The sequence below is a fragment of the Geotrypetes seraphini genome, chromosome 12 (assembly GCF_902459505.1).
Source record: "Geotrypetes seraphini chromosome 12, aGeoSer1.1, whole genome shotgun sequence".
NCBI lineage: Eukaryota > Metazoa > Chordata > Amphibia > Gymnophiona > Dermophiidae > Geotrypetes > Geotrypetes seraphini.
This window is the reverse complement of record NC_047095.1, coordinates 104907553-105051731: the sequence shown is the minus strand read 5'-3', so window position 1 is coordinate 105051731 and position 144179 is coordinate 104907553. Positions and strand designations below refer to the sequence as shown.

At 42.0% G+C, this 144179-nt stretch overlaps 2 protein-coding genes across 2 annotated transcripts in view; one reads left to right on the top strand and one right to left on the bottom strand.

The window, feature by feature from the left end:
* Positions 1-27471: 27471 nt before the first annotated feature.
* On the bottom strand, positions 27472-80615 carry LOC117346224 (vomeronasal type-2 receptor 26-like). Its single transcript, XM_033915628.1, has 7 exons — positions 80285-80615; positions 74668-74741; positions 62518-63312; positions 58728-58955; positions 57948-58127; positions 38823-38949; positions 27472-28373 (listed from the first exon to the last, which is right to left on the bottom strand). The coding sequence occupies exons 1-7, from the start codon at positions 80613-80615 to the stop codon at positions 27472-27474; spliced, it is 2637 nt and encodes an 878-aa protein (XP_033771519.1).
* A 62473-nt stretch (positions 80616-143088) lies between these two features.
* The window catches only part of LOC117346223 (vomeronasal type-2 receptor 26-like), an 8464-nt gene continuing 7373 nt past the window's right edge, over positions 143089-144179 (top strand). Inside the window, exons 1-2 of the mRNA XM_033915627.1 lie at positions 143089-143265; positions 144057-144179. The exon at positions 144057-144179 is cut by the window's right edge and continues 4 nt beyond it. Of these exons, the coding sequence (XP_033771518.1) occupies positions 143089-143265; positions 144057-144179 (300 nt within the window). The remainder of the gene's footprint in view (positions 143266-144056) is intronic.

The following is a 144179-nucleotide window of genomic DNA, read 5'->3' as shown; positions in this document are numbered from 1 at the left end:
ATTGATTTTCTAGAGGTAGGTCTTGTCAGACAAATCTGATCAATTTCTTTGACTGGTTGACCAGAGAATTGGATAGAGGATGTGCACTAGATATGGTGTATTTAGATTTTAGCAAAGCCTTTGACAGTGTTCCTTACAGACGTCTAATAAATAAACTGAGTCCCCTCAGGATGGGTGCCAAAGTGATGGGCTGGGTCAAGAAGTGGTTGAGTGGAAGGCAACAGAAGTAAATGATCAATGGAGATCACTCTGAGGAAAGGGATATTACCAGTAGTATGCCTCAAGGTTCTGTTCTTGGGCCTGTTGTTTTTAACATTTTTATAAACGATATTGCTGAAGGATTGTTGGGTAAGATTTACCTCTTTGTGGATGATACCCAAAATCTGCAATAGAATAGACACACCGGATGGTGTGAATAACATGAAGAAAAACCTGGAGAAGCTTGAAGAATGGTCTGAAATTTGGTAGCTAAAATTTAATGATAAAAAAATGCAAGGTCGTGCATTTGGGCTGCAAAAACCTGAGGGAACAGTACAGATTAGGGAGTAATGAGCTTATGTGCACAACAGAAGAGTAGGACTTGGGTGTGATTGTATATGATGATCTTAAGGTGGCCAAACAGGTTGAAAAGGTGACGGTGAAAGCTAGAAGGATGCATAGGAAGAGGAAAAAGGAGGTATTGATGCCTCTGTATAAGATTCTGGTGAGACCTCATTTAGAATATTGTGTACAATTCTGGAGGCCACACCTTCAAAAGATATAAAAAAGATGGAGTTGGTCCAGAGGAAGGCTACTAAAATGGTATATGGTCTTCATCATAAGGCGTATGGAAACAGACTTAAAGATCTCAATCTGTATACATTGGAGGAAAGGTAGGAGAGAGGAGATATGATAAAGACATTTAAATACCTACGTAATGTAAATGCCCATGAGTCAAGTCTCGTTCATTTGAAAGAAACTCTGCAATGAGAGGGCATAGGATGAAGTTAAGAGTTGATAGGCTCCAGAGTAATCTAAGGAAATATTTTTTTACAGAAAGGGTGGTAGTTATATGGAACAGTCTCCCAGAAGAGGTGGTGGAGACAGAGACTGTTTCTGAATTCAAAAGAGCCTGGGATAGGCAAGTGGGATCTCTCAGAGAAAGAGATAATGGTTACTGCAAATGGGCAGACTAGATGGGCCATTTGGCCTTTATCTGCCATCATGTTTCTATGTTTCTTCACTCTCATTATCTAATCAAATTAATCATGTTTCTAAAAATTGCTTTTTCAGTCTAAAGATGTCATCTTTTTTTCAGCAATATTTTGCAGTTTTGGTTCAGGCCATTATTTTATCTCAGTTGGACTATTGCAACTTACTTTATGCTTGTTTAAGTAAAAGTGATTTGAGGAGGCTACAACTTATGTAGAATATGGCGGCTAAACTGATATATGGTAAACATAAATATCATCATGTCACACCTTTACTGAGATCCCTTTATTGGCTTCCTGTTTACTGGAGGATCCAATTTAAATATGCAACTGTAATTTTCAAAATCCTATATGGTATTTTTTCTCCTTTGGTTCCTGTCTCATTTAATTCACAAGAAATCTCTAATTCTAGGAGCTTTCAGAAATATAGGGCTCTTTTTACATAGCTGCGGTAGCAGCTTCAGCGCGCGTGATGTTTCATCACGCGCTAACCCCCGTGCTTGCCAAAAAACTACTGCTTACTCAAGAAGAGGTGGTAGCAGCTAGCGCGGCTGGCGGTTTAGCGTGCGCTATTATGCACGTTAAACCGTTACCACGCCTTCATAAAAGGAGCCCATAAACTTAGCTTTCCCACTGTTAAAGGAATAAAAACCATGGCTAATTTTTGTTGATCATTTTTTCTTTATTTGTAAAAGTTTGGAATGACCTTCCTTCTAATTAGAGTTCTCTCTCATCTACCCAATTTTCATAAAGTACTGAAGACATATTTCTTTCAGAAATTTACTAATTATCCTTCTTTTTCAAATAATCAATCATGAAAGATAAAATTCTGGCCTAAAAGATATTTTGTTCTAATCTCCTGTATAATTGTATTAATATTTTGTTAACTGAGTCAAGCCCTCCTGTTGGGATGAACCAGTTTAAAAAAATCAGATTAGATAAGAGAAATTACATAAGTACAAATACTGTACAAATTTTACATTTTCATAGTCCATAAATAATAACTTGGCTTCATTTTGCTTAGATTTTGCAGTAGGGTATAAAAGAACATTGACAGCCCTCCTCACCTGTGGGTACTGGTAGATACTGAACATACTGGATATCCGGACTGAATCCTGTCCCGTAATACCTTCAATGATTGCTGCCAGTGTATCAGATGTTTTACAGCTGTAATTAGGGATCCAATTTTCCAGTCCTGAAAATATTTTCATGGCAGCCTGAAGTGTTAGGGTGGGATTGGTGTAAGACTCTTGTAGAACATATCCCAGTGTAAGGTTGGGTAAGAGCTTGGAGCTGTTGTTGATCTCTTCAATGGCATAAGTGAAGGCCAAGAAATTGAAGTAGTTCTCTGGAAGAAAACTAGTGTGACATTACATATCATACAATATAAAAATGATAATTAGATATTATGTAGATTATAAAGTTATATATTCCTGTCGTATAAACAAAGAGGTTGATATTCCAAGCAATTTAACTGGACAGGATCCTCTCAGATAAATTGAGCTGGCTGACACAGGAGCCAGTATTCAATAATACTTAGGGCAGTGGTGCTGACTTGTTAATTAGTGTACTAATCAAAAATAAATGGAAACAAGTTATTGGTTGCAAAGACCACACGTTACAAAACTTGTTAGATAAATGTTTCAAGTATACAACTGAACTCTCAGATGTCTGCTCTGGTGAATCATCAAAGATTTCTATCCAGAAATGCAGGAGAAGGTATCATTCATTGAGTTTGTTGCAAATAATGAGTGCAAAAAACATGTGTTAAACGAAACTTTAAATGAATGAATAAAGATTGAAAACATCGCACTTATCTTATCATTTTTTGTGGTTATTTTAAAGTGCCGATGTGAAAAACCCTACGGGGACCCGTTTCACCATTTGTGGCTTCCTCAGGGGTCAAAATCTACAACCAGAAAAAATAACATATAAATAACTTAAATCACTTTAAAAACATTTCCAATATTGCTTCAGGGTGGAAAACTTGTACATAGCTTAGTTCTGTTAAAAAGACTTACGGTGCAGTTTGACTCTGTTAAAGAGACAAAAATGGCGCTAACAGCCATCAGAATGCCAGCGCATGCGCTTTTAACAGGTACCTCAGCTGTCTCCTGAATTGATCACGCATGCGTGCTGCATTGAATAATACAAGATCAAAACACTGCAAAATTATTAAAGAAAAGGTATCCAATCTACAGAAGTATTCAGTCCTTTCGGTTTCATCGTATCTAATTTATAAATCCAGCGTATTTCCCTTTGTGATAAGCGTCTTTTTCTATCACCCCCACGGACAGTTGCTGTTACTCTATCAATACAAAAATTTTAAGATCTTCAAAATTATGAGAGTTCAGTTGAAACATTTATCTAACAAGTTTTGTAACGTGTGGTCTTTGCAACCAATAACTTGTTTCCGTTTATTTTTGATTAGTACATCTACTATTTTTACAATGGCAGCAGAAGGCTGGAAAACCGTGTTTAGTTTTTCTTCTGACAGAGTAGGTAAACTAATTGATGTTCTTACACAATTTGATTTAACAAGTTCTACAACAATCAGTCTCCAGCATGGTTTGATACTAACAAACTGTTTAAATCCATGATTAGTATGGAAGTCAATAGTGATTTGCTCATAGAATACTGTAAAAAGGAAAGAATCCCCAGGGGATTGCGGATTTTAAAAGCCCCACAAATTTTTAAAGAAGATGTGTCTTTTTTAGAGACCTGGAATAAAATACTGAACAAGTGTGTGTTAGATTTAATGCTCCTGATAATAGAAAATAGCAGTAAGGTGATCAAAACAAGATAGACTTGGACAAAAACATCAATCAGTTAAAGTCAGTTAACACCGAACTAGATTTCACCACCAATTATAAAAAGTTAACTGAAGAAATGGAGAAATTCAGAAAAAATTTAAAGAAAAACAAACTTAAGAAATTTAAGCGGGACAAAAATGATTACGTAAATAACAAAGTATACCCGTGGATGAATATAAAAGAAAATAATGAAATGGTGCAATCTGGAGCCACCAGTTCAGATATTTCTTCTTTCTCAATCTTGTCTAGTGGGAATGATAAGACCCGTTTTTTAAACAGAGGTCAAGGACAGAAACGGGGCCGAATAAGAGGAAGGGTATCCCAACGACCAAGGCCCAATACCCGGTCACAAACCAGGAGGAATCAGTGGTAGTCAATTTATCTGAATGCACTTTGACTACCATAGGAGAAAAAGTTCTCTCATATGGCTTATCTTTTGTGCCATCAACTAGATTCGACCAGTTACAGTTTCGGATTGATTTAGAAAAACTAATAAGAAAATTACAATTACAAGTTTTTTTCCATGACTCTCCAATTGGTACAGATCGCACTATTATTTCTCCCAAGAGCACATGGTATCCCCCTATTCCCTTAGATCCTACAGTTCAGACATTTAAACAATGTGTCCTTAAAGACATAGAAATATGGCAAGAAAATCAAAATAAAAATAAAAAATATAGCTTTAACAATTTAAAATATGAAGAACGACAAGCTATTCAAACATTGAAGAATGACACTTCCATAATAATCACTAAAGCAGATAAAGGGGGTGCCATAGTTGTTTCTGATTCTGAAAAATATCATGCGGCAATTAGGAGAGATTGAAACATATGAAAGATCTTCTTTAAACCCCACTAGAAGACTACAAAGGCAGATCCAACAATTATTGAAACAGGGTCTCCAGAAAGGTTTCCTCACATATAAAGATTACAAATTTCTTAATGAAATGAACCCAATTGTTCCTATTTTCTACATCTTACCGAAAATTCATAAGAGGCTAGTTGACTCCCCGGGCCGCCCTATCATGTCCTCAAAGGGATCCCTTTTAGAACCACTTTCAAGATTTGTGGACGAGTTTTTGAAACAAGAGGTAACTAAAATCAGCTCTTATATCAAAGATGCTAAAGATGTGATGGGAAAATTAGATGACATTTCTGAAGATCTTTTTCCTTTGACTCTTGTCACTTTAGATGTTACCTCCCTATTGTGACCAGTCAGACCCGGGCTCTGCCAAGGTCCCAGCTAAGTTAAAAGATAAGGTAAAAATAAAACCCCGGAAGAAAGATTCCAGGATCTCCCAAGAGGGTATGTTAAGGGATAATGTCACTGTCCACCAGGAGGAGCCATACTTAGCTGAAGATGAAATGGGTGAATTGTGTGTAAGTCACCACCGGGGGAGCTCTAGAGGTCCCTGGGCTTCTGCTGACTCACCTAGAACAGGGCACGCCCCTAAGGTACATAAGCCAGCAGTGGCATTCAGATCAGCAAGCTGGTTAGGGAGGAAGCTGAAGCTTTGTCTCCCCAGGGAGCCTACTGAGCCAAACAGGGGCAACTGGCCCCAACCTATGGAGTTGTCTGAAGTGGAACAGACAGAGGATTCGTCTCACCTGTATGAAGAATCTATGGACTGTCAGGAGGCTTGTGCTGACTTTGATGATAATTGGCCTGAACCAATGCAGGTGAACTTGTCTGTGAGCCACAAACAGTGAATGTGTTTTGAGAACTGTTTGTGTGCTGTGTTTCCTTTTTGAATGCTGTTTTTTTTGTGAGAAAGCTTTGAGAGAGTGGGGAGAGGCTTTGCTTCCATCCGGGAGGGAATTTGAATGCCTACTTGTAGGGCTGTATTTTTGCAAAGCCTGATACTCTCTCTTGTTCCTGGCTGCCATGTACTGAGGGCCAGAGGCTTTCTTACCTTTCTTTTTCTCTACAATGAACTGAAAATTAAGGTGAACTGAATGCTGAACTGTTTTGTTTGGATTAAGTGAAACAGCTGCTTTGCAGCAGGCAGAGTAAGCGCTGCCATGAGTTAAGGTCTCAGAATTTGCTGAGACTTAAAGAAGCAGCAGAAAGAGAAAATTGAGAGCTAATTTGGACTGCTTTATTTTCTTTGTCTTTTTGGCAGTTTTGGTTTTTGTTATTTGAATGCTGTATGGAATTCTGACTGTTACGCCTAAATTGTGGAAGACATTACTTACCTGTTTTGAGGACTTAAGTAAAGTAAGCTATTTATTTACCATATCCAATTGTTGGAACTTTATTTTGATGGTTTTGATACAAATTTCATGACTGCTGAAAACCCAATCCTGCAGGGTGACTCCAGGCCGGGTCACACGCTAAGGTACTGTTTGTTGTGGTCATCAGGATTTCTTCCAAGCCCTATCCTGGGCTGTACTGGAGGCCACACTATACACCTCTATCCCCCAGGAAGATGCCTTAGATACCATTAAAGAAATTTTAAATAGAAGAGAAAGACCACATTTCATCCCAACGGAATTCCTGTTGTCTCTAGCTAGATTAGCGATGAAAGAGAACTTTTTTCTGTATAAGCAACAATTCTACAAACAGAAAGTGGGGGTGGCCATGTGAGCAACTTTTGCTCCATCAGTTGCAAACCTCTATATGGCTCAATTTGAAACCAGATGGGTAGAACATTCCCAATTCGGACCTTACATTGAAAAATGGTACAGATACATAGCTGATGTTCTACTATTATGGACAGGCACAGAGAAAGATCTGATCAGCTTCTTAAAATGGCTGAATAGTTGTGATTCTAGTATACAATTCACCATGCGATATTCAACCAGCCAACCAGCCATATAGAGTATTTAGATTTGAAGATTATACAAGCAGACAATCATTTTGATTTTGACGTTTACGTCAAATCTACAGATAAGAACACTTTTTTAAATTTTAACAGTTGCCATCCCTACAGTTTGAAAAAGAATTTGCCTTTTTCGCAACTATTACATCTAAAACGTAACTTTTCCAATGCAAAAGACTACACTAGACAATCCAAATTACTTATATCAAAGCTAGGATAGAGAGGTTACCCTAATGCTGTATTAAAACATTCCTTAAGAAGAGCAAAGTATTATCATAGGGAATGGCTTATGCAAGAAAAATCCCCTTTGAGCACAAAAAATCAGAACATCACGCAAGATGATAGCATTATGACTTGTGTACTCAAATATTTTAACCAAGGGAATGAGATCGCTACAATTCTGAGAGACAATTGGAAAATAATCAGAACAAATTCTATCTTTGACAAAACTGACTTGAGAATTGCATTCTCTAGAGAGAGAAATCTAAAGGAATTATTATCTTCCACTGTTAATGACATTGATTCGACCACCAACAAAAAGGTGTTACCCACAGGATTTTTTAGGTGTGGAAATGTAGCACTTGTGCGATGATGGTTTCACAGAAAGAATTTATCAACCCAAGCGATGGAAATCGTTACTCTATGAAATACTTCTTAACGTGGTGTGAGGAAGAGGGTTTTCTCTTCGTGAGGAACTGGACAACGTTCTGGGGAAAGAACAAGCTCTTCAAGAAGGATGGTCTACACCTGAGCAAGGAGGGAACTAGACAACTAGCAAATAACGTCAGAAGAGCGATAGAGCAAGCTTTAAACTAAGTAGAAGGGGAAAGCCGACAGTCGACCTGGTATCGACGGTTCGGGAAACAGTATCCAGCGAGGGTACTGAGGGGGAAGATTGCGGGGAAGACACAGACTGTGAACAAACAAGGGAGCCAGATGAAGCGAGAGGGGGACAGGATGAACATACTACAAGGGGAAGTCAAAATGGGACTGGATGATGCGAAGGAACAAGAGGAGGACAATAGGAACACGCCACAAGGGGAAGGCAATAGGAATCTACCACAAGGAGAAGAAAAAAGAGACAATACTCAGGAGTTGGCAGGTCAGGAAGGGGACATAATGAAGAATGATATGCAAGGGAAAATAGCGAGGAAGGGAAAAGGCCAGGACTTGAACGGCATGTATACTAATGCAAGGAGCCTAAAGAACAAAATGGGGGAACTAGAAGTCATGGCCAATAATGAGAGACTAGACATCATAGGGATCACAGAAACATGGTGGAACGAGGAAAACAAATGGGACATAGTACTACCAGGATACAAACTCTACCGAAAAGACAGGACTTACCAGAAAGGAGGAGGAATAGCACTATACATAAGGGACACCATTCACTCAACCACTGTGGACACAGCAGTGACAAATGCCCAACTGGAGTCATTGTGGGTCAAAGTACCAGGAAGCAACGGATCCGAGATAAAGATAGGACTGTTCTACCGTCCACCTGGGCAAACTGAAGCTGAGGCTACAGAAATGGTAGCCGAGCTGAGAAGGGAATGCAAGAACCCAAACACCTTAGTTATGGGAGATTTCAACTATCCTGGGATAGACTGGTGTCTTGGAAATTCAAAATGTGCAAGGGAAACGGAGTTCCTGGAAGCTGTACAGGACTGCTTCATGGAACAACTTGTCGAGGCACCAACGAGAGGATCAGCGATTCTGGATCTGATCCTCAATGGGCTGAAAGGACCCGCAAAGGGTGTGGAGGTCGTGGGACCACTAGGAACCAGTGACCACAACATGATTCAGTTCAAAGTGCAAGTAGGATTACCTAAAGGAAAGAGAACCAAGGCAACAACGTTTAACTTCAAGAAAGGGAACTATGATGCCATGAGACAAATGGTGAGAAAGAAGCTCAGAAACAGCTCCAAGGAAACTCAAACTGTGGAGCAAGCTTGGTCCCTATTCAAGGACACAGTAAACAAGGCGCAGAACCTATATATACCAAGATTTAGGAAAGGAACCAAAAAGAATCAGACTAAGGACCCTGCATGGATAACAAATGAAGTAAAGAAAGTGATAGGAGACAAGAAAAAATCATTTCGGATGTGGAAAAAAGACAAAACCGAAGAAAATTGGAGAGAGCACAGGAAGCATCAAAAAGAATGTCACCGAGTAGTCAGGAAAGCCAAGAAAGAGTATGAGGAGAGACTGGCCAAGGAAGCAAGAAATTTCAAACCATTTTTCCGATATGTGAAAGGGAAACAGCCAGAGAGGGAGGAGGTGGGACCCCTGGATGAGGGTGACCGGAAGGGAGTGGTGAAAGAGGAAAAAGAGGTGGCTGGTAAGCTAAACAAGTTCTTCTCGTCGGTCTTTACAATAGAAGACACATCCAGTGTGCCAGAACCGGAAGAAATCTTCAGGGGAGGTCAAGAGGGGAAATTATCATGCATGGAGGTAACCCTCGAAGACGTTCTCAGGCAGATAGATAGATTAAAAACTGACAAAGCTCCGGGCCCAGACGGGATCCACCCGAGAATACTGAAAGAGTTCAGAGATGAAACAGCAGAGTTACTGAGGCATATTTGCAACCTGTCCTTGAGAACAGGGGTAATCCCGGAGGACTGGAAGATAGCGAATGTTACACCGATCTTCAAAAAAGGATCGAGAGGTGACCCGGGAAACTACAGACCGGTGAGCTTAACCTCTGTTCTGGGGAAGATGGACGAATCACTGATCAGGGAAGGTATCAATGAGCATATAGGAAAACATAATCTGATGAGATCAAGCCAGCATGGTTTCTGTAAAGGCCGATCATGCCAGATGAATCTACTGCATTTCTTTGAGGGGATAAGTAAACAATTGGACCAAGGTGATTCCGTAGACATCGTATATCTAGATTTCCAAAAAGCCTTCGACAAGGTGCCCCATGAACGCCTACTGAAGAAACTGTGGAGTCACGGGGTGGAAGGGGACATACACAGATGGATCAAAAATTGGCTGGCGGGCAGGAAGCAGAGGGTAGGAGTAAAGGGGCACTACTCTGACTGGATAGGGGTCACAAGTGGTGTTCCGCAAGGGTCAGTGCTGGGACCACTGCTGTTTAATATATTTATAAATGATCTAGAAACGGGGACGAAGTGCGAAGTTATCAAATTCGCGGATGACACAAAACTCTCCAGCAGGGTCAGAACTGTTGAGGAATGCATAGAACTGCAGAGCGACCTGAACAAACTGAGTGAGTGGGCAAAAAAATGGCAGATGAGCTTCAATGTGGAGAAATGTAAGGTCTTGCACATAGGGAAGGGGAACTCCATGTACAGCTATACGATGGGAGGGAGGGTACTCGGGGAAGGCAGCCAAGAAAAAGATCTGGGGGTATTGATGGATAACACAATGAAGCCAGCGGCGCAATGTGCAGCGGCCTCAAAAAAAGCGAGCAGAATGTTGGGCATTATCAAAAAAGGTATCACTACCAGAACGAAGGAAGTTATCCTGCCACTGTATCGAGCAATGGTACGCCCACATCTGGAATACTGCATCCAATACTGGTCGCCATACCTCAAGAAGGACATGGCAATACTTGAGAGGGTCCAAAGGAGAGCAACGAGGATGATAAAGGGTATGGAGAACCTTTCATATGCCGAACAGTTAGACAGACTGGGGCTCTTTACACTGGAAAAGCGGAGACTGAGAGGGGACATGATAGAGACTTATAAAATCATGAAAGGCATAGAGAAGGTGGAGAGGGACAGATTCTTTAGACTAGCAGGGACAACTAAAACAAGAGGTCATTCAGAAAAACTGAGAGGAGACAGATTCCTAACGAATGCAAGGAAGTTCTTCTTCACTCAATGGGTGTTAGACACCTGGAACGCGCTTCCCGGGGAGGTGATAAGACAGAGTACAATTCTTGGGTTCAAAAAGGGACTGGATGACTTCCTGGAAGCGAAGGGGATAACAGGGTACAGATAGAGGTTACCTTACAGGACATTGAGCGAATAGGGTATGGACATTTTAGGTTAGGTAGAGAAACCTAAAATGGTCATGGTCCTGGGGGGGCCGCCGCAGGAGCGGACTGCCGGGCACGATGGACCCCTGGTCTGACCCGGCAGAGGCAATGCTTATGTTCTTATGTTCTTATGTTCTTATGTGTTCTTCAGACTATGTAATTTACATCATAATGTGTCCTTGTAACAAACTTTATGTAGGCATGACTACAAGAACATTCAGGACCAGAATGATTGAACACAAATCTAATTTGAAAAATAACAGGCTCAACGCACCTATAGTACAGCATTGTTCTCTCCTATATCATAATTTCGAAGATCTTAAAAGTTTTTGTATTGATAGAGTAACAGCAACTGTCCGTGGGGGTGATAGAAAAAGACGCTTATCACAAAGGGAAATACGCTGGATTATAAATTAGATACGATGAAACCGAAAGGACTGAATACTTCTGTAGATTGGATACCTTTTCTTTAATAATTTTGCAGTGTTTTGATCTTGTATTATTCAATGCAGCACGCATGTGTGATCAATTCAGGAGACAGCTGAGGTACTTGTTAAAAGCGCATGCGCCAGCGTTCTGCCGGCTGTCAGCGCCATTTTTGTCTCATTAAACAGAGTCAAGCTTCACCGTAAGTCTTTTTATCAAAACTAAGCTATGTACAAGTTTTCCACCCTGAAGCAATATTAGAAATGTTTTTAAAGTGATTTAAGTTGCTTATATGTTATTATTTTTTCTGTTGTAGATTTTGACCCCTGAGGAAGCCACAAATGGTGAAACGGGTCCCCGTAGGGTTTTTCACATCGGCACTTGAAAATAACCACAAAAAATGATAAGATAAGTGCGATGTTTTCAATCTTTATTCATTCATTTAAAGTTTCGTTTAACACATGTTTTTTGCACTCATTATTTGCAACGAACTCAATGAATGATACTTTCTCCTGGATTTCTGGATATAAATCTTTGATGATTCTCCAGAGCAGGCATCTGAGAGTTCAGTTGTATACTTGAAACATTTATCTAACAAATTTTGTTAATTAGTGTGCCAGGGCAGTTTGGAGACAGACTTGAGGAGGAACCAGGATACCATGCAGTGATATCTCACCACTGATATTGCTGGTACTTGCACAGTTTTCTGGGAATGTAGAACTATAAAAAAGACAGCTGTAAGTCTGCCCAGTTAGCAAGATATGTGTCTAAATATATGCCTTCTTCCAAAAATTTCCAGATATCCAGTATCAGTGCTCAAGTCTAAAAATGACTTTTAAAATCTTTCCCAAAGAACTTTCAGCACTGTTTCTCCAAGACCTTTTAAAAACAGGGTCCCAGAAAAGCAGAAGATTTTCCAGGAAGGAGGGATAGGAGATGCCATACTGTATGGAATCACCATGTCTCTTACTGTTGGGGGAACAGGCTACGATCTTTATGAGCTCTTCATGGCTTCGATGCTCATGTAGAAGTAATTCCACATCTAAAGTTTTCACCTCTGCTTTTAGTCCTAGTAATGTCTATCTGGATGTAATGCTTCAGGGACCTCTCTTGTCCTTGTCCTAGAAAAGCTGTTCCTGTCTTGGGGGTCAATATTTATTAAAATGCACTTAATAAACTGCAAGCAATAAAACAGTTTTTACATGAAATAAATAAATAAAATCTTGACATGATTTAGTCTCATCCAAGTTACAAACAGGTGTTCTGTTTGAGGAATTGTTCCCCTCTTTCTCTCCTGAAAGTGAAACTGGAAAGGAATACCAGAATCTATGACAGCATCAGATATTATAGGAATTCTGAACAAAGCAGAAAGCAAATTGGAGGAGAAACCCTAGTGGTCAGGGCAGTGGACTGTAAACTGGAGGACTGAGGTCCAAATCCCAATTCAGCTCTCTTCTTTTTTTTCCTTTAAATTGTGAGCCCTCCAGAAACAAACATATATCTACTGTACCTAAATATTTATGGACCTTGCAAGCTTGAAGGATATTGTGGAGGTGTACAGTCAAATAAAGCAAGTATTTCACTGTTCCTGGAGGGCTCAGCTTTTCAAACAAAAGAGTTGTAGGGAGATAAAACCTTGCTGTTCCAAATTTTGGTCCACTACACTAGCCTGTCTCTCTACTCTGAAAGGACATTTATGTGGCAATTTCTGTTAAAATGTTGCTAGATGTCCTTGACCCTGTGAGATGGACAGGTATTTTGGACTTTATTAGCAGTACATTCAAGTTATGACTTGGACATATTTTCAAAAATGCCCCCTTATCCTCCAATATTTTTAAATAACATTTTTTTTACATTTTTTTTCTGGTCCTACACTTATGGTGAGCATAATGGGAGGGAAATGTTACATCCATGGAAAACCTCAGAAACTATAGATGGCTCTACACTTGATGTTGGCAAGACTGACAAGTGCATCTTGAATGGGAGCTAAACCCTGATGGTACTTACTAGGTTTTTCCATTATAGAAGTGAGTTGTGAAGGACAGATGCTCAGTTATTTGAAAATGTCTCACAGTTACAATTGCCCCAACTATGATGTCTCCATCCTTATAATATCCTGGTGAAGTTCGTAATGTTTGTTCCAGTTTACATTGCTGCTCAATGGTCTTCCACAGCACATTACAAAACATCAATACAAGTAGAACCAGGTTAGCTCCCATCTTTCAAGATGTGAAACAGTATTTCATCTGGTAAATCTTGCCCTTCCTCTTCCTCCTGCCCTTCAGTTTGGTCTTGGGTTGGCAGGGAATGCTCTTTGGGTCTTGATGGTTAAATCTAATTGTATCATTGACTTACAGATCAGACACAAAAATCACATACTGAATTGCCTACAAAGCAGAGTGAGGATAACAGAGAAAGTCTAATGCAGACACAGAGCTGAGCTGTATTTCTAGCTGAGAGCCAAAGTCTATGGAGACTCCATGTGATTGTTCTTTGACCCTGTTGCTCAAAAGTTCATCCTTGAAGGTCATCTGCTCCTGATTTGTGCAATATTAAATATAGGTTATTTCTCTCGTTAAAAAAAATATAATCTTGCAAAAGCCATCCCTTCATTAGCAGAGAGACAAATAATTTCACTAGATTTCTTAGTGGAATAGATAATGATACCCCAAAATAATTGTGCATCTGATCAGTAGAAATAGATTCTGATCACACAAGCATCTCTTCCACACCTACTTATTTTCTATCAGGTATTTGATTTCCTCATGGAGTCACTGTTTATACAAGAGTATCTATGGCAAGGGAGAGTGTGGTGCAGTGGTTGAAGCTACAGTATCAGTCAGTACCCTGAGGTTGTGGTTTCAAACCAATGCTGCTCCTTGTGATCCTGAGCAAGTCACTTAATCCTCCCCATTGCTCCAGGTACATTATATAGAGTGTGAGCCCATCAGGACAGACAGGGAAAATGTTTCACTATCGTAATAAATTTATGTAAACCATTCTGAGCTCTTCTGAGAGAATAGTATAGAAAATTTAATAAATAAATATGAGAATTATCAAATTTGTTCTTGCAATACACACAGTTATACCTGTTCAGAAGCTGTTTATAATATTTACATGCATTCTCTCCATATACTTAATGCTTTTTATAGAATTAATTTGTATGTTATAACTTTGTCCCTGTTCTGTACAAATTATGCCCCTGGAAAAACCTACATATGGCATCCTGTTGGTATGGATCCTTCTATGTGGGTATATTGCACACATTTTTATAAAACAGGTTCACTTGTGAAAATTCCTTTCCTTTCCTTTGCCCTCACTAAAGACTGCAGTGACTTGTTCATGGGCAGATCTAAGGGCCTTTATTTAGTTCTCATCCTTCTTGACCTGTTGTCTTTGATACTGTTAATCGCTGCTTACTCCTGATATGCTATCCTCACTTGGATTCCATGAATCTTTTCTCTCCTCAATTTCCTCTTACCTCTCCCAATGCACCTTTGGTGTACGTGTTGGTGGGTCATCTTCTGCTGCTACTCTTCTAGTAGTTGGCGTACCCCAGAGTTCTTTCTTAGGACCTCTTCTCTCTGCACTTCTTCCCTCGGTGCCCTGATCTCCTCCCATGACTTCCAGTATGACCAATATGCTGATGACTCACAGGTCTACCTCTCTATGCCTGAAATTTCACTTAAAGTCCAAGAAAAAGTCTCTGCTTCTTTGGCCATCATTTCTGCCTTGATGTCCTGCTGTCATCTGAAACTAAATATGTCTAAGACTGAGCTGCTCCTCTTTCCTCCTAAACCTTCTGCTCCTTCTCCTCCTTTCTCCAACTCAGTAAATAATACTAATATTGTTGCAGTCTCCTCTGCTCACAACCTTGGAGTCATCTTCATTTCCAACCTTATTTTCTACACACATCCAACAAGCTGCTAAGACATGTCACTTCTATCTCTTCAGTATCACCAAAATTTGCCCCTTCCTCTCTGAGCACACTATCCAGACTCTTGTCCACACTCTCATAACCTCACACTTAGATTACTGCAATCTACTTCTAACTGGACTTTTGTAGTGTTGCCTCTCCTTCTTGCTATCTGTGAAAAAACTCTGCTGAATGACTCATCTTCTACCAACCTCGCTACACTCATGTCATACCTCTCCTAAATTACTTTACTGGCTCCCTATTCACATCACATACAGTTCAAGCTCCTATTGTTGACCTACAAGTGTGTTAATTCTTCTGTCCCTCATTATCTCTCCTCACTTCTCTCTCCTTAAACACTTCCCAAAGAATTCCATTCCTCAGATAAGCTGCTCTTAACTGTACCCTTCTCCTCCACTGCCAATTCCAGACTTTGTTCCTTTCATCTAGCTGCCCCCTATGCCTGGAATAAATTACCTGAGTTTGTCCACCAAGCAGACTGAAACCCCACCTTTTTGATATATCCTTCAATCCATAACCCTGCTCCACTGTATACCAACCCAGCCAGCTGATTAACCATTCCTCTTAACTGTATCCATGACATCCTGTTTGTTTTAATTGTAAACTCTTTTGAGCAGGGACTTTTTCCTTCTTCTTTGTGACTCTGCATATCTCTGGTAGTGCTATAGAAATAATTAATAGTAGTAGTAGTAATAAGATTAAACCCCCATATGAGCAGTACTTTCTCTTCTGCTTTACACATCTTTCTCCTCAATACCGCTTTTGCATACTCAGTCTCTTCTCTCAAACCGTTGTCACCCTGATTTTTCTCAGTGTCTTGTTCTTGATCTGTAAAGCTCTGTCCTGTCCACTATTTTCTCCATGTTTCCTCTCTTACATCCTGATGCTATTTGTTGGCCAGCCATTTTTCCTGGTCTGTATCATCTCTCAATCAATACCAAGAAGTACAAGAAAATTGGGCCTGTATTATTTTGTAACGATTTCAGGCTCCTTGCTGAGACACATTGAGAGTTGAAATTGCTAATCAGATGACTAGGCTAGCTCTGGTTTTTGGCTTAAGAAGTTTTTGCAGCAGTGACAACTTTTCTACCTGGACTTTTTTGCACCCCAAAAAAAGGATCACTACATTTTGTTCTAGAAAGGCTCCTCTGAGATAGGTATTCTTTGTAGAATAACATTTGATGCCAGGATTAGGGTTACCAGATGTCTGGATTTCTCTGGACATGTCCTCCTTTTTTGAGGACATGTCTGGGGGGGGGGGGGTCAGGACAGCTTTTCAAAACCTAGCATTTTGTAGAGGTTTTGTAAAGCTTCCTCAAAATCATGTCAGGTATGGATGCCCTTCTGCCCAATGAAAGGAGGCAGCAGGGGGGATGAGACTGGGGCATAACAGGGCTGGGATGGGTGGATCTGGGCTGGCCTGAGGCGGGTCTAGGGGTCCATATTTTACTAAATATGGTAACCGTAACCAGGATCCACTCTGAATTTTAGGTATACTATAAACCCTCATGCGTAAATAAGGTGCACAGATTCCAGCATAACACCCAACCTTACTGTGGCCTTCTTGTGGTAATGCCCACAATTTGAATTTATGCAGAAAAAAGTACGTGCACTTTTTTATAAAGATGCACACAGAATTTCCACTTATCAATTAGCACCAATAATTGATTCTTAATGTTCAATTATTGGCCCTAATTAGCTCATTAAACTGTTAAATTGTGTATATACTGTAGTAATAGGGGGTTACCAGCCATATTCAGACCACTAACCTATAACTCAGTGTGTAAAAAAACTATATGCTGTGGCACACTAGTGTGCCTCTTGAGATTTCAGGTGTGTTTTGACACACTGAGGAAGAAGAGATGTGCCAGCTGACTGCCTACAGGATGTGCCTCCTGCAGCAAGAGACACATCCTGTAGACAATCAGCTGGCGGCAATGCCTATCTTTCTCTCCAGCCCTTTTCCTTCCTGGCACCCCCTACTGATGGTGAAGGGCCCATCTGAGAACTTTTGTACATGTGCAGAAGTCAACATGATGATGTCACACATGCATGTGACATCATCACGGTGACATCGGCACACTTCTGGGTGGATTGAGCTGTGGCCACTACATTTTAGTGTTCCATTGCTAGAGAAAGATTGTGAGACATTGCTAGAACTAAATAAAATTAGGATACCAGGAAGAATGTTCCTAACTTTATCTGGTTAACAATATAAATATTGCCACTAAAGAGCTTGCACTGCCAAGTAGTACTGACTTCTGGACAATCAATGCCAGCTGATACAGACTCTGAATATTCACAACCCAACATTCTTTCAAAAATTATGAAGACTTGGTGAAAATACTTTTTCACTCAGGCTCAGATTCTCAAACCAGTGTTGATTTTCTAAGTGCCAGTAGGCGCCCATACCTCAGTTAAAATGCTATCCAAACAGCATTTTAGATCAAGATTTGAGGCACATACTGGTGCATAGAAAATCAATTCTGGAATCATGTCTACGTAGGTACTTTAGGAAACTGAATTCCAAAATAGGCATAGCCTACATTTCCAGCACATATCTTTCACATCTACACAATTTTGAAATGGGCACTGATGACTTAAGGCAGGGGTCTCAAAGTCCCTCCTTGAGGGCCGCAATCCAATCGGGTTTTCAGGATTTCCCCACTAAATATGCATGAGATCTATGTGCATGCACTGCTTTCAATGCATATTCATTGGGGAAATCCTGAAAACCCGACTGGATTGTGGCCCTCAAGGAGGGACTTGAGACCCCTGACTTAAGGGATCTGGCCAATTGTAATCTTAAGTCACTCCCAGTGCATTCCACAATGAACTGAAAATCAGGCTAAAGGTTCTGATTGGCCCAGGTACCTAAATACCTTCCTATGGAAGGGGCCTTATGTACCTGGGCCAACAAAACACTTAGGCCCCTACCCGAAACATCCCACAATACACCAGAAGGGGCAGGCCCACCATTCAGATGAAGGCAGGATGGACAGATGGAGGAAGCATCTGTCTGTCTGGCCAACTACTAAAGGTGTGACATTTCAGGTAGGCTATGGGGGTTAGTCCAGCTGGGCTAGGCGGGGAGGGGGAGTTCTGACTTGACTGGGTGATTCAGGCTGGGGGGGTCTGTCTATGCTGGGAGGGGGGTCAGTAGCCTACATTAACAGGAGTGTGGTGGGCATCCATCCTACCATGGTCATTACTGAGTGTGGGGATGTCCAATAGGCGGGTCTGGGCATCTCTTCTGTCGGGGGATGTTTCTCAGTTAGGGTCCCTGTCTTGGCTACTAAACTGATCGTTGCATGGAGGTTCCCTTGCTGATCATTTTAGCAGCTGTGTTTTCTTGAAGGTGCCTGAAATGCTAGCCTACATTTCAGACACTTTCCATATACTTAGGTTCACCTAGGGCTACCTAAGCTCGCCTAAGGCCATTTCCGTGCAAAATCATGTCCATGCCTAGCCTTAGTCGAGGTTAGGCGGTCCTATGTGCCTCACTCTTTCCATTGGCATTTCCTTCTCTTCTGAAAATGAGGATCTACTTTTCCCTGGGCAGCTTCATAATATCTTTGCCTTGACTGCCTTTTCCTCCATTCTATCTCCTACTTTAGAGCTGGGCTTCAACAGCATTAGTGCAGCCGGGAATAAAGTATTTACAAGCCAGAGACACTGGAACTGAGCTTCCTGCATTGCATTCTCTGCTTTCTCTGAAACTTAACTCTCCCTGGGTTCCTGATTGCCTGCCTGGATGTACAGCTGTGTCATTAGCTTTACTTTGGCTCCAGGCAGAATTTTAAGCTTTTCTGTCCCTCCCTTTTCTTTAACCCTTGCTGTGTCAGATTGTTTGCAAAGGGGTTTAGCTTGAGAGCTTGGGTTGGCTTTATGAAAAGAATGATAGGGAAATGTAACAGGACTCCTGCTCTTCTCTGCCCTGTCCCCACTGATCTGCCCTCCCTGTTTTCACTTAGGGCTAGGCACAGCCATAGTGGGCAGGTTTCTATCTCTAGGATATTTTCTTTACCAGAGGGGTTTAAATCAGGTTATATATATATATATAGAGAGAGAGAGAGAGAGAGAGAGAGAGAAAACAAACCCTTTTGGGTCTCTGAGCTCCCTCTTGTGATCACTATCTTACATGACAGGTCCCTTACTTGGGGTATACTGGGGTACTTGGATAGATTCAGAGCAATAACATAAATAAAGGGAAACTAATCTCCAAGGAAACAGAAAAGCCAAAGAGTGGAGAAAAGGTCATAAACAACCAAGGATTTTAACTTACAATGGATATTTATATAAATATGTTGGATCTACTCCAAGTTAAAATCCTTGATTGGTTTTGACATTTTCTCTACACTGTGGCTTTTATGTTTTGATTCAGAGCAACCCTACAAGCTCACACATTAGCGTACCAAGGGGGGGCAGGGGGAGAGGTCCGCCCCGGGTGCAAGCCATGAGGGAGTGCTCCCGGTCTTGGTGTTCAGTCCCCCCTCCCCCCAAAGGACCGCTCATCCCCCCTGGCCTCCCTGCACCACCTACAAAGCAGCCCGCTGCGGGATCACGATGCCAGCGATCCCTGCGCTGCTTCAGCGCTGCTTCCTCCACCACGGTCCCGCCACTCCTCTGACGTGGGGCGGGCAGGCAGGCAGGCAGGCCTTCAAGGGGGGGACAGGCAGGCCTTCAAGGGGGGGACAGGCCTTCAAAGGGGGGACAGGCAGGCAGACCTTCAAAGGGGGGACAGGCCTTCAAGGGGGGGACAGGCAGGCTTTCAAGGGAGGGACAGGCAGGTCTTCAAGGGAGGGACAGGCCTTCGGGGAGTGCAGGCCTTCAAGGGGGGGATAGGCCTTCAAGGGGATCAGGCAGGCAGGCCTTCAAGGGGGGGGATAGGCAGGCAGGCAGGCCTTCAAAGGGGGGAAGGCCTTCAAGGGGGTGCAGGCCTTCGGGGGGGTGCAGACCTTTAAAGGGGGACAGGCCTTCAGGGAGGGGGGCCCTGGTATAGAAATACACAGAGGGAATGGGGAGGGTTCAAAGAGACGCGCATATGCCGGACTTTGGTTGGGAAGAAATAATGGGTCTGAAAATAGAGAAGAGGGAGAGAGATGAAGGACCATGGTTTTTAGAGAGGGAAGGAACAGAAAGGGAGAGAAGTTGGACACAAGGGATGGTGTGAAGGGGAGATAGAGATACTGGATAGGAGGGTAGTTGGGAAAAGAAAGGGAGAGATGGTGGACCCTGGGGTGGTGGGGAAGGAGGGAGAGATGTTGGATGAAAGGGTAGTTAAGAAAAGAGGGATCTGTGGAGGGAGACGAAAAAAGGAAAGATGCCAGACCTCCTGGGGAGGGAAGGTAAACGGGGAGGACAGAGATAGCAGATGGATGGTTAGCATGCAGAAAGAAGGAAGGAGACCCTGGCAAGCAAGTTATCAGAAGACAACCAGAGCCTAGGACCAATAAGATTTGAAAAATAACCAGGCAACAAAAGGTAGAAAAAATAATTTTATTTTCTGTTTTGTGATTACAATATGTCAGATTTGAAATGTGTATCCTGCCAGAGCTGGTGTTAGACCGAAAACGTGAGCTAGGATTTAACAGAGAGAGGAAAAGACCTTTTTGTTTCTTTATTTTATTTACACCACAGCGCCAGTGTGGTTAGGAGAAGCCAAAGGGGGGTGAAAAAGCTATAAAATAAACCCACCAGGATGTTTGAAAAAAAACAACAACCCAAAAACACCCAATTGGGAAGGAAAGTTGAATCGAAAAACCAATTCAATAGGCTGAATCGAATCAAAATTTTTTTTTTTTTTTCTTTAATCGGGCAGCACTAGTTTGCGCTACTGTCTTAGACTTTAGGACCTGGGATTGGGGAGAGATGGCTTCCTCAGTACTTTATAATGCAAGTGAAACGAGGATTTGGTCAGACTTTTGAAGGGTCTGCAGAAGAAAAATATTGTATAGGCCAAGGAAATGAGACAGCAGGAAACGGGAACTTTTCTTCCTTCTATTTTTGTGAATGGCAAGGCTGAGGATGTCAGAGAGTTCAGTTAAAATATGTGCTTTATAAGAAAATATAATAATGTGTTTTATAAAGTTTATAAGCACTACTGGCCTACCCGGTGAGGTGTTCCTAATGGTGGTGGTAGTGGTGGTGGCAGCGTGTCAATGTGTTGAGAAGAAGAGGTGGTCTGGGAAATTCTGCTGAGCAAACTCCAGGCCCATTTCCACCCCCCAGTTAGTCCACTCCACTCAACTGGTTCACACACTGAGTGGGTCTTTGGATGTTGTGCCTGGGTAGTTGTTTTTGGATCTCTTCCAGTGGTTTGTCAGTATCTCCTTGTGGTCCAAGGAAGGAAACTTTGTTAACCTTAGCATTGACCTTCAGAATATGTTTGTAACAGCGCTGCTTGTGTGGCATTAGGCTATGTAGTGATCGAAAGAAAATACCAGACCTTTGCACATTTTTGTACTATATGGTGGGTGTATGAGGAGATTCACATTTCCTGCACAGCTAAGTCCTTGTGAAGTTACCTTGTTCTTTCTGTATTTGACATCTAGCAAGGTCTCTGTTTGGAAGGAAAGATCTAAGCTTAAAAATGAATTGGCCAGTAGTTATGGTAAAAGCGGATAGCGTTGCTGATTTTAAGAAAGGTTTTGACAAATTCCTGGAGGAAAAGTCCATAGTCTGTTATTAAGACATGGGGGAAGTGTCTGCTTGCCCTGGATCGGTAGCATGGAATGTTGCTACTCTTTGGGTTTTGACCAGGTACTAGTGACTTGGATTGGTTACCATGAGAATGGGCTACTGGGCATGATGGACCATTGGTCTGACCCAGTTAGGCTATTCTTATGTTATGTTCTCATCTGTAGGGGCCTTTGTTTTCACTTCTTATTTTAATGTATTTTTTTCTGGGAACTTATCAGTGTTTTTTTAGAATGGGAACAAAAATAGAAGAGAATTAATGTGTGTGGAATGGGGGGTTACTAATTTCTTCAGCTAAATAATTAAATCCACCTAAACCAGACATAGGAAAACTCAGGCACCATTCACATACCCTCCAACCAAAATCGTCAAAAGAAAAAAAACTGTTCGACAACCTCCTAACACTCGACCCCCAACTCTACAACCTATTGACCTTGATCACAAACTACAAAACCTTCAAAAAAGAAATAAAAACCCTTCTATTCAAAAAACACATAAAACCGAACTAACACAATCAGAACTGTCCCAAGCATCACCTGCAACTACTCCATATGTACTTCTGATGTCATGACAATTCAGACATAATTTATGTTATGTCTGGAATAATGGTTACATATATGAGGTTCAATAAAAGAAAATTTTCAGTGCCTGTTTCTATTATGACCATTTATTTTTCATGGTTATTACAAAAAATATTTTGTTACATGGGGGGGTGTCAAAAAATGATGGGCCCCAGGTGCCAAATACCCTAGACATGCTACTGAGCTCACATTGAGTTTCTTTTTCTCAATTTCATATTGAGCATTTTGACCTGTGTGCACATGGGCTTTATTGAAGACCTTTGGTTTCTTCAATGGTAGATCTGTTTCTATTTTGCACAGAAATGAGCTCCATACTTATTGTAACCCTTCACTTTTCTCTGAGGTAAATGTATATCTTGAGGATAAACATTTATATTGTCAAATTTACCCAAGGGTTAACTAATACTTTTCCCCAGGAAAAATAGTGACTAACATTAAAAAATCATGTTTGTTTTTATTTATATTTCCAGGACTTCAGAACAACTCACTAACAAAGTAAGCCACATTACAGAGGTAAGTAATAATAATAATAACTTTATTCTTCTATACCACCAATAATCGTGTGACTTCTAGGCGGTTTACATTTGAAGAGAGCTGGACAATCAGCGAGGTACAATATGCAGATAGTCAGTGAAATTACAGTATGTAGAATTTTGAAATACAGCGAAGTACAATATACAGTTTAAGTATTTTCACAGGGGACATGCTAGAAATAGGAGCAAATTACAAAATATAGTTTGTTAAGAATATTGGAGGGGCATTGGATAGAAATAGAATATAAAAGGATTAGCAGAGTTACTGTTTAGGTGATATATCAGTCGAATAAGGCAGTTTTTATGACATTTCTAAAAATGTCGTAGGTCTATCTAGAAATAGGAGCAAATTACAAAATACAGTAATGCAAATAGAATTTTATTTTAACCATAAAACAGATTTAAAACTTTCTGCACTTTCTATAAGACCCCTCATTTCTTTATTTCCATCAAACATAACAGACTCCACATTGCTATCGACATTTTAGAAATAATTACATCAGGTGGTGCAGATTTCTTTTGGATACATTTAATATTGAATCACTTTATGCTAATACTGTATGTTTCACTCCATATGACGGACCGGACCATAAGACACACTCAAGATTTAGAGTAGGAAAACCAGATAAAAAAACATTCTGAACCAAATGGTGTACTAATATATACCAGGATCTGCACCCAACCCCACACTCCCTGCCTGGCTCTGCACCCTGTCTCCTCTTCCCTGTCAGGCTGTTCCTTTCATTTTGTCATATAAACACAATACACAAAGCAGATATAAATTATCAAAACTGACACATTTTGATCACTAAATTGAAAATAAAATCATTTTTCCTACCTTTGTTGTCTGGTGATTTCATGAGTCTCCATCCTTCCTTTCTTCCTTCCTTTCTTCACTCAGGCCCAACAATTGTCCCTTTCTATTTCCTCCCTCCCATGTCCAAAGTTTGTGCTGCCTCTCACTCACTGTCTTCCAGCCTTTGTTCTTCAACCTGCCTCCTTCCTCTATGTTGAATTCATGCCCCCTCCCACTCATTGCCTTCCAGCCTTTGTTCTTTGACCTACCTCCCTCCCATGTCCCGGATTCATGCCTCCTCACTGCCTTCCAGCCTTTGTCCTTCGTTCTCCCTCCCTCCCATGTTCTGAGTTTGTGCCTCCTCCACGTCACTTCCTTCCAAGACTTTGTCCTTCCTGCCACACCAGACACTGTCTTCCTCCCTCCAGTTCTGACGCCGGGAGAAGGCTTGTGGGCGATGTGCAATCACTGCACGCTGGGCCTTCCCTTCTCTTCTTTGAATGGTGGTGCTGTGGTGGTGGTGGACCCAGGCAAGAGGAGGAGGAATGCTTCAGCATGGCAGAGAAGGAGGAAGGCAATGTCCCGCATTGCATGCTGGCCCATACCTTCCCTTCCTGGAGTTGCAGCACAGTGGCGGCCAGCAGGAAGCAGAGGTGGCAGGCAGGCGGGCAGCAGTTAGCCCGCGTACCCCCAATGAGTGGGACATTTTGAAAAGGTACAATGGGGTGGGGTGTTTTTAAAAAGTTACCTTCGCTTCATAAGATGCACTAAAATTTCCACCCAATTTTGGGTGGAAAAAAAATGCATCTTATGAAGCAAAAAAATACGGTATATCCCAGAAAGCAGATACAGTCAAACCTAAGTTTACGAGTACCGCGGTTTACGAGTATTTTGCAAAACGAGCAAAACATTTGTAAAATCTGCGACTCGTAAACCGAGCTTGACTCGCTATATGAGCGTGTCCCAAAGTAAAACATCCCGCTTCCCCCTCTTCAAACCTTGCAATGCACACACACCGACTGCAGATTTTCTTTCTGATTCTCTTCCACTTCAGTTTTGCTTTTTAGGGTGTCCAACCTGCTGCCCCGTGTGGCCCGCTCGAGGGCAAAGCGTTTGCTCCCTCTGCTGTCCCTGGATGATTGCCTTCTTGCCGACTCCCTCCTCCTTGTTGTGGTGTTCGCTCGGGGCCACGGGCAGCAGCTCCTACATGCCTCCTGTGGCTGGCCCGGAGACGCTTCCTCTGATGTTGTGATGTCAGAGGGAGGGCTTTGGGGTTGGCCGTGGGGGGCACGTGGGAACCACTGCCTGTGGCTTTGAACGAGCACTGTGGCAAGAAAGAGGAGAAAGCTGGCATGAAGGTAGGCACCCGCGGTACAGGGAGGGCTTCTGGGTCAGTTGCGGGGGGCATGTGGGAACTGCTGCCCATGGCTTTGAACGAGCACTGTGGCAAGAAAGAGGAGAAAGCCGGCATGAAGGTAGGCACCCACGGCACAAAACAAACAAAAAAGGTTAAAGCTGCAAGGCCCCAGTGAGGTTGTTCGGCTGTGGAAAGAGCCCCAGAGCCCCAGTTCTGTTATGTTTATGTCGGTCACTGGCAGCAGTAGCAACAAATTGTCTGAGTCTCTGTTATATCCTATGGGGAACTTTGCTTTGATAAACGAGCATTTTGGATTATGAGCATGCTCCTGGACGGATCATGCTCGTAAACCAAGGTACCACTGTAATGCTTAGAAACAGACCCATTTGAGAGTACAAAGATTTTATTTGTGAACTCACTGAAATGGTTCTAACAAGGAATTATTTTAGATTTCAGGGTATATAGTTTCTTTAAGTCAAAGGCACTGGAGTGGGACCACAATGACCCCTGATATCCAAATTCTATGTTGTCAATTCTAAAGACCTATTTCTGTGTACCCATTCAGATCCACAGAACATCACATTACAGAAAAGAGTGGAGGAGTGAAGTAGTGAACATAGTAGATGATGACGGTAGATAAAGACTCAAATGGTCCAAGCAGTCTGCCCAACCCTACTCACTCTTTAAATTACTGACTTAATTTAAATCTTCCTTCTTCTTAGCTATTGCTGGGCCAGAAACTAAAGCTCTGCCCGGTACTATGCTTAGGTTGCATCTACCTAAGTCTTCATCAAAGCTTACTCTAGCCCATCTAAACCACCACAGCCATTGAAGCCCTCTATAGCCCATCCTCAACCAAATGACCATATACGGACATAGACTATGCAAGTCTGCCCAAGTACTGGTTGTGGTTAGAGCTGTTGCCTCAACACCTTGAGGTTGTGAGTTTAAACCCAACCTGCTCTGGGCAAGTCACTTAATCCCTCCACTGCCCCAGGTACCACAATTAGATTGTGAGTCTACCGGGACAGATACAAAAAATATTTAAGAGTGTTTGATTGCTATTCAGTATATTGTAAACCACTTTGGATGAATCTCTTCATGAAAAAGGTAGCTAATAAATAAATATATAGGTGATGTGGGTAATATTGAGCTCAGAGTTTTTTACAGTCCACTCACTGTGATTAAAATAAGCAGGTATTCTGTGACAGTATCTGGATAGGAGCTTCCACTAAATATCTTGGTTTTGCCATCAGCACTATGGATATCCATATATTTAGCCACTATCTGGAAAGTCAATTTGCATACATTTGGACTGTGTACCTTCCTCCACTCTGGAATTACCTTTAATATGGTCATAGGCAGTTGATATCCACAAAAAATTATCCATCTAGGGATACACCAAGATAATCTGGTGTACAGGATATCTACTAGTACTGTTTTTTTTACAGAAAGGGTGGTAGATGCATTGAACAGTCTCAGAAGAAGGGGTGGAGACAGAGACAGTGTCTGAATTCAAAAAAGCCTGGGATAGGCAAGTGGGGTCTTTTAGAAAGAGGACGAGTTAAAGGTTACTGTAGATGGGTCATTTAGCCTTTATCTGCCATCATGTTTCTATGTTTAAATAACCCTAGAGCTTTATGACATCACAATGTAAGTGTTAGCTTTAATTTATAACAATGATACTCTATGATTTCACAGTGCAGGTGTAATGAACCTTAGCCTATAGGGAGAGGAGGACATAATGGTTATTACGGATGGGCAGATAGGATGGGCCATTTGGTCTTTACCTGCCATCATTTTTTTCTATGTTTTATCATTACAACAACGCTACTAGACATATGCAGTGGAGTATATACCGTAGTATATGAAGATGCTTTCTCTGTCCATAGTGGGCTCACAATGTAAAATGTTTTTTTGTACCTTGGCCAATGGAGGGTTAAGTGACTTGAACAGGGTCAGATGGAGCTTCAGAAGGAATCAAACCTAACCATTAGTCTACTCCTCCATGAATGAGATTATATGCAAATCTATCACTATCATTGTTTTTTATCAATGTAAAGCACTACCAAACATAAATATATTGGTTGTGGATATTCTGAAATCCTGACAGACTAGGTGTGTCCTGGAAACTAGCTTGAGAACCCCTTAGTGATAGGCACCACAAGTTCAAATTTGCAAGTTTTCCATTTAAACTAAGGATTACATATTTGACAATCCTACATCAAGTGAGATCTCCAATGAAACATCAGAAATAAAGATAAATGATAATGTATCTATATCAGTGTCATGGCATGTCTTTGAATAGTTCATCCAATTGTTTTTGTTAGATAATTTCTGTTGTTCCTTTCAGGTCTCAGCAGAATAATGTAGCATTTAGGGAGAAAGATACAACCCAACAGTCCAGCGCTGGAGGCCAGAATAGCAAATATCTCCACTGCCACCATGTATTTGCCTTTATTGCTTAAATATGTTGGAATGAAGGAGATCCAGACACTGCAGAAGACCAGCATGCTGAAGGTGATGTACTTGGCCTCATTGAAACTGTCAGGTAAATTTCTTGCTAGGAAAGCTACAATGAAGCTTATTCCAGCCAGAAATCCCAGATAACCCAGAACACAATTAAATGCAATTGCAGATCCTTCATTACACTCAATTAATATTGTTCCTGGTTCTGAGTGCATGTTAAGATAGGGGAATGGGGGAGCCGTGAACAACCAGCCAAGACACAGAACAGTTTGAAGAAGGGAACAGGAAAGGACTATAGAAAGTGAGACCCTGGAACCCATCCATTTCTGGAGCTTGCTTCCAGGCTTGGTGGCATAAAAGGCCATGATCACAATTATAGTTTTTGAAAGGATGGAGGACAGAGATATGGTAAAAGTGATCCCAAAAGCAGTGTGTCTGAGAATGCATGTCACCATGTTTGGATGTCCAATGAATATTAATGAGCAGAGGAAGCAGAGCATGAGGGAGATAAGGAGAATATAGCTGAGGTTTCTGTTGTTAGCTTTCACTATGGGAGTGTCTTTGTAATTAATAAAGATTCCCAGGACGACAACAGTGACCAGAAAGAAGAATGTGGTGATGGAAGTCAATACTATCCCCAAAGGTTCTTCATAGGACAGGAAGTTTATCACTTTTGGGATGCAGGAATCTCTTTTTTGATTAGGCCATTGGTCTTCAGGGCACTTCCAACAATTGTCTCCATCTAAGAATGAAGAATATTGTCTATCTCATAAATAGCATCAGTAATACCCACTCCGAGAGCCATGACACTTACATTCACTGGAGTTCTCACAATAATAAAAAAGGAAACACAAATTACAAAAAGCTTCAGTGGGAATTAAACCAGCAACATCTGGATCTAGTGCTCTTAGCTGACCACTTTAACCATTAGGCTATTCCTATTGGTTGAGGACTATGGGATAAATTCTATAAATGGCATCCTGATTTTAGGCAGTGGTAGGGGTTCTACTGCTGTCTAATCAGCCAACTAGGATGTATGTTTTCTAAAACAAAACCCCAAGGCAGGCTGTCTATACTGTAGGCATCTTTTGTGTGTGCAGGTAGACACATTGGGACACTTATGCTTGCCCAAGGCTGGGCATGGTTTTGTGCAGAAGTTGTCATGTGTGAACTTAGGCCTACATTTTAAATATATGTAGTTTTTGAACTGATCATGGCAAGGGAATCTCCCTGCTGTGATCAGCTGAGCGGTCATGGCAGGAATACATCCCCACATACAAATTTGATAACTAGGAAGGATGCCCACTCCCTTCCACCAGAACTTCCAACTTCCCACCCACAAAGTAATGTTATGTCACCTAGAGCTTGTATAGGTATGTGCGATGCACAAATGAAAGAAATAAAAATAAAATAAAAGCACACCAGGCAGGAGGAGTGCCTACTTTCTCCTGACTCAGGACCCCTGAAACAAGTAAGGTAGGAGGGATGCCCAGTCCCTCTAACCTAATCTTATCTAATCTGGTATTTCTGAGTCATATTATGCCTACTGTAATATCCCTTCCCACTACCATCAACCTTTATTTCCCTTCTCCAGCTAACCTCAACGACATCATTCTATGTCAATTGTTCTTTATTGTTCGTGCACTATTTGTAATCTCTGATATGTTTATAACTTTGATAAATTGCTGTGAACCGCCTAGAACTCCCTGGGTATGGCGGTATACAAGAATAAAGTTATTATTATTATTATTATTATTAAGCAGGTTCATGTCAGCCTACAATGTTTTGAGTTCAAGAATGAATGTACTACTTTATAGTAGTTTGAGGAGGTTTAGAATTATGGAAAGGGTAATAGAGAAGAGAATGGAGGTTATTTGATTGTACTGGTATAGCGTTTGAGTCAAGGGTGAGATTTAGAGATATTAATTATTTTGAGTTAGATGTCTACATTGTATATGCTTTAAAATAAGTTTTTAATTTTTTTTCGGAATCTGTTATAGAATGTTTCCATCCTGATGTCAGTTGGGAGGTTATTCCTAGTTTTGGTGCAAAGATATGTGAAAAGCAAGTCAAATACATGTTTTGTATCTAATCCCTTTTGGAGACAAGAGTAGCAGTTGAAGCGATTCTAGTTTTTAGGTAGACGTAGACCAGGAGTTGACAAATAAGTTTATGAGCAGTTCAGCAGTGTTTGCATATAGGATTTGAAACATTTTGCAAGATAGTTTGAAGGTGATGTGAGTTTTTACAGGTTTAAGTTTTATTTAAAATTTGATGAATTGCTTAATCATAATACAAAACGATGAACAAATATAAAATTAATAAAACAGCTACAAATACAAGGGTTCAATATAAAAAATCAAAAACAAAACATAACATAAACAAGACTAAAAGGGAAATAGGGGAGGAAATTCAATGAATGATAGTAAATGAGATGAATAAGGGATATAACAATAGGGAGGGGTAAAAAGATGAAAACTTTAGATGGAGTCAAATTTTTTTAGTCTGATTATTAGTCTGACCAATGTGTAGAAAGTAGAGTTTAGACCCACATAGAGGGAGTTGCAATATTGGGATAATATGAGCATTAGTGTTAGTAGGCAAAATGACGCTTTAGAAAAAAGGGCCTGATGAGTCTTAATCTCATATTGTAGAAGGTTTTCTTCCTTAGTGTGGAGTCAAGAATAACTCATAGTAACATAGTAGATGATGGCAAATAAAAACCTGAATGGTCCATTCTTCTTAGCTATTAATGGGCAAGAATCCAAAGCTCTGCCCAGTACTGTTCTTAGGTTCTGTCAAAGCTCACTCCAGTCCATCTACACCATCCCAGCCATTTAAGTCCTCCCCAGCCCATACTCAACCAAAAGGCCATATACAGACTCAGACTATGCAAATCTGCCTAATACTGGCCTTAATTCTTCAATATTTACTATTATTTTCTGATTCTAGATCCTCTGTGTTCATCCCACGCGTCTTTGAACTCTGTCACCATTTTCCTCTCCACCACCTCTCTCGGTAGCTCATTCCGTAAAGTAGAATTTCTTAACATTGCTCTTGAATCTATCACCCCTCAATCTCAAATTATATCCTCTGGTTTTACCATTTTCCTTTCTCTGGAAAAGATGTTGCTCTACGTTAATACCTTTCAAGTATTTGAACATCTGAATCATATCTCCCCTGTCCCTCCTTTCTTCTAGGGCAGGGCTTCCCAAGTCTGGTCCTCGAGATCTACTGGCAGGCCAGGTTTTCTGAATATCCACAATTAACATGCATGAGAGAGATTTTGCATACCAAGGAGGCAGTGCAGGCAAATCTCTTTCATGCATATTCATTGCGGATATCCAGAAAACCTGGCCTGCCAGTAGATCATGAGGACCAGACTTGGGCAGCTCTGTTTTAGGGTATACATATTCAGGATTTCCAGTCTCTCCTCATACGTCTTCTGGCTCAAACCTCCTATCATTTTCATCACCCTCTTCTGGACCACTTCAAATCTTCTTACGTCCTTCATCAGATAAGGTCTCCAAAACTGAAAACAATACTCCAAGTGAGGCCTCACCAATGACCTGAACAGGAGGATCAACACCTTCTACCTTCTACTGGCTATGCCTCTCTTTATACAGCCCAGCAGCCTTCTGGTAGCAGCCACCACCTTGTCACACTTTTTCACCTTTAGATCTCTGGACACTATCACCCCAAGGTCCCTCTCCCCGTTCATGCATATCAGCCTCTCATCTCCCAGCATATACTGTTCCTTCTGAATATTAATCTCCAAATGCATTACTCTGCATTTCATTGCATTGAATTTTAGTTGCCAGATATTTGACCATTCCACTAACTTTTTGCAGATCCTTTTTCATATTTTCCACTCCCTCTTTGGTGTCTACTATGTTACAAATCTTGGTATCATCTGCAAAAAGGCACACTTTTCTTTCTAACCCTTCAGCGATGTCATTCACAAACATATTGAACAGGATCGGCCCCAGCACTGAATCCTGAGGGACTCTACTATTCACCTTTCCTTCCTCTGAGCGACTTCCATTAACCACCATTCTTTGGCATCTCTCCGACAGCCAGTTTCTAATCCAGTTCACCATTTTGGGTCCTAATTTCAGCCCTTCAAGTATGTTCAACAGCCTTCTATGAGGAACCATATCAAAGACTGCTGAAATCTAAGTAAATTACATCTAGCATATGTCCTCGATCCAGTTCTCTGGTCACCCAATCAAAAAATTCAATCATGTTCGTCTCGTCCCATCGCTTTGTCCACCTTCAGGTTTTCAAGTTGTTCATAAACACTCTCCTCCATGAACAGTGCAGAATCTACTCCATTTTCTTGTGTTACTTTGCCAGACAATCATGGTCCTTCTCCAGGATTTTCTTCTGTGAACATAGAACAGAAGTATTTGTTTAGCACATTTGCTGTTTCTTCATCACTCTCCACATATTGGTTCCCAGAATCTTTTAGTTTAGCAATTCCATTTTTCATCTTCCTCCTTTCACCAATATAAATGGAAAAAAAAAAAAATTGTCTCCCTTTTTACATTTTTAGCCATTTGTTCTTCCGCCTGTGCTTTTGCCAGACGTATCTCTCTTTTGGCTTCTTTCAGTTTCACCTGGTAGTCCTTTCTGAACTCCTCTTCTTGTTGTTTTTTTTTATATATATATTTCAGGAACGCCAGCTCTTTTGCCTTTATTTTCTCTGCCACTAGTTTGGAGAACCATATTGGTTTCCTTTTTCTCTTGTTTTTATTTATTTTCTTCACATAGAGATCCGTAGCCATATTTATCGCTCCTTTCAGCTTAGACCACTGTTTTTGCACTTCTCTTATGTCCTCCCATCCTAACAACGCTTTCTTCAGGTACACTCCCATTTTATTAAAGTCCATACATTTGAAATTTAGGACTTTAAATATTGTGCCGCCACTCTCCACTTTAGCCTTTATATCAAACCAAACCGTTTGATGATCACTACTCTTTCCAGTTGAGCATCCACTTGAACATTAGAGATACTCACTCCATTTGTGAGGACCAGATTAGAAAATGACATGTGGGCCATTTTACCATAGTATACTATGGTCACCAAAGTAAATCCACAGGAATGGAGACATTTGCAACTGGTTTACTGCAGGAATGAGGACAAGACCTTTCACCGCCCCACAGGAATGGGGACAGACCTTACACCACCCCATGGAAGCGGTGAAAACTCTTGCTCCTGTGATAAAAAAAAATTGTGCAAGTATCAGAATCGCCATCTCCTCCCCAGCTCCTCTTGCACCTATTTTACCTTCAGGAGCCAGCCATGCCACAATGAAGACAGAAGGAACCCAAATCCCAAGCCTGAGACCAATGTGAGTTGAAGAATAAAATTACTAGACTACAGAAGGTAGAAAAAAATAAATTTATTTTATATTTTGTGATTAGAATATTTCAGATTTGAAATATGTATCCTGCTAGAGCTGGTATTAGACATAACTGGGGACTGCAAAGCCAAGGCTGTGTTGCTTTAGCTTCCAGCTGGCTTAGGGTTCTCTCTCTGACCAGGGGGCAGTTGCCTTAGTTGCACTTCCCTAGTATTCCAGCCATGTGCGACTGAAGTATTCTGTTAGCTTGATTTTTCTATGTAGAATTCTGTAGTAATTTGGCTTGTTCAGTTTTCACAATAGGTGGGGACGGGGCAGGGACGGGGACCGAGATCACGGGGATGGGGCAGGGATGGGGATGAGCTCATGAGGACGGGGCGGTAATGGTGATAAATTTTTTCTTCATGTCATTCTCTAGACCAGATCCAATATAGCTGCATGGGTTCCATCACCATTTGTCTGAGCAGAGCCTCTTGAAAGGCATCCACAATCTCCCTACTTCTTTCTGATTCTGCAGACAGAACATTCCAGTCCATATCCACAGGTTGAAATCTCCCAACAGCAGCACCATCTCTTTCCTTTCAAACTTTCGGATATCCACAATCAGATCCTTATAAATTTACTACAATTGAGTCGGAGGTCTGTAGACTACACCCACGTAGATAGAAGTTCCATCTTCTCTTTTCAGAGTGATCCATATCGCTTCTTCTTCTCCCAGGTCCCTTGCATTTCGGTCGTTTGGATATTGATCTTTACATAGAGAGCTACTCCTCCACCTTTATGACCATCTATGTCCTTCCTAAAAAGATTATATCCCGGTATGTTTGCATCCCATCCATGTGATTCACTGAGCCATTTCTCTGTGATAGCAACAATATCCAAGATCTGCCTCTAACATCAGGGCTTGCAGATCATGAACTTTGTTGCTTAGACTGCGAGCATTTGTGGTCATCGCTTTCCAGCTATTTTTCTGGCGGTAATCTCCTTTTCGTACAGTTTTTTGTTTCATTTCACTTTCCGTTGCAATGCTAAAAAGTGAGTTACTGATATTGTTTATGTTGCAATGTTTACTAACATCACATCTTGAATTATGCCGGGGGTGGTCTCTATAATTGTCCTTCATACATACACCACCCCACCTTCTAGTTTAAATGCCTAGAAACATATTGTTTAAACTTTTCCTGCTGTAGTAATATGTAGCTCATCAGTATAAAATAGTTTCATGTCCTTCCATGTATTACCCCATCCTCCTATGTACCTGAAGCCTTCTTGATGACCCCAGGCTTTGAGCCATCTATTAAAGTCCTCTGTGTTTTTTACTCTTTGCTCTCTCTTTCCATGTGCAGGTAGTACTTCAGAAAAAGCTAGTCTTTCCAAAAGGTTTCAAGCCCTCACCAAGCGCCCGAAAAGCTTTCAGCGCTGCAAGTGTGGAGTTGTTGGCCAGGTTATTTGCTCCCAGACGGGGATTGTGTGGCGCAGTGGTTAAAGCTACAGCCTCGGCATGCTGGGGTTGTGGATTCAAACCTTCGCTGTTCCTTGTGACACTGAGCAAGTCACTTAATCCCCCCCATTGCCCTAGGTAGATTGTGAGCCTGCTGGAACAAACGGGGAACAATGCTTGAGTACCTGAATAAATTAATGTAAACCATTGTGAGCTCTCTTGGAAGAACAATATAGAAAACTGAATGAATAAATAACAACATCAGTGTTAAAATCCTTAGTTTCTTCCTTAATTATAGTCAATATTTGCCTCTAACTCCTGGTAGCTGAGGATCCTGGAAGACATTTCACTATTTTGGACTCCTCGCCCTGTGTTCCAAGGTTAATGCCTCTGATGATGGAATCCCCCAACAGTAATAGTTTTCTGTTTTTGGCTTTTTTATTTGTACTTAGGGTGCTCTTGTTCTCTTGAGTTACCTTCATTGGTTCAAGTCCCACCTCCCTTCTGTTTTCCTGAGTATCGCAGTGCACTAGTGGAGCGAAGGAATTCTGTAGAGGTAATATTTGTGAAGGTGGATGTTTCTGTGTTACATGTCGCAGTCTTCCTGAGCCTATTGTGACCCATCTATTCCTGGATGGTTTTGTTCTTTGAGGTAGAGGTGGTAAGTTGGTATGATTTTGTGGAGTGTTGGAAGCTGCTTTAATTGTATTCAATTAGAACATAAGAACATAAGCAGTGCCTCTGCCGGGTCAGACCACAGGTCCATCCTGCCCAGCAGTCCGCTCCCGCGGTGGCCCAAAAACAGGTCAAGACTTGTCTGAATCATCAGAAGGGGCTCCCTTGCCACCTTGGTTTCTCATTTAAGTCCTGTCTTCCTATCGAAGTCCTAGCCCTCCGGTCTTGCACATGCACGACCAGGTTGGTTTATACTCATTACCTGGTTAACTTCCTATACTTGTGTTACATCCCAGCTCCTCCCTCAGTATCCCACGATCCCTTTATCCCTCAGGAATCCATCCAATCCCTGTTTAAATCCTTGTACCATACTCTGCCTGATCACTTCCTCCGGTAGCGCATTCCAAGTGTCCACGACCCTTTGGGTGAAAAAAAACTTCCTTGCATTTGTTTTGAACCTGTCTCCCTTCAGTTTCTCAGAATGCCCCCTCGTATTTGCTGTCCCCTTCAGTCTGAAGAATCTGTCCCTATCCACCCTCTCTATGCCCCTCATGATCTTGAAGGTCTCTATCATATCTCCCCTGAGCCTCCTTTTCTCCAGAGAGAAGAGCCCCAGCCTATCCAGCCTCTTGGCGTATGAGCAGTGTTCCAGCCCTCTTACCATTTTCGTTGCTCTCCTTTGGACTCTCTCAAGTACCGCCATGTCCTTCTTGAGGTGCGGCAACCAATACTGAACACAGTATTCCTGTTTAAGTTTGCAGAGCTCCTCCTTAATACTAGCAACTTGAAGACAGATGGGGCAAGCCTTAAGCCTCCAAATAGTGTGTCTTGGAATTAAAGCACCACAGTGATTGCACAGAATAAACGTCATCTTGATTGGTTGTGAAGTGACTTGATTTGAGTAGTCCTGATTATTTGGTTCTCTATATATGAGCAGTGATCCTGGGGGGGGACTATAAGTCTTACCCTTTTTCCTATGAGGTGGAAGAGAAAATAAGATATAGCAGAGGACAGAGAAGGTTTTATCTTTTGTGTGTTTTTTTTTTAAAGAAACCGGGAGGAGGAGAAGAAAAATTAAGCAGATATAATGCTGAAAATCAGTGATAAGAGCAGAATATGAAATTCTGAGTAACTTAGCTTTTAGAAGTTTTCAGGGCAGTCTATTTTCCAGTACTGTCCCAAAGTAAATCCCAGCTCCTCCCTTCTATACCTAATCAGCAGACACAATGTCTGGAAACTAATATTGAGGTCAGAACTATAGGCTTTATATCAGATCAGTGGCTACCCTAAAATACAGGATTTAAAACAGAAATACAGGCTTTATTCCATCTTTCTTATCTCCAGCATTGATCCTGAGATTAGAGTAATAGCATTAGAAACTGTGTGTACAGCATTATGAAACCACATAATTTTGGTCTTGTCCCTATTTAGTTTACGTTTGTTGGATGCAGCCCAGGTTTGTATTTTGTCTATTCCATTTGATATTTTCAGCGTTGTGTTGATAGAATCCTGACTAATTGGGATAAGTAGAAGAATTGTCATCTTTGTATGAATATATGCATTACATGTTGTTGAATTTGATACTGCCTAGCGAGCTCATAAACAGGTTGCAGAGGATCAGTGATAATGGTGATCCTTGTGGTACGCCACAGAATGCCTGCCAGTTTTTTGAAAAAATCTTTGTACACAAGATATTATCTGTTTTGAAGGAAGTCCTTGAAACTGTTCATGACGATTCCTACGATGCCTGTTTCATGTTGATGGCTTACTGAATCGATGGTTTACTAAATTGAAGGCAGTAGATATGTCAAATTGGGGGAGGATCGCCTGGTGACCAGTGGTTAAGTATTGCTTGATTTTGGAGGCTAATGTCAATAACAGGGTCTCTGTGCTAAGATTTGAGTGGAATTCAAATTGAGTAAGAAAGTCAGGAATGTTCTTCAATGTAGGCAGAGAGTTGCTTGCTGATGTGCTGTCATCCCCCCCCCGAACTCAATCCTCCACAAATCTAAAGCCCCCCAACACCCCCAGGCTCAGGATCCAAACCCCATACCCCTAATTCTACCACATCCCCCTGTACCTTTCAGTTGAATATCCAGCCAGAGGGATGTTCACATCCTCTGGCTGACAGGCATGCCAATCAAAAATGGTAAGCCTTCCCCTTCCCCTCCCCTTCCTTAGGCCCTTCTCCATATGAAGGACCTTAGGCAACTGGGCCAAATGGAGTCTTAGGCCTCCTTCCCAGTGAATTATGGGATGCAGTGGAAGTGCACCAAGAAGAGGAAGACCCACCATTTTGGAGTGGTGGACCAGCTAGCTGGAAAGTGTGAGTATCCCTCCAGCCATACATTCAACTGAAATTCTCCTACCCATCTTGCCTCAGGTGTGGTAGCTCCAGGGCAGATAGGAATGGGCATCCCTCCTTCCCAGCTTGCTTTAGGGGGGTCCAGGGCAAAAGGGAATGGGTATTCATGCTGCCTGGCTTATTTTGTGGGTGGGGATTTGAGGGTTCTGGTGGGAAGAGAGTGGGCATCCCTTTGTTACAGTTCAGGTGCTCCCTGCCACAGCCACTCAGATGATTGTGGCAGGGGTATTCCCTTGACATGATCAGATGATGGCAAGAGATCAGACATGATTCTTTATCCAACACTTGTGACATGTGTGTGGTTATAGAATTGGGCCAGTTAGGTGGGGCTGGGTGTCTGTCCTTAGGAACAATGCGATTCTGTATAGGATGCTGGTATGCAATTCTCAGCTGCAGAAACCAGCATCCTATACAGAATCCAGCCCTATGTGACCATATAATTTGGATGTTCTGCTTCCATAAATCCATCCATGTGCCTTGTTCTGCCTGGTTCATAATTTGGACCTTTCTGTTTTTAAAGTAAATGTTAATAGCATATGTTTCCAGCATATGGACATCCATCTCACATGTATTTTAGAACAGGCTATATCCTGGATGTCCATATTATAACTTGGACAAACTTTTTAAAATGCTCTTCTATATTGGGTAGAGGACACTGATATTGACATCTGATCACCTTTGGAAAACAAAGAAAAACTGCAGACAGAATTGTACAAGATACAGCCTATGTTTATTGTATCTATTATTAAATGTGGTTAATGTTACCACCTTTCAGCAAACCAAGGGACCCCACACAACTTCCTCAGGGGTCCAAGGTTGATAAGGTTTTGAATTAAACCGCAAACCAAAATAATAAACATAAACCTGTGTGAATCGAGGATGATTGCTAATAAACGATCTCAGTATGAATTTGCACTTTCAACATTTAAGTCTCTAGAGAAATTCAAATAAAGGTATTTTGGATGATCAGAAGGAACCAATATTATTTTATCACTCATAACCTTAAAAACATGACAGGAAGATGAATGCCAAATGGCCCATCCAATTTGCCCATTGTCATCAGTTCAGAAAAGTTTTCATGGAAAGGATTAGTCTAGGATAGATAAATATATAGACTTGAACGTTGGAGGTGATTGGACGTTGACTATCTAATGAGGTGACCTTTAAAACAGGGGACCATAATTGATGCCAATTTCTCTGATTTTCCAAATAAATATAAAGCCAACTAAATTGTGGATTAGTCATGGTTTCTATGACTTTTTCCCTTGTCTAATTTCATAGAGATGAACCATCATTAAGAATCTATAGCCTTGTGTTGGCCAAATGTTCCATGATATCACCCACCGGTTTGATTGGAGACCTGTCCCTCTGCACATGGAATACAGTCATAGCAGCAGGTGGGCTTTCCTTCCCTGGATAATTTCCTGTAACCCGGATGGCAACTTGAGCTACACCTGGACTGCGGAGGTAACTAAGGATTGAGAAAACAAGTTACATAATTTCATTTGATGCTGGAATATAATTTAGCAAAAGCAGTATTCCTTGGTTCACGGAAGTTTCGCCCCCCACATTTCGCCCCCAGCAATTCGCCCCTCACATTTCGCCCCCGCACATTTCGCCCCCCGGATGTTTCGCCCCCACACATTTCGCCCCCGCACATTTCGCCCCCTGGATGTTTCGCCCCCACACATTTCGCCCCCGCACATTTCGCCCCTGAGTGTCAGACTATTCCTCTCGCAGGCGATTTCTTTGCCGACACGACGGCAGGCTACAAATTCAAAGTGCACAGCTGGCTGTTCTCACTGCCTCTAATGTCGGCCCTGCAGCTCCGGACTTCCCCACACCTGCTCTCTCCCCCCCCCCCCGATCACTATTATTTTAAATGTTATGGCAGCCACGGCGCTGTATCCATCGGAGGAGACTTCTAACCTCGGCCATGAAGTTGCTGTTGCAGGAAGAGTTCCGGGGCAGGCCGAGGTTAGAAGTCTCCTCCGATGGATACAGCGCCGTGACTGCCATAACATTTAAAATAATAGTGATCGGTGGGGGGGGGGGGGGGGAGAGAGCAGGTGTGGGGAAGTCCGGAGCTGCAGGGCCGGCGTTAGAGGGAGTAAGAGCTGATGGTGCCACAGGGTCCCGCGTTGGGGGGGGGGGGGGAGGAAGAAAGAAGATGGGGGTCATAATCCAACGCTACCTCGGCCTGAGGTGTGGGGAAGTCCGGAGCTGCAGGGCCGGCGTTAGAGGGAGTAAGAGCTGATGGTGCCACAGGGTCCCGCGTTGGGGGGGGGGGGAGGAGGGAGGAAGAAAGAAGATGGGGGTCATAATCCAACGCTACCTCGGCCTGAGGTGTGGGGAAGTCCGGAGCTGCAGGGCCGGCGTTAGAGGGAGTAAGAGCTGATGGTGCCACAGGGTCCCGTGTTGGGGGGGGGGGAGGGAGGAAGAAAGAAGATGGGGGTCATAATCCAACGCTACCTCGGCCTGAGGTGTGGGGAAGTCCGGAGCTGCAGGGCCGGCGTTAGAGGGAGTAAGAGCTCTTCCTGCAGCCACCACCCGCCTAGGCAGGAACATGAAGTTGCTGTTGCAGGAAGAGTTCCGGGGCAGGCCGAGGTTAGAAGTCTCCTCCGATGGATACAGCGCCGCAGCTGCCATAACATGAAGTTGCTGTTGCAGGAAGAGTTCCGGGGCAGGCCGAGGTTAGAAGTCTCCTCCGATGGATACAGCGCCGCGGCTGCCATAACATTTAAAATAATAGTGATCGGGGGGGGGGGGGGAGAGCAGGTGTGGGGAAGTCCGGAGCTGCAGGGCCGGCGTTAGAGGGAGTAAGAGCTGATGGTGCCACAGGGTCCCGCGTTGGGGGGGGGAGGGAGGAAGAAAGAAGATGGGGGTCATAATCCAACGCTCAGGGGCGAAATGTGCGGGGGCGAAATGTGTGGGGGCAAAACATCCGGGGGGCGAAATGTGTGGGGGCGAAATGTGTGGGGGCAAAATGTGTCTGGGGTGAAATGTGGGGGGCGAAATGTGAGGGGCGAATTGCTGGGGGCGAAATGTGGGGGGCGAACCTTCCGGATCCCGTATTCCTTTATTGACCACTAAATCAGAAATTGTATTTGCTTTACAAAGGATCTAGTTACCTAACTGCACCTCAATCAGACTTACTGAAAACATTCCTGTCTGGAGTAGTTAATGGTCACAATTGATTTTTAATTTTAAAGTAGTAGTTTCTTGGAAGAATTTAGGTTAGAACAAAAACAAACAGCTAACTGGAATTTTTAGGTCTTACCTGTTAAAGATTATAATTAGCTAAGTTAAAGTCTACAAACAGCAGCCAAAACTTTAGTTGACATTATCAATGCTAAGCCTATGTAGGTTTTCAACTTTAATCTAGTCAGCCCACTTGTGGCTGGAAATTATCTTAAATCTATCTAATAGGGATCTATATAGGGAAAATATTTTCAACTCTTTATTGGTTCATTTGGCTTTTTATGAGATTTCTAGAAATTCCTTTTGGTTCATGTCATACATTTATGTTAATAATTATCTTCCCTCAATTCAGAACTCTTCAACATGTACAAATGGACTCCATATCAGTAAATTCAAAGGTTAACATGTTTAAAAAATTTTTTATGCTAGGGTAGGAGTGGTCAAACATGGTTCTTGTGGGCTGCAGTCCAGTTGGGTTTTCAGGATTTCCCAATTAATATGCATTAGATCTTCACATACTTACATGCAAGGGGGGCAGAAGATGCAAATAGATCTCATGCATATTCACTGGAGAAATTCTGACTAGACTGTGACCCTTGATGCCCACCCCTCTGCTAGGAGTTGAACAAATTAAGAAGTTATCTGATTTTCCTGTCAATTAAGAACATGAAAACATATGAATTGCCATACTAGGACAAACTAAAGCTGCATCAAGCCTAAGTACCTAGCTGGATCCCAGGTAGTAAAACAAGTTTTATGCTGCTTATCCTAGGAATAAGCAGTAGATTTCCCCAAGCCAATAGAAAACTATTTCTCCATACCTTTCATTTTCTTCAGGTTCTCATGGATTGCTCCTTAATCTTTTAACCTTTTATTTCTCCAATCACACAGAAACCTTTTTATGAACTTAGACAAATCAGATCATTACCAGCATTTTTGAGGGTGATAAAGCCTGAAAGATCTTGATTAATGCTATGTGTGAATTTTCTTGACATGAATTTATTCACTGTTGACAGTCTGCCCCTGTCTTTCATTCCTCAACTATAACTTATATAAAACATGACTTTGAAACTGATTTGGGGGGCAAGAAAATATGATCATGTAACTCCTCATCCACAAGGCCTGCTACCTCTCATCAATGGTGGTGCCATACACTCTGACTCTATCTCTTTGTTTTTTCGTTTTCTATTTAATTCTTTATTGATTTTTAATCAAAAACAGTGTCATACAAATGAAAGAACAAAAGATATTCCACATATTACACTATTATCTATACAGGTAACATAAATATTCAATAATTTCATTTTCCTGCATATAATAATATCCTAATATATCCTAATATACAATGCAAATAAAGAATAAAGTTACCCAATTATCACTATGAATATTTATTGTTGTCTATTTATAATCCTAACAGGATTAGCCATTCAATTGATTACAAGTAATTGGAAAAACCATTATACATTTTGGTGGGTGAATGTGTGTACTACATACAATTACGAACAAATTAACTCAGAATGTAGGGGTTTTAGTGAAATGTTTAATAAAATTTAGAGCCCTTTGACTAAATTTGTAAAAAACATAATCATGTATTTTCATCATATCCCTTTGTTTTTTCAAATATCAATCTCTTGGTCATTCCCTTCATTTCCATAATAAGGCTGGATGCTTCTTGCTCCTTAGCTTTCAGTGTGTCTCCCCTTATATCTAGAATCAACTCCCTGCTGCTCTATGTTCTGAACCTTCCACAAAGAAATTCTAAACTTTATTCAAGACATGGTTTTTCAAAAAGGTTTACCACTTGTTAGTTCCTTTTCTCTCTATACATCAGCAGGGTTTAGTCTTATACTCTCTGTTCCCTCCTTGTAATTATCTGGTGTGTACAGTTAATTAAAATGTATAATGTATTTTTTCCTGTACTATGCTAATCCTTTCTTATGATTTTATCTATACCACATTGTTTTAGTTAAGTTGTCAATGATATATAATTGTTACATGTCTGACAATCACCTGGTTCTGAACATCACCCTGAAGCATCTAGAAACACTGGAATATTAAGGGCTCCTTTTACTAAGTTGCTCTAGCGGTATTAGCATGCACTTAGTGCACGCTACAATGCCGCGCGCACTAGACACTAACGCCTTCATTGAGCTGGCGTTAGTTTTTCTACGTAGAGCGGGGTTAGCGTGTGCTAATCTACAGCGTGCGCTAAAAATGCTACTGCAGCGTAGTAAAAGGAGCCCTCAATGTCAGTAAATAAATTAAATAGTTTTTTTTAAAAAAAAGTGACTATATTTGAGTACCATATAAGTACAGAAATTGCTAGAATAATGGAATGTATGCACATATTTATTTATTACTGACTTTTTAAAGCAATCCACCAGGTACACACCTCTCTCTTTTCAGACCTCATGATAGCTCTCCTTAGAAAAAATTCTGTTTAAAGCTTAAGCCAGCCATTCTACTACAGATCTACCTGCTCTGATTGAATCCACCTGTCAGCTACTCTACAGATAGCAGCGTATATCACAGTCAGTATATGTGGATGATTTCCCTTTGTGACTATTACCCGTTGCTCTACTCTACTTTTTTCATGGTTAATGTTATAGCTATCAAGTGAATGTATATTGAATTCAAGTTTCAAGTTTATTAAAAGATTTTTTAAACCGCTTAGTCAGGTTTCTAAGCGGTGTACAATATAAAATTTACATAAAAACATATTAAAACTGGGGATACTAGATAAAATCTAGGTGTCTTAATAAAACACTAATAAGACATATAGACCAACTTCAAACAATAGGAAAAAAGGGGAAGAACTACAATTGTAAAAGAGAAGTGAAACAAAAAAGGGAAAACACAATAGGTTAGGGTAAAAAGTAATAATTTTAATTTTTGTCCTTAAGAGTACAGTTGTTGTCCAAAGGCATCCTGGAACAAAAATGTTTTTAATTTTGCTTTTAATTGTTTTATTTCAGATTCACTGCGTAAATGATTTGGCAGCGAATTCCAGAGAGTAGGGGCAGTAATAGCAAAATTATTGGAGTGCAACGTATTGATTAATTATAGAACAAGAATAGAAGATTGTGTATCTCCACAATCATTGTCTTTTCAATTATACATCCAGATTGGACTGTATGCAAAGGCAGATAGGAAGTGATTTAAGGAGGGGTGACATGAGTGTAGCGAGGTTGGTACAAGTTGAGTCATGCAACAGAGTTGTGCACAGTTTGCAGGGGGAGAGGTGGCACTGCAGGAGACCAGACCAGATTGCAGTAAAGTGTGAGGTTATGAGAGTGTGGACAAGAGTCTGGGTAGTGTGCTCAGAAAGGAAGGGGCAAATTTTGGTGATGCTGTAGATATAGAAGCAAAAGGCCTTAGAAGTTTGTTGGATGTGCATAGCAAAGGAGAGGTCAGAATCAAAGATGATTCTAAGGTTGCAAACAGAGGAGACAGAATGATGACTATTATTTACCGAGATGGAGAATGGAGGAGGTGGAGCAGAGGATTTAGGAAGAAGGAGGAGCAGCTAAGTCTTGGACATCTTTAGTTTCAGATGACAGCAGGACTTCCAGATAGCAATGTCAGCCAAACAAGCATAGACATTTTTCTTGGACTTTAGGTGAAATTTTGGGTGTAGAGAGGTAGATCTTGGAGTCATCAGCATATAGGTGATACTGAAAGCCATGGGATGAGATCAGGGCACCAGGGAAAGAGGTGTAGAGAGAGAAGAGGTCCTAAGACAGAACCCTGGGGTACACTAGCTGCTAGTGGGTTGGCAGCAGAAGAGGACCTACTAACACATACACTAAAGGTGCGATGGGCTAGATAGAAGGCAAACCCGGAGATGACAGATTTACGGAATCCAAGCGAGGACAGCATATCAAGGAGTAAGCTGTGATTAACAGTATTAAAGAAAGCAGACAGGTCAAGCAGGATGAGGATTGAGTAAATGTCCTTAGATCTGACCATGAACAAATCACTGCAGACTTTGGTGAGGGCAGTCTCTGTGGAGTGAAAGCCAGTCTCTGTGGAGTAAAAGCCAGATTGTAGAGGATCAAGAATCTGTCAAGTTGAAAAGAAGTCCTGGAAGCATCAGAGAAAAGCATGCATGTGTAGCTTGGATAGGAATGGAAGAAGGGAGCTCCACTCTAAAGGACACACTTTAGATGTAGTGTTTGGCAGGGAGGAAGATATAGGGGCCTGTACCCTTACAGGTATAAAAGTGTTATGGGCAGACCATCACCTAATAAGACAACCAGAGAGTAGGAAACAATCAAAAACCTCCAGAACAAGACTGATAATAGGGGAGAGGCTTAATAGCACCAAATTAAAAGCAGACTAGAGACACACCTCAGAGACATAAAAACTGAGACCACAGACCTTACAGAATGGCTGAGACTTTGGGATGAGGCACCGGACTGAAGTCTAGAAGTCTAGTAGGCCCATTAAAAATACAAAAAAATGCAAAAGAAAAGATGGATTCACCCCATCAGAAGAAACCATGAAGCAAAAAAGAGAGAAAAAAAATCTAAAAAAAAGAAGGAAATCTAAAGAGGGTGAGGATGCTAGAAAAATCTGGCTTAGATTCAATAGAATTTACATTAGGAAAATACATAAAGAAAAGAAAGAATACCTAGACTAAGACTCATCTTTCATCCATTCTAAAGGAAATAGAACTATGGATGACCAACTTCAAATTGAAGCTCAACACCGACAAAACTAAATTTTTCCTCGCTACCCCCAATGACAAAATCAGCGACCCATCGAACTCCTTGAACGGTCAGGTCTTCCCTATTGACCACTCCATTAAAATCCTAGGAGTCACCCGGGACCCCCACCTCACTCTTAATGCTCACACAGATTTATTAGTTAAAAAATGCTTTTCTGTACTATGGAAACTCAGAACCATCAGAAAATACTTTGATGCTCCATCCTTCCGCTTACTGGTTCAATCTTCCATCCTGAGCCTGCTCGATTATTGCAACATTATTTACTTGGCATCCTACAAAAAAAACATCCTAAGACTCAGAGTCATTCAAAACACGGCAGTGCGGCTGATCTTTAGGCTGAAGAAATGGGAACACATAAGCCCCTACTATCAGAAACTCCGTTGGCTGCCCCTAGAAGCGCGGATCCTGTTTAAATTCTCCTGTCTATGTTACAAATCAATATTTGGCCTAGTCCCCACTTACCTCGTTTCCCACTTCAATCTGACCAGTTATCTTAGACCCACATGAAGAATACATCTGTTCTCCTATCCGACAATAAAGGCCTGCCACTACAAAAGATTCTTGGACAGAACTCTTGCCTTCCAGGCAGGCAAATGGAACGATTGGCTTAGTAATGTTTTCGCGCTCTCATCATCCTACTTCAATTTTAGAAAACAGGTAAAAACGAGCTTGTTCAATCGATTTGTTAACTAAGAATCTTCTCAGCTCTGCTTAATCAACCAGTATCCCTAATGAACTAAACAGCTTTCATTTTCCTTCATCATGTAAGATTGTATTGCTGACTTTGATTGTAACCTCTTCGCTGACTTTGACTGTAACCTCTTCACTGATTGTCCAGCGCTTCTTGATGTAAACCGCCTCGAACTTTGGTGGTATATAAGAATAAAATTATTATTATTATTATATTATCAAAAAAAATCCTTGAAGACAGAAACTCCACAAAAACCTTATACCAAATGGTATATGGTTTGCTAGGGAATAAAACAGAAAGAAATCACCGCCAAATGTTCCCTAACAAGTAACTAGTAAAGAATTCAGCAACTTCAAAGTTGATAAAGAATATACAGAGAGACAACATCCTAAATGACATATCTATAGACAAACATACAAGGGAAACAGGAGATACAATGGAAGAGTTTAAACTAATCACAGAGTTACTGGGGAAGAAACTGCTGTCCAAGGCTGGGAGACTTGAACAGCGGGGCCAAAAGAATTACCAGAGTGGACTCTCTCTCCCAACATGATTGGGCTAGAGACTCCGCTCTGTGAATTCAAATAACAGACATGAGAAAAAAACATGTAATAATCAAATATATGTTTATTAATGCCTTTCATGTCTGGGGAGAGCCACACGTCATAAAATTTTCTCTGTTCTCCAAAGTAGAGTTAAAACCTAAGACTTTTTATACCTAATCTGACATCATTGTAATAATTACCCTACTTTATAATACAATGGCATAGATGATCACCTGACTTCCTTCCCAAGGATACATCATGTCACTTTTGATTTAAATCCTAAATGTAATGTTACACCCAATTTTTAAACCCAGCAGGTTCTGTATGAACTTTCTTAATTAGCTTTGTGTTTTAACCTATAAGGAACATATTTCCTTTTTTAAGGCCTCTCTGTAAAGGCTGTATCCTGTCCTTCTGGGAAAACTTTCACCCCTTGTTTCATTTCCTGATAGTTCTTAACCTAAGCAATAACTATGCATGTTAGCATGGTTTTTTTTTTCCTTTCTAACACTGAGCTATTTTTTCCTTTTCTGAGAATTTTAAGTTGTAAAAACTTTCATTTAGTTTGATTCTGTCATAGCTAATTTAAAATAACCTTTTACAGATAGTTCCACAATTCACCTGTCTCATTTATCTCAAACAATTTCAAAGTTAATCTGAGCACAGAAACTGTACTAGTAGCAGTACAGGACTCAATCCTCAAACACCAGGCTAAAGGAGAAGACCTTTCAGCAGTCTTTGACCTAGTGCAACACACACTGCTAAAACTGATATACAGAGAATTAGGCCTCAAAGGATAAGTTATGGCAGGAATAGAATCCTTTCTATCCAAAACACTAATGAGAGTACCACAGGGATCAGCCATGTCACCCATGCTGTTTAACATCTCCCTCCAACTGCTGGAGAAATTCATCAACAAAACAAGATGGGAGTTCTGCATCTATGCAGATGATATCCAACTAATCATCCCACTGAAGAAATTGGACATGAAGACCAAGCAGAAGATTAAGACAGGCCTAGAGAAAATCTTTGGTTGGTTCCAAAAAAATGGACTAGTAGCCAAAAGGGAAAGACAGAGCTATTTCTAATCAACAAATGGGGTAAAAACAGCCCCCAAGTTACCAACTAACTCTGAATGATAACACCATAAAATCATCCATGTAAGGAGTGAGAAACCTAGGAGTATGGCTAAACCTTAACCTAGTAATCACAATTATACAATCCACTATATTTATCAATCTCCTTAGCAGGTGTTCTTACATTTATAGTAATTCCCTTTATTAATTTTCCTTCCTTCTTATTTTCACTATATCAAAGTTTTGAACCATTACCCATACGGGTCACAAAAGGTGATGTATTCACCCAACTCGTTATTCAGTCATAGGCTGAAAAACCCTTTAAATATATTTTTCTTTTTTTAAGTACTTATGTTTTTTTTCTGTTGTTTCTACTGTTTTCTTTACTTTGTCTTTTATCTTTTAACCGTATGTATCTTCAATCAATAAGTCGTAATTTTCATCCCCTGCTAGAAATTGAATCAGGAACAGACTTTCCTTTAAATGCATCAAGTATAAAACAATCAACTTATCTTTATTGTTTTGATAAAGTGCATTCAGCTCTCAATAAAGTGCCTTCCAAATTAGGAGTCTGTTTTTCTGGAACGAACCCCAGTAACCCAAATCTAGACATGACAGTACACATTCAACACAATGTTGATAATGCTTATGGCAAACTCTACTGGGTAAGAGGACTAAATCCATACCTAACCCATCGAGCAATGTCCAACATAGTCTCAACCTGCTAGGCATCCCAAAATACATGATCAGGCCAATCCAAAATGTGGCAGCTAGATTTCTGATGGGAAAATCAAAGCAGATAAGTGCCACCCTGCTACACTGAGTTACACTGGCTTCCGATTGAAAGCAGAGTGCAATTCAAGATCATGTTGCTAACGCACAAAATCATTCATCTATCACAGGGGTAGGGAACTCCGGTCCTCGAGAGCTGTATTCCAGTCAGGTTTCAGGATTTCCCCAATGAATATGCATGAGATCTATTTGCATGCACTGCTTTCAACGCATATTCATTGGGGAAATCCTGAAAACCCAACTGGAATACAGCTCTCGAGGACTGGAGTTCCCTACCCCTGATCTATCAGAACCACAATACCTAACAAACAGAATAGACAACCATAAACCAACTCGCACCTATACTTGAGCCTAGAATACCTGCTGGAAATACCCTATTTCAGAGATATCAAATTCAAAAGGGTCAGGAAAAGAATGTTCTTGGTGATGGCCCCAATGTGGTAGAACTCCATTCCAAGGGAATTAAAACTAGAAAAGGCACCAAAAGTTCAAGAAAGGAATAAAGATGATACTCAACATAGAACATTTTCACAAATAAAGAAACAATTAGGGGGAATAGCAACATGGAGGAAAAAGCAGGCTACTACCCACTTGGAACATGAAAGGGTGAACTCACAAAGAATACAAAGAAAGATGAACATATAACACACAGAAACAATAATAATAGTATATGTAAATAAATAGTATAATGAGGTAAGATATACATACTGTATATTGTCACACCTGTGCTCTGAATGAACACCAGGAGCAGCCAGGTAGTGACAAGTTGCTTGCTTCTGGCGTGGTATCCTTTCAAGTTGGCCACCACTAGGCAATTGCCTAACATAGCTTATTTCCAAGGTCTTTTAAGTCAGAATGGCCTTGGTGAAAACATAAGCTTTATTCGGCCTCTGGCCTCAAAATCACAGTGCAACCCAGGATTCCCTGGCAGCATGAAACAATACAAAAAGAAAAGATTCTTTAAACCAAACTTTGATTCAATCACCAGCTCTGGGCTTTGCTAGATAAACTATACCAGGGGTCTCAAAGTCCCTCCTTGAGGGCCGCAATCCAGTCGGGTTTTCAGAATTTCCCCACTGAATATGCATGAGATCTATGTGCATGCACTGCTTTCAATGCATATTCATTGGGGAAATCCTGAAAGCCCGACTGGATTGTGGCCCTCAAGGAAGGACTTGGAGATCCCTACTATACACAGTCCTCTTCAGCAGTCTTACAGTGTGCATACCTTATGCCAGAATAACACACAGTCTTTTAGCATTAATCATTCTCTGCTGTTTAATAGTTGAGATAAACAGCTTTCTAAGTCAGGCTGCTGGAGAGACATTTATAACAGTTCTTAATAAGGCAGTACTGCTGAGCTACTGATACAAGCAGCCCTGAGAGGTAGGCAGCAAGTTATTTAATCAGCTACTCAGTCCATTTGCTAGCATTAGTTAGGAGACATTCCCTGCTGACTCTCAGAGGGGAAATCACTCTCCAGCTAGGCTAGTCTTTAACAAAAGAAATGGACAGTGTAGAGTCCTTACCTCCTTCTGTATGAGGCATGCAGGATAATTGCAATGAACAGTTTCTATGCAAGCCAGTTCACAGCTGGTATGCTCTCCCAGAGCTCCGTGGCCAGTGAGCCCTATTATCCCAGTACAAGCAGGCAGCTATTCTCACATGTGGGTGATGTCATCCACGGAGCCCGGATGCAGACAGCCTCACAAACAGACTTGTAAAAAACTCAATTTCGAGTCTGCCACACCATGCATGCGCGAGTGCCTTCAAGCCCAGCACAGGGCATGTCTCCTCAGTTCTCAGTTATCCGTGGAGCCGAGAAGTCCTTCTTTGATGCTCTGCGCTGAACTTAGTTTGCTTCGTGCTTTCTCTCACCGCAGATCGTGTTTTATTTTACTTCTTACCATGTCGCTGTGCTTTTCTTTTGGTCTTTGTTTAAAAAAAAAGAGAAAAAGTTAATTTTTTTCATCGTGTGACTGACAGGACCTGTCACAATCCTCAGCCTATGGGCTTCGACTTTGCGGCGGCTATCTTTCCTTCTATGTCCCGGCCGGTCATGGGCTTCAAGAAGTGTAGCCAGTGCCAGCGTGCAATCTCCCTCACTGACCCACAACGCTGATGTCTTCAGTGTCTGGGGCCTGACCATTGCCAGAGTCATGCATTTGCTGTGCTACTTTTCAACCTCAAGCCCTCAAATGTTGTCGAGTTCAAGTGGGGAATATTTTTGGTATGGAAATCTTGACTGCACCCTCGATCTCGATCTCCGATTCAGTTCGGCCTGCTATGGGGTGTCATCCTGCCTTCACGACCTCGACCTCGACTCTTATCAGACCTTCCTCGTTTGGAATGTCCTCGACCATGAGTAACATAGTAACATAGTAGATGACGGCAGATAAAGACCCGAATGGTCCATCCAGTCTGCCCAACCTGATTCAATTTAAATTTTTTTTTTTTTTTTTTTTTTTCTTCTTAGCTATTTCTGGGCAAGAATCCAAAGCTTTACCCGGTACTATGCTTGGGTTCCAACTGCCGAAATCTCTGTTAAGACTTACTCCAGCCCATTAAATATTCTAAGTCTTCTCCTGAGCTTCCCTCGGGTCAGATACCTCAGCAGACAGTTCCAATTGTGATCCTCAAGCTACCCAAACATCATTATTCCAAGTCGAAGCATTCTTCATCTTCGGCCTCGGAGCCTTCTCAGCAAGTGGTCCAGTTTCAGACTCAGATCCACAATTGCAGGCTACTATCCAGACCATTTTAGAGCAGGAATTTGTTCAGTTACTGACCACATATAGTCCTGCCTCAAGTCTGCTTCCTGCAGTCCAACCTGGGCACTCAGCAGGCTCACAAGAGGTTGAGTCCTTGCCTGTGCCTTGAGCTGAATCTACACAATTTATGCAAGGAGTTGAGTCTTTGCAAGTGTCTGGTCTGGAATCCTCACACTCCATACAAGAAGCCACTTTGAGATTCCTTGATTCAAACCACAGAGTCTACGGGACTTTGATCTACAGCTTCTAGCCCTATATCTTCATTTAAGGCATTGCCCATTTCGAGGCATAGGGCAAAGTCTCCTCGATCTCGTACGAGACCTGCTTCCAGGCAGCACTTTCACCACTGGTCGAGACCCTCATCAAGGCATTCATTGAGGCACAGAGAGAACCCTTCCTCGTCCAGGCCTTCTAGTTCTTCGAGGCCTCCAACTCTTCAAGACAGGACACCAGTAGCAGAACCTGAGGGCTCAGAAGATGCCAGTGCCTTGCCCCGACTGTTTATTCGCTGGGATATCAGAACTCCAGAGAGGCCTCACCTTCACTTTCCACTCAAGTCGCCTCGAGATCATCGAGTCCCTCTCGAGGCCATGCTCTGGCAGATCAATTGTCCTTTTCATCCTTCCTCCGTCAAATGGCTGAGGACCTGGATCTTAAATTGGACGCTGATTCTAAGTAGTCTAAGGAGTATTTAGAGGAAATGAGTATGCCTCGGCCTCCTGCAGAGTCTCTCAAACTTCCTCTGAATAGACTTCTTTCTCAGACTTTCAAATGAAACCTGGAGACTCCTTATGCTATTCCTTCTGTTCTAGGCAAGCTGGAATCGAGATATAGAACTGTACATTGCAAGGGCTTTGAGAACGCCCAACTATCTCATCAGTCCCTTCTTGTGGAATCTTCCTTAAAGAGGAGTCATCCTTCCAGGGTCTATGCACCGTTCCTCCTTGCAGAGAGGGCAGGACCATGGACAAGTCTGGCCGTTGTCTTTATCAAAATTCAATGATGACCTCCAGGGTTTTAAATTATAATTTTATCTTTACTACTTATTTCAAGTATTTATTGATATACTCCCTGGGTTTTCTAAAGACCTTAGTCAACACAGGCTTTTAGAGCTCCAACAAGTCATTGCTACCTTGGCGCAACTCAAGTTGCACCTTCTTCAGTTCTCTTATGATGCATTTGAACTATCCTTGAGGGTCACTGCTTTCTCAGTAGTGATGCGCCACCTTGCCTGGCTTCTCACCATTGATATGGATCCCAACATTCAGGATCGTCTGGCCAATATTCCTTGTGAAGGCAATGACCTCTTTGATGAATCCATAGAGACCGCCACCAGGAAGTTGTCTGAGCATGAGAAATCATTTGCTTCCATTGTCAAACCAAAACCTAAGCCAGCTCCTCCCAAACCTTCTTGGCCTCTTCCATCCTATCAGAGGTATTATCCTCTGAGGGCAGCTCCTTACACTCGAGCACCCCCCAAGAAACAACAGCAGAAGCAACAGAAACCTCAGCCTTCTGCTACACCAAAGGCTTCTCAGCCTTTTTGACTGTATCAAACAGAGCATAACCTCCATCATTCTGCCTCTGTCCTCCCCTCTTCCCATTGGAGGTCATCGCCATCATTTTTACCATTGATGGGAGACCATTACATCTGACCTTTGGGTTCTGTCAATAGTCAGGGAAGGATACTCTTTTCATTTCGCTCAGATTCCAACAGAGCGTCCTCCAAGAGAATATCCTTCCAATCCATCCCAGATCGCCCTTCTTCTTCAGGAAGATCAAGCTCTGCTTCATCTTCGTGAAATTGAGAAAGTTCTCTTGGAACAGCAGAGCAAGGGTTTTTACTCCCGTTACTTCCTAGTTCTGAAGAAGATGGGCAATCTATGGCATATATTGGATCTCAGGGCCCTCAACAAATTTTTGGTCAAAGAAAAGTTTTGCATGCTGTCCCTGGCATCCTTATATCCCCTTCTAGATCAGAACGATTGATTTTGTTCTCTAGATCTCAAGGAGGCTTACACTCACATTCCCATTCATCCAGCCTCCTGTCAGTTCCTCAAATTTCAGGTGGGGAATCTACATTTTCAGTATAGAGTGCTACCCTTCAGCCTGGCATCATCTCCGAGAGTGTTCACCAGTGCCTAGTGGTGGTTGCAGCAACTCTGCGGATCCATGGTCTCCAGGTGTTCCCCTACCTGGATGACTGGCTCTTCAAAGATTCAACATCTCAGGGTTTTTTTGTAGCAACCCAATGGACTACATGGTTCCTACAAAGCTTGGGATTCAAAATCAACTTTTCCAAATCTCACCTTCAGCCCTCTCAGAATCTGCAGTTCATTGGAGCTGATCTAGATACTATTCAACTCAGAGCATTCCTTCCTCAGCAACGTCTGAATGCTCTTCTTCAGCTTTGCACAAAGTGTCTTCCCTTTCTTCACTCTCAGTGAGACACATGATGGTTACTCGATCACGTGGCCTCAACCATTCACACGACTTCTTTTGCCAGACATCACCTCAGAATTCCTCAGTGGACCCTGGCTTCTCAATGGGAACAGGCTTGCGACCCACTCTCTCAACACATTACAGTAACTCTTTCATTGAGACAGTCTCTTCACTGGTGGATGCTCTCTTCCAATATCTCCAGAGGTTTACTGTTTCAGACACCCCCTCATCAGAAGGTTCTCACGACAGATTCCTCGACCTACACTTGGGGGGCTCATCTCAATAGTCTCCGTACTCAAGGCCACTGGTCCAGCATGGATCTTCAGTGTCACATCAATCTGTTGGAACTCACAGTGATCTTCAATGCTCTCAAAGCTTTTCAGCATCTTCTTCACGACCAGGTAGTCCTTATTCAGACAGACAATCAGGTTGCCATGTACTACGTCAACAAGCAAGAAGGAACAGGATCTCTCGCTCTTTGTCAAGAAGCTCAAAAGGTGTGGGACTGGGCGATCCATCACAACACCTTCTTGAAAGCAGTCTATATTCAAAGAGAGAAAAACTGTCTGGCGGACAAATTGAGTCGTCTTCTGCAACCTCACAAATGGACACTCAATTCCTCGCCTCTTCATCACATTTTTTCTCAGTTGGGAACTCCTCAAATAGATCTCTTTGCGTCTCCTCACAACCACAAACTGCCTTAGTTCTGCTCCAGGATATAATTTCCTCATTGCCTCAAAGCAGATGCTTTTCTTCTGGAAAGGACAAATCTTTTCCTGTATGCGTTCTCTCCATTCCCTCTCATTCTCAAGACTCTTGTCAAGCTCAAGAACTATCATGCCACCATGATTCTAATAGCTCCTCAGTATCCCAGGCAACTCTAGTTCTACTCTTCTGTCATGCACATAAGTTTTTCACCCCCTAAACTGTACCGTTCCCTCAGGTTTTTGCAGCCCAAATGCATGACCTTGCATTTCTTAGCATTAAGTTTTAGCTGCCAAATTTCAGATCATTCTTCAAGCTTCGCCAGGTCTTTCTTCATGTTATTCACACCATCTGGAGTGTCTACTCTATTGCAGATTTTGGTATCATCCACAAAGAGGCAAATCTTACCCGATAACCCTTCAGCAATATCATTTATAAAAATGTTAAAAAGAACAGGCCAAGTACAGAACCTTGAGGCATACCACTAGTAACATCTCTTTCCTCAGAGCGATCTCCATTGATCATTACCCTCTGTCGCCTTCCACTCAACCAGTTCCTGACCCAGCCCGTCACTTTGGGACCCATCTCAAGGGCACTCAGTTTATTTATCAGACGTCGTGCAATGGTGCGCCCACATCTGGAGTACTGTGTCCAGTACTGGTCGCCGCACCTCAAGAAGGACATGGCAGTACTTGAGGGGGTCCAGAGAAGAGCGACTAAACTGATAAAAGGTATGGAAAATTATTCATACACTGACAGGTTGAAAATGCTGGGATTGTTCTCCCTGGAAAAGCGGAGACTTAGAGGAGACATGATAGAAACCTTCAAAATCCTAAAGGGCATAGAGAGGGTAGACAGGGATAGATTCTTCAGACTGTGGGGAACCACAAGTACAAGGGGTCACTCGGACAAATTGAAAGGGGACAGGTTTAGAACAAATGCTAGGAAGTTCTTTTTTACCCAGAGGGTGGTGGACACATGGAACGCGCTTCCGGAAGGTGTGATAGGCCAGAGCACACTACTGGGTTCAAGGAAGATTTGGATAGGTTCCTGGAGGATAAGGGGATTGAGGGGTACAGATAGAACTAGAGGTAGGTTATAGAAGTGGTCAGAAACCACTTCACAGGTCACAGACCTGATGGGCCGCCGCGGGAGCGGACCGCTGGGCACGATGGACCTCTGGTCTGACCCAGTGGAGGCAACTTCTTATGTTCTTATGTTCTACTTCAGCTCAGCAGCAGGGAGCCATACCTTCTACGTGTTTTTCCATCCCTGCTTACACAAAGTCAAGGATCTCTTCTTCATCCCAACCCGCAGTCTCTACACCTGACAGCTTTGTACCTCTCAACATAACTCCTCTTCAGTTTTCTCAACCTGTTTGGGATGTTTTAGAGGCTTCCAGAAAGCCTGTCACTAGACAATGCTACCACCGAAAATTGACTAGATTTTCTACATGGTGCATCTTTCATAACAAGGAGCCTCGAGATACCTCTTTGTCTTCCGTCTTGGATTATCTTCTGCACTTATCTACCTCTAGCCTCAAGTCTACATCCATTTGAGTCCATCAGTGCAATTGCTGCGTTCCATCAGCCTATCGAAGGGAAACCCCTTACTGCTCATCCTGTAGTTTCCAGATTCATAAAAGAACTTTTCAATGTCAAACCTCCTCTTAAACCACCTCCAGTGTTTTGGGATCTCAATGGCATTACCCACATGTGAGAATAACTGCCTGCTGTCCCTGGATAACACCTGTTATGGTAAGTAACTGTGCTTTATCTAGCAGGCTGAAGCTCCTACACAGCATTTGGCTCAATTAATCACTTTTCCAACTGAGAAAAATACTGTCCCTTTCTTAAGGCAAAGCAGGCAAACCATGGGGAAATTTTGCAGTCCAGCATTACACTCTAGAGTGACATGTGTGTGTGTGTAAGCCAAAAGGCTTCTCGACACTATGGAAACTCAGAACCATCAGAAAGTACTTTAGAAACATAGAAACATAGAAAGATGACGGCAGAAAAGGGCCAAGGCCCATCAAGTCTGCCCACTATAGACCCTCCCCTTAAGATTAGCTAGTGTTTTGCCCTGACCCTCTTAGGGATCCCACATGGGCGTCCCATTTATTCTTAAAATCTGGCACGCTCCTTGCCTCGATCACCTGCACTGGAAGCCCGTTCCACCGATCAATCACTCGCTCCGTGAAGAAATACTTCCTGGTGTCGCCGTGAAATTTTCCGCCCCTGAGTTTGAGCGGGTGCCCTCTTGTGGTTGAGGGGCCTCTAAGAAGGAAGATGTCATCTTCCACTTCTATACGTCCGGTGACGTATTTAAACGTCTCAATCATGTCTCCCCTCTCCCTGCGCTCCTCTAGAGTATAGAGCTGCAAATTGTCTAGTCTTGCTTCGTACGGGAGACCTTTAAGCCCTGAGACCATTCTGGTGGCCATTCTTTGATGCAGCATCCTTTTGCCTGCTGGTACAATCCTCCATCTTAAGCCCTCAAGAAAACCATTCAAAGACTCCGAATCATACAAAATTCAGCAGTGCGACTGATTTTCGGCATTAAAAAATGGGATCACATAACCTCCTACTATCAAAAACTCCATTGGCTGCCCCTAGAAGCAAGAGTGCTATTCAAATTTGCCTGCCTTTGTTTCAAATCTATTCTTGGTATGGCCACCCTATACCTGGTCTCCTATTTTAAATTGGATTGTTCCGCCAGGCTAACATGCAGAATACATATGTTCAGCCACCCTACAATAAAAACCTGCCAATACAAAAGATTCCTTGACAGAACTCTCGCCTTCCAAGCAAGTCAACAGAACGGCTGGCTAGGCAACATCATCAAGCACTTCTCATCCTATCTTAATTTCAGAAAACTAGTTAAAACTAACCTGTTTAACCAATTTGTAACCAAGAACTCTTAAACCTACCCCTTTACTCTTTTACATGTACTCGATTTCCCCACATTGTGTCTTCATGTAACCAATGACTTCATTGTTATTTTTACGCTGACTGTCCAGCTCTTCTTGTTGTAAACCACCTCGAACTACTATGGCTTTGGCGGTATATAAAAATAAAATTATTATTATTATTATACACAGTCCATTTGCCAAAGAAGAAAAAAAACATCAAGAAGCAAAACTCTCTCACAGACTCACATTAGATCAAGCCACTTCCATTTGCTCTGATAATCTTTCAATTACAGTCCTGCTATCTTATACTACCATTGGCTCTGAGGGGAAGAATTCAGAAGACAAATTACCAGGCTGTTCTTCCTTCATTTCCCAGTCAGTGCTGTGCAACTGTCTTGCAGGGTCTGAGGCAAGCTCAGTCCCATTCTGGACTCCCTGACTCTCCTCTCATCCTGCAACTGCTTCCCCCCTTTGCTCTCTGAAGAGCCTCGCTTTAAGCTGAGGGAAAGAACCACACCACCTTGACTTCTGAGGGGGAAGGGCTTTCCTTCGTCAGCTTGTGCTGTTTCTCTGAGGGGAAACTGTTTATCTGCTTTCTGACTTACAGGCACTGGATAATAAGACAGATTTTTCTTGCTTTGCTTTGGGACTGCTCTAGGTAAGTCAAATCTTTCCTGTTCTATCTCCATTTCTTCTTCACAGGTCACAAGGTAGTCAGCTATGTTATTGTCCTGGGCACTGGTCAGCCCTTCTTCACCGGGGTTTGTATGCTTTCTTATATTTTCCTGTAAAAAACCTCAGGACTGCAGTAGGTTTACAATATTTAACTCATATATTGTAACACTATTACTGAAGCTCATGTATTGTAACACCTTTACAGAAGCTCATGCAAACTGCTCTGAATTGACTCCCCAGCCATTATTAGTGGTATAGAAGCTTCCAATAAATATAAACATATGCATATAGTTTGCAAGTGGGATTGCAAAGGGGTGGAGTCTGAGCAGAGCATGGGTAAAGAGCAGTTACACCTGCCCTATGACTGATAAAAGTTTGATTAAATTGTACATGCATACAGTATATCAGATTTCCCATTAATTTTCAAGTGAATGCAGAATGCTACGAAGTACTCATGATAACTATAGAATACCTCCAATTCAGTTTCTGTGGTAATGACTATATTTTGCCCAGATAACATGCTACTAAGCACAATTTGACTGGCTGGAGGATGGAGAATTTCAAAGCCAAAGATTTGTAACACAGGAAAATATTTTAAAAATTTATAAACCGCTTGAATCTAAGCTAAAATAAATAAATAAACATGATTCATGGTTTCTATACATAACTCAGCATATCTCCTCATGTTCTAGCATTTAATTGATTCTGACCTCAGTGAAGTGACTATCCCACACAATAGCCTCCTCGTCAATGATGAAATCCTGTTCCGGAGGAGCATAAGGGTTATAACTACCAACAATTTTATTCCACCGTGTCGTGTTGGGTAGATAAACAACATTTATAATATTGTATCCAATGGTGAGCTCTCTGTTCTCATCAAAAAAGATCTCTTCACCAAGACCATTCTTAAAGTGGACACTCTTCAGATAATGATGAAGCTAAAGAATAATGGGTAAAATTTTAATATTTCCAGGTTATCCATTTGAATTCAAGCACACATAAAAGAAAACAATTTTCAAATTAATCTGCTGAGATATTTTCATATAGTTTACATAGCTGAAAACATCAACTACTTTGGAAAAACAGAAAAAATATGTTCCTTTTTTCAATTCTCAGCCTAATGCTGGTCCTCCCTCAAATATAGGTAAAATTACAAATGGAGAGGACACACTTAAATATTAGCTACATACAGTAAGGACAATTTCCAAATGGACCATTTATAAAGCTTATTAGCTATTTAATTGCATATACAGTATAGGGAGAAATTCTATAAAAGGCACCAATTTTACAAAGGCCACTTAAGACCAAATTCTATAAACAGTGCTGCTAGTTAGGCACCATTTTGAATTGCTTTATTTTATTTTATTTTTTTAAATCTTTATTAATTTTCAAAGCTAATACAAAGTACCTTTAATTGATGTGATAATTGATTGCATCATTTAAAAGCAATTAAAATCTCATTATTAAAATACATGGCTCCTCCACAAATGGCGCTGGAACCACGACTATGGAGGCACCTACCAGAGTCTAAGGGTTAAACAGGAATGATTAATGCTGGAAGTGCCTGTAGGCATCAGTAGACATCTCTGTAGTTGTGAATATCATCATAGATAGGTGCCAGAAATGTAGGCCAGGGTCTTCAAGGCTTACAGTCATGTGAAAAAATTAGGGCACCCCATCAAATATTCTTTTATTTCTTGAGAAATGTTCACATATCGATGTCAAACCTTTTTTTATTTATCTCTGAAAAAGAAAGTGATGTAATTGCAGGTAAACAATAAAAACTTTCCTTGATTTACTCATGAAATAAAAGATAGCTACAAAAATTTATATTCTAACTGAAGAATAAATTAGGACACCGTACACCCTAATAGCTAGTGTTACCCTCTTTGGCTGAAATAACTGCAGTGAGACACTTCTTGTAGCCATCTACCAGTCTCTGACATTAGTCTGAGGAACGTTTGGCCCATTCTTCAATGCAAAATTCTTTCAGCTGTGAAATGTTTGAAGGGTTTCTTGCATATGCAGCCCATTTCAAATCAGCCACAGCATCTCAATTGGATTAAGATCAGGGCTTTGACTCGGCCACTCCAGGACTCTTAATTTCTTAGTTTTCAGCCAATCCTTGGTGGATTTACTGGTGTGTTTTGGGTCATTGTCGTGTTGCTGGTCCAGTTCTGCTTCAGCTTTAATTTTCTTACAGATGGTCTCGCATGTTCTTCAAGCACCCTCCGATACATGATAGAATTCATGGTGGATTCTATGATGGTGAGGTGGCCAGGTCCTGCTCTAGCAAAACATCCCCAAAACATGACATGTCCATCTCCATGGTTCACAATTGATATGAGGTTCTTTTCCTAGAATGCTATATTTAGTGTACACCAAACATGTCCTCTTTCCAAATAATTCAATTTTAGACTCATCTGTCCATAGAACACTATTCTAGATGTCCTGGTGTTTGTCTTCATTCCCTCTGGCAAACTTCAGTCTGGCCTTGATGCTTCTCTTAGAGAGCAAAGGTTTCCTCCTTACACACCCTGCATGCAATTTAAATTTGTGCAGTCTCTTTCTGATTTGAGCCTCTTTGGGAGGATATAAAGGGGTATCCTAATTTATTCCTCAGTTAGAATACACATTTTTGTGGATATCTTTTGTTTACCTGCAATTACATCACTTTCTTTTCCAGAGATAAATAATAAAAAAAGATTTGACATCGATATGTGAACATTTCTTAAGAATGGGGTGTCCTAAATTTTTCACATGACTGTATATTTCCTCAACTATCTGTGACATACCTGTGATGACATTTCTATTTTAATCCCTCTAAATAATTTTACCACTGAAATTTTAAACCAGATATCTTCTATTATGACTCAGAACAGTGGACAATTAATTTCAAACTGAAACTCAATACGGAAAAGACCAAACTTTTCTTGGCTAGTCCCAATGACAAAATAACAAACTCATTGCTTCATCTTAATGGTCATGACTACCCGATTATTAAATCTATCAAAATTCTGGGAGTCACCCTAGACTGACATTTAACACTAGCAGAACACACAAACTTAGTGGAACAAAAATTCTTTTTTACATTGTAGAAATTAAGAACTATAAAAAAAAAATTGATCCTTTATTGTTCAGACTATTGGTATAGGCATTTGTTTTATCTACTTTAGACTATTGTAACATCATCTATTTAGGAGCACGCAAAAAATTCTAAGGAAATTAAGGATAATTCAGAATACAGTTTTTCGATTGATTTTTGGTTTAAAAAAGAATGACCATATTAGTCCATATTATCGTTTACTTCATTGGCTGCCTTTGGAGGCAAGAGTATTATTCAATTTTTCCTGTATCTGCTTTAAGCTGATATCGGGATTGTCTCCAGCATACCTTTTTCCTCATTGTGTGTTACATAGACCTTCAAGAGAACTGGAAACTTCTACTTATTTGCTTATCCCAAAATTAATGGGTGTAGATATAAGACCTTCTTAGATAGGTAGGACCCCAGCATTTCAAGCTGGTAGGCAATAATCTTGGCTAGGTAAATGTATTCAGCAAGCTATGTTATCCTATTGCAGTTTTCGGAAATTAATTAAGACCACTTTGTTCGATAAGTTTATTACTTAGTGAGTTTTATTATTGAAATTCTATTTTATAAATATTTGTATTTTGTACTGTATTATTGCATTTCACTGATTGTCTAGCTCTTTTTAGTGTAAACTGCCTAGAACTTTAAAAGAATAAAGTTATTATTATTATTCTATAAACAGTGCAATCATGTGATTGTCAATTGATCAGAACCACTTCTGTGAGTAACTGCTGATCATGGCGCTGTTTATATAATCTGGGCCTTAACGCTAAGCAGTCTTTATAGAATAGTACTTAGCTTAGCTTCCTATATGCAGCTTTCAACTTGTATATAAGAGTATAGTATAGCAAATGCTGATAGCAAGGAAAACCACAACAGAAAGCTGGCAATGACAGTTGAGTATGTAAATAACCCAATTCTCTACCACTGTGCCTTTATTTAAAGAATGCCTATGACCTTGTCCATGCTCCTCCCCTGGCTATGCCCCCTTATGAGTTATGAGTTTAAACTCATTTTTTCTTGGTGACTAATGTAAGTCTTATACTTTTTCAAACTAATTTCTGTGCACTTTTTGGATTTGAATTCCCTTATGAGTTACACACATGTCAATTTAAAAATACACCCTCAAATTTTGTACATAGTGCCTTTCCAAAATAGGCACCCAAATAAATCAGCTAACAAACAAATTAGTGCTTATAATTGGGTGCTAATTGGCACTGAATTGCACTAATTCATCTGCATCTTACTATGAGCTGTTTTATAACAATGGGTTTATGCTCAAGTCCCACAAAGCACAACCCAGTAGGGAATGTGGACATGGACGATGATTTCCACACTGTGCTAGTATATTCAGTATATATCACTCTTTTCTTTCTACAGTGATCAGTTCTCCAAAAAAAGAATTTTACCTTCCAGGGCAAATAATCCCAAAATCTCATTTCTCTATTCCTTATATAGTTGTTTCCAAAGCCAGATGTGACCATGTCATGCAGCGCATGTGCCAAAACGTACACTGCATTGTATACACTATAGCTATTTCCCAAGTATTTGGTGTAACAATATGATTTTGCTGATGCTTTGTCAATCATACAAGATCTCCTGATTCTCTTTTGGCAACGGCTATCACACAGGCTCATCCACCATGATAAAGTGTCAAGATCATTTCTAAGCTGTATATAATTTACCTCACGCACAAATTTAGAAAAACTCGGAATATTCTTTTCTGCAACTGTGAATGTCAAGCTGTTGATCATCATAGATCTATGTAACATATTAATATTAATCAAGAAAAGTTCCCGCTCATATGTGGTGATCCAGACCTTTTTGATTAAAGCAAAATTATATCCATTTAGAAACAGTTTCCAAACATAATTCCTACTACAATAAAGAATGATCACACTAGATGATGATGCTTTGATTCTCTCATAAACTTTAGAGATAGCAGTTGGCGTGACATTGTCAAAACTGAGGATTTCTATGAATTCAAGGCAGCCTCCATTCTGCTCAATCCCTTCCTTTAGTATCTGGACAGCCCTAAGGCTCTTATCTTCATAATATGCAAGGATGCCAACCCAACTCCAGCCAAAATATTTCAGCAACTTCATTATTCCAGCACAGAGGTGCAGCTCACTGGGGACAGCCCGGTAAAAATAAGGAAACTTAACAGTGTCACTCGTTAAAAGACTTTGAGAAATGAAACTGATCTGTCGAAAAAGAGGTATATCAGTGTCATCATCTTCATTGTGCCAAAAACATTCAAAATCTCATATATTTAAAACAATATTTTGTACAGAAGGATAGAATGTGAACACTCACAAATATACATGATAAACAACTGAGGAAGTTCACAAATAAAATCTTAAGTGATTAAAAAAACTATACAATATGCATTATAATACATATATTTTTTTTAGAAACAGATTTTTTCACCATAGTTCTTATACATATTTATGCACATGTATACATACATATACTGTACATATTCATGTACATAGATTGCCTCTTTTATAAAGCCGCACAACAACAACCCTGAAGCCTTTTAAATCTCTATGGGCTTCGGGGCCACTAGCCCCGAAAGAGCCTGATAGTTTTATTTGTAAAATATACATGTATTTTTTAGATTATCAGCTATACCCCTAAGACAGGCTTCAACTTTGAAGCAGAAATACAGACTGTGTTGGGTCTGGAAGAAATTGAAAGGCAGATAGATTGTCTCAAATGTTTTATATTTCAACTGTTTTTAATAAACTCAGTTTTATCCCAGGTAGATGTGTACAGTTTTTTACCCATTTTCTTCTATTATACTCTTGTTGTGGAGATGTTTGCCTCATTCTTTTGGACTATTTTAATAAAATAGCCACAAACACATGCACTTCATATGCATAAATTTACACCAGTGGCTAACATTTCTCCAAAACTGATGCAGATTTTGCTAGGCTAATTAGAAAAAAAAACCAATGTGGGAGTAATTCTATAATGAGGTTAGACACTATGGGGTTCATAATTTAAAAAAAAAGTCTAAAAAGTGTCCTAAATGGCTACTTGGACGATCAAAAAGCCTGATCGTCCAAGTACCCATAACCAAAGCTGATTTTTAGACGTATCTAAAAACAGCTTTGGCCTTTCCCATGCCTCTAAACACACAGAGAGAAAAGAGGTGTGTTTAGAGGAGTGGAAAGGGCGGGCGGTGGGCGGGGGTGGGCCAACCTAAACCTAGGTGTATAACAGGTATAACCAAAACCATAGGCAGGTTGCCTAGTCAGCACTTATACATTTTTGACTTAGACAAAATCAAACCAGGTCTAAGTGCCGAAAAAGGGGCCGCTGATCTGCTTGTGGCTGCTGTGATCAGCTCAGCGGACCCAGCAACCTGCCTACCCCTCCACCGCAAGCATCGTGGCCCGCCGAGTACGAGCTGCCGTCCTGCCCTCGGCACAGCCGCCTCCCCCCAATGACCACCCCCTGAACCCCTGATCAGCCCCCCTGCTGACCCGTGACCCCCCCGGACGACCCCACAGCCCACCCCCCTTCCCCATACCTGAAATCATTGGCCGGACAGATGGGTGCCAAGCCCGCCCATCTGGCAGGCCAGCCGGCTCCAGAATGGGGCCAGATTGGCCCAGGTGGCTGAAACCCCACCCACAGGTGGGGCCTGAGGTGCCTGGGCCAATCAGAATAGGCCAACCGGCCCATGTGCCTAAGGCCCCGCCCACAGGTGGAGCCTAAGGCTCCCGTGCCTATTCTGATTGGCCCAGGTGCCACAGGCCCCACCTGTGGGCAGGGTTTCAGCCGCCTGCCCAATCCAGCCCCATTCTGGAGCCGACTGGCCTGCTGGAGGGGCGGGCTTGGCAACCGTCTATCCGGCCAATGATTTCATGTACGGGGAAGGGGGGTGGGGTGGGGGGGTCGGGGGGTCATCCGGGGGGTCACGGGTCAGCAGGGTGGCTGATCAGGTATTCAGGGGGTGGTTATTGGGGGATGGGGGTTGTGCCGAGGGCAGGAGGGCCTGGGATCCCTCCTGCCCATATTATAGTGGGGGGTGGGGGTTAGGGGGTCACCGGGGCCAGGAGGGCTTGGGCTCCCTCCTTGCCAGATAGAGTCAGAGAGGGGATCGCCGGGGCCAGGAGGGCTTGGGCCCCTGATTGTACTTGGCAGGGGGGGCACGATCGCCGGTGCAAGAGGGCTTGGGCTCCCTCTTGCCCCGATATCGTTGGGGTGCTGCGGCTGCCGCAGAGCAGGAGGTCTTGAGCTCCCTCTTGCCCCGATGTCATCATGGGGTGCCGCAGGTGCCTGGGGAAGGGGGGCTTGGGTTCCCTCCTGCCCTGATGTTGTGTGTGTGGGTAGGGGGTTGGGGGGGATTCTGTAACCGGTGTTGTTTTTGACAGATACCGGTTACAGAATCCAGCTTTTAGGCGAAGGACTGGCTCCTCCTTCGCCTAAAAGCCCTTGTGTTGGACGTTTTGGGCTTATGCATTTTTTTGGTTCATTATGGGTTATAAGTGTAGACGTCGTGGGAGTGTACTTGTAGATGTAGAGGTTGGCTGAGCGTTTAAACAGCTGAAGGTAGAGGCAGGCCATAATCAAAACAAGGCCGTTTGTTTTGGTTATGGACACTTTCCCTTCTGCTTTCCACGTTTAAGGCCATAGGCCAAAAAGGGACTTAGACCGTTTTTTTGATTCTGCCACTCCATGAGCCATATTGTATACATGGGCCCAAATTAAGTAACCAGTGCCTAAAGTTAGGTACTGAAGGGACACGTATCATATACCTTGGTAGTTTTCCATAGAATGTTTTGAAGCTGTGTGAAGGCCAGACCCTGTTTGTTTTTCCTTCTCTGATGTTTGAAAAGATATGATCTTATCTGGTTGTGAGGTGACTTCAATTGTTTCTATAAGCCATATTTGCAAACAGCTTTAGTTAAGAGGCTTTGCTGGCCCAAGGCTCTTCTGACCTTTTGGACTCCAGCCAGAGATAGAAAAAATGCTGATGTGTTTAAAGTTTCATGTGACCTGTGTCCATATATGGTTTGTGTTTACATCACATGCTGACACATGCTGACAACACTGATTCATTTAGAATGATATAAAAGGAATGTAAAGCTCACAATAAAGTGGACATATTTTGGAGAACATTTCTTGCCTCTACAGTGTGTCCCCAGGTGCACCTGGCTTCCAAATGGCAGAGAAAGTATGGGGCAGGAATTGGGACCTAATCCTTTTCAGGTACCTATTTCGGAGGCACTCAACTAGATAATTGAATAACAAGCTCAATTAAGCTTTTTAATCAGCACTGATTGAAACCTAGGCACCTACCAAGAAAGCACAATTCTGTAACAAGGTGCCTCTAAAAATTTAGGCGGCCTTCAAAAAAATAGGTGCTATGCATGTTACGCTTGAGTGTGGGTTTGTATTAGGTGCCTTATTACAGAATCATTGCTCTTAAGATTGCTTAAGCGCTCACATGGGCGCCTAATTTTTACCTATGCCTATAGTTGGCCTATTTAATAGGTGACTCCAAAATAGGTGCTGCTCAGCGTGATTCACTAAACAGCACCCAATTTTACTTGAATCACTCTGAACAGTGCCTATATCAGCGCCTAACATTTGGGCACTTTTTATAGAATTTGCCCTATGATGCCTAAAAGATTGGCACCCACTAGAATAGCACTTGGCGTGATTTATACAAATATCTAAGAAAATACATGTGAAATTCACCAGTCCACATCAAGGAAGGAGGAGAGAAAAGAAATAAACATATATCCATTATCACAACGGAAATATGCCTGGTCTCATATGGGCATAAACACATAAACCCAACATGATATCATTAATTATCTTTCTTATCCAATAGAAACCTTTACAACTGATCTGGCTCAAGGAAAGTATAATAGAAATCCAAAACGGACACTAAGGGGTTCATAATAATTTTAAAAAGTGGCCTAAATTGGTACTTGGATGATCAAAAAGCCAGATCTTCCAAGTACTGATAATCAAAGCTGGTTTTAGATGTATCTAAAAACCAGCTTAGGTCTTTCCCCTGCCTCTAAATACCTAGAGCGAAAAGAGGTATTTTTAAAGGGCAGAAAGGGCGGGAGGTAGGCCGACCTAGACTTAGTCGTACAGCAGGTATAAGCAAAAGCTTTAACAGGTTACCTGGTCGGCACCTATACGTTTTGACTTAGACCAAGTCAAAACAGGTATAAGTGCCAAAAAGGGGCCACTGAGCTGATTGTGGCCCCTGCAACCTGCCAACCCCCTACCCCAACCCCCTACCCCCTGCCACCATCCACCCCCAAAGTGCCATGATTTGGGGGTGAGGGATTGCTATCGTGGCAGGAGAGATAACCACTCTCCTGCTGAGATGTGACCCCTCATCCCCTGATCCAATATCTAGACCAACCCCTCCTGCCGTAGCAAATCCCCCAACCCCCTGATCCAATACAGGTAGGAGGGAGCCCAACTCCTCCTGCCCCTGTGATCCCCCTACCCAATCTGATAGGAACAGGAGGGAACCCAACCCCTCTAGCCCCTGTGACTCCCAACCCCAATCTGATATGGGCAGGAGGGATCCCAGGCCCTCCTGCCATGATGCTCCCCCCATGACTGTACCCTGAACCCCTGATCAGCCCCCCAAACCCCTGATCGCCCCCTAACCAGCAACCCCATGATACCCCCTCCACTGCTGACACCCCCTTATCTAAAATCAGTTGGTCGGATGGACGGGTCCCAAGCCCGTCCACCTAGCAGGCCCACCATCCACTAAATGGTGGGCCTTAGGGCTGGATTGGGCCAGACGCCTAGGGCTCCACCCACATGAGGGTGCCTAAGGCAACTGGGCCAATTCTCCTGTGGGTGGGGCCTTAGACACCTGGCCCAATCATGCCCTAAGGCCTGCCATTTGGTGGATGGTGGGCCTGCCAGTTGGACGGGCTTGGGACCCGTCTGTCTGGCCAACTGATTTTAGGTAAGGGGTATCAGGGGTGGGGGTGGGAGTGTCACAGGGCCACAGGTTAGGGGGCTGATCGGGGGTTCAGGGAGACCAATCGGGGGTTTGGGGGTGGTATGGGAGGTGAGTCATGGGCAGGAGGGATTGGGCTCCTTCCTGCCCGTATTGAATCGGGGGAGTAGGGGGTTGCCATGTCAGGAGGGGTTGGGCACCTTCCTGCTCGTATTGGATCAGGGGGTGGAGGTTGCCAGAGCAAGAGGGGTTTGACACCCTCCTTCCCATATTGGATCAGGGGAATGAGGGGTCATTTTGGCAGGAGGGGTTGGGCTCCCTCCTACCTCTATCGGTTCGGTTTGCAGCAGGAGAGATTGGGAATCTTTTCTGCAGTGATTGCGATCACCCCTCTACCCTGTAGCCACACTGAAGCCCTTGGCCGGGACTCCGCAGTGTCCTTCAGTGGTCACCAACAAAAGTACACCAGCGTGTGACTCAGACTGGAGTCACCCTGCAGGATTTTCAAAGGAACTTAATCAAAACACAAACACAGTTGTTTGTATGACAATAATGGAAAATTTACTTGTCAAAAATAAAAGTCAGAATGGCATAAAGTTCAAAGCAACAAACAAATGTTCAAAATTGGAAACAAAAACAAGGCTAGAGGAAAACTCTGGCACCTTCAGGATTTTTATTACTAATGAAACAGTCCTCTCGGTGATTCATACTCTCACAGAGCAATTTTACAATATAGCTTCTTTTCCTCCCAAGTCTGCTCCTCAGCAGGGCTCAGGTAAGTACTGTTCATAGCATTGAAAAACAGTTCCCAGATATATGCCTTTTCACTCTAATCTAGAGCAAACACATCCAAAATAAAGCCCCCCAGCCTAAAATTGTAGCAGGGCTGGGTAAAGAGGAGTCCACTAAGTTTGCTTTTCAAAAGCACACAGAACAGCTTTCAAAATTTCCACCCAGTTGGTAGAAAACTTCTCCCCACTCACTCTTAGCTTATCAAATAATAGTACAGTCCAGAAAAGTCTTTGAAAGTGACTAGGAGCAGGAAAAGAACCCAGCCACAAAATAAGACAAAAAAAACCTCACAGTAGTTCAGCTCAGGCTGAGCTAATGGTCACTCCCACGTCCATAGGTTCTATTGAAAGGTCACTTTGGGCAGCCAAAAAACCTAGAGACTTGAAGAAAGCACAGATGGTTTATTAGCATACGTATGCGACTCCCGAGCTCCAAGCTGGCTTCAGAAGTCCCGAAAAGAGGATGTTACAGAGATATTTATACATTCTTCTGGCTAAACAACTGAATTCTAGAAAAAATTGTTATCGTGTTACTTTTCTTAACAATCATTGGTGCTAAGCTCACACTAGCAGGTCATTAGCAGATCACTTATCTAGGCCCTGCAGTCTTTCTGTTACATGTTGTTTATGCTGAGATAGCCATAAGAAGTTAGAATGTCCAAGCTAACACCCAAGGCAGGCAGGTTAGAACATCAGATAAGTTAGGTCTGCAGCTAAACTTAATTCAGCATTTTATTAAGGAGAAAACTTAGGAAATCCAGTCCCAGACTCCTTCAGTCCCCCCTTTCAGGCTAGTAGTATGAAGGAGGAAGGAAACGAGCCTGATAAAGTTCAAGAAGGAGGAAGGTCAGGATCAGTTGTAGGGAATGGTTGATACTTGGGAAGCGCAAGGGCCATAGAAGCAGTGGAACGGTCAACAGCAGAGTCAACAGTTCAGTGGGGCAGCTTTATGGCTATGGGGACCACACAGGGCAGGCAGCAAAGGAGCAGAGAAGACAGGTCGGCAACCAGCAAGATGGTCTTCATTGCTGAACCAGAGGGCAACCAGGAGCAGAAGGTGCCAGAGATCCAGTCTGAAGTGAGGCCACGCCAGGTCTGGACAGGAACATGAGTCAGTTTGGTGATACGATCTACAACTTTCTCAATCACTTTACCATCTTCATCAAGTTCAAGGCAGCAGTTGGAGAGGTTGAATTTATCACAGGCACCACCTTCTATCTAGAGTTAGGCAGTTCTGATAGATAGCAGTGCACATTTTAGCATTCGCTCTGCCAATGGTACTCAAAGCTCAGGAGTTCTCATTAGTTATCAGTTCGAGTACATCTTGTAGATGAATCATACAGTTCAGTATATAGATTGGGGTTCGATAGCCCCAGGTGTCATCCTCAGCCCATGTGGCAGGTCCGTAAACAGCAATGATCCATTCTGTAGGGCAGTCAGATCCCCATTCACCTATTTTAAGGGAATTAGTGGCAGTAGACCGCTTTTTGCGACCCCTGTTGTTGAATACAGGGGCTCCCAGATGTTCACCATTGGCCAGCGGTAGCAGGAAGAAGCTGGGACGGATCATGCCAAGTACACGTGTACCAGTCCAGTTAGCAGGCAACCAAGAGTAAGCAAACAGATCACAGAGCTAATATCGATCATCAGGAGCTGGCCATCATTCATAGGAAGTTTCATTAAGCAGTGTCTGAAGGGCGCTGAAGACAGTGGGAAGCAACAATGGAGGTTCGCAAGGCCCATCGTGAAGGTCGTGGATCTGACATAAAAGCAATCTTTAACAGAACTGGAAGTAAATACAATCAAATATCCCATACAGAGCACTCTAAAAATTCTAGGAATTACAATTAGATAGACGCTGCACTATGCAGACACAGATACACAAAGTCATACAGAAGGCATTCTTCACCATGCGAAACCTAAGAAAAATAAGAAATTTCTTTACCAAAGAACACTACAAGATCATTGTACAATCCCTCACACTCAGTAACTTGGATTACTGCAACAGCCTCTACCTAACATGTCCTAACAATATGATAAAACAACTACAGACAGTTCAGAACACTGCCATCAGACTCATCTACTGTCTCAGCAAATTTGACCACATCACTCCCGCCTATATAGACTCTCACTGGCTTCCGATAAAAGCAAGAACTCAATTCAAGTTCTATTGTCTGCTGTTTAAGATAACCCATGGAACTGCCCCCTGTTACCTAAACAACCGCCTAAACCGCTACCTCTCATCCAGATCAAGAAGAACTCAAAACCTATTCACCTTCCCACCTAATAATGGAACCCGTCTTAAGAAACTATACGACAGCCTTCTAGCGACACAGGCAGCAAAAATTGACCCCACAATCACCAAACTAATAATCAATACAACAGACATCAAAGTGTTTCGAAAAGAAATCAAAACATTTCTATTCAGAAAACACGTCATTACCAACTAATATCCTCCCTTAATGCACAAGCTCTCCCTCTATAGAATAACACATTAATCAATTCTTAGAACCTTTCCTATCATACATACTCTGATTCCTATATAAACATTTTCCACACTATCCAATAAACTTCTTATGTCATTATTAGGTAACTTCCAATCTGTAAACCGTATATACTGATATTCTCCACTATATTCTCTTATCACTTGATTCCCTGATATGTAATTTTCATAATTGAATCCTCTACCACACCATTTAATGTACACGAATCACTGTTATGTAATTTATCTAAATAATCTTTATTACGCAATTCTTTTGGTAATTCCTATAATTTGTATTCCGCCTTGAACAATATATAATGTATAATGTATTCAAAATTAATTTTCCTATGAACTGTTTTCCTACCTTCTTCTACTCTATGTTTATAACCTAACTAATTTATTTTTCTCAAGTACTTTAGCAAGAATGTGAGCCTTTGGGACAGTCAGGGAACTCTAAGTACTCTCTCTTCATCTTAATTAATCTTACTTATTTCATTTCTTCTGTCTCTACTGTAAACTGCTTAGAACTTCACGGAACAGCGGTATATAAGAAATAAAATTATTATTATTATTATAAAAGTGAGGTTCTGTGAAGTCAAGTTTAACATGTCCAGCTGCTTTGCCTCCCATGGCCACTGTTCTCCCATACCAGTCCCTGCTCATACAAAATAATTGCTAATATTAAGAGTCTGCCCTATAGTTTCAGCAAACTGTATAAACAGATTTCTAGTGATTACAGGAATATCAGTATCTACTTTCATAATTTCATAAAATTGGGGAAACATCACAGAGTGTTGGACAGGAGCACTTGAGTGGGATACAATACGGACATAGAAACATAGAAAATGACGGCAGAAAAGGGCCATAGCCCATCGAGTCTGCCCACTCCATTAACCCTCCCCTAACTACCCTCCTAGGGGTCATGCTCTGATGGCATCACCTCTACACTACCCTCGTAGAGATCCGACGTGGGCATCCCACTTTTTCTTAAAATCTTGCACACTGCTGGCCATGATCACCTGCACTGGGAGCATGTTCCAGTGGTCAACCACTCTTTCTGTGAAGAAGTACTTCCTGGTGTCACCATGAAATTTCCTGCCCCTGATTTTCAGTGGATGCCCTCTTGTGGCTGGGGGACCTTTGAGAAAGAAAATATCATCTTCTACTTCGATACGGCCATGATATACTTAAATGTCTCACCTGGGTCTCACCTTTTACCATCAATATACAATGCCATGCAGTCTCTGGCCTTCTGGACTTGGACATTGGCATTCGACCTAAAGTAAGGGAGGCAGAGAGGGTATTGACTGGGTATTTATGAGGGTTCTTGTAGGTGGCCCATGAGATACATTCCTATAAAGGACAGGCTCCACCATTAGTGAAGGTTTCCTCATAGGGGCAGTTCTTAAAGGCATCAGGTTATACAGACATATATACTTAGCACATTTGGTATAATAACATTTGGTATAATAATCTAGGGAGCCACACATTTGGTATAATAATCTAGGGAGCCACACAAAACTGTATTAGGGACAAAACCATGACTCTGGGCAACATCAAATAACACACATATATCAAAATACAAAGACACCGGGCGAGTGGGGTCTACAATAAGAGTCTGGTTGATAAGTGGACCCTTAACATTATTAATGCAGATTTCCACTTTTAAACTTCATCACCAGTAGGTTGGAAACAGAAAATACCCTCTGATGTTTGACACTTTCTGTACTTAACTGCTTCATGCAAACAAACATCAGGCAAAAAGGCTAGGGGCACTTGTTAAGTACAATAGGAAAGAACTACAGAAAGAACAAAAAAAGAAACATAAGTGAGGGCAACAAAAATATCAGATATATATAGGACAAAAGGTGCCTACAATGCTAACATAGGAAGCTCAGTTTTTCTTTCAGGCACAACTTAGAAAACTTCAAACAGTTATACTCAAGACACTTGCTAAAGGCAGTGGTGAACCACAGGCAGTCAATTAAACTCAAACACTTGTAAAGAATTATATTCAGAACACCTGCTAAGTACAGTGGTAAATATTCAGAACTTTTGAGGTCATAGAAAGCTTCAGCTGAAGAACGAGACTTAGGAGTAATCATCAGTGCTGACATGAAAGCAGCCACTCAAGTGGAGAAGGCTTCATCTAAAGCATGGCAGATGATAGGTTGTATCAAGAGAAGCTTCGTCAACAGGAAGCCTGAAGTCATGATGCCATTGTACAGAGCCATGGTGAGACCTCATCTGGAATACTGTGTGCAATTCTGGAGGCCACATTACCGTAAGGATGTGCTCAGAATTGAATCGGTTCAGCGGATGGCCACCAGGATGGTCTCGGGGCTAAAGGGTCTCCCGTACGAAGAAAGACTGAGCAAATTGCAGCTCTACACTCTCAAAGAGCGTAGGGAGAGGGGAGACATGATTGAGACATTTAAATACATCACAGGACGGGTCGAGGTGGAAGATGATATCTTTCTTCTCAAGGGACCCTCGACCACAAGAGGACATTCGCTCAAACTCAGGGGAGGGAAGTTTCTTGGAGACGCCAGGAAGTACTTCTTCACGGAGAGAGTGATTGAGCATTGGAACAAGCTTCCAGTGCAGGTGGTCGAGGCATGCAGCATCCCAGACTTCAAGAACAAATGGGATACCTATGTGGGATCCCTACGAGGGTCATGCCAAGGGATAGGGTCACTAGGGTATGGATTTGAATGAGCGGGTCAGTAGAGTGACAGTATAATTACAATTATACTTTAAGGGGTCAGTAGACTTAAGAGGGTGGGTAAATAGTGTGGGCAGACTTGATGGGCTGTAGCCCTTATCTGCCGTCATCTTTCTATGTTTCTATGTTTCTATGTTAGTGGAACCAAGTTTCGTGTCCGGACACCTTGACAACTGTAAGAGAAGAAATTAGGACAGTAAAAGGACTTAGGTTTCAGGGGGTCTGACTTCCAAGTTTTCAGCCATACCGTATTTCCAGGGACATACCCATGAACTTATGTAGCTATCGGTAGTGGGGCCCTTTCCAAGACCCATTTGTGGAGCTCTTGAAGGGCTTTAGCTAAAGATTGGACCTGACTCTGGAAGATATCTGATCCCAGAGTAGCAAAGGAACCAGGGTCTGGATTCACAATGGGTGGTGGCCAAACATGAGCTGGAACGGGGACTGTTTAATGGATTTAGATGGGGTGCATCTAGTCTGAAAAAGAACAGAAGGCAACAAGATAGGCCAGGGCAGATTGGTTTCTTCAATTCGTTTGGTGAGAAAGGTCTTAAGATTCTGTTCATCCTTTCAGCTCTGGGGCTGTTAGTAAGCAGCATATACTTTCCATTCAACTCGGAGGGCCTGAGCAGTTTGTTGTACGACATCAGCAATGAAGACGGGGCCGTTGTTGCTGCCTATGGAAACAAGGAGACCGAAAAACGGAATTATATCATTCAGGAGGTGTTTGGTTATGTCCCTGGTGCATTCAGTGCAAGTAAGAAGGCTTCGACCCATCTAGTCAGGGTGTCTGTGAAGACTAGGAGGTGACTGAAGGAACGGAAAATGGGCATGTGGGTAAAATCTACAGACAGAACCTGCATCAAATGTGTTCCAATGGGTTGGTGTCCAAGAGGTGGCAGTCGTCTGATTGGGGAATTTATTCTAGAACCGAAAACACACTGTCAGACCATATTCCGGACTAGCTGGTCAAGGTGATTGATAAAGAAATGTCTCTTGAGAGTCATTTTCATAGCGGGTTCTCCAGAGTGTGCCAGATCATGGCATCTTTTGACAATTGTGAGGGCCAGGTGTTGAGGAATGACTATGAGGATACCTGCTGTGCTTGCGTTTGAAGTATCAGTGTGTGGGTCTGGATTGGCACTTGAATTGGCACATATTTGTATCCTGTGTATCCACCACCCTTTCAGGACAGACTGGCCTGAAAGAATGTTGGCCCAGGTCTGTTCCTGAGAAGTGTACTGGGGTGTAAGGGTGTCCAGAAAAGGAATGATGGTATACAGAGGAGCCGAAGAAAGGGGCAGAGGCTGGCAGCTCAGGCTGTGTGGTCAGCAAGGGCATTGCCGCGTGAGACGAGATCAGTGACATAACGGTGGGCTCAACAGTGCATAACCGCAATATGGGAGGACAATTTGATGGCCTCGAGGAGGTCAAGAATGAGGGGAGCATGATGGATCAGGCGGCCAGAGGCTGTAATGGAACCTCAATATTTCCAGATGGCCCTATGGGAATTCAAGGTAAAGAAAGCATATTTGGAGTCAGTGTAGATGTTGCAAGACTAAAGAGGCAGAATATCGCAGGGCAGAAGTGAGGGCATACAGCTCAGCTGCTTGGGCGGAAGGGCCAGAGGGCAGGGGCCTGAGTCAGAAGTTTTGGAGGCATCATACAGAGGGCAGGCAATAATAGAGAAATCAGGGATCCAGATACGACAGTATTCGACAATACCAAGGAAGGTGCGCAGGGCTTTGCGATTGTCAGGAACAGGGAGACTACAGACATCCTGGACACAGGTGTAGGAAGGGACCTGGTACCCTGGGAGATTTGAAAGCCAAGGTAGGTGACACGAGGAAGGCATACTTGAAATCAGTGTAAATATGGCCACAGGAACATTTAAAAAGCAGACCCACTATCTACTGTCTACTAGCACATAAGAATTGTTCTCAATCCCTATTCTGTATCAAGAGCTGACTTGTAAAAATTAAGCTAAAATTCAGCTCTGGATCTACCCACTAAACAGGGTAGTCTGACACAAGCGCTCTCTAAAGTGGCAGTCCCTTCACTATCAGCTGACTGGCAAAAATATTTACTTCCATACAAAAGCATTCCTAAAAATTACATTCTTATACCTAAAAGTTACATTCTTATACTAAGCTTACATGATTTATAAAAAGAAATACAAAACAAAGATTGGAATATACAGTAAAACTTTGGGTTGCAAATAACTTAGTTTGCAAGTGTTCTACAAGACAAGAAAAACATTTTATTAAATTTTAACTTGCTATACCAGTAACGTCTTGCAATACAAGTACATACAGTATACAAGCATCACATCATCACAGCTGAGCCAATGGTTCCTCTCTCTGTGACGCTGCAGGAGTACAGTGACTGTTCCAAATGAGCAAGGGCTTGGAATACAAGTATGTATATTTTTGTACACGAATGCAATACAAGTATGTATATTTTTGTACAAGCATGCTTCTGGAACAAATTATGCTCGCAAACCAAGGTTTTACTGTACTCACAAAAGATAATCCAAACACACAACTTTAAACCTTTTTCTTTTTTTTCTTTTTTTTTACAATTAACATACGTCTCAATAGAGACTTACTCCCCCTCCCTTCAGAATTTCATAGAGGAGAGAGAGTTGCTTAAAGATCAAAGAGATCAAATTACAGATGTAGTTCTTTTCAGAATTTTAAATTTGGACAAAGAACTAAATTTGGACAAAGAACTTCTTTTTAGCATGGAATATAAGTTCCAGAAATCATATTTTTTGTTTACATTCATTTCTGAATATACATAAACATTTTATAACATAAGCCAAAAACTTTAAATCTAAACCTACTTATCTGTTTCAGGAGAAACTGCATTTGAAGTGCTGAAAACTTCAAGGCCCTTATCAGCATAAAAGGAGGAGGAGGGGTACTCCTCCTCCTGCTTTAAACAACTGACAGTTTAAAATTACACTGATACATTTGGATAGACAAAACTCATAAGGAACCTGGGATAGAAATACAGACAAGGAAGGGGATTTTGAATGTCATGCACACATAAAAAACCACACATACATGCAGATAAATGGTCCGTGCAAACAGCAATCTCTGTACTTTCGTACAATTTTAGTCTCATATATCTTTCTTATAAGCGTGGTATCTCAATACTTTCTCTAAAATACTTTCAACATACGTGTATATTCTTGATTCCACTGCCTGCTCTGAGCAGCTAGAAACACATAACAGTCATTAACGAGCCTAGCAGGCAAAAATCCAACAGATATTTATTACCCCTCCTCAATCTTCCTTTACAAATACAGCACAATAGAAATATAGCCAGTTCTAACCAATTCCCTGACTCCTGCAAACAGCTTACATCTAATGTCTAACTTCAGATCTACAGATTCAGTTTCGTTTACCAAACAGACAGACACAGTTCCTAGAATCCCTCCCCACTGCTTCAATGATGGATCAAGTCATTTACTAGAGCAAGGGAAAAGAAACAGGAGGAATGGTCAGTTTCTTACCAGTTTGGTGGCCAACCCAGACAGATACCTGTACTTTAAGCCAGGACTCGATTAATCAGTTGAGCTGGCCAGAGCCACGAGGTCTACAGATTCCAAGAGGAATTAAGCCGGCTTAGAAGACAGGTCGGTTCTCAGACCAGACACAAGTGACCAATCGAGTAGCCGGTGGTCAAAAGACCTTCAAGTCCCTGTTCAGGCGCAAATGAAAGGTCACTTTGGGCAGCCAAAAAACCTAGAGACTTGAAGAAAGCATAGATGGTTTATTAGCATATGTATGCGACTCCCGAGCTCCAAGCTGGCTTCAGAAGTCCCAAAAAGAGAACGTTACAGAGATATTTATACATTCTTCTGGCTAAACAACTGAATTCTAGAAAAAATTGTTCACGTGTTACTTTTCTTAACAATCATTGGCGCTAAGCTCACACTAGCAGGTCATTAGCAGGTCACTTATCTAGGCCCTGTAGTCTTTCTGTTACATGTCGTTTATGCTGAGATAGCCATAAGAAGTTAGAATGTCCAAGCTAACACCCAAGGCAGGCTAGAACATGAGATAAGTTAGGTAATAAAATGCTAAACATAATTCAGCATTTTATTAAAGAGAAAACTTAGTTCAACACTTAGGAAAACCAGTCCCAGACTTCTTCACTATGGCTCCACATATCTCTTCAGGAGGAAGCTCCATTTGTACCTCCATGACAGTCTCCTCATTGGCTACTGGAAATTCTGAGGGCATTCCCACTTCCTCAACTTCCATAGGGTCACAGCCATTACCACTGCTTGAGCCAGGCAGGTCCTCATTAGAGAGAGCCCTAAGCTTCCTCCCTAACTTCCCTGAAAGCTTGTGGCACACCGCTTTTCTTTTCTTTTTTTTTATTTATAAATTTATTCATTTGTTACAACTTATAACAATTCCATGAAAACAAATAATCAAGGAAAATACATCAAAAATAAAATAAAATCCAATTCAAGTCCACATTATATGAGGGCTGCTTATTCTATTGACATCAGAAATTTAACAGGAAATTATTCAATAATCTTCAAGTCAGGCAAAAGAAAGAACGAAAGAACTTCTATATTTCACTTAACCTCAATCTCTGTATTAGTTTCAGGTAATATATTAACTTTGTTTTTATCTTGAAGAAAATTCTCTAAATGAACTGGATCTACAAAAACATATCTAACATTTTGATATGTCACCAAACATTTGCATGAGAATTTAAGGAAAAAAGAAGCTCCCACACCCAAAACCCGAGTCTTGAGTTGTAGGAATTGTTTTCTCCTGTATTGGGTTTGTTTGGAGACATCTGGAAAGACGTTTATCTGTTGACCACAAAACAAGGCATTCTTATTTATAAAATATAATTTAAGGATGTCCTGTTTTTCTATATCAGTTTTGAAAGTGACCAACAATGTTGCCCTTTTGGCTATAAAATCCTTCGATGATTCCAAGAATTGAGAAATATTTAAACTGTCAGGAGACACTAATTGATCCTTATCCCCTTCTTCTGAAACCACTTTCACTCCACTAGGAATATAATAAAGATTGTCTGGTATAAAAGATTCTATCTTAGTATAGGAAAGTACATCCTTGAAATACATTTTTAATAACTCCAAGTGGGAAAGGTAATGAGATATAGGAAAATTCAGAAACCTGAGGTTCCTGGATCTCATAGCATTTTCCATTTTTTCCATCTGTAGGTGTAATAAAGTATTATCCTTAACATTAGAAACTGCATATGATTGCATTACAGAAACATATGCTTCCATTTTATCAATTTTTTTCTCAATTAAGGCCAATTGGGCATCATGCTCAGTCACTTTACTTGTTATCTCAGAGGAAAATTGGCATAATTTTACTACTGTGCCTTGTAATGAATTCTCAATTCTGTTCACAACTGTCCAGACATCTTGAAGAGTAATCACTTTATTGCCCAACTCAGGCCTATTAACAGGTCCAGTAGGCATAGAAACAGGAGATATAGAAAACAATTATTTCCCCTCTATTATGCTTTTGGCATCCAATTCAAGTTCAAATGAGTGTAGAGGAGATGAATCTGAATCTATTATGGAATCAGAGTCATCTTTCTCTAAAGAAAATTGAACAGGTTGAGGTGGAGGCGTGGGTTCCTCAGATGAGAGAGAGATGGATTGGGTCTGTAAATCAGGCTTACCTTCCAACGCTGTTACAGGAATAAGGCATAAATGATGATCCATCGGACCTGAATTTGTAGTAGAAATAATCTTTGCCTTTCGTTTGCCCATAACTTCGCAAATCTGCTCCCTTCTCCTCCTGGGCTCCGAAGGGGCTCAAAAGGGGTGTGTCCTGCCCCTTTGGCCCCACCCCTTCAGACACGCAGCTGCGGGCATGCGTCCGCGAGCCGTGTTCCGCGGCTCACCGTTGGTTTTATTCTTGGGAGCGAGGACCTCTCCTCCCGATGGCAAGTGCCGGGTGGTGGCTGCAGGGGTGCCTGACTGAAAGGAGATGTCGGCAGGAACTTCAGTCAGCCCTCTTTTCTTCTGTGGCTCACCGTTGTTTTTATTCTTGGGAGCGAGGACCTCTCCTCCTGATGGCAAGTGCCGGGTGGTGGCAAGTGCCGGGTGGTGGCTGCAGGGGTGCCTGACTGAAAGGAGATGTCGGCAGGAACTTCAGTCAGCCCTCGGAACACTGCTTTTCAAGGGGAAGAACACGTCCTGCTTTACCTGAGTCAGCAGGAAGCTGCTCCTCCCTTTGACTCCCCCAGTGGTGACCTGGATAATAGTTACCCTGCTGGTTCTCTGGACTGGCTTTACCCTCCTGGGTCCTAGCTCTACTGTGGCAAGTAGGCTCAGGGAGATCCACATGATGGTGAGGCTGGGTCTGGGGCCCTCTCTTTTTGGGTTTCTTATTCCTTTTTCTACCTGCACTCACAGGGATCTTGGAAGGCGTGGAGCCTGACTGGTCACAACCCGAACTACCATGAACAATGGCAGGAGAAAATGGGCATTTCTCCTGCTGCAGGTCATGACAGTTCAGAGGTGGGCCAATCGCCATCACGATCATGACAGGGGAGATGAGCCATCTCTCCTGCTGTGATCATTACAGGAGGGGTGGATTCTATAACCGGTGTTGTTTTTGACAGATACTGGTTACAGAATCTAGCTTTTAGGCGAAGGACTGGCCCCTCCTTCACCTAAGAGGTCTGGTTTTGGGCATTTGTGGCTTGGGCTGTTTTTGGGTTGATAATGTGTTGTAAGTGGAGATGCAGTGGTGGTATGGCTGTTTAAACTGATGAACATAGAGGTAGACCATTCTCAAAGAAAAACTCATTTTGGAATTTTTTTTGAAAGAATGGACATTTTCCCTGCTTCTACTTTCAGTGATTAGGGCCTATGCCATATGGGGACTTAGACGTTTTTTTTAAATTATGCCGCTCTAATTATTTTCAGGCCAATTTAAGAAGAAAAGTAGCACCGAGTGCTAAGACCCTTGATTTTAATTCTAGCAATATCGAGAAAAACCTGGAGTTTTCCTCAAGAAAAGAAAATATTTTTATTTCTTGAAATAATGTTTAAGAACCATTATTTTATCTGCCTCAGAAGAAAAAAGTGACTGGAAGAGTAGATCACTTAGCTATATTACATATTTTCTAGAAATTCAGATAAATTATTAATTAAATTAGTTCCAGGTGGCTCTGCATTCTCTTATAATTAGCAGGTATTACTTGCAAGTTATCAGCACTGATTAGGTCAATTAAGTTGTATGCATTCAATTTAGTTGCCACATACATAATTTGGAGGTATGGATGCACGCGCATGGTATATACTAATTATTTCATTAGGTAAATGGAAATTAACACATGTAAAATAACCCAGTTACTCATAGAGGACCAAGTAGTGGAAAATTACATGCCGTTTGCCTTGTTTTGATAGTGCACACTCTGCTGGTGGGAAAATAAACAATGAAGGTGACGTCCAAAGCAGGCCTAAGTCCACCTAACTCATGTCTATCTGCTACCCAAGTCACACTCAAAAGTAAACCAGCTTTTCATTTGCCTAAAATTTAGGCATTAGATGGATACAATAGGTTGCGAAATGATATGTAAATCAGTCAACATATGTCTACATTGAAGCCTCTCCCATGCTATGCCCATACCATGGCCACACCTATTTCCTTAGGTGAAGCTTTTTCTGATGGACGTCCATGAAATTTTGGATGCATCTTGGAACTGTTATCCACATCCTTTGGATGTCCAAGTGCCAATTAACACTTGTTAAGACCCTTAAATTGGTTGTTAAATATTTTATTTGGACACCTAAGTCCCATATAACGTTAAGCGGAACTTTGGCATCCTTTACAGAATCAGGGCTTAAATGTCTAGGACTAACTATCTATTTGCAAGAGCATCCCAGCACTCCATAGCAGCCCCTACCAGTTACTACTGAGATGGTAGATTCTATCATGGTAGAACACAAACAGGTACTGAGTAGGTCATGAAGATTCAGAACAAAGTCCTCCGCTGTCAGAGCAATCAGGAGAGGTTAGTTACAGGAGAGAAACAGCTTGGTAGTATTGTGGGTGAAATGGAAAAACTATATGATAGCTTGAAACTGCAGAGTTCCCAAGTGATTTTAATTTCCAACTAAATAACCCTCTCAATCCAATGGACTTTCAATATGATCTCTGTAGGGTTCACTAAGGGGTGTTTGCCTTCTGTTTGAGCTTTATGCAAAACTCTGGCCATAAACCACCACCAGCTTCTAACCGGTAAGAAGTAATAGAAGGGGCTGATGTCACAGAGGGGTGTCAGTTATAGAGCCCAAAGTTCCTTCCACTTCCTAGCCTCAGGCAGTGTTCCACAGCAGCTGATGGAGAAATAGGTGGAAAAAAGAAACCTATCCATGCCATCTACTATTCCTTCCTCTCCACTGCTTCAAATTGATCTGGGTAATTTTTGCATATACTATATTTCTATAATCGAGGTGAGATATTAACAAGGCATGGATCATGGATACAAAGCACTCTGCTCTAAAAATCTGTTGCACCTAGCAGTTAACAACCTAATCCAAAAAAATATTACTCGACAGAGAGGGCTGTATTCCCATGATAACCATTTAATACAAAAAGGTGGAGAAAAAGCCTCAAATTGCATTAATTGTCAGAAATCACTGAAGATTCAAAGCTGCATATATTCTTTTCATTGGCAAAAATCTCCACCACCACAAAAATGTAATTATTAATTGAGCACCACACACATCACTGTGTACAGGGAAAGAGAAAAAAAAGGTTCTATTTAGCTTAGAAACATGGTCCAGGAAGTCACCACCTCCGCCATTGTGTCTCTTCCTCAATGGCCCAGCTGGTGAAAAATTTGGCGTCTACCAGATGCTCAATCCAAGAACCATGTCTAAATCCAACAAGTGCCTTGTTTCACTTAAGTAAAGCTGCTTCAGGAATTGAAATTTGATGAAAACTCTGCCACCCTCCCGTGCACGCCAGCACAAGAATGACGCACTGCTTAAAAAGAAGCCTAAGATACATTTTTGGGAGCACATCCAGGTCATGATGTCACATCAGTTGCCAATCATCCATAGAATGCTACCCATTCCACCCGCTTAATTCAACCCTTTAGGCCAAAGTGTATCAAGAAAAAATATCCAGCTCTGTTCATGCTTGTACAATATCCGCTTCACATCTCCTCTCTGAAATGTAGGGATACAAAACACACAAACTCATGAAAATTGTTTCTCTTTGATACAATGGTGGACAACCTCATTTTCAAGCATCTAGATGTGTGGCCAATGTAAGATAACCCACAGGGCATGTCATCCCATACACCACTCCCCTAATTTCACAAAATGTCAGGGAACACAATCTAACATATTTCCTGCTTGGAACCAGTGCCACATTGCCTTCTTGCATGACATTGCATGCCGTACACCAGCCACAATGAAAATGACCCACCCTCTCTTAACCATGTGTTGACCAGACATCAGCTCTACATAACATGTCATTCAAATTCCTGTTTCTCGTGAAAGCAATCTTGAACTCCAGATCTTGAAAACAACCTTTAGTTTGTATCACAGGCCATACATTCTTGATCTTACCAAGACATTATACCACAGAGGAAAATTTCATGATGCAAAGCACCACTCCATCATCTTATGTCTGAGGTCTGTATTACAATAACTGATCTCTAGGGCTGAAATGCGCCCACTGCCATGATTTCTGTATCACTCTGTAGGGATAACCTGTATCCATATATCGTTGTTTCAAGGGCTCTGTTCTAGCAGTAAACGTAATACAAATTTTTTTTTTAATATAACAGAAGATATCTGATGTATAAAAAATAGTTGATCATCAAATACCATTTCCAAATGCCTAAAATCATCCACAAGCTATACTGTGCCACCCATCAATATAAGAACCTCCACAAGTATTCTTGCCTACCTGATAACCAACACATTGTGGTTTTTGCTATATTTAATACCAAATGATGACTAATCATCCAATTTGATATCACAACCAGACAGAGTGCAATGGCCTAAGGTCAACAGCCTTAGGGGAAGATTTAAATACCTGCTATAAGTCCTCCACATATTTATAAAGAACCTGATTCTATAAACAGTGTCTAGGTTACATGCAGATAGGCACCCTAATCTAGCATTGCCTTAGTTCTACACACAACTTAATTGTTTTTAATTGGTTTAAATAGTGTGATAATTGACCACACCATTAAAAATTGATTAAAAACATTATTTGAATGATCAATTTAGGATATATGCAGATATCAGCCTGGTGCTTAGTGATACCATAGTGTGGTGATGGGTAGAGAATAGGTGTGGTTGACTGAGGCTTTGAGTGTCAGAATTAGGCACTGTACAATATACAGAATCTGATCCAAAATCTCACTCTAAAGCCTACCTAGTAAAAAATTACTCTCTAAATGACCACTCATTATTATGTTCATTTTTACATTTTCCTGATCCTTAGATAATCATTTGGTTTCAGTTTGAAAAAAGGATCATATTCCGTTGCCCAGGTTATGCAGTAGGGTATAAAAGAACATTGACAGCCCTCCTCACCTGTGGGTACTGGTAGATACTGAACATACTGGACATCCAGATTGATTCATCGCCTGGAAGACCTTCAATGATTGCAGCCAGCATGCCAGATGGTTTACAGCTGTAATTAGGAATCCAGGTTTCCCTTCCTGAAAATATTTTCATGGCAGCCTGAACTGTTAGGCCGGGATTGGTGAAAGACTCATGTAGAAGGAACCCCAGCGTGATGTTGGGTAAGAGCTCAGAGCTGTTGTTGATCTCCTTAATGGCATAAGTGAAGGCCAAGAAATTGAAGTAGTTCTCTTCAAGAAAACTATTACTACATTAAATGACAGACATATAAAAATGATAATTATATATTATGTAGATTATAAAATTACATATTCCTGTCTTATAAACAAAGAGGTTGATATTCTAAGCAATTTAACAGGGCAGGATCCTCTCAGATAAATTGTGCTGGCTGACACAGATACTTAGGGAAGTTGTGGTGAATTTCCAATTAGTGTGACAGAGTGGTTCAGATAAAGAGTTGAGGAGGATCCAGGATACCATGCAGTGATATTGCACCACTGATAACATTGCTGGTACCCGCATAGTTTACTACACATATAGGACTGTAGAAAAGACAGCTGTAATTCTGCCCAGATAGCAAGGTGGGTGTCTAGATATCAGCCTTACTCAACAAATTTCCAGATATCCAGAGTCAGTGCTCAAGTCTAAAAGAAGGACATTTTTTAAAATCTATATCAGTTTTAGTCACATCCAAGTTACAAACAGGTGTTCTGTTTGAGAAATTGTTCCTCTCCTTTTCTCCTGAAAGTGAAACTGGAAAGGAATACCAGACTCTTTGACACCATCAGATATTATAGACATTCTGAACAAAGCAGAAAGCATATCCAAGGACTAACCCTAGTGGTCAGAGCAGTGGGCTGGAAACCAGGAGACCGAGGTCCAAATCCCGATTCAGCTCACATTTTTTTCTCCTTTAAATTGTGAGACCTCCAGAAACAAACATATACCTACTGTACCTAAATATTTAAGGACCTTGCAAGCTTGAAGAATATTGTGGAAGTGTACAGTCAAATAAAGCTGGAGAGCTCAGCTTTTCAAATAAAAGAGTTGTAAGGTTGAATGGAGATATGAACCTTGCTGTTCCAAATTTCAGTCCACTACACTAGGCTGTCTCTCTACTATGAAAGGACATCTACGTGGCCAATTCTGTTAAAATGTTGCCAGATATTCTTGACCCTGGATTTTTGGTATTCATTATTTGAATGATTCATTTTGTGATGTTGCTGCTGTTTTCAAGTTTCAAGTTTATTAAATTGTTTGATTAAACGCTTTTCCAATTTCAAAGCGTTTTACATAAAATAAAACAGAATTTAAAATGGACTCACTTATACATAATATTCTACTAAACGAACAAGGGTTACATCCTTTAGACAAGAAGAAAACTGGAAACAATGGGAAAGCGGGGAAGAAATACAATATTTGTTATAAAGATACATAAAAGGGAAACAAATTAGGGAAATAAGGGGGAAAAGTAAGAGATCAAGAAAGGTCATAAGAATGAGTGTTTAAAGTCAATATTTAAGGGAAAAGAAATTAACTGATAATATTGTATAAGTAAACTGTCAATCAAAGGCTTCTTTAAAAAGAAGACACTTTAAGTTCTTTTTAAATATTTGCAAATCTTGTTCTAATCTTAAGTACAAAGGGAGAGAGTTCCATAACATAGGTGCAGTAACGGAGAAAATTGAAGCACGGCGGGTTCCGATAACTTTTTCACATTCTCGATGCATTTTCTGTCTAAAAATGGTGTATGATGGACAGGTATTTTGGATTTTATGAGCAGGACATTCAAGTTATGATTTGGACATCTTTTTGAAAATGCTCCCTTATCCTCTGTAAACCGCTTAGAACCTAACGGATGTAGCGGTATATAAGAAATAAATTACATTACATTACATTACATTTTTAACATTTATCTCTGTACCTATGCTTATGGTGAATATAATGTGAGGGAAATGTTACATCCAGGGAAAATCTCAGCATCTAAAGACATCTCTGCAGTTCATGTTGGCATGACTGACAAGTGCATGTTGGATGGGAACTAAACACAATGATACTTACTAGGTTTTTCCATTATAGAAGCGAGTTGTGAAAGACAAATGCTCAGTTATTTGAAAATGTCTCACAGTGACAATTGCCCCAACTATGATGTCCCCATCCATATAATATCCTTTTGAAGATCGTAAAGTTTCTTCCAGTTTACATTTTTTCTCAGTGGTCTTCCATAACACATCACAAAACATCAGTACAAGTAGAACCAGGTGAGCTCCCATCTTTCAAGATGTGAAACAGCATTTCCTCTGGTAATCTAGTCCTTCTTGTTCCTCATGCCCTTCAGTTTGGTCTTGGGTTGGCAGTGAATGCTCTATGGGTCTTGACGGTCAAATCTAATTGTATCATTGACTTACAGATCAGACACAGAAAATCACATACTGAACTGCCTACAAAGCAGAGTAAGAAGAGACAAAGAAAGTCTAATTTGGACACAGAAATGAATATTTCTAGCAGAGATCCAAAGTCTATAGAGACTCCACGTGGTTGCTCTTTTACCCTATTACTCAAAGGTTCATCCTCGAGAGACATCTGCTCCTGATTTGTGCATGTAATATTAAATATAGGTTATTTCTCTTATTAAAATAATATAACCTTGCAAAAGCCATCCCTTCATTAAAGGAAAGACAAATATTAATTTAGCTAGAATACTTAGTGGAATAGATAATGATACCCCAAAATAATTTGTGCAATTTGCGCATTTGATTAGTAGAAATAGATTCTGATCACACAAGTATCTCTTCCAAACTTACTTATTTTCTATCAGGTATTTGATTTCCTGATGGAGTCACTGTATATACAAGTGTATCTATGGCAAGGGAGAGTGTGGTGCAGTGGTTGAAGCTACAGTATCATCACACTGAGGTTGTGGTTTCAAACCTATGCTGTACCTTGTGACCCTGAGTAAGTCACTTAATCTTCCCCATTGCTCCAGGTACAATAGATAGAGTGTGAGCCCATCAGGACAGATAGGGAAAAATGCTTCACTATCCTAATAAATTTATGTAAACCATTCTGAGCTCTGCTGGGAAAATGGTAAAGAAAATTTAATGAATAAATATGAGAAGCTGTTTATAATATTTGTATGAATTCTCTCCATATTGTGACCATGTAAGACCTGGACTGGAGTAGTCTAAGCCCTGACCTGGGTCATCCAAGCCTCAGCTGAGCAGTTGAATGAGGCATGGAGGGGTAGAGGGGTGTCTACATCAAAATAAGAGGTCCAGCACAAGTGTTTAGTGTGAATTTTATGATGACTATATTTTCTGGGTAGGGAGAACGAGAGGGCACTCTCTAAAATTGAAAGGGGATAGATTTCTTATGAACGTAAAGTAGTTCTTTTTCACCCAGAGAGTGGTAGAAAACTGAAATGCTCTTCCAGAGTCTGTCGTAGGTGAAAACACCCTCCAGGGATTCAAGACAAAGTTAGACAAGTTCCTGCTGAACCAGAACATATGCAGGTAGGGCTAGTCTCAGTTAGGATGCTGGTCTTTGACCAAAGGGCCGCCTCATGAGCGAACTGCTGGGTACAATGGACCACTGGTCTGACCCAACAGTAGCAATTCTTATGTTCAGGTCTAAAAATTGTAGTGCAATTCAAAAACATACACAGCAAAAACTCTCATTGGTGGCTAAATAGCCTGTTAGCCCACCATGCTTTATTCACTAATAAAGTTCAAGAAAAAAACACAAAAATAACTTTTCAATTTCAAGTCCCTGGAATCTGCAACCTGCTTGCACTATTAGGTCAGGTTCCCCACAGTTCACTTGTGAGTATGAAAATTCAGAAACAGTGATTCTTAACTCTTCTGTTCCCCTTAATTACATCAGAAGCAGTAATTCCTGATCCTTCTGGTATTCTTAATTCAATTAGAGGCAGTAATTATTAACTCTTCTGATATTCTTAGTCTTGTGAGGCAACACCACCTTATCCGAAACAGCATTTTTACTTTCCCCAAACTTTACTCTGTAATCATGCTCTCAAATAAGCATGACTCTTCAGGTTCCAATTCAACATCATTTGAAAGCATTTCTTCTGACATTTCTGTATCAAATTCATTATTACCTTCAGAAGAATAATTAGAAGTTTCAGTCTTGAATTTACTCCTTGCTTTCTATGGGGAATGCTGGCTTCTGTCCTCTGAATCCTGGCTGGCACAGGTCTGCTTCTCTCCAAGGATTCATGTATCCTGTAAGCTTGTGGCTCCCGCTGCCTCTGCCTCTCTTGGCCTAGAGCAGAGGTGGGCAACTCTGGTCCTCGAGGGCCGGAATCCATTTGGGTTTTCAGGATTTCCCCAATGAATATGCATGAGATCTATTTGCATGCACTGATTTCAATGCATAGTCATTGGGAAAATCCTGAAAACCCGACTGGATTCAGGCCCTCGAGGACCGGAGTTGCCTACCCCTGGCCTAGAGAACATACCCTTTTCCCTAGCATGGGCTGATTGCCCCTCACAGTACCTGTGGTTCTCTGGTGCTTTGCTAATGAACCTGGATAGATTCCCTGCTCATTAACCCTGTCCCCAGCAGAACTGATGGCAGGAGCTAATCCCTTTGTGGATTTTGCTATTACCTACCTAGTGCATGCTGGTCCTTGTAGTTCTCTACCTTTAGCATTTCCAACACTAGAACAAGGCAAATATAATTGGGTCCCTTTTAGGTTGCATTTCAATGGGGATAGATTCTGCAGGGCAGTTTCCCTAACCTGCCTGCTTCTAGGAATAGGTTTAGGAATAGTTTAAGAGCACTGCAGGGTTTCTTCCAGCCTGACAGGACTGTCACAATATACTTAACACTTTTTATAGAATTCATTTGAATGTTGTAACTCTGCCCCTGTTCTGCACAAACTATGCCCCTGGGGACACCTACATGTGGCATCCTGTTGGTGTGGATTCTTCTAAGTGGGTATATTGCACATAGTTTTATAAAACAGGTTCACTTGTAGAATTTCCTTTCCTTTGCCCTCACTAAAGTCTGCAGTGACTTGATTATGGCCATATCTATGGGCCTTTACTTTATCCTTATCCATCTTGACCTGTCTGTTGCCTTTGATACTGTTAATCACAGCTTACTCCTGATACACCATCATCAATTGGATTCAATGAATCTGTTTTCTCCTCAATTTCCTCCTACCTCTCCCAATGCACCTTTACTGTATGTTTTGGTTGGTCTTATTCTGCTGCTGCTACCCTGCTAGTAGTTGGCATACCATAGAGTTCTGTCTTAGGACCTCTTCTCTCTCTGCACCAGTTCCCTATTTGCACTGATCTCCTCCCATGGCTTCCAGTATCACCAATATCCTGATGACTCCCAGATCTATCTCTCCATGCCCAAAATTTCACATAAAGTCTAAGAAAAAGTCTCTGCCTTTTTGACCATCATTGCTGTCTAGATGTCCTGCTGTCATTCAAAACTAAAAGTGTCCAACACTGAGTTGCTCCTCCTCCTCCTTTCTCCATCTCAGTAAATAATGCTATCATTCTTCCAGTCTCCTCTGCTCACAACCTTGGAGTCATCTTCAATACTGACCTCTCATTTTCTATGCACATTTAAAAACAAGCTGCTAAGACTTGTCATTTCTATCTCTTCAGTATCATCAAAATTCACCCCTTCCTCTCTGAGCATACTATCCGGACCCTTGTCCACACTCTCATAACCTCACATTTAAATTACTGCAATCTATTTCTAACTGGTCTCCCACAGTATCACCTCTTCCCTTGCAATCTGTGCAAAACTCTGCTGCAAGACTCACTTCTACCAACCTCCCTATGCTCATGTCACTTCTCTCCTTAAGTCACTTCCCTGGCTCCCTATCTGCCATCACATACATAAGAACATAAGAACATAAGCATCGCCTCTGCCGAGTCAGACCATAGGTCCATCATGCCCAGCAGTCCGCACCCGCGGCGGCCCCCCAGGTCTATGACCTGTAGTGTTCTTTCACTTAAGGCATTTTATCCTTTATAGTACCCCTCTAGTTATCTTGTGGGGGGCCTGAGACTAATAATCCTTACATTATCGGCTAGCGCATGGCAATGCAGTACATGCTAAAACTACTAGCATAGCTTAGTAAAAAGAGCCCTAAGTGTTTTTAGAAAGGGTAGGTGGGGATGGGGAGGGGGTTATGTATTTATTGTATCATTTGAAGGAAATGAGTGCTGTCTATAGTGTTAATTGATTGATAATATGTTGCACTTTGTACTGGTTTTAAAATGAATAAAGATTTTTTTTTAAACCCTAAAATTAGGCAATGAATTTATCGAACAGAGTGGACTTGACTAATTTTTGAAAAGAACAGTAAGACATGGCTTGATGGATACATTCGCCTAACCAAGATTGCAGTTTACCTGCTTGAAACTCTAAGGTCCTGTCTAAGAAAGTCTTATATCAACAACCATTTGCCTTGGGATAGTCAAATAAATGAAAATTCTAGTTTCCCTCGGTAATTCCCCCACCTGAGCACTGTATATTGACTATTATTATTATTTTATTTCTTATATACCGCTAAAGCCGTAGTAGTTCGAGGCTGTTTACAATAAAGAAGGGCTGGACAATCAGCGAATAGTTACAATTAGTGAATACAGATACAACAAGGAATCAGCGAATACAGTTTACAACAGAGAAGGGCAGGTCAATCAGCGAGATGTTACAGTCAGCGAATACAGATACAATAAAAATGCGTGTGCGGGGGAATGTGCGAAATATGAGGGACAAAAATGGGTGGGCAGGGCAAAGGGTAGGGAAAGAGAACTTGGGGAGCAGGGGAGGGAGGGCTAGGTTGTAGTTCGGTTGAATAGGCTAGTTTTTAATAATTTCCTGAAGTTTAGGTAGGATGAGGAGTGCGAGATAATTCTGCTCAGCCAGTCATTTAGATGATCTGCTTGGAAGGCAAATGTTCTGTTTAGGTGACTTTTGTATCGGCAGGCCTTTGAGTTGGGTAGCTGAAGAGGTGGGCTCTGCGGGTGGGTCTGGGAGGGCAGTTTAAGGAGAAATGGGGAACCAGGTATAATGGGGCCAAACCAAGAATGGATTTGAAACAGATACAGGCAAACTTGAATTGGATTCATGCTTCCATGGGTAGCCAGTGGAGTTTTTGGTAGTAGGGGGATATGTGTTCCCATTTTTTCAGCCCAAAGATCAGTCGGATTGCTGAGTTTTGGATGATGCGGAGTCTTTGAATGGTTTTTTTGAAGGACCCCAGGTAGATAATGTTGCAGTAGTCGAGCAGGCTTAGGATGTATGACTGTACCAGTAGTCGAAAAGAGCTTGCATCGAAGTACTTTCTGATGGTTCTCAGTTTCCATAAGGCGGAGAAGCCTTTTCTGAACAGTAAGTCAGTGTGAGATTCAAGAGTGAGGTTGCGGTCAAGTGTCACTCCCAGAATTTTTATGGAATCTGTGATAGGAAAGACATGACCATTTAAGGAGATTGTAGAATCTTTGATTTTGTCGTTTGGACTTGCCAGGAAGAATTTGGTTTTTTCAGAGTTGAGTTTTAATTTGAAATCGGTCATCCACAGATCAATTTGTTTTAGGGTGGATGGCAGGTGGTTTGTTGTCTCCGGAGATATGGAGGATATGGGAAAAACTAAGGTGATGTCATCAGCGTAGATGTAGAACTTGATTTTCAAGCTTTGTAATAGGTTCCCAAGTGCAGCCATGTAGATGTTGGAAAGTGCGGGGGACAGGGGGGAGCCTTGTGGGACTCCACATGCGTTTACCCAGTTGAAGGAAAGTATATTGGCATTGTAAACTTGGTATGATCGTTTACATAGAAAACCCCGGAACCATTTTAAGACATTGCCCGAGATGCCGATTGACTCCAAGCATCTAACAGGATGGTATGATCAACTAAGTCAAAGGCACTACTTAAATCAAGCTGAAGGATTAGTGCACTTGTGCCCTGGCTAAACAGGTGATGGAGGGAATCTAATAGAGAGGCTATAATGGTTTCGGTGCTGTGTCCAGGGCGGAACCCAGACTGGTTATCGTTTAGAATGTTGAATTTGTCCAGATAGGTCACTAAGTCTTGGTTAACTTTGCAAAGAAGGGGATGTTAGCAATGGGTCTGTAATTTGATGTCAGGTTGATGGGTTCTTTGGGATTTTTTACAATCGGAGAGATTAGGATCTGGCCTTGGTCCTCAGGAAACGTGCCAGAGAGTAAAAGGGAAGAGATCCAGGTGTGTAGTTTGGCTTTGAAGGTGGCCGGGGCAATTTCCATTACGTTGGGTGGGCAACAGTCCAGTGTGCAGTAGGATTTAGCATATTTTGAGTAGAGCATACAGAATTGTTGCCAGTTAGGGGTAGCAAAGGTGTTCTAGAACAGATCAGCCCTGGGTTCATCAAAGTGTTGGGCGACTGGGTGGTTTAAATGGTTGGTTGTGGTGACTGCTAGGGAGGAATTCAGATTGGAGATTTTGCTGTAAAAGAAGTCGGCCAGGGCATTGGCTGATGGTGGGGAGCCTGAGGTAGTGCAGGTTAGGATCTGGGTGTAATAAAGATCGTTGACTATTTTGAAGAGGTTTTTGATGTTGGGATTAGGGGAGCCGATTTTTAGCACGTAGAAGTTGGTGCGTTTGGTAGTTATGAGTTTTTTGTATTCTTTTAGTTTTGTTATCCAGTTGGTTTTCTCTTTACTGTCACCAGATTTCAGCCAAAGTCTTTCAAGTTTCCGTAATTCCCGTTTCACTGATCCTAATTCGGCGTCAAACCAGCCATCTGTATTTTTGTTTCTTAATTTCCTTGTTTTAATGGGTTTAGGATCTGAGTGCTTGTGCTGGTCCAGGCTTTGGCCGTGAATGAGTCGGGGTCCGGGTTGGAGGAGATGTCGTAGTGAGACCAGAATTCCACTGGGTTAATGAGGCCTCTGGTGGTTATCATTTTCTTGGACCTTTTTGCCAGTTTGGGGTTGGATGGATGGTGTTTTTCTTGCCAGTTGAGTTTGAAGTTGCATAGTCGGTGGTCAGACCATAGGGAGTCAGTCCAGGTGGCTAGCTCCCAGAGAATCTTGGGATGGAGTTGTTCTTTAGAGGAGAATGTTGCTAAGTCTAGATGGTGGCCCTTGTGATGGGTTATTTCAGGGGTCAGTATGAAGAAGTCCAGGGAGGTGATGAAGGATAGTAGGTCTTTGGTGTCATTTCGTTCGGTCTGTTCAAGGTGAATGTTCAGGTCACCGATCAGTAGGTTGTAGGAACCTGTAATAGAATTAGTGAGGAGGAATTCTGAGAAGTTGTCTTTAGCGGTAGGCCATCTCTTGGGAGGGATGTAAAAAAGAGTGATGATTAGGCTATCTTCTAGTCGGTCAGACTGGAGTTTACAGGAAAGAATTTTGAGATCTGGTGAGGAGTTTGAGGCTAAGATGGTGGACTCAAATGCATCTCTTGTGATGATGGCTAGACCTCCCCCCTCTTCCCCTGGATCTGGGTAGAGAGGTAATTTTAAACCCAGGTGGTAGACATTCACGGATTATGATGTCGTTGTCGGAGATCAACCAAGTTTCTGTTAAGAGGACAAAGTCGGGGTTAGTCTCCTCTAGCCAATCTTTAACTAGCTGGGCTTTGTTACTGATAAATCGGATGTTTAAATAGAAACCTAGGATCTTTTGGTAGTGAGGAGCGTCAACAGGGGCTGAGTATGCAATTTTCTTCAATGATCGGCGTATGTTTCTGTGAGGTTCCTTTGGTTTGCGAGGAGGGGGGACAACTGGGATGTGGATAGGGCTCCATTCAGAGCAGTCAAAAATGAGGCGTTGAGCAGGCCTATTGGGTTCTGGGAAGGTAGGTCGAGGTCTAATGAGGATTGGGATAGGAAAGGAGAGTAATGCCTTGGTTAACCAGCTTTTGTAGCAGACCCAGTAAAACATGAGAAATAGAGTTAGGTAGTAGTGTAAGGAAGCCATCATGCAATGAGAGATAGTACAGGGTTTAAGATATCTTGGACTAGAAAGAAAAGTACAGTAAAACATGCAGAGTACTTATCTGCTTGGCTGGTGGGTTGATGTCCGCTGGTTTTGGAGTGATCCTGGGGTTTGTGAAGGAATAGGTGGAGTGAGCACTAATTTCCAAAGAGGGAGACGCTGGAACTGGTGGATGACAGTGGATGGAGCTTTGGTGTCCTCGTGGTGTTCTATGAGGAGATGGCGACTGCTCATGCAGAGTAGCTGTGCTGTTAGTGCGGTTGGCGCTGGGACTTTTTCAGCAGGTTCCCCTGCTGGATCGGGGAGGGGGCGGAGCATTGCTCCCACGCTCATTGGTCGGCCCCGAAGTTGTTCTCTGCCCGCTGGTTTCGGTGTGGGGGACGCTGGTTTCGGTGCGGCTGGAGAAAAGCTGCTGGTGCTGGTGCTTTTCTTAGCAGGATCCCCTGCTGGATCGGGGGAGGGGGCAGAGCAGTGCTCCCACGCACGTTGATGAACCTTCTTGTTCAGTTTGTCTGTCCTGACTAGGTTGTAAGCTGTTTTGAGCAGTGACCGTCTCTTCTGTGTCATGATGTACAGAACTGTGTATATCTGGTAGCACTTTAGAAAGTATTAGTAGTAGTCGTGGTGATGTAGAACTGCAAATTCCAACAATTCAGACTCCATCTCGTCTCCCAGTAACAAAGCAGAAGCATTCCAGGGGATATCACAAGCTAGGATAGTCTGTAAACATGCTCCTATTACACTCAAAAAAGGAGTGCAAATAGGTGCCCTGCTGGAGTTTGCATTTCAGACAAAGACTAGAGTCCCAGAGGCCCATGGTGTGTCCCCTAGAGTGAGTGAGGTATGCCCAGTGTAGTATTTTAAATTGGGTCACCTGAAGGGACACCGCTTTTATGTGAAGGTAGAGGTAGATACTTAACCACCAGCCCCAAGTCGCAGGACCACTCACGGGCCAAAGAGGCCACACAATCTTCTCCCAGGCACAATCTGCCCGCTGCATACCACGTAGAGATTCTATTGGAGATAGCAGGGGTGGACACAAAGATCTCATCCCATTTACCCAGGGTACAGCGATCCCCATAAGCCCTATGTACAGATAAATAATAATGATGGAATTGAATGTAGGAATAAAAGGGGGCACCAGGCAGCCCCCAAGCATCCCTCAAATGCTGAAGGGATGGAAAAAGCCCCCCCCAGCAGCCAGAACCGTGCCCAGGGTAAGGCCCCTCTCCGCCCTCCCGAGGCCAGTCAACCCAGGAGCGAAATCGGGATTTCGCAAGAGGGACAGGAGAGGGGATGCCGTGGGCGCCTGGCCCTGCTGTAGCTGCCACCACTGCCAAGCTTGATGATAGGGTAGTAAGAAAGGAAGAGGGGGGCATGCCACATCAGGTCCGCCATAGCCACGCCTGCTTCTGTGAAGATAGTAGGAAAAGGAATACGGCAAGCAACATTCGCCAAGGAGAGCGGGGGGGAATAGCGCCTCGTAGACACCAGGTGTTCATGGATTCAATGGAGCAAAGCCGCAACATTATAAAGACGGATGTCTGGGAGACCAAGACCCACCCACTCCTTACTCTGAATTAATTTCAAGAAACTGATACAAGCGGCCCGACCCTCCCAGATAAAGGAGCTAATGACCGACTGATAGAGTTGTTCATCTGCACGCGTAAGCCATACCGGAATGGTCTGAAAAGGGTATAATAATTTGGGGAACAAAACCATTTTAACCAGCCCATCAAGGAGAGATGCAAGGAGCACCATTTGTGACAAAGGGTTTTAATTTTACTGATAGTGGTGGTGATGTTCGCTGTATAGAGTTTAGTAGGGCTAACATATAGCATGATGCCTAAATATTTAGGCTTTCCGGGGGCTAGATCGATGGCCAGGTGGGTGCACCAGGGAGCCAAGGGAGGAGATTCTAGGAGCAGGGCCTCCGTCTTATCGAAGTTGATTCGGAGCCCAGAAAAAGAGCCATAAAGCTAGAAGATAGACATAAGGGTCAGGACATTCCTATCCACGTGCAGGACATATAATAACATATTGTTGGCAAACAGACTGATACGATATTCATGGATACCTACTTGTAAACCCTCTAAGTTGGGATCCCCCCGTATACGGAACGCCAAGGGCTCCAAAGACAGGAGAAAAAGAAGAGGGGAGAGAGGGCATCCCTGGCGCGTACCCCTGCCCAGTGGAAAAGGGTCAAAAACTCCGCCATTCACCAACAGTTGCGATTGAGGATTAGAGTACAGAGCACTCACCCAGGCCAGAAAATCCCCTTGAAATCCAAAGTGCCCCAGGACCCCAAAAAGGTGCACCCAGGACACCATGTCAAAGGCTTTTTTGATGTCCAGGCTCAAATCAAAGCCCTGTCATCTGGGGCATATGTGGATTGCAATACAGCCAAGACTTTCAATAAGTTTATAGAGGCATGCCAGCCCGGCACAAAAAGCCCACCTGATCCTCATGTATTAGCGCAGGGAGATAGGCATTGAGCCGGGTGGCCAAGATGCTTGCCAGAAGTTTAACATCCTGGTTCAAAATAGAGATGGGATGATATGACCCTAAGGCATCCTAAGGACGTCCCGGCTTCGGCAAGATGATAATGTGTGCCCGGTTATGGGTGTTCCCTTGCGGGGTCTCCGTACAAAGTCTCATAAAATAAGCTTGTAAAGGCAGAAGTGCCTCTGGTTGCAGGAGTTTATAGAACTCAGGGTCTAAACCATCAGGACTCGGAGTCTTGGCCAACGTAAGACATTTGATAGCAGTCTATATCTCCTCCCCTATAATGGGGCCATTAAGAACGTCCCGTTGCGCATCGTTCAACTGGGGTAAGGCCTGATCACACAAAAAATGGTCCCTGGCCTCAGGGTCATCGGGCTGAGCCGAATAGAGATTAGTGTAAAATTGTATGAATTGATGTGTGACAGCCTGCGAATCGGTGTGAAGAACACCTTGTTTGTCCCTAATGGAGGTAATAATGTGCCGGGCCTTCGGCGGTCATACCAAATTAGCTAAAAGGCAGCCCAATTTGTCGCCCCACCGATGCAGCTTATATTTATAACAATAAACACTGCGGTTAGCATGCTGATTTAACAGATCATTAATTTGAGTCTTGAGGAGGTGCACTTTGCGCCTGGCAGAATCATCTATAGAAGCAATTTGACTGAGATGCAACACTTGCAAATCCATGGAAAGAGATAGGAGAGTCTGATTATGAAGTTTGCGCTGTGCTGACAAATAGGCAAGAATGTGGCTGCGCATGACAGTCTTATCTGCCTCCCAAAATACGACTGGTCCGACATCATCAACAGAGTTAGTCTGAACATAAGATTCCCATATCTGGGTAAGATAGATTCGGAATCGGGGATCCCGGTAGAGATGAGGAGACATCCGCCAGACAAGAGCAGCTGGAGTGGGGCTATATTGCAGAGACAAGCCAATGAGAGCATGATTGGAAATCAAAGGTTCTAGAATGCGCGCTGTCAGTTTAGGAAAAAGCGCCTCCGAGATAAGAAGATAGTCAATGCGGGAGTAGACTGCATGGGGATGTGAGTAAAAGTAGAATTCAGCTTCAGTGGGATACAGAAGGCACCATGTGTCCAAGAGATTGAGTTTAGAGAATGACACGGTGGCGGTTTACCCGCGGCTACCGCCTTTAGCCGCGGGTAACCCGCCGGAACGGTGAAAGAAAAGAAGCAGTCGCTGCGGGGACGGGGACAAGGCCATTCACCGCCCCGTGGAGCGGTGAATGGTCTTGTCTCCGCAGTGAGGTATCAAGGATCGCGCGGTCCCCGCAGCCACCGCCCGCTCGCCCGTAGCATTTAGCCAGCTCCCTCCCTCCACCTCACCTTAAATTTCGAGTTTTCCGGCTTCCTTTTTTCCGAGCCGCACACGTTCAAAAATCCGTGCAACGCGCGGCTGCGTGAGTCAATCAATCTTCTCCTCTGACGCAACCGGAAACAGGAAGTTGCAGGAGAGGAGAAGTTTGATTGACTCGCGCAGCCGCGCGTGCACGGCTTTTTGAACGCGTGCGGCTAGGGAAAAAGGAAGCCGGCAAACTCGGAACGAATATAAGGTGAGGTGGAGGGAGGATGGGGGCTGCTGGACCATTCTTCATTACTTTGCCATACTAATTCCATTCTATGTTAGGTGCCACGGACTCAGATTCGAGTCCTAGCGACGATGAGTTAAAGATCCCAAAAGAAGCCAACTTCTAAATCCAGTGGTTAGAGCTACACTACACTCCTTGTGACCCTGGGCAAATCACTTAATCCCTATTGCTTCTGACACAATGGGTAGTTCCAAAGACCAAGACTGGCCAGTGTCAAAGACAGGATGCTGAGCTTGATAGACCCTTAGTCTCCACTGTTTTTAGTGATCAACAAAGTTTTATGTTTCTATAATCACCCTAATTCTGTTATCAATGGACTAGATATTCAAAATGATTTAAATGGCCAGGGCAGGCTCCTGGCTGTTCAAATCATCTGTCCAGGGCTAACCAGGCATTTTCAATCTTCATGTTCAGCCCAAATGGTGTCACACAATTCAGCAAAAATACCCAATGTTGTTCCTCATAATTTAAATATTGCTCATAGAAGGAACAACATTGGGTATTTTTGCAAATGGAAGTTGAAGGGTTAATTCCCTTGAAACAGCCAATTGAGTGAAACATGAATTCATGCTGGGACACAAGATAGGTTGAATTTGTTTTGAATTTAAAAAGAAAAATGATCAATGAAGAATACTATAATGGCAAGAAAATATAATGATAAAACAGCAACTAATTTTGCCTATTTTTATATATTAAAAAAGTACTACATAAGGTGAATGTCCATATTGCTGTCTGTTGTTCTGCTGAGCACTGGCATTGAAACAGCAAAATGCATTTATTGCATACTTGTCCTCTGTCAGAAACATTATGGTGGTATATTAGTTGTGTAAATAAAAATTTATAAACAAAGCCCTGCCAGCTGAACATCTCTTTCTCTAGTTCAGCAGCAGGAACTTTGATTTATAAGAATGGAATAAGCTAAATATTAGAGTACTAAGGCTTATATGGATGCTGCGGGGACGGTGACGGGGCGGTGAATGGGATGGCAGTGGCGGTGACGGGGCGGTGAAAGGGATGGCGGTGACGGTGACGGGGCGGTGAATGGAATGGCAGTGACGGGGCAGTGCAGAGGATGGTGGGCCGGGGACGGGGCGGTGACGGGGACAGATTTTTTCCCCGTGTCATTCTCTAATTGAGTTCCTTCAGAAGAAAGTTAATCAGGAAGAAACCTGCAGTGAGAAATCCTGGAAAGCCAGGATCTTGTGCCTTTCATAGGTAAACTCTGGCCCTCGGCGATGCCTGGCAAGAACACGCTTCTTAGTTGAAAAATTCAGATAGCGGGCAAGGACCGGTCGAGGCCATTGCTCATTGTCTCTCCGAGGGTCCACCTGATGTGCCCTTTCAATTATGATCTGTTCAACTGTATCACCTGAATCCAGGACCCCAGGCAGCCAGTTCTCCAAACAGGAGCACAGATCCACATCACGGGTAGTGCTGGGCAGCCCGATGAACCGCAGGTTGTTACAGCAGCTCCAGTTTTCGTGGTCATCAATGCGTTCAAGTAGAGTAATTTTATCAGATTCCAGGACCCAAATTCACTCCTCGACGTTAGCCGCACAGTCCTCCTGCTAGGCCACCCGGTCCTCGACCCGCTGGAGACGGCCTGCATGAGTTTCCAAAGTCTCCCGAAAATCCTCCATGAAGGTCTGAATCTTCACCAGTTTATCTTCCATAACAAGGGTGAGGGACTTAGTAAGTTCTTGTATGGCGGCTTCCTGAATAGTAAACATAGGGACCTCATGGCCCTCCGGCATTTTGGTATCAGTGTGCCGCAACTTCCCGCGGATGTCCTGTTGCATTTTAGCAGTCATAGCGATCTGGAATACTATAGAGAAGAGCTCTACACCCGCCAGTCACCCTCAAGAAGGCACTGAAACATCCCAAAAATGAGTTGGGTAAGAAAGCAGAGTTTAAAAAGCAGAGTTAGGTCGGCATGGCCCGGAGCTGTACAGAGGCACATCCATTCAAGAGCACAGCATCATGTGACCCCCCTGACCCTATGATTATGATTTTATATTTAAATCTTTTTTATTAATGTATAGAAATGGATAATATCCTGCAAACTAAATCAGAGTGACAATTTGTGGTTTTCTTTAAAATTTCAATAAAATATTTATGAAAAAAAGAATAGCACTAAGGTACTGATTCTATAAAAAAAATGTAGGCATTGTGGAGAGCATCGTTAAGTGTGACTTTATTATTGCACTCTTCTCAAATTAATATTTCTCTTGCAAGGTCATGTTCAGAAAAACAAGTTTATAAAAACTATCTATATTTAATATTGTAAAGAGTGGTTGATGTCCCTTGAGGCTGAATCTTTCAGGAGAAGAGTCCTATAAAGATCACACGGTACCAACACAACTGCAGGATACTCACTCAGATCAGAGCTCACATCAGCATCAGCAGGAGGCTTCTCTGGTCCATTTGTAATGTGATCTGCGCCCATCAAAGAGTCTCCTGAATGTCAGTTTGAAACTGCTTGCAAAATACAAAATACATAGATTTTAAAAGGTGGAGTTCACCATGACATGTAGAATCTTCCATTAGAAATTTTCCAAAGTCACAGAGCAGGAAGAGCAGTTGTTTCTCACCTTGAAATATGGGAGCTTATTCCCTTTTGATTTTATTCATATTTTACACTGATCTTTTGAAGCCAATTGAGAGCCGATGTCCAAAGCTGGTGATGGACTTTTCAGAAGATGGCTACTATATGGATGGGGACATTATAATTGGAGGATTTGTTCTACAATACATCGTTAAGTTAAATAAATCCTTTAGCAACATAATATCTTCCAAACGCTTTATGTAAGTAGCATTGTGTATTACCTAATCTAATCTAATCTTTCATTCGTGTGTTGTGCATACCTATTTAGGCTCTAGGTGACTTACAGCGAGGGTTAGAAAGAGATTAGAGGGGAACTATAGAGGGCCTTAAGAGAGAGGTAGGGGAAGAAGGAATTGAGAAAAAACTCAGTTAATGGAAGGAGTGTTTGTGAGTTGCTCACTGACTAGCTGTTGACTTTGAACTGCTCTTCCTAGCTTTCTTATACATTAGGCTCTTACCCCTAAAGTATAAGGAAGCTGAGAAAGAGCTCCCAATTGAACCCTTGAAAAGCCTTTTTGGGCAAAACGGGTCCCGTCGGGGCATGCTAGAGACATTGCATTAAAAGGATAAGTAAAAAGAAACTTTTACTGTTGTATAGTCTTTATTTTTCATAAAAAAATCAACTACAGAAAGTCAGCAATATAACAACAGGAGGTTGTAAAGAGATCCAAAGAGTTTAAACACACATTTTGATGTGAAAAGACAATGAAGGCTTCCGCCATCCTGTGACTGAACCCAAATCAGTCAGGTGTCCTTTTGTTATGAAAAAAATAGGCACACAGTGACAGGGACAAAGGGAAGGAGTGTGGGGTGTAGAAGAAGTGAGAGGGTACCTCCTACCATTGTTACAGCACTGAGGCCCATATTCTCAAAACTTTAACACCTTTACTAAACTGTTTACCGATGGTTTAGAATATGCATGTTAGCGGCAGATTATTAAAACGGATTATCTCTGTCAATAGTGGGCTTTCTAGCAGTCTCTCACAATCACATGTAAATGGGCTCTTCAACATTGAAATGAGCCCTCCAGTGGATACATTAAAAATGCTGAGCCATTTTCTAAAAGCGGCATTAGCTTTTGGTGACAAAAATAAATAACTTATCAAGCGGTGCTGGTCAGTGTCAGTGACTGCTAGAAAATGTTGTGAAGCAGCGGGAGTAATGCCCATTCTCTCCTGCTGTGTCAGTGAACACCCCCTGGAATGGTGGTGATACCCCCTACAGTAGGAGAGATGCCCAAACTCTCCCACTACCCTGAAATACCAGCTGCGTGCCACCCTAACCCCCTGCAGCAGGAAAGATGCCATTTCCTGTTGTAGAATTAGAACACTTGTTCCTTTGCTGAATAAGCCGTATAGGTGATTTAGGATCGAGGCTAGGACTGTCTCAGTGCTAAAGCCTTTTCTGAATCCTGATTGGTGTTCGTTTAGTATGTCGAATTTGTCAAGATATTTCACTAGCTCCACGTTGACCAATCCTTCAAGTATCTTGGTGAATATGGGGATGCTTGCTATGGGTCTATAGTTGGTTTTCAAAGCTAGAGAGATTTTTTGATCTTTAGGGATGGGTGTGATTAGTATATGTCCCATTTCCTCGTGAAATGTTCCTTCCGTGAGAGTGGTTGTTATCCAATTGAAAATATTTCCTTATGCTCTTCTTTAAATAGTTGTAGAGGAGCAGCCTCTAAATGGTATCAATGTTTAAAATTGGCCACCTGTAAGAGTCCTCTTGGTCTGCAAAGAACTTGGGAATTTGATTTGGGGTTTCAACCAGGTGAAGCACACTGGGAAATGATTTCAATGTCAATTACATCCTCTTTACACTCAGCAAGCATAATGCAATCTCTCTTTTTCTTTATGCTTTGTGCTTTATGGATGCAACTGAAATTGACTAAAATTGATAACAATAAAAGGAATATTTGTTGCTCTTGTAATTTGGCAGTTGGTACTCTGGAATTCATGTTTTTTATGTGTCCTTATGTGGCTGATTACTGGAATAAAATTTGGTCATCCATTTCGTATCAATTCCTTTGACATAGATTAATTATTTTTGGCACTACTGATGCAGTTGTTGTGCTAGATACTTATAAAAACCAGTTACTTAAGAATCTAGTTATGGGTTGGGCCCATGTGCCTAAGGCCCCGCCCATAGGAGGGTTCCAAGGCAACTGGGCCAATTCTGGTTGGCCCAGGCGCCTAAAGCCCCTACCTGTGGGCAGGACTTGAGCAGCCTGGGCCAATCAGGCCCTAAGGCTCACCATTCTGCGGATGGTGGTACCTGCCAGATGGACAGGCTTGGGACATGTCTACCTAGCCAACTTTTGTAAGGTAAAGGGGGATGTCGGGAGTTGGGGTTGGGCTCCCTCCTGCCCAATCCAATCATGGGGGGGTGATGGATCATGGCAGGAGAGATTGACTATCTCTCCTGCCGCAATAGTAATCCCAAGTGCCATAGTTGACAGCACTTTGAGATCGTTATCGTGGTAGGGGAGATGAGCCATCTCTCCTGTCACGATCATTGCTGGTGGGGTAGACAGGTTGCTGGAGACACTGAGCTGATCGCAGCAGCTGTGATCAGCTCAGTGGCCCCTTTTTTAGCACCTATACCTGTTTTGACTTGGTCTAAGTCAAAATGTTTAAGTGCCAACTAGGCAACCAGTCAAAAGTTTTGGTTATACCTGTTGTACGACTAAGTGTAGGTTTATCTACCTCTCGCCCACCTCCTGCCATTTCCCCTCCTCTAAAAATGCCTCTTTTCACTCTATGCATTTAGAGGCAGGGAAAAGGCCTAAGTTGGTTTTAGATATATCTAAAACCAGCTTTGGTTATGGGTACTTGGATGCTAGAGGCTTTTTGATCGTCCAAGTATCTATTTAGGCCACTTTTTAGACATTTTTGTGTTTTGATTATAATAATAATAATAATAACTTTATTCTTTTATACTGCCATAACCAAAAGTTCTAGGTGATTTACATTAAAAAGAGCTGGACAATCAGTGAAATACAATAATACAGTAAAAAATACAAATATTTCTAAAATAGAACTTCAATAATAAAACTCACTAAGTAATAAACTTATCGAACAAAGTGGTCTTAACTAATTTCTGAAAACTGCAATAGGATAACAGAGCTTGCTGAATACATTTACCTAACCAAGATTGTTGCCTACCAGCTTGAAATGCTAGAGTCCTATCTAAGAAGGTCTTATATCTACACCCATTCATTTTTGGATAAGCAAATAAGTAGAAGTTTCTAGTTTCTGTTGATGGTCTATGCAACACAAAATGAGGAAAAAGGTAAGCTGGAGACAATCCTAATATCAGCTTAAAGCAGATACTGGAAAATTTTAATAATACTCTTGCCTCCAAAGGCAGCCAATGAAGTAAACAATAATAAGGACTAATATGGTCGTTCTTTTTTAAACCAAAATTCAATTGAACAGCTTTATTCTGAATTATCCTTAATTTCCTTAGAATTTTTTTGGTGCTCCTAAATAGATGAAGTTACAATCTTCTAAAGTATATAAAACTAATGCCTGCACCAATAGTCTAAATGATAAAGGATCAAAATATTTTTTTATGGATCATAATTTCCACAATGTAAAAAAGCATTATGAGCCCCATAATGTATATTATGCAATTAAAATCTAATAAAATATTTATTGAAAACTTGATCATAAAGCCTCCTATAATGCACAGTTATTCCAGGCCCCAATCTTATGATGTAAGCCTTTAATTAAGTGACTTTTTTTCCTATTTACTTTCTGTTGTTAGCAGTCACCATCAACTTGTAAATGCAGAGTATCCAGAAAATTCAAAAATCGTCCAAAAGATATCCCCTTTTCAACTCCAAACATTGGTAAATGACTTGAGGCATCCAGTTATCTGTCTGCAAAGACTCAAACATTGGGATTATGTTACTCTCGATGCTGACCAACAAAGCTATTTGGTTGATACAACCTTCTTCAGGAGATTCATGCCACCAATGCCCTAGAAAAATGCATAACATGATTAAATATCTAACTACCTATACCAACATCTAACAAGAAGAAAATTCATTGTCTATGTATTGACTCCACCAAACAACAGTAGCATTGGATATCTAGAAAACCACTTTAAATCTGCCCCCAACCTCCCCTAAAACACCATCAGAAATATGCATGATCACAAACCTCCCTTCATATAAACTCTGAATCACCTAAATAAAGAAGTATAAACACCCTTACAACACTCAACTTGCCTAATCCTAGGAATGGCATGCATTTCTCTTTCTTTCCAAAATACTCCCTAAGCTGGAAGTTAATGCCTAGAAAGCAAAAAGTGGGCTTTAATGCCACAATCATGATTCTAGCCATTTGAAAACACACTGGCTAAATAAAAAAAATCCAATGCCTTTCCTTCTGTATCCAGACTAGTGCTGCCCGATTCAGAAAAAAAAATTCAATTTGATTCGATTTAACCTATTGAATCGATTTTTCGATTCAATTTGAATTTCCTGCCCAATTGGGTGTTTTTTCAAACATCCTGGTGGGGTTTATTTTATAGCCTCTTCACCCCTTTTGTCTTCTCCTAACCACACTGGTGCTATGATGTAAACAAAATAAACAAACAAAAAAGACTTTTCTTCTCTCTGTTAAATCCTAGCTCATGTTTGTGGTCTAACACCAGCTCTGGCAGGATACATGTTTCAAATCTGAAATATTGTAATCACAAAACAGAAAATAAAATTAGTTTTTCTATCTTTTGTTGTCTGGTCATTATTCAAATCTTGTTGGTCCCAGGCTCTGGTTATCTTCTGATAACTTGCTTGACAGGGCCGCCTTCTTTCTTCTTTCTCTGTGCTAACCATCCATCTTCTATCTCTGTCCTCCCTTCCATTTCACTTCCCTCCCCCGGAGGTCTGGCATCTTTATTCTTTTTCATCTCCATCCACAGATCCACCTTTTCTCAACTACTCTTTCATCACGCATCTCTCTCTCCTTCCCCACCACCCCATAGTCCATCATATCTCCCTTTATTTTCCCAACTACCCTCCTATTCAGTATCTCTATTCCCCCACACCATCCTTTGTGTCCAACTTCTCTCCCTTTCTGTTCCTTCCCTCCCTAAATCCCATTGTTCACCATCTCTCTCCCTCTCCTCTGTTTTTAGATCCATTATTTCTTTCCACCCCCAAATTCAGCATATGCACATCTCTTTGAACCCCCCTCTCTTCCCTCCCTTTGTGTGCTTCTATACAAGGGCCCCCTCCCCTGAAGGTCTGTCTACCCCTTGAAGGCCTACACCCCCTGAAGCCCTGCATCCCCCCTGAATCCATGCATCCTACCCCTGAAGGTCTTCACCTCTCCCTGAAGACTAACACCCAACTCCTGAAGTCCTGCTTCCCACCCCTGAAGGCCTGCCTGTTCCCTCTGAAGGCCTGTACCCCCCTCGAAGGACTGCACACCCCCTGGAAGGCCTGTGTGTTTCCCCTGGCCTCCCATACATGATTTACCTACTATCAGCAGCCTGCAGAGAAGATTGCTGGGGCTAGCAATCTCTGCAAGCTGATATCGGTCTTCAGAGCTGTTTCCTCTGCCACTCTGACATCAGAGGTGGGGTGGGACTGCGACAGAGGAAATAGCTAGCCCCAGCAATCTTCTTTGCAGGTTGCTGATTGTAGGTAAATCATGCACGGGAGGTTAGGGGGGAAGCCGAACACCAGTGGGAGGCCAAGGGGGGAAGCCAGACACCAGCGGGAGGCCAGAGGGGAAGCCGGACACCAGCAGGAGGCCAGGGATGAAGCCAGACACCAGAACTTCCCTACTGAACCTCCCCCCTTACCCTCTAAAGCAGGTGCGGCAGTGGCCGGCCAGCAAGAGGCAGCGCTGCCACTTCTGCTTTACGGGGGGGGAGGGGGGAGGGTCAGTTATCAAATCAGGAGGCTGATTTTTTTGTTTTAAATCAATTCAAATCAATTCACACAAAGTGAATCAGTGAACCGATTTGAATATTGAATCGGGCAGCACTAATCCAGACCCTATGAAAGCCACTTCCCTTTCAACTATTCTGAGTTGTCTTCAAAACTATGAATCACAAGTTATTAAAAGAGTGGTGGAAATCAAACAATGTGCAGCTACAGGTGAGTCCTTGACCTGTTTTTGGAGGTGAATTAAATGCTCAATAAGCCTTATTTTTAAAAGCCTAAATTAATAGGCAAGGCACCACAGTACATAAAGTACTCTTGATGTTGTACATGAAGTGAAACTTCACAGGCTCCTTTTGACTTGTAACTTTTAATTATGTATTTGTAATGACAATATAATTGTATTAATAGCGGTACTGTACTTCCAACTCTATTGAATGTCTGTGTCAAACGGTCCATTGTAATTTCCTGGGTAACTGAACCAACCTCTTGTAATGTAATCTGACCTTGAACTGAATAGGTAGAGGGGGAACAGAGAACCTGATTAACATACCCTAACATAACATAACATACTTGTGACCTGGATTTTGCCACTTTTGGAAACAGGACAGCACTGGTCTGACCCAGTATGGTTGTTATAAGAACATAAGAACATAAGAAAAGCCTTCACCGGATCAGACCGAGGTCCATCCAGTTCGGTGATCTGCACATGCGGCGGCCCATTTAGGTACTCCTGATTGGAGACCCAGATATACCGTAGCCCTCAATATGATTTGCAAGAAGGTGTGCATCCAACTTGCGCTTGAATCCCAGAACAACATCCTCCGGGATAGCATTCCAAATTCCCAGCACTCGCTGTGCGAAAAAGAACTTCCTGACATTCGTCCTGAACCTGCTACCACTCAGTTTCAGTCTGTGACCTCTTGTCCGTGTCACCTCTGAAAAAGTTAGTAATGATTCTTCTTGATCTATTTTATCAAATCCCTTTATTAATTTAAAAGTCTCTATTAAATCCCCTCTCAGTCTTCTCTGCTCGAGGGTAAACAGTCCCAATTTCCTAAGGCGCTCTTTATAGCTCAAATTCTCCAATCCCTTGACAAGTTTCGTAGCTCGCCTCTGTACCCTCTCCAGCAGAATTATATCTTTTTTGAGGTATGGAGACCAGTGTTGTACACAGTATTCCAATTGCGGTCTGACCATTGCTCTATAAAGTGGCATTATTACATCTTCCGATCTACTCGTGATCCCCTTCTTAATCATGCCCAACATCCGGTTAGCTTTCTTCGCCGCTGCCGTGCATTGTGCTGAAGGCTTTAGGGTTCTGTCAATCAGTACCCCCAAATCTCTTTCCTGTTCGCATTTTGCTAATGTCGCCCCCAACATCTTATACTCGTGTTCTTTTTTTTTTTTTTTCCTAGATTCATCACCTTGCATTTGTTTATGTTAAAATTCATCTGCCACTTTGTTGCCCATGCTTCCAGCTTGTTCAGATCCTTCTGGAGTTCCTCACAGTCCCTTTGAGAGTCAACCGCCCGACATAGTTTTGTATCGTCTGCAAACTTTATTATATGTTCTATCAGATATACTTGCAGGGAACAGAGGGTGGACACAGCTATGCTAATCCATCAGTACTTGTGCATTGCTAACTGATTAGCTCAGGAATAGTGTGTGAGCTCATACGATGTGCAAAAGAGGTGCTTGAAGGGATCACAATCTAAAGGCCTTGCTTTAGTGGGGAAATTAGCTCATAGCCATTATCAAAAAGTAGAAAAGGTAGCATTAAAAGTGGCTTCAGCACACCAGAGAGACCTGCATCAGTGCTACAGCAGGTTTCTTTTTCACACTGCGTGGGAAAAAAGACTATAGCTTTTTTATGGGGGGGTTGTAATCTGATATTTTATTTTAAAAAATATGCATAAATATGTATATTTTTACAAATATTTCAAGGTACACTGTTATGAAACTATGATCTTAATGTCATTACAGATATTATCAATATACTACCTATAACTTCTTGGCCTTTGTTTTTGCGGTGGAGGAAATTAACAACAGCTCAGAGCTCTTACCCAACATCACACTCGGGCTCCATATTAAAGATTCTTTTGGATATACTAGGAAAATGATTGAATCAGCCTTGAAAATTTTGGCAGGACAGAGCACAATAGTAAATTTCAAGTGTAATTCATTTCGAACAGTGGCTGCCATAATTGAAGGCTTTACAGAGGAGGAAACATATAGATTCTACAACATATTCCAGATATATCATTACCCACAGGTCAGAGAGATTCTTTTTTTATTACATAGTAACATATAGTAACATAGTAGATAAAGACCCGAATGGTCCATCCAGTGTGCCCAACCTGATTCAAATTAAAAATTTTTAAAATTTTTTTCTTCTTAGCTATTTCTGGGCAAGAATCCAAAGCTTTACCCTGTACTGTGCTTGGGTTCCAACTGTCGAAATCTCTGTTAAGACTTACTCCAGCCCATCTATACACCCTCCCAGCCATTGAAGCCCTCCCCCGCCCATCCTCCACCAAACGGCCTTACACAGACACAGACCGTGCAAGTCTGCCCAGCATTGATTGATTGATTGATTGATTTTAACATTTATAACACAAGAATCCTCTTGTTACAGAAATTCAGGGGAATAGATAATCAAGAGATCATAAGATTGTACATATTGCATATGTAAAAAAGAAAATAATAAAGAATAGTAATAACACATAAAGCAAACAACATTTTTTTAAATTATGCAATATAAGAACATAAGAAGTTGCCCCCGCTGAGTCAGACCAGAGGTCCATCTTGCTCAGCGGTCCGCTCCCGCGGCGGCCCATCAGGCCTAGTGCCTGAACAGTGGTCCCTGATTAATTTTGTAACTTACCTATAATCTCATCCCTATAATCTACCTTATTATAATCTTACCTTATTTCCCAGGAATTAGTATATTACTCTTCCTTAGACCAAGCGACTCCATAAAGACAAGATAAGATAATAGTAAAGATAAGGAGATCTCATAACCATGTAATCAACTTTTAAGGTAAAGGGCTTAATGTGATTAATCCCATCATAATCTTATCTAATCTAGCAGCTCATTATTTATTTAACTTAATCAATTTTTGAAAATCCAGAAAACTATGAAGTTGTTCCGGTACAAAATATACATATTTGTTCCCTGCATATTTTATCACACATTTACAGGGATAACTTAATAAGAAAGTCACTCCTATTTTTGTTATTTCTTCCCTCATGTTTAAGAATAATTTCCTCCGCTCTTGGGGTTACCTTAGATAAGGATCTTACCTTTCATGACCAGATTAGTACAGTAGTAAAAACTTGTTTTTACAAACTAAGGCTCTCTATCATCTATCCTCGATACTGCAGCTATCACAACTCTAATTCATTCACTTGTCATCTCTCACCTTGATTATTGTAACTCTCTTTACAATGGACTCCCTCAAAAAGAACTACGGCGACTCCAACTCAAACAAAATACAGCCATAAAACTTATTTACAAGTTAGGAAAATTTGACCATGTCACACCTCTCCTGAAAGAAGCTCATTGGCTACCTATAACCCACCGTATCACATATAAAACAATTATGCAAGTCTTCAAAATCAGACTTACTCGCCAACCTTCTTTTCTAGATCAACTTCTAATCCCTTACTGCTCATCACGGACCCTTAGATCAGCCGATCAAAACCTGCTATCTGTCCCCATAATCAAAGATTTCTTCTATACGAGAAAGACTAATTTTTCTGTAGTCGCTCCTACCCTATGGAACGCATTGCCATCCCATATTCGCCACGAGATATCAATTGATAAATTTAAGACTAAATTAAAAACATTCTTATTCCAAGATGCGTTCTCCTGCTCCCAAGTATAATCTATTCTTCAATACTTCAACCGCTTGCAGGAAGCGATCTCAATTCCTTATGTTTCATCCTTCCCTTTTTCTTTTCCTTTTTTTCTTATTTATTTTGAACAATGTAATTTTTCTCCCTTCCATTTCTTTATTCCCTACCATCACTTTCCAGTTTGTCTAGTTAAAGTTTAAATGTTCACAAATCCCCCTTTTTTTTTCTTTTTAATATTCTTATATATTGTATTAGTTTTATCTTTTGTCTTATTTTAACTTGTAAACCGGCTAGATACTTGCTGATAGTCGGTATAGTAAAATTTAATAAACTTGAAACTTGAAAATAGATTTAGTAACATCAGGGAAAATCCAAATTTTTTCTCTCAGAAACAAAATTTGGGAGAAGCGAAAGTAAGTTTTCATGATCATATTTAGGTCTTGTTCAAACACTAATGATACAATCATGGTTCCTCTATATTAAACTTCCTCCTGAGTGATTTCAAGAACACCAGTCAAATTATTCAAATCTAATTCCTGAGGATGGAAACTTTGTAGCTTCCTTGGTAGGTAATATATTTTATTTATAGGTAGAATACATTCGGTTGGGATTTTTAAAGTCTTTATTAAGTATCTTTTGAAAACTTCAGTAGGTGCCCCAACAGCTAATTTAGGAAAATTCAAGATTTGCAAATTCAATCTTCTACTGAAGTTTTCAATTTTTCGTTGAAGAAAAGTTCTATCTTGAACCATTGTAGAGGACAAGGACTTTAATGAAGAAATCTCTTTATCCACTAATTTAAACTTCCTATGCATTTCTGACTGAATACTTTGCACTGAAGAAGATAAATCATCTAATTTAGTTGCTTAGATATATCTTCAGATGATTTTGTAGCCGCAACTTCAAGTCTCTTAAGACTCTTCCAAATAGCTGCAAGAGTCACTGCCGAGGGGTCCAAGTTCTCATCGACCCCAGAGTGTTGTCTCAGCGTCCTATCCAGTGCTATGGCCCCCTCTGTGTGAAGACGCCGAGCTTGATTGCTCAGCTCTCTCATGCTGAGCACTGTGCTGCGCCGGATTCAGGAGTGAACAAGCTGCTGGAGGGGAGAGAGATGTTTTGAAACCCAGCGCTCCTACGGCTCCTTCCAATGGAGCGTCAGTGGGCACATTTCCTCCTCCTTCAATTGCTGGTAAGCTCGTCAGCAACCGGTCCCCTCCGTCATCGGAGTGGTAGACTGCACTCATATTGCCCTCAGACCCCCTCGGGCAGATGAGGCCAGTTACCAGAATAGGAAAGCGTTCCACTCCATGAACATGCAGGTGGTGTGCAATGCCCAGGGAGAGATCCTGGATGTGTGTGCCAGATATCCTGGCTCCACACACGATGCCTACATAGTGCAGTATTGTGGCCTCCACAGGAGAGCAACCCAGGGGCACTTCAGCGGTGCTTGGCTTCTTGGTAAGCACCTCAGGGACACAGCTACCCTGTTCCCCCCCATCCCAACACTCTCTTCCTGCACCTGCAAATCACTGCCACTCCTCATTGTTCTCTCTCTCTCTGTTTTTCTATGTTTCATAAGTGACAGGGGGTATCCTCAGTGAGTCTGGCTGATGACTCCAATTGTCCACCCTCACACTGCAGCTGAGGAGGAATACAACCGGCATCACAGAGCCACCAGGAGCATCATCAAAAGAACATTTGGGCAGTTAAAAAAACGCTTTCGATGCCTGGATCGCTCGGGGGGCCAGCTGCTGTATAGGCCTGAGAAGGTGGCTCAGATCTCCGTGGCATGCTGCATGTTCCATAACCTTGCAGTACGCAAACACCAGCCACTGCCAGATCCCCCACAGCAACAACTGCAGCAGCCACCTGATGGTGATGATAATGACCCTCCCCCACCCCCAAAGCACAGAGCTGAGAACAGTGACAGCCAGGAAGGATTCCATGCCAGGCACCGTCTAATACAGACCCACTTCCTGTGAAATGGACGCTGTACTCTAGCCACCTGACACTATATCAGTCCAGTGCTATTTAACTGGACTGCACAAGCAGCCCAGGCTAATGTCAGCTTCAGTGCCATATAACTGAGGCTTTACAACCCGACCAACCCTTCAATCAGTCCAGTGCCATTTAACTGGACTGCACAACCAACCCAGGCTAATGTCAGCTTCAGTGTAGATAAGCTGAAGCTTGTAAACAGCACAGACAATAGTCAGCTTCAGTGTACATAAGCTGAAGCGTGTAAACAGCATGGACAATAGGTTCTTTTAAAGAAACACCTTTATATTCCCACATTGTGTGCAAACCACATCCCTTACATACACACATCCTCACCAACCCCACCCCCACCCACATACACGACCAACACCAGCCCCTTACCTACCTCCCCGTCCCCTTCCCTCACCCACGTTGTCTCCCACGGCCCCTGAAAGCCCTCCCAGCTCCACCTCTAGGTACAGATGAAGATTCTGGACCAACTGGGGCCACATCAGTGTCTGAGCTGCCACTATCACTGCTGGAGTCAGTGTTCTGCTCTCCAAAAGCTGGCCATGTAACCTGAGTGGAGGAAGGCAGGTGTGGAACAGGCCCCAATAGCTGGGGGTGCTTTCTTTTCTCTGTGGCTTTGCGTCCTGTCACCACTGAGCCAGTGATGGAGGGTGGTGCAGGCACCTGATCAGCATGCTGGCTTGTGGAGGGAGGACGGTTTGTAGCTCTAAGCTTACTCTGGATGCCTTCCAGCTTTCCAACGATGGCAGTATTGGCATGCAAAAGCTGCCTTAGCAATTCATTTGTCTCCCGTTGGGCCTCCACTGACTGCTGTTTTACCTCCAGTGACTGCTGTCTTGCCTCCACACCCTCTCTCAGCAGCTGGAGCTTCTGTTGCCAATATCCCTCCAGGGTCAGATTGTGGCCCAGTAGCTTCTGGGCCAGTCTCAGCAGGTGGCGACGCTGGCAACTGGGTGCCCTCCAGCGGCCAGGCTGTGCAGCCTCACTGCCCTCCTCTGTATCGGCAGCCACATTGGCAAACTGCTCAGGAGGTGGGAGAATTGGCAGCTCCTCATCCCCATTGGGGTTGGGTGTCCTGGGACTCGTCTGGCCCCTGCTGGCTGAGTGTTGCAGCTGTGTCATCCTGCTGTCCCAGCACAGTGTGTCGATGCCACTGCATTCGGTCTGATCCTCGTCAGAGCTGGCATCTACATAGGGGAAAAGCACATACGGATGTCACAGCATACCACAGGTAACATGCATCCCAAAGGTGTGTGACCACATACCCAGCTACCTTAGGGCGGTGTGTTGGTGATATAATGAAGGGGGTGAAAGCAGTGTATGTGCAGACACCTTATGTGAGCACATCTCCTGATCATAGCAATGGTTCCAAATTGTTGTACAAGGGTGTAGGAATCTAATTCTATGCTCTGCCATCAGCACATGGAGCAGTACCAAACAGGTATTATGTAAAGGTTTGAAGAGCAGGTGTACTCACTGTCCCATTAGAGGAGTAGAAGAAAGAGGATGAAATAGAGGTCTCTCAGAATAGGGGACATAGCTGTGAGACTGGGGATTATGACACGTACATACCAGAAGGCAGTGCAGGTGCGTCAGCTGATATATCCTGTGTGCCCACACCATAAGTGGAGGTTGCTGACACAAAGGTGAGCACCAGCTGGTCCATGGGGCTGAGGTCTGCCATGTCAGCATCTGGAGGCCAGTTGCCCACCTTAGCTCGGACGTCTCTTTTGATGGCTCTCCATTTCTTCTTGCAGTCCTCCACATCTCGCTTAAGGTGGTGGACTGCATTCAGGCCCTGAGCTATTGCCATCCAGACCTTGCTCTTTGAGTATGCCCTGAGTCTCTCACCTTGGGGTGAGAAGAGCTGCTGGTGGTGTGTGTGCACCTCCTGCACCAACATTTCGGTCTCAGCCTGGGTGAAGTTAGGCTTCTGGGACAGAGCTTTGGTCGATTTGGGAGCCATGGTGTCAAAGTACCCACACTTTTGATAATATGAGGTTAGATGTATTTATTGGCAATTAAGCACGTCCAACGTCAGTTGGACGACTTCACGTAATACGTCCATCTGATCTGTTATGGACAAATCCGAAACATGTCTAGGCCACGGTTATTGGTACATTTAAATCCAGGGGGCCGGGATACATCTACATCAGCACGAATGTCCATCTCTTATCTGTTCGGAGACATCGTCCTATCTACTGATGCAATCCTAACCCGTTTGCTGGATGCTACACATTACATGGTCTGCCTTTTCAAGCGTGTGGCTGTATTCAGGTAAGCAAGTATTCCTGCTTAATCGCTCATGTTTTACATGCTTATAGAGCTGTCAGGGCCTCACATTGCTGATTACCCTCTGGAAAGCCTGTTTGAAACAGCATTTAGACGAGCGGGTGGGGGGGGCAATCTGCCTAGAAGCCATAACAGGGTAAGGGCAAAGACTGGGTGAGCTTCCTGGAACACACCTCCTCCCTCTCCCCATCCTCCATCCCTGCCTAAGGGGGGGGCTCCTTATCCCACAATGCCACCTCCTTCCCCCAATGATTGCTTCACCTTACCCCCCTCCCCTGGGATTCGTTCCTCACATACCCTTGATCCTGTCCACAGGTGTATGTGTGGCCTTGTTAGTGGCTCAACTGTTACAGCTTTTTGGTGTGATTGGGGGGAATACCTTCTCAGTTGACACTGGTCAGCTTCCTAGTGCCTCACCTTGCACATATGTAGCTCTTATGGGATCTAACTGATTGCATATGAACGGCAGCATTGCACAGCAGTCACCAGCTCCTTTTGACATGAGTTCTCAATCATAATATGCCCCTTCAGTCGAGGGTTAGCACAGGCCTCTAGAAAGAGGGGGAGCTATTCAGACAGTCAGGTGTTACATCCATTGCAAATCATGGAACTCACAAGTCTACATCTCTCCCCTTTTTCTTGAACTTTGACTAACACAACCTCTGTCTCAGGTCCTGCATGTGACATGGTCCTGGTCTCATCCAGATCTTACTTACAACATGGCCACGTTCCCACTTTCAGTTGGCTGCCTGCCTGCCCTTTTGTTAGGTGCAGGTCAGTGACATGATATCAAGGGATCACACATGACACCCAGTTTAGAGGTAGATATCTGGTATTTATTTTGGTCTGTTTGTGTAGTCAAGATTCAAATATAAATGCATATACCTTTGCTGAGGTAGACATGAATGGTAGAACACCTGGACACAAAAGACTGTTATAGAACAATCGCCTACAAATATGAACGCATTATGAGAACATACAATATCATACTTATGGTAACAACATGGCACACACCTGTCCAATTGGCCCAACATGCTCTAACCTGTGCAAAGTAAGCGAGCTGTTCTGAACCTCACATACCTTTTCATTTGAGAGAGTCAGCAAATATCTGTGATGGCTGTCCTGCTGCAGCAGCCTCTGTCTCCAGAGGTTGTGAATTCTAATCTCAATGGTGCTCCCTGTACCCCTGGCCTGGTTACATCATCATCCATTGGCCCATAGGTTATAGAAGCTATTTGGGACCTCAAAAATACAGCCTAGCATTCCCACTTTCTCAGTGTCAATCTTTATGGCCTCCTCACCACATCCCATCTGATGTTAGGGTATTTTCATTTCACTGGCTACCTGTTTTCCATTGATATGGGGAGGGTACCCCTTATTGTGTTTAATACTGTCCCACCATATGCATGCCTTCCTACCCTACTCATGGGATTAGAACACACCTTTAGTGCAACTATGGCACACCTTAACCATCCCTGTACAGTTTGCATCTGTACATCACATTTCAACACTTGCAATCATTGTCAGAGCATATGGTAACAGCATTGTACACGACAGCCAGTAACATCAAGTAGGTTAACATCCAAGTATGTTCCAATGAGATACAGTAGGTAAAGTCTCCTGAATATGTTAAGGAGAGGCTGTGTGATGTCCTTTCAGTCATTGGATATCTGCTAGCTACTTGTGAGCTGTCAGGGACACTGCTGGTAACATGATTGGGGCCTCAATGGCCCATTGCCAGCTTGCCCCTCAGGTTTGCCCCTTCATCCCCTAAATGGGCTCCTTGAAGATGGCAACCAGCTGCCACAGAAGGCTCACGATCTCCTGCAGGGTCTGCATAGTTTCACGTCTCCCCTCCTGCAGTTCACTGCGCATTTGTCCCACCATGTGCAGCAGCTGTCCATACGCCTCAGGAGGGGGAAGAACTACTGGGGCCGCTTGCTGCAGATCAGGGCGTGGGGCCGGGGCTGCTGCCTCCACAACCACCTCTTCATCCCCTTCAAGAGGGGGCATATCCTCATAGAGGTCAGGGACCTCCCAAGCGCCCTGCTCCTCCACCACATGCTGCTGCTGCTCCACCTCCGCCACCACCTGTGCCTCCACCTCTTCCACCTGGGCCTGGTCCTCCCCATCCGACACCTCCAACACATCTTCAGGTGGCAGACTTTCCTCAGAGGCAGAGTAGCCTTCCTCCTCCTGCTCAGCATCTGCCTCTGCTACTGCCTCCCTGGCTGCCTGTTGGCACATGTCCGCCACCACTTCTGGGCTATGCCCTCAGCAGCATGCTGTGTACGACCTGTGTGCAGTAAGAATATGAAGTGAGGGTTATCATAGCGTGCATTGGTTGCATACTACATACACAATTATCTATAACCCCCCCACCCAACCCAGTGAGACTAGGTGGGAGACAGGTCAGGCCAGTGTGTGAACACATATGTAAACTACTTTCTGTGTACAGTTACACCGGTATACATCTAAACAAAAGGTGGCCGGCTTATGCAGGTGACACTGAATGGCCTTGATGTATATGTTGACATAGTGGACTGACCGGTATCTCATCACCCACATTTTGGGTGGTAATAGGTTGCATACCAGAACAACTGCCAAGGAAGAGCACATTGACAAGAAGGTGAGCTTTGAGAGGTAGCATGAGATGACATAGGATAGAGGGTGACAGGTGCAACTATGAATCACACATTATGCTTAGAATCGGATAATGTATCTCTGAAGCCCTTCTCTGCAATGAACTGCATTGTCAAGGAGGCATAACTGAACAAGGGATATATGCCTCACAACAGCAGGCCTGACATTGGTCTGGAGCTATGATGGTGACCTCCAGACCAACAAGTGGCCGGCAGCTGCTGAGGCATATATCCCTTGTTCAGGTATGCCTCCTTGACAATGCAGTTCATTGCAGAGAAGGGGTTGAGAGAATGAGCACTCAGTATGCTACCAGCGCCGATATCAACTGAAGAGATATTCATTGATGTGACAATTACCTCCCGTTACTCCATTATAGCTTTTAAGCATCTGATAGTCACCTCCACATTTCAAGGTTTCTGGTATGTCTTACATGGCAGCTGCCATAGCTATGCTACTGACTGTGTGTGTGTGTATGGGGGGGCTGCCACTTACGTCCAGCTCTGAGGCGGTATCTGGTACGCTGGATGAGGGCTGGGATTTCCCGGTGGACCCTGCGCCACCTGCGCCTCAGGGACTCAAGGTCCCGGTACACACCATAACGCCTGCAAGAGAGATATGGGGGAGAATAGGGTCAGGTGACAAGGTGACAGTCCTTTTCAAACATATGCAGGGTTATGAGGGCACTGAGCACATCACATCTGTCATGTATATTCTGATGAAGTAGGGACATATCCTGAAATGAAACATCTGCCTGCCAAGACATTGTTATCCTTCTTTATCTATCTATCTATGTTTCCTTTTATATATTTATATATATTTCCTATATATATATATATATTTTTTTTTTAATGGAACACAGAATAAGCAAGCAGTTCCTTGAAAGATGGGGGTGGGAGCAATAGGTGACAGGTTTAGAGACTAGGGCACACTGGCTACATAGTGATAGGTACTGGGGGGGTTCTCACCTATGCAGGGTGTCACGTATTCTGGACCAGGCCCTCATTTTGACGTTGCGGGGTGGTCTCCTGACATTGTGGCTAAACACCCATGCCTCATACTGGAAGCAGAGTTCCACCAGGGACTCAGTCTCCCCTAGGGAGTAGTTTGGCTCCCTTCGCTCCACCATCACACCCTCACGCACTCACACAAGCTCTCACACACACACTCACACAACCTCTCCCACACTCACCCTGGTATCCACACACTCTTCCTGGCATGCCCTTCTTCACTACACGATCTCTCACTCCCACAATCACTCACACTGTCTCTCTTGTCTGTCACCCTTGCACTCTCTCTCACTTGCTCTCACACACACACTCACAGAAATACTATCCAATCACTCGATCCCACTCAGTAATCAATATAAACTATCCTATCCTCCACCAAACTCCAACCACTCTCCTGACTCCTCACTCAACGCCTACTACACACACAAGGGTCGCACTTCCACGTGGTGGTTTATATATGGGCATGCAGGACGTTATTGGGGACAGTGTGACATCAGTGGGACATGTGCCAGGACAACTAATGGATAAGGAGCGCTATATGACTAGCAAGTCGTCCAGCGGATCGCGGCGACAATAGATATACGTCTTGTTTGGACGAGCCTCATTTTGGTAGGAAAAGTTGGACGCTTTAGTATAGCGCATGTGGACGTGTTTATGCTGGATATCTTTTGTGCCGATAATTGATTGACTTGGAGATCTTTCCATTAACGACACATTTCCCTGGACGTCTTACACCGACGATGCATAGAGCTTTTATACGACCTATTGATTTTGCCCCTCTTGGGGTATAAGTACTGTTTCATTTTGCATTACAGTTGTAAATCCATAAAATGGAGTTGCTGGTTAATGTTATCATATCTCAGTTTGCTTGTCTGTATTTGCTGGTTTGTGGGAAGCCTGATTTGACTCCCCATGGTTTTTCTCACCCTCAAATCTGGCATTAATAGGAAGGTTTGGTAAGGGGCTTTGAGGGTGAGGGTATGAAAGTGGGGAAGGGTTTGGGTTTTTCTTTTTTGTAAGTATATGTGAGTTTGGTGTGTGAATATGCATGTCATGACTGCATATTTCTTTTTTTAATATCTTTATTCGTTTTAAAGCCAAAATTAAGTGCAACATATTATATAGACATTTTATACTTTAACAGCACTTAAATTCTATCAAATTATATTTCATGACAAATACATATATCATCCCCCATATATCCAACAATTGCACTCAAATTAAAAGTATTTCCCCACCCTGGACGTGTATGTTCAAAGGGCAAAATCAACAATCACTCCTTACATAATCTTTTCAATGGTTCCCAAACCTCCTTAAATTTCCTATAATGTCCCTGCTGTATAGCAATCATACGTTCCATTCTAAAAATGTGGCATAAAGACTCCCACCATAAATTATAATTTAACTGGTCCCAGTTTTTCTAGTTCCTCAAAATAAATTGTATGGCATCCCCATCATAATAAAGAGAAGTTTATTATTATGGGAAGATATTGGGCTTTTAACCCTCATTAATATGCCAAATAGCATAGTATCATACGTCAATGCCACTGGATTTTCCAATATTTTATTCATTTGATTACAAATGGATCTCCAAAATTTAAGTATCAAGGGACAATAGAACAGTAGATGATCCAATGTCCCTACATCGAGATGACAGTGCCAGCATATATTGGAACTATCCAATTTCTGTAATCGAACAGGGGTCCAAAAAGATCTATGTTACAAGAAAAACCATGTTTGTCTCATAGATAAAGATGCTGTACATCTCATGTGTGAGGATGCTATATGAACAGGCATCGAATAAACAGGGGAAACAAAACCACAAACTCAAAAGCACAGAAACAGAGTGGAATTATCCCAATCAGAATGGTGCACACCAAAAAAGTGTCCTTCAACTCATCTGATAAATTCAAATGCCTTTATTCATCCAGAGTCTCATAAATTCATCCAATGACTCAATGACCCGACATGCACATGTTTTGGCCTAACCGGCCTGCCTCAGGAGTCTTGTGAGTCTTCAATGGGTGTATCAAAAAAACATGTAATATTTGTAGATGCACACACCCTCTAAACGCGGCTGCTAAGTCTGAAGTCGTAGAACAATGATCAAACATTGGATGCCATACCGACCGTGCTGCAACTACATTAAGAAATTTTCCAATATTCCAGCATGGAAGGCAAACCAAATGGCAGTCCATAGAAACATAGAAAAAAGCGGCAGAAAGGGCTATAGCCCACCAAGTCTGCCCATTCCAAGTATCCCTCCCCCCTGTGTTTACTCCCTTAACGATCCCACATGAGTATCCCATTTTCTCTTAAAATCCGTCACGCTGCTGGCCTCTATCACCTGGAGTGGGAGTCTGTTCCAATGATCCACCACTCTTTCGGTGAAGAAGTACTTCCTGGAGTCGCCATGAAACTTCCCTCCCCTGACTTTCAGTGGATGCCCTCTGGTGGTCGAGGGTCCCATGAGCCAGAATATATCCTCTTCTGTCTCGATGCGTCCCGTGATGTACTTATACGTTTCAATCATATCTCCCCGTTCTCTTCTTTCCTCAAGTGAGTACAGCCGCAATTTCTTTAGTCTTTCTTCATACGTGAGATCCCTGAGCCCCAAGACCATCCTGGTGACCGTTCGCTGCACTGACTCGATTCTCAGCACGTCCTTTCGGTAGTGTGGTCTCCAAAACTGAACACAGTACTCCAAGTGAGGCCTCACCATGGCTCTGTACAACGGCATCATAACTTCAGGTCTCCTGCTGACAAAACCTCTGCGGATACATCCCATCATTTGTCTTGCCCTGGAGGTAGCCTTCTCCACTTGATTGGCAACCTTCATGTCCTCACTAATGATCACTCTTAGATCGCGTTCCGCCGTGGTCCTAACCAAGGTCTCATCATTTAGTACATAAGTTCTATGCGGGTTTTTCTTACCCAGGTGCATTATCTTGCATTTTTTAGCATTGAAGCCTAGCTGCCAAGTAGTCGACCATTGTTCCAGAAGCAGTAGGTCATGTGTCATATCATCAGGTAACAAGCTTCTGCCTACTATGTTGCAAAGTTTGGCAGCGTCGGCGAACAGTGATACCCTTCCTCTAAGTCCCTGCGTCATATCTCTTATGAATAAGTTGAATAGAATCGGGCCCAGGACCGAGCCCTGCGGCACTCCACTGATCACTTCTGATGCTTCGGATGGGGTACCGTTCACCACCACCTTCTGAAGTCTACCGCTCAGCCAATCCCCAACCCATGTAGTTAGAGTGTCTCCTAATCCTATCGATTTCAGCTTGTTCAGTAATCTTCGATGAGGGACGCTATCAAATGCTTTACTGAAGTCCAAATATACCACGTCCAGTGACTCTCCGGCGTCCAGTTGTCTAGTAACCCAGTCAAAAAAGCTAATCAGATTAAATTGGCAAGATCTTCCCTGGGTGAACCCGTGTTGGTGTGGATCACGCAGTTTTTTTTCGTCTAGGATTGTGTCAATATTCTGTTTGATCAGTGTTTTCATGAGTTTACACACTATAGACGTGAGACTCACTGGTCTGTAGTTTGCTGTCTCTGTCCTGCAGCCCTTCTTGTGGAGTGGGATTACATTAGCGGTTTTCCAGTCCAAGGGGACTCTTCCTGTGCTTAGGGAAAGATTGAAAAGAACAGATAATGGTTCAGCCAGGACTTCCCTTAACTCCCTGAGCATTCTGGGATGTAGGTTATCCGGTCCCATGGCTTTGTTTACTTTGAGTCTTGATAGTTCGTCGTAGACGCTACTGGGCGTAAATTCGAAATCTTGAAACGGGTCTTTCTGGTTATCTCCTTTCTGCAGCTGTGGACCAGCTCCCGGCATTTCGCGGGTGAACACTGAACAGAAGTATTGGTTTAGTAGTTCTGCCTTCTCAGAATCTGATTCCGCAAAGTTACCGTCCGATTTCTTCAAGCGTACTATCCCATCTTTATTTCTTTTCCTGTCGCTAATATAGCTGAAGAAAGATTTATCCCCTTTCTTAATTTTCCGTGCTAGCTCTTCCTCCATTCGGAGTTTGGCCTCTCTGACTGCTGTTTTGACAGCTTTAGATCTCTCTAGATAGTCCTCTTTTGCCCTCTCTCTGCCTAAGTGTTTGTAGGTGATAAATGCGTCTTTTTTCTGTTTAACTAGTTCTGAAATTTCTTTACTGAACCATTGGGGTCTTTTGTTTCTCCTGCGTTTACTTACTGTCTTTATGTATCGGTCTGTTGCTTCGTGTAGTATGGACTTCAGAGACGTCCACATGCCCTCCACATTGTCAGATTTTGCTTGTTTATGTAGCTCCTGATGGACAAAATCTCCCATGCGGTTGAAGTCTGTGCCTCTAAAGTTGAGAACCCTTGTTGCTGTGTTTGTCTTAGGAAAACCTTTCTTGAGGTTGAGCCATACCATATTATGGTCGCTGGAGGCTAGTGTGTCTCCTACTGAGACTTCCGTGACGCTATCTCCATTGGTGAGAACTAGGTCTAGTAACGCCTGGACCCTGGTGGGCTCCAATACCAATTGCTTGAGATGTGCACCCTTTATGGAGTTTAATATTCTTTTACTGCTACCCGTAGTCGCGGAGAGTGTGTTCCAATCTGCATCTGGCATGTTGAAGTCTCCTAGCATTACTGAGTCCCCGCGCAGTGTGATGTTCTCTATGTCCTCGATTAATTCTATGTCTTTGTCCTCCTGTTGCCTGGGAGGTCTATATATCACACCAAGATATAGGCATTTTTCCTTTCCTCTGGCCAGGTTCACCCAGATGGATTCCCCGGTGTATCTAACATCTGTGATTCTGGTGGTTTTGATGCTTTCCTTAGTGTATAGTGCTACTCCTCCCCCCAATTTACCCACTCGGTCGCAACGAAGTAGGTTGTACCCTGGTATAACCATATCCCACCCATGCGATTCTGTGAACCAGGTTTCGGATATCGCTATCACGTCAAGATCAGCGTTTGTTATCTCAGTCTCTAATTCTAGAATTTTATTGCCCAAGCTGTGTGCATTAACATACATAGCCCTCCATATCTGTGAAGAGATTCCTTTATGAGTTAGTGTGGCTTCTAGATTATCAGTGATTTTTCTCCCTGAATAATTGTGGATATCATTGGTACTTACCTTAGATTAGTGTCAGTGCGACTCGCCTCCTCAGGGTGGTTTCTTACTGCTCTGGGATATAAGTATGTACCCTCCCCCAACTTACCAATGCTAACTGCTGCTCCACACATGAATAGGCATGCCATGCCTGGATATTTCAATCTGTTCAGGAATACTTTAGAAGGTCAATATTTGCTCAACTCTGATAGAATGGTACTCCTACAACTACAAAAAACTAACATTCCAGTTTAATCCATTGCTCATTGAGAGGGTGGTGTTGCTTTTCTATAAAGATAACACTTTTTATTATGAAGGTAAAAAAAGGGTGGGTCGGATTCAAGGTTAAGATCCAAGCAATTAAGAAAGGTGATCAGGTGTTAGTGTCACTTAAGGATATATTGTAGTCCAGCAATTTCAATATTTTTATACTACCCTCTATACCTTTAGTCTTTAGTGTATTGACTTCTAGTGAGGCTATTTTGACCTTTCTTCATACTGTCTTCCCCTTCTTTTATGTAGAGTCAGCATGATGTACTTAATAGTCCTCTCCTGCATTCAGAAATTGTAGTGGCTATCAAACATTTAAAACCTAGGAAGGCTCCTGAAAATGATGGTTTCTCTGGAGACTTTTATAAAGCCTTTCCTGATATCCTAGCACCTAAATTGGCCACTTTGTACCAGACATAAGAACATAAGAATAGCCTTACTAGGTCAGACCAATGGTCCATCAAGGCCATTAGCCCATTCTCACGGTGGCCAATCCAGGTTACTAGTACCTGGCCAAAACCCAAGGAGTAGCATTATTCCAATGCTACTGATCCAGGGCAAGCTGTGGCTTCCCCCATGTCTTTCTCAATAACAGACTATGGACTTTTCCTCCAGGAACTTGTCCAAACGTTTCTTAAATCCAGCTAAACTATCCACTCTTACTACATCCTCTGGCAACATGTTCCAGAGCTTAACTATTCTCTGAATGAAAAAAAATCTTCCTATTGGTTTTAAAAGTATTTCCCTGTAACTTCATTGAGTGTCCTCTAGTCTTTGTAATTTTTGACGGAATGAAAAATTGATCCACTTGTACCCGTTCTACTCCACTCAGAATTTTGTAAACTTCAATCATATCTCCCTCAGTCATCTCTTTTCCAAGCTGAAAAGCCCTAACCATTTTAGTCTTTCCTCATACTAGAGGAGTTCCATCCCCTTTACCATCTTGGTTGCTCTTCTTTGAACCTTTTCTAGCACCACTATATCTTTCTTGAGATAAGGAGACCAGAACTGAATGCAATATCCAGATGAGGTTGAACCATGGAGTGATACAGGGGCATTATAACATTCTTAGTCTTGTTAACCATTCCTTTTTAAATAATTCCAAGCATCCTATTTTGCTTTTTTGGCCACCGACGCACATTGAGTGGAAGATTTCATCGTATTATTTACTATGACACCCAGATCCCTTTCTTGGGTGCTAATCTATAAGGTGGACCCTAGCATCCGGTAACTGTGATTAAGACTATTCTTACCAATGTGCATCATTTTGCATTTCTCCACATTAAATTTCATCTGTCATTTGGACGCCCAGTCTTCCAATTTCCTAAGGTCCGCCTGCAATTTTTCACAATCCGCGTGAATTTTAACAACTTTGAACAGTTTAGTGTCATCTACAAATTTAATCACCTCACTCGTCGCTTCAATTTACAGATATTTTATAAATAAGTTAAAGAGCACTGGTTCCAGTACAGACCTCTGCGGCACTGCACTGTTTACTCTCCTCCATTGAGAAAAATGACCATTTAACCCTACCCTCTGTTTTCTATCTGATAACCAATTCCTAATCCACAACTGAACTTTGCTACCTATCCCATGAACTTTTAATTTTCTCAGGAGCCTCTCATGAGGAACTTTATCAAAAGCTTTCTGAAAATCTAGATATACCTTTTTAGATGACAACTATAGTGCAGGTTCTTTCACAGAAGCCACAATGATTGTGTTTCCAAAATCAGGGAGGGATCCCCTTTATACCAAGAATTACAGGCCCATATCTTTAATAAAGTATGATAGTAAAATCTATTCCAAAGTTCTAGTGATTAGATTGGCTGCTGTTATGCCCACTTTTGATTAGTACTTCTCAATGTGGTTTTATCCAAGGCCATATGGTCTCAGATAATACAGTAAACCCTTGATTTAACAGACTGCTCGGGGGGAGTTGCATCCATTAAATGTGATTGTCTGGAAACTCAGAATATTCCTACCTTGGTGAATAACTCCCTCTGGGGGGGAGGGATTGGTGGTTATGCTGAAAAAAGCATTTCATTTCCTCTGGGACATGGCTGCTCAGCCCCTGAATGTTGCACTGGCATAACTCAAAGAGTATCGAAGAGTGTTGCTGAAGAGGATGATGCATTGCAAACTGGGAGTTCTAGTCACCGGGTCCATTAAATACGAAGGCCAGATAAATGAGGTCTGGATAATCGAGGGTTTACTGTACACATGTATTTTGCCATGTACAACAATTGGTACAAAAAAAAAGCCTCTGTTTGTGTTATGACACTTACATAAGAACATAAGAAATGCCTGCACCGGATCAGACCTGGGGTCCATCCAGTCTGGAGATCCGCACACGCGGAGGCTCAGCCAGGCATACCCTGGTGAATACATTAGTCACTCTTATCCCTCAATGTGTCCCGCAAGAAGATGTGCGTCCAATTTTTCCTTAAATCTTAGAATGGTGGTTTCCTTCACCATCTCTTCCGGAAGAGAGTTCTAGGCGTTCACCACTCACTGTGTGAAGCAGAACTTTCTGACATTTGTCCTGGCCGTGTCCCCTCTCAGCTTCAGGCCATGACCTCTGGTCCGAGACTGGGTCACATTTGCCAATGTGAATAACGCTGTTTCTTGCTCACCATCCTTTCCCCCTGCTGGTGAGTGAGCTTGCTCCATTTTGTCGATTCCTTTAAGCAATTTAAAAGTCTCTATCAGATCCCCTCTTAGTCTTCTCTTCTCAAGGATGAATAATCCCAGTTTTCTGAGGCGATCTTTGTAGCTCAAGTTCTCCATACCTTTTACTAGCTTCGTCGCTCGCCTCTGCACCCTCTCCAGCAGAGTTAAATCCTTCTTCAGGTATGGAGACCAGTGTTGGACACAGTATTCCAAGTGTGGTCTGACCATTGCTCTATAAAGCGGCATTATGACCTCCCTTGATCTACTCGTGATTCCCTTCTTTATTATGCCTAACATCCTGTTAGCTTTCTTTGCTGCCGCAGCGCATTGAGCCAATGGCTTCAGGGTCCTGTCTAACAGAACCCCCAGGTCTTTTTCTTGTTCGCTCTTCCCCAATGTTATACCTAACAGTTTATACTCATGCTCCTTGTTTTTGCTGCCCAGGTGCATCACTTTGCATTTTTCTACATTAAAATTCATCTGCCAATTTTCTGCCCATCTCTCAAGTTGCTTCAAATCTCTTTGGAGTTCCTCGCTGTCATTTTGTGACCTGATTGTCCGGCATAGCTTTGTGTCATCTGCAAACTGGATGATAACACTGGTCGTTTCTTCTTCCAGGTCATTTACGAAGATATTGAATAAGATAGGCCCAAGAACCGAGCCCTGAGGCACACCGCTAGTTACTTTCTTCCAGTCTGAGTACTTCCCATTTCCTATCCATCTTAGTATATCCCCTTCTATTCCATGGCTTTGTAGTTTATTGAGAAGTCTCGCATGAGGTACTTTGTTGAACGCTTTCTGGAAGTCCAAGTATATTATGTCCACCGGTTCTCCTTTATCGACTTGTTTGTTCACTCCCTCGAAAAACTGAAGTAAGTTTGTCAAGCACGACTTCCCTTTCCTAAAGCCATGCTGACTACCTCTCAGCAGGTCATGGTTATCCAGATGCTGTACTATGCTGTCTTTAATCAAAGCTTCAGCCATTTTTCCAGGGACCGATGTGAGACTCACAGGTCTATAGTTTCCCGGTTCTCCCCTTGATCCTTTTTTGAAGATTGGGATGACGTTCGCTATCTTCCAATCTTCTGGTATCCGTACGGTTCTAATTGACATGTTAGTGAGGGATTGCAGTAGTTCTCTGATTTCCACCTTTAGTTCCTTTAATACTCTCAGGTGAATTCCATCTGGGCCAGGGGATTTGTCACTTTTTAGTTTGTCAATGTGTTAGTATATCTGGTCCAGATCCACCTTCACTGTGGTGAGGCTCTCCTCTATTTCCCCCTTGAAAACTTTTACTGTTTTGGGTATTGATGTGGTGTCTTCCTTGGTAAAGACAGAAGCAAAGAAGGAATTTAATCTGTCTGCAATCTGTTTGTCCTCTTTGATGTATCCTTTTCTTCCTTGGTCATCGAGAGGGCCCACTGTCTCCTTTGCAGGTTTCTTCCCTTTAACATATCTAAAAAAGGGTTTGAAGTTTTTGGCCTCTTGGGCTATCTTTTCCTCATAGGCCCTTTTGGCTTCTCTCACCACCTTGTGGCACTTCTTCTGGTCGTCTTTGTGACTGTTCCAAGCCTCGGTTGTTTTCTTGCGTTTCCATTTTTTAAATGAGTCCTTCTTTTCCCTAACTGCATCCTTCACCTCTTTGGTTAGCCAAGCTGGTTCTCTTTTGGCTTTAGTTTTCCTTCCTTTGGCTATCTGTGGAATGTATAGATTCTGTGCTTCGGTGATAGTATTTTTTAGTAGGGACCGTTTCAATTTCGGCTATCCTTTTCTTGATCCGTTTTCTTACCATGGCTCTCATGTTATCGTATCTTCCTTTTTTAAAGTTAAAGGTCGTGGTTAGGGTCTTGGTTCGCTTCCCCTTCCCCTTCCTGATGTCGAGTTTAAAGTAGATCATACTGTGATCACTCGTCCCCAGCGGGACCGTGACTTCTACTTCTTTTGTTTGCCCAGTTATGCCATTTAGGACCAAGTCCAAGGTGGCGTTTCCTCTTGTCGGTTCTCCTACCATTTGTTCTAGGAAGCAGTCACCCATCATTTCCAGGAGCTTTATTTCTTTGCCGCAGCTTGAGGTTACTAGGTTCCAGTCTATTCCTGGGAAATTGAAGTCTCCCATGATCGTAACATTGCCCGTCCTACATTCATGTCTTGATGCAGAAAAAAGCATTTGATTTAGTAGAATGGAAATTTTTTTGAAACATTATCTTGGTTTGGCTTGGGAAATAATTTCATATCCATGGTTGATATACTGTATTACTGACCTCTTGCAAAGTTCTTTTTGAAGGCCACTATTCCCCTGCCTTTCCATTGACTAGAGGGATGAGTAAAGGTTGGCCACTTTCCCCTTTACTTTATGATTTGGTGTTAGAATCTTTACTACTTACAATTCAAAATACTGCAGCTGTTAAAGGAATCTCTATAGGAAATACTACTGTAAAATTAGCTGCCTTTACTGATAACATAAGAACATGATGTCTTGCTATATTTGTAGGATCCTCTTACTTCCATTCCAGAGCTTCTTCATCTCATACATCATTATGGCTCTCTCAGGGTCCCAATTGGGACAAAATGGAGGTCATACAGCTTAACTAGAGTCATGGTTGATATGTTTGCAATCTGATGGTGTCCTCAAGAACTTAAATATTTAGGTATTCATTTTAGACCTATTACTGAAGTTAAAGAGTTGTGTGATACTTGGCCTCCATTATGGCTCTCATGTTTATTGCACCCTAAATTCTATATGTGTTACAGATGCTGCCTATTCTATTCTCCCAAATATGTTTAAAACACGTGATGCTTTATTTGGTTCCTTTTTGTGGAAATCTAAATCCTCGAATTGCATTTTGTACACTTCAATGACTTCAATGTTTCGGAGATATGGGATTTCCTAATTTTCTGAGATTTGCTTCCACTGCTATTCTGTGGAGCACATGTTGGTGGCTTCAAACTGATCTTCAAGCATAAAGTAAATCCCACTACAGGGTATTCAAATGAGATCATGGAGAAAAATAGTCTCAGAAACCACTTGGATATTTCAATCCATGGATATTTTCATCCAGTACCAAGTACCAAGGTTTAAGATTTCTATCACTGACCAAAAGTTGATTCTTGTTACTTTTTTTTTTTACCAACAGCAAAACGTTACTTATTTTAAAGTGTGCAGTGTACTGATAAGCCCAATGGGAACCTGTTTTGCTGCTAAACACAGCTTTTCAAGGGTTCTCAGGATACTTTATTATTAGTCTCCTGCCTCATTTAGGGCTGTTCAATTTTTGATGCCCTAAATGATGCGGAAGACTAAAGTAATGTTTTGCTGTTGATAAGGTGCATATTAAATAAGATGGGAGAGTATATGGACCCCTGTAGCACCCCTCAGTTCACTGCCCAAGGCAATGATTTATTTATTTAGATTTTTATCCCATTCTCCCAGTAGCTCAGAACGGTCTACAGATAAACATACACAATGGAGAGTAATTAGACAAATAGATGTACTATAGGTTAAATGTTTGGACATACAGGACTGTGAAGTAGTTAAATACAGGGAGTATACAGCAAATTAAGAGTAGAGTTTAAGTATAAGTGGTTTAGTTTAGTATCAGTCGTTTAGTTTGGTAGGAGTAGTTTAGTTTAGTACAGGTTATTTGAGATTAGATACAATTTATCCGAGTACAGACTAAGAACAAAACAGTTGCTGAACAAAACTCATTGTTGTCTCTTTGACAAATAGGTTTTGAGCCATGTAAGTACTGTTGCACAAATACATTTTTCTGCCAGTCATGTAAGCATGATATTATGATCCACAGTGTTGAAGGCTAATCTCCTGCAATGGTCCCTGTACAGATTATCAAGAAGGGACACAAGAATTAAGTCTGTTTCGTACCCAGGTCTGAAGCCAGATTGAGATCCTGGTCTAGATAATTATGTTCAGTTAACCAGTTACTGAGTTGGATGCAGACTGTCCGTTCTATAGGTTTTGTCAGGAAAATATTAGAGACTGTTTGGTAGTTTTGGACATGTTAGAGACTGGTTGGTAGTTTTTGAGCTTTTCCTCTTCAAGGGAGCTCTTTATCAGCAGGAGGTGCATCACAGATCTTTTTTTCTGTAGTTGGCAGCTGTCCTTCTCCAAACAAGGAGTTAACAATTTAATTGGCCCCTTCAATGAGGCCTATACTCACTTGTACTATTTTTGCTGGACAGGAATTTAGAAGGCAGGTTGTACATAAGAACATAAGAATTTGCCGCTGCTGGGTCAGACCAGTGGTCCATCGTGCCCAGCAGTCTGCTCCCATGGTGGCCCCCAGGTCAAAGAACAGTGCCCTGAGACCAGCCCTACCTGCTTATGTTCTGGTTCAACAGGATCCCGTCCAACTTTGTCTTGAATCCCTGGAGGGTGTTTTCCCCTACGACAGCCTTCCAGTTTTCCACCACTCTCTGGGTGAAGAAGAACTTCCTTACGTTTGTACGGAATCTATCCCCTTTCAACTTTAGAGAGTGCCCTTGGAGTGAGTGAACAACCTGTCTTTATCTACTAAGTCTATTCCTTTCAGTAGCTTGAATGTTTCTATTATGTCCCCTCTCAGTCTCCTCTTTTCAAGGGAGAAGAGGCGCAGTTTCTCTAATCTCTCACTGTACAGCAACTCTTCCAGCCCTTTACCACTTTAGTCGCTCTTCTCTGGACCCTTTCAAGTAGTACAGTATCCTCCTTCATATATGGCGACCAGTGCTGGATGCAATACTCCAGGTGAGGGTGCACCATGGCCCGATACAGTGGCATGACAACCGTCTCTGATCTGTTTGTGATCCCCTTCTTATTCATTACCAGCATTCTGTTTGCCCTTTTTGCTACTGCTGCGCATTGCGCGGATGGCTTCATCGTCTTGTCAACCAGTACTCCCAAGTCTCTTTCCTGGAGGGTCTCTCCAAGTATTGCCCCAGACATCCTGTATTTGTGCATAAGATTTTTGTTACTGACATTCATCACCTTACACTTATCCACATTGAAACTCATCTGCCATGTCGCGGCCCATTTCTTGAGCGTGTTTATGTCACGTTGCAGATGTTCGCAATCCTCCTGCGTCTTCACTACTCAGAATAACTTCGTATTGTCCACAAATTTAATCACCTAACTTGTCATACCAATTTCCAGATCGTTTATAAATATGTTGAAGAGCACGGGTCCAAAAAACCCTGCGGCACTCCACTGGTGATGCTTTTCCAGTCCGAGTATTGTCAATTTACTCCCACTCTCTGTTTCTTATCTGCCAGCCAATTTTTAATCCATGTGAGTATTTCACCCTCGATTCCATGACTCACAATTTTTCAAAGTAGTTGTTCATGCAGTACATTGTTGAAGGCCTTCTGAAAATCCAGATATACAATGTTGACTAGTCACCCTTGTCTATCTCTCTGTTTACTCTCTCGAAGAAGTGCAGCAAGTTTGTCAAGCAAGATCATCCTCTGCGAAGCCATGCTGGCTGGTCCTCATCAGATCATGTCCGTTAAGGTGCTCAATGATGCGGTCCTTTATCAGCGCCTCTACCATCTTTCCAGGTACTGAGGTCAGACTCACCGGTCTGTAGTTTCCCAGATCACCCCTTGAACCTTTCTTGAAGATTGGTGTAATATTCACCACCTTCCAGTCTTCCGGAACCCTTCCCGATTTGATCGACAGATTGGCTATCAGTTGAAGCAGTTCAGCTATAGTCCCTTTCAGTTCCTTGATTACCCTAGGATGGATGCCATCTGGCCCTGGAGATTTATCATTTTTAAGCCAATCAATCTCCCGACATACCTCTTCTAGACTGACTGTTAACCCTGTCAGTTTCCCGTCTTTGTTTCCCACGTATAGCCTGTCGGCTTCCGGTATGTTGTGTATATCCTCTTTGGTAAACACAGATGCAAAAAATGTGTTCAGTTTGTCGACGATGGCTTTGTCCTCCTTTATCACTCCCTACATTCCTTGGTCAACCAACAGCCCCACTGCTTCCTTCCCGGGTTGTTTCTCCTTAATATATCGAAAGAACGGCTTGAAGTTTTTCGCCTCCTTGGCTATTTTTTCCTCAGTGTCTTTTGACCCCTTTTACCACCTTATGGCACTTGCATTGATTCTGTTTGTGCTTTTTCCAGTTTTCATCCATTTTTGACCTTTTCCATTTCTTAAACAAAGTTTTCTTGTCCCTGATCACTTTCTTCACCACTACAGTGAGCCACGCCAGTTCCTTCTTTTTCCTCTTGGATCCCTTGTTGATACATGATATATATAGATTTTGCATCTCAGTGACTATGTCCTTAAAAAGGGACCATGCTTGCTCTACCGTCTTTACAGCGCTTATCCTCTTCTTAATCTTCTTCCCCACCATGAGTCTCATCCCTTCGTAATTCCCTTTTCAGAAGTTCAGCGCCGTGGCTGTCGTTCTAGATCGATGTTTCATCCCCGTGTCCAGGTCGAGGCAGATCATTTTATGATCACTGGTTGCCAGTGTCCCCTCTACTTCTACACCTTGTCCTTGTAGTCCATTTAAATTAAGTCCAAAACTGTGTTTCCTCTCGTATTTTCCTCGACAATTGTTGCAGGAAGCAATCGCCTATAGCATCCAGGAACTTGGTCTCCCTACCATAGCCGGAGGTGCCTAGGTTCCAGTCTATCCCCAGATAATTGAAGTCACCCATGATAACTGTATTGCCTCCTTTGCAGTTGCGTTTAATCTTGTCCGTCATTTCTCCATCAATTTCTTCGGACTGCCCCGGGGGTCGGTAGTAGATGCCAGTCTTCATTTCTGTTCCATTTGTTCCTGGAATTTTGGCCAATAGAGACTCTACCTTATTGTTTGAATCCGGCGTGTTCTCTCCAGTAGAATCAATTCCCTCTTTGACATATAGGGCAATGCCCCCACCTTTTTGAGCCACTCTGTCTCTGCGGTATAGCTTGTATCCCGGTAGCACAGTGTCCCAGACGTTTTCCTCATTCTACCATGTTAGACCATAGGCCTCTCAGTGGGTTTTCAAGAGCTTCCTCTGTGACCTGGTTGAATGAGTTCTAGATGGTTGTACATCTTTCTTTTCCATTTCTAGAAGTGATTTTCTTTCTTAACTGCCACCACACACAGAGTTCTTGGTTTGAATGTATCCCCAGTGATGATATCTAGATCCTTTTCTTGGGTGGTGACTCCTAATGTGGAACCCATCATGTAGCTATAGTTTGGGTTCCTCTTTCCCACATACATCACTTTGCACTTGATCACATTTAACCTCATCTACCCATGTACTAATCTCTGTTTTTAAGAGAAAGGAGCCTTGAAAAGTAAACCAAGTGGTACAACCAGTAGGAAGAAATATCAGCCCATCTTCCAGCCTACTATTTCCCCTTGAAATGTCCCTATTTCCCTTTACTTCAGGTACATTCACTCTAAAACAAATATACATACCTTTTTTTATTCTTTATTGATTTTTAATTAAAAACAGAGTCATACAAATGAAAGAACAGTAAATATTACACATATTACACTAATATCTTTACAGGAAAGTAAATATTCAATAATTTCATTTTCTTGCATATAACAATAGCACAATATAACCTATCATATAATACAAATGAAGAATAAAGTTACCCAAATATCACTATCAATATTTACTCCCCTCCCTCCAACCCCCCACCCCCCTGGATGTGTAAAGATAAATAAACCAAAGGAAAGAAGAGATATGATGAAAATACATTATTATGTTTTTACAAATTTAGTCAATGGGCTCCAAATTTTATTAAATACTTCACTAAAACCCCTACACTCTACATTAATTCATTCATATCTGTATGTAGCACACACATTCACCCGCCAAAAAGTATAATTTATTCAATCATGGGTCTTCCAATTACTTGTAATCAATTGAATGGCTATACCTGTTAGGATCGTAAATAGATGACTCTTATATTTATCTAGAGTGGATTTCACATGTAAAATTGTTCCACAAATCATAGCCTCATATGACAGTGGAACATTTGATTCTAGAACTAGATTTATTTGTCCCCAGATTGACTTCCAAAATATTAATATAAATGGACAAAAATACAACAGATGATCCAAAGTCCCAATACCAATATGACAATGCCAGCATCTATTAGACTGGGGTCCAGAAAATCCTATGTAACAAAAATAACTATGTTTGTCTCATAGATGCTGACGCTGTACATTTCAATCTCCAAGTCCAAATTCATGGCCAAAGAGACACAGAAATATACTGTTTTATCTCGATGCTCCAAATGTCTCTAAAACTATTTTTTGGCTTTTTATTCAAAAATCCAGAAATCAATTTGTACCACTGAGCAGCCTGATGTCCTACTAAATCAGATTGGTAGCAAAGGATTTGCAGGCTAAAATATGTTTTAAAATTTTTCCATTCAGGGAACCCACTCTGAATAGCCTGCTTCAACTACAACCACCTATATTGTTGAGATTTTAAAATTCCAAATGAATGTTGTAGTTTTGAAAAATCAAGCAGATTTCCATTAGATATAACATCATCTAATGTCTGAATTACTGCCTGCATCCAGTTCTTCCAAGCGATCCCAGCACCGCCTATTTGAATCTTGGAGTTTAACCATAAGGACTGCAAAGTAGACTTCATTATGGGAACATCTGTTAATTTATCAATAAATTTAATTGTTTTCCATGTATCCAATAAAATCACATTGTCCTTAGCGTAACTAGGTATTTTAATGTTTAATATATGAGACAATCTCATCGGGGACATGATTTTCCACTCAAGATATAGCCAGTCTGGGTAATGTTCTAAGAGCTCAGGGAGGATCCAGTACATACCTTGACGCATTATATAGGCTTGATGATACCTATAAAAATTGGGAAAATTTACCCCACCCTCCGCAATTGGTTTTTGCAGAGATACTAAAGCAATTCTTGCTTTTTTCCCTAGCCAAATATATTTTGTCAATATAACATTTAACTTTTTGTAAAAGGACCCTTGAAAATAAATTGGTAATATACCCAGTTGGTAACAAATTACCGGCAAGATCATCATTTTGATCATTTGAACTCTCTCCCACCAAGACAAATGTAAAGGGTTCCATTGCTCACACATCTCTCAGACCTCTAACAATAATGATCTTTCATTTATTTTCATCATTTCTTTCAAGGTATTTTTAATCCATATACCTAAGTATTTAATACCATCCTCCTTCCAAATAAAAGGAAACTCATCAAATAATCCTTTCATACAATGTACATTCAATGCAAAAACGTCTGATTTACTCCAGTTTATTTTGTAACCAGAGAATTTTCCAAATTTATTAATCAGTTCCAGTAAACATGGGATGATATATTCAGGACTTCTCAAATGAAGCAAAATATCATCTGCATATGCAGAAACTTTGTATTCCTGCCCTGCCCAAGGAATACCACAAATCTCCTCTGCTTGTTTAATAGCCAACAATAAGGGTTCTAAAACAATATCAAACAGCAAAGGAGATAACGGACATCCCTGTCTCACTCCCCTTTCCAAGCGAAACCACTCTGAAAAAGTATTATTAATATACAATCTAGCAAAATGGGAGCTATACAAGGTTTGAATCATTTGTATAAATCCAGAACCAATACCAAACCATTCCATAACCTGATACATAAAGGACCATTCTACTCTATCAAAAGCCTTCTCAGCATCTAAAGAAAGAGAAAAGGCCAGATCATCCATTTTCTTTGTCAAATTTAGAATATGAAAGGCCAATCTAGTATTATTTGAAGACTGTCTATTAGCAACAAACCCTGTTTGGTGTATACCAATAATATAAGGAAGAGCCTTGGCCAAGCGTAAAGCTTATAATTTTGCTAATATTTTCCCATCTACATTAATCAAAGAAATCGGCATATAATTAGCAACCAACAAGGGATCTTTATTTGGCTTTGGCAAAACAATAGTTAATGATTCCTCTATAGCAGTGTTCTTCAACCTTTTTACACCCGTGGACCGGCAGAAATAAAATAATTATTTTGTGGACCGGCAAACTAATAGGACTAAAATTTAAAAACCCCGTTTATGCTCCATTACCGCGAGCTCAGTTCCCGCAAACCATCTGATCCCCTCTGCACAAGCCGCAATTATGATTTTATATTGAACGTATTTTATTAAAGTATAAAAAGAAACAATATTCTGAACAATTGTGATTTTATAAATACAAATATACAGAGCACGGACCAACAAAACCCCTGTCTCCCCTCCCCTTCACATATATCCCCTCTACTATCAAGAAAACTGAACAAGCCAAGTTCATAGAAATATCATGCTAACAGAATACTGCAGTCCCCAGTTATGTCTGTAGCAGGATATATATTTCAAATCTGATATATTCTAATCACAAAATAGAAATAAAATTATTTGTTTCTACCTTTTGTTGTCTCTGGTTTCTGCTTTCATCTTCTTTTCACTCTCTTCCTTCCAGCGTCTGCCCTCTCTGTCTCTTCAATCCAGCATCTGCCCCTTCCATCTAGTGTCTGACCTCTCCCCTTTCCATATGGTATTTGTCTTCTTTCTATGCCCCTCTCCCCTTTCCATCCAGCCTATGCCCCTCTCTCCTTTTTACACGATTCACTCCAGCTTCACTGCTCTCTTCATTTTTATCTCTCCTACACCAGATCTAGCATCTTTGTCCCTCTCAATTTCTCTGCTGAACCTCCCTTCCCATCTCATTCCTATCTCTCACCTTCCCCTCCTCTAATCTCCCTGCAAGCTGTTTCGTTCCTTTTTTCTTCTCCCTTCCCTCCTCCCCCTGTCCAGCAGTAACTCTCTTCCTTTTCCTTTCCCTCCTCCCCTCCCAGCAGCATCTCTCCTTCTCCCTCCCTCCAGGTCCAGTAGCAGCTGTCCCTTTTCCCCCCTTGCCCAGCAGCTTCCCAGACTCCTTTCCCTCCCCCTCCCAGCAGCATCTCTCCTTCTCCTTCTCCCTCTCCAGGTCCAGTAGCAGCTGTTCCTTTTTCCCCCTTACCCAGCAGCTTCCCAGACTCCTTTCCCTCCTCCCCTCCCAGCAGCATCTCTCCTTCTCCTTCTCCAGGTCCAGCAGCAGCTGTCCCTTTCCCCCCCTTATCCAGCAGCTTCCCAGACTCCTTTCCCTCCCCCCTTCCAGCAGCATCTCTCCTTCTCCCTCTCCAGTTCCAGTAGCAGCTGTCCCTTTTTTTTTTTCACCATGCCAGCAGCTTTCTCCCCTCCCAGCAACTCTCCTTACTTATCAGCGCTGTGATTCAGTAAGGCAGCCTCGGTTCCTTTGTTGGGTCGCACCGCCTCTGAGGAAAGCGGAAGTTGCATCATCAGAGGCAGCCCGACTAAGCAAAAGCTCCAAGGCTTCCTTCCTGAATCACTGCACTTGTAAGGAGAGCCGCTGGGAGGGAAGAAAACACAGTCGGAGGCTCCCCATTCTATCTCCGGCCCTGCGCTCCTCGATCTTGCCGGTCCTGCGTGGACCGGCAGGAAATTGAAGAAGTTAATCTCGCCGGTCCTGCGCGGACTGGCAGGAATTTTCTACGGACCGGCGGTTGAAGAACTGTGCTCTATAATATCTGTTATACAACCATTATTCAGTTGATCCTGATATAAATTTAATAGATGGGGTAATAATATGTTTTGAAATGATGCATAAAATTCAACCGTATAACCATCACCACCTGGAGCGGATCCAACTCTAAGGGACTTCAATGCAGATTGTATTTCTTTTAGTGAAATGGGTGCTTCTAATTTTCCTTTCACATGCACTGGAATTTTGGGACCCTCAATCAGATTTAAAAATTCCATCCCTTCTTCCTCCTTAGTTAAACAATGTTCAGAAGACTACAAGCTTGTATAAAATTTCAAAAACTGTTTTAATATATTGTTATTTTGAAAATGAATTACCATATTTTCATCTTTAATTGCTGTAATATTTGTTCTCCTCTTTTTTGCTTTTAATAATTAGCCAGTAATCTTCCTGCCTTATTTGAGTTTCCATAATACAAAGCCTTAAGAGACACCAACTGTTTCCTAGCCAGCTGAGAAGAAATTTCATTGTACCTAAACTTTGCTTTTAAAAGAGCCTGAAAAGTATTTGGATCCCAATTTGATTTCAATTGTAACTCTAATTTATTAATATCTTGTTCTAAAATAAGAAATTCTTTATTTAATTGTTTTTTAATATATGAAGAATATGAGATTATTTGACCTCTCATGGTAGCCTTAAAGGCATCCCATATTGTTTCTTTAGTTAATTCTTCTGAATCATTAATCTGAAAAAATTCATTTATTTTCAATTGAAATTCCTCTTTAAAATTCGAGTCTGCCAGCAATGTATTATTGAATCTCCATACAGGTCTATTATTCTCTTGTCTATCTAAACTACAATCAATCCAAATACCTCCATGATCCGATAAAATAATCGGATCTATGGATGCCCTTATTACCTTTGGAACTAAGTTATCTTATACAAATATATAATCTATTCTTGAAAATGACTTAATGCTCATGAGAGCAAAATGAAAATTCCCGTTCATTGATATGGAGAATTCTCCAGATATCTTTTAAACCACAAGATTCTACCAAATTATCCAAATCTAGATTTTAAAATTTTACTAGGTTTTTTTTATCCAATATCGGATCCATAACCACATTTAAAGACGGTTGAAGAATGCATACAGCTTGAAAAATATACTGACTTTCCCTCACTTTGTCTGCATTCTTCCAGAGGCTCCAAAGAAAAGTCAATACTATTTAGTGTTGTCTTGATTAACTTGCAAAGCAATACTACACTAAAATCAATCTAGATTCAAATACATTTATGTACCACCCTCTTAGGTGTGTCCCCAGATTTGTGGGGGAGGGTGTGAGGAAGAGAGTTGGTCTTACATGATGCTGTCTATATGTAAATGACTAAATCTCCCCACAGGGGGAACATGCAATACCAGGTACAGTATACATCCCAGTAAAAAATGACCCTCATGGAGAGCAATTTTATAAAGGAGAGCTTAACAGGAGCCTAGATACAAGCACCCTTCTGCAAATTATGTGCTATTAAATCCTGTGACCTATGTCATATAAACTGTTCTCTAAGAGTAATGAAATAGGATTATATCTTCATTATTATATATTTTCCTGACAGGTCAGTTATATATCAGAGAATCTTTATATGAGTGACTCTGTTCAGTATCCTTATTTTTACCGGACTGTCCCCAATGAGTTGCATCTCTCTGCTGGGATAGGCAAGCTACTGAAGTATTTTGGCTGGAAATGGGTCAGTATCTTTTCAACTGATGATGAAAGCAGTATGAGAGCTATCCAGGTCCTGAAAGAAGAGATTGAACAGAATGGTGGTTGCATCGCATTACATCAAACCTTACCTTACAATGGAAGAATCACATATTCAGAATTAGAGAAAATTAATAGAGCAATTAAACAATCATCTACTGTGAATATTTATTACTTTTATAGAAACACTGGAATGTCACTAAAGAATATATGGGATCTTCAAAGAAATGTGAAAAGTGCCCATGTTTTAATCACCATAGCTGAGGTATATATAGTAAACCCAAATCAAAAACAGTTTCAAATAAGGAACATGTTCTTTATATTCAAACCATATAAGAAAGTTATGCCAAATTTTTTAAAATTTATCCGTGAGATGAAACCTGTCTGGCTAGCAAATGATTACAATGCTAACGATTGGTGGAAGGGCCTGTGTCACAGCAAATGCCCAAAGACAATCAGAAGAGACTGCAGCTCTACCAACAAGAAAGATGATTTCGCTCAGTGTTTCACCACAATCTTTGGGAGCAGCTAGAGTGTATACAATGCTGTGTATGCTGTGGCACACGCACTGCATGACATGATCATGTCTGGCTCAGGAAATGGCACCACATGGACTAGAGAAAAAAGCGAAGTTTTGGACTCTTTGCCATGGAAGGTAATTTGAGTATTTGTTACTGGAATTCTTTATTTAAAAGGAAAAGAGTGGTATCCTTTGGCACAGAGTGAGAGGGGTGCTTTCACAGGAGTAGTGAAGGCAACCCTTCATTCTTAAACACCCTCTTCCCTCCATGATTTTGATAAATACATTCAACAATCATGATCAACCAACCACAAATATTCAAAGCAATTTAAATGACCAGGAAAAAGTTCATATTCATTTAAATTTCTTGTGTGGTGCAATCTAAGGATATTCAATGTTTAAATAAATTTAAACCCCCATGTTGGGGTGAGGATCTTGAATATACACAAAATGGCAACATGACCAGAGAGCCCCTGTACACACCTGAGAAAATCATGGAATGTATCCCCCTCACATAAGGAAATCTTGGTGTTAATTGGCATTAATTAAAATCTTGGTGCTAATTGGCATTAATTAAAATCTTTTTAAGCACCAGTTATGGAACCTATTACTTTATATGTAACATAAATATCCTATCAGAACTAGCCCTCTAAGTCCAACTTTGGACATTTCCTGTAAAACATCAGAAGTTGTAAGTACAAGAACAACCATGGACTGCTTTTTAATTCATGTACTTGGAAGACATCAGGATGATCAAATTTATACCACTGTAATGGAGTGGCCACTCACACATTTCAACAGAGAAGTGTCTTGGAAGGCAGTGCTGTGAACGTCACATAAAGGATACCACAAATATATCTCACCATAACCCCCATATAATTTATGGTGAGCCACCCAAATTCTCCTCAAATCAATTATACCCACCTGTTTACCAGACCTTTGGCTGCAGGTGGTACCTATATGGCAGTAGTATAGTAGGGTTTTGGTGGCCACAAACTTTCCACCAAAATGTACTGGTTAAAGTGATTTATGGTCCTGGCTCTTCCTCTCTATGGTTCACTAGCTCACCCACTTGGCTACTTAAGACCTCTGTGTGATGTTTTACTAGGCTTTCCCATACCTGGTTTTGCTGTTCTAGACATAGGTGTGTACTGATTCATTTTCACATGTTTGTGTGTTAGGAAGCATTTAGCGATCACTGGTGGAGTGTGGGAGGATATTACATAATCCTCCAGTGTTCCTCTGGTCAATTTGGATATGTTTTTGGCAGTTAGATGATTCTCAAATTGGTCTAGTTGAAATCATCTAATTTCCATCTAGGACATCCTGGAAAAGGTTTGATTATAGGTGCAGGATATCTAGGTCTAAGCCCACCTATTTCCCACCTATAGCATGACTCCCAATATGCCCATTTCTACCATAAATGCAAAGTGATCACTTGGATGTTTTGATTAGTAAGATGTCTAAGTGCAAATTTTTGCGAGTTTTTAGGTGTCTAAGGTTCTTCAGTATGTGCCTGATAGTAACAGTAGATGACTACAAAAAAGTTAATCCAATCTGCCCAACATTCAAATTCATATTAATTCATGATTAAGCCAACAATGAATGTGATATAAAATGTTTGATCCTCATCTTTCTTTGCTATTTCTGGGACAAATATCATATAAACCCACGAGGCACTGTCTTAACATTCCAACCACTGGAGCTAAAAACAATCCAATTTTGAGGTTCAAAAATCAACTTTTATGTATATGTAATAAAAAAAAAATCTGAATTTTGGTGCCACTTTCAAGTCATTTTTCTGTTTTAAAGATGAGTGCAATGGTGTGGTCTTTGCTCTTACAGTCCCAACTTCCTGTAGATTTTTTATACTGTATTGTATACTGCATTTCTAGAATGGAATCAGAGAAGTTTATATGGCTATTATAAAATAATTTTCCTAAGCTTATTCAGGGAGTTGGTCTGTTGTCAGTGGGAGGAGATAGAGAGTGTTTTACCTCTAGAAATGGCTTTAAAAATAGTTCTACTTATAGTTATAAATAAATGTTTATGTATGCTTGAAATTACCTGTTTTGCCTGGCACTACTTAAAATGCACCCCTCACTTCTTAGCTCCATCAATATCTGAGGAACCTTCACTTTAAGAATGGTCTGAGGGAAGAGATGTACCTGGATGAAAATGGAGACCTCGCCACTGGATACAATATTATGAATTTGATCTTTTTTCAAGATACAACATTGAAATATCAAATTGTTGGACGTTATAACCCTTATGCTCTCCCAGGGCAGGATTTTATCATTGATGAGAAGGCCATCGTGTGGGAGAGCTCATTCACCCAGGTTAGATTTAAGTGATGAGAGGTGCTGATCCAAACAGGTATCATGAAACTTGTCAAAAAAATGGCCAAAATAATGCTGTATTTTAGCTTCCAGATTCTGTAAAGGTAATTTAAATTGGGGTGCTGATCCCATTGTGTACATATAGTAATTAGTCAATTGGGGTTAATTGACACTGATTAGATCTTACAGGCATGTCTGCCTACTTATTTGGAATAAACTCCTGGCTCATTTGAAATAGTAAGAAAGCGGATAGGGATTGATATACTGCTTTTTCTCTGTGGCGCAAAGTGTTTTAGACAGGTACCTTATTTATACCTGGTGCAATGAAGTATTAAACAACTTTCCCAGAGTCACAAGGAGTTGCTGTGGGACTTGAACTCACAACCTCAGGGTGCTGAGGCAGCTGCTTGAACCACTTGGCAATTCCACCACTCTTAAAGGAGACATTGTTCTTTTTCAGGAAGCAATTGGGATGTAAGAGGGTCATGATGCTGTTTTTTAATTTGTTGACTGTTCTTCCTTTTATAATAGGTGGTTTACTTGCACACTTTTTGTTTTTAATGTGATGCCATTAGGAATGTTCAATTATTGATTACTATAATTTATCCTTAGATTAGTGAGCTCTAATTATTTTTATATAACAATCTTTATACAATAAATCTATCTACTTAAGCATGAAATATGCTGTTACACATGATGAGAATTTAAAAATAAATAAAAGGAGCATTAAATTTCTGAAACAACTGTCCAGTATCATATGAAGTTACATAACATGCTTTCTCAATCTTCAGAAACCTCCACAGTTCAGATGCACTCCAAGTTGCCATCCTGGTTATAGGAAATTAATCAGGGAAAGAGAGCCCATCTGCTGCTATGACTGTATTCCGTGTGCAGATGGAGAGATCTCCAACCAA

Excerpts from the sequence above, each read along its gene's own strand:
- LOC117346224 (XM_033915628.1), bottom strand. The coding sequence starts at position 80,615 with ATGGCGATTGGCCCACCTCTGAACTGTCATGACCTGCAGCAGGAGAAA. Across the intron at positions 58,956-62,517 it reads GGGATTATTTGCCCTGGAAG|CTTCATCATTATCTGAAGAG; the intron begins GTAAAATTCTTT and ends ATTATTCTTTAG. Across the intron at positions 28,374-38,822 it reads ACAGGTCTCCAATCAAACCG|ATGGAGACAATTGTTGGAAG; the intron begins GTGGGTGATATC and ends CTTCATTCTTAG.